At 43.5% G+C, this 121896-nt stretch overlaps 1 protein-coding gene across 2 annotated transcripts; it reads left to right on the top strand.

The window, feature by feature from the left end:
- Positions 1-744: 744 nt before the first annotated feature.
- On the top strand, positions 745-68133 carry tdh (L-threonine dehydrogenase). Of its 2 annotated transcripts, none has more exons than XM_028796386.2 (9): positions 745-903; positions 27843-28036; positions 30476-30518; positions 32430-32500; positions 32688-32837; positions 42191-42363; positions 53514-53604; positions 61690-61959; positions 67687-68133. In XM_028796386.2, exons 2-9 carry the CDS (start codon positions 27853-27855, stop codon positions 67824-67826), a joined length of 1122 nt encoding a protein of 373 aa, XP_028652219.1. In that variant the 5' UTR covers positions 745-903; positions 27843-27852; the 3' UTR covers positions 67827-68133. The 2 variants fall into 2 exon arrangements, with proteins under 2 accessions (XP_028652219.1, XP_028652220.1); XM_028796387.2 differs by lacking the exon at positions 745-903 and adding an exon at positions 18081-18104.
- Positions 68134-121896: the final 53763 nt, after the last annotated feature.

Here is a 121896-nt window from a genome sequence, read left to right as displayed (position 1 = left end):
TGGCTTTTCTCTACATTCATAATGGCTAACACGGTACAACACCCTAGTACTATCAAGCTTTTGAAATTTGTTATCACGCTTTTGAAATTTGATATCACGCTGTTGAAATTTGTTAAGTTTGAGGATATTGGTATCAAATTTCAGAAGCTCGATATCAAATTTCAAAAGCGTGATAAACAAATTTCATAAAAAGACAACTGGATTAAATGTTAAAGTGGCCTACGTTTCAAAAGAGTGACATCAAATTTTAAAAACTTGATATTCATTTTTAAAAGCTTGATATCCATCCATCCATCCATTTTCCAACCCGCTGAATCCGAACACGGGGTCACGGGGGTCTGCTGGAGCCAATCCCAGCCAACACCGGGCGCAAGGCAGGAACCAATCCCAAATTTCAAAAGCTTGATATCAAATTTAAAAGCAACGATATCAGCATAGTAATTGCTGATATCATGTAAAACAGATTAAATGTTAAAAACGGCCTGCCATACTATCTGCACCCCCATTGCACGTTAGTCTTTGGGGGAAAAAAAAAAAAGCAGCGAGAACGCCTCCATCCGCATGCCATGAGTTGCACTTTATCGCCCGCTCAGCATGTCTTTGCCGCGTGGAGGGCGGAGAAACGCACCCACCAGCAACACCCAATCAGAAGCGCAAGTAGCGTTTACGTCACTAGGAAGTGGGCGCGGTATGACCGGCAGGCTGACGCAACCTTTCAGCTCTTACCGCCCATGTGCTTTTAGTGGTGAGCACCGAGGTGGCTGTCGAGCAGAAGGCGGCAGGTAGCAAGCAACTCTCGTCGGAACGATACCGTTACGTTTGGTGGACCAAAGCGGTAAACGGTGGAGACGGGACCTGGCTTTAAAATCTAAAGTACAAGACGTAGTACTGTAAGACAGACAGGTGTGTATGCCTCTATCCATAGCTTCAAACCCATTGTAGGCATCTCTCTCAGATGTGTTTACCTGTAAAGAAAATGTAATTGTGTTAGATACCGGGCTGCAGGATGGCGCAGAACTTGAATGATTCGCGTGTTCTCGTTTCGGTTTCTAGCGGGGTTCCCTCAGTGTAACATTTTTTTTTTTAATACTCTTCCTTGTCTCGGGTGAATTTGCATCCCCAGCATAAAGACTGGGAAGTGTTTCCAGTGAAGGAATGGCATCCTTTTCAGTAATTCTCAATCCCGATGGTCCAGACGCCTTGCTGGGTAACTCTGAGTTAACTATTCCATTAGATCACGATTCATTTATCGTGTTCATTTTTCAAATGTGTCACCAACTGCTTAATAGTCTGCGTAGAATCTTAAGCTAATATAAAAATCGATATATCATAAGGGTATATTCTTCACTGACTTCTTATGTGATCCATAGCGGGACATTTGACCACCCAGTGCTCTAATTGCACTGTTAAGGAAATAATAATTAAATTATGCAGTTTCTTCGAACCATTGGCACATTTGAAAGGCGCTACGTAAAATAATCAGTTTTAGGAATGTCATTTTTAACAACCTGCGGTGGGTTGGCACCCTGCCCAGGATTGTTTCCTGCCTTGTGCCCTGTGTTGGCTGGGATTGGCTCCAGCAGACCCCCGTGACCCTGTGTTCGGATTCAGCGGGTTGGAAAATGGATGGATGGATTTTTAACAATTAGGAGGAATTGTATTTACTATAAAAAATAAATTGTAGACTGTTGGCTAAGGTATTGGACTGAAAAACAGTAGGTGCTGAACCCTTTTTGTTTTTTGTAAGCATGGAAAATCACTACGCCCAATAGACATTTGGAAAAACTTGCTATAGTCGTGAACGTCGGCTTAAATAAACCGTTACCTGAAAGCAGAAGCCTCCTGATGCATTCCGCTGCTGCAGTTAACGCAGACAAGCTGTCATCATCGCGAGGCTGGCGGTCATTCTGTCCGCGTGTCACTTTGCTAACATTTCAGTTGTAGGAAATCTATGAGCTGTTTAGGGGTCGTTAAGAGTTAGAATTTAACAAGCTAATTACTTCAGCACAACCACCCACTTAATAATAAGTAGCGTGTTTCTTTCCATTTCCCGTTTGTGTATTTTCAGATAATTTTAATATTCGGTTTTACGCTATGACATTTACTTTTTACACTGGGAGAGATCGGGAATGCTTATTTCAAAGGTGTTTTTTTAATTTGCCTCACTTTTATTAATGTAGAAAGGTGAGTTTACAAATAATGCTTACAAATATGAGGGGCTGACCCTGCGTTCTGACCCCCAAAGGTTATGCGAAAAGAGAATAAAAATAACAAAATGTAACAAAGTATATGAAGTGTGGGCAATCCTCCGAATACCGGTCCCAAATTATTTAACAACTCTTTTCCTATCGAGTGGACAATACTACACTGAAAGTCGCGAAAAAACATTTATTGCAAGACAATAACATGTATTTCCAATATTTCGTATTAATTCCAGCACAACAGCTGCAACGTCTCTTAGTGGTAACCGATTGCCACGCAATCTTTTCGGCAATTATATGCATTTGCTCAGCGATAACTACAACATTTAGTTGCTCCGTGTTGAACCGTTACCACTAAGAGACGTTGCAGCTGTTGTGCTGGAATTAATACAAAATATTGGAAATACATGTTATTGTCTTGCAATAAATGTTTTTTCGCGGCTTTCAGTGTAGTATTGTCCACTCGATAGGAAAAGAGTTGTTAAATAATTTGGGACCGGTATTCGGAGGATTGCCGAAGTGTGTATTACAGTAGCATATATAACAAAGAGTAACAACATATTAAGAGAAGTTGTTATTATATATATATATATATATATATATATATATATATATATATATATATATATATACACACTTTGATTCGCAGCAGGTAACCTAAAATTAAATTTATTTAAAGTACCGACTTGTAAGGATTTTGTTTGGAGTGGTCGTCGACGGTGGCGCAATGCTAGCCCCTTGAGGAGACGTGAGTTGTCTTTCCGCTCAGGTTTACTCCCACTTCCCAATAAAATGCCGGTTAGGGTGATTGCTGTTTCTAAATTGTGTGGATATTCGTCCGGTTGCCCTCCAATGGACCAGCACCCCGCCCAGGTATCGATCCTGCCTTGCGCTCCGTAATTGCACGGGATGGGCCCCCGCTGCTCCGCGACACTGCCCAGCATGAGCGCGTTAGGATGATGGATGGTTGTCGACGACCTACATTGCCAGTAAAGAAACATGTCGTGTCAAATGAATATTCAACGTGTAAAATAAAAGAAATGACTCAGAAAAGACTTTTTAAAGGTAAGAAACGGATAGCCACGTCACCGCCATACAACGTCATGTAAAAGGCGTTAAGGGGTTTGAATTGTTGCAGCCTGAAGGGATGGGTTTTCCTGAGGTGGTCGGAAAGTGTGTAGACATTAGAGCGACGATTGTGAGCGCCATTCGATTCCTGTGGAATAGCGGCAAGGTGACGTGACCCGGAGTTTCTTCTGAATGGCGCAAAGGAGAAAAACTAAACCCAGAATGAAAACCACGCCATCAAAACTCATTCTGTCAGGGCCAAAAATTTTAGATCGTCTTAGACCGTATCGAAGTAAAAGATGTTCCTTTAATAAAATGACGACTGCATTAATTTGTGATAATTTCTCCAACAGCAGCTGCCTGCATCACCTCCGTACTTGCGAAACGCAGCCCTTCAGACTGATGGTAGGCAACCCAATGTTTACCGAACATTTACCGCAGAAGTAGATCAGAGCGTCAGTGCAACCACTATTACCTTCTCAACTACATCTGCTTTTATTCAGAACAGAAAGATGTAAGAGGTCCTGTTTAAAGTCAGCGGCATCGTGGGGCATGTTGGGAGTCCGGTCTTAAAGCGCTACCAGTTGTACTGTATATATTTATTATCCAAGTCGTTGTTGGATTGGGAATATCCAACTGGCTTTAAGTCTTGGTGGGGAATTGGGGATTCGGAAGTCGGAGCCAATGTCGATGGCATAATAACGAATAAACTGGGAACTGAATCGGCGTCCTCCAGTTAATGCTTTATGTTCGCCGGAGTTCTCTTGACATTTTATATTGCATCAAGTTATGCTAAAAGAGCATGTGCCTAAGCATAGTTTCAAACTGGTTATCAAACACTGGGCGCAAGACATGAACCAGTCCTGGAAGGGACGCCGGGCCATTGCAATGTCCACCCACTCATAGGGCAAATTCAGAACTCCGGTAGCATATATTTCAGATGTTTTGTGAAGACGGCACACACACTTCAATTCAAGTTAAAACGTTTTTTTACTTTTCACTCGCAGAGCTTGACAAAGAATCGCCAGCATCGGACAATTTAACGAAGAGACGAAGATGACACCAATTATCGGACTGTGGCACTCCGTAACTTTTAGCGCTGTTAAGCGAGCCGCCGATGAAGACTAGCAGACCCAATGTTGTTTGTAACCCGACTTGACTAGTGGGTGTCTGTAGGTTGTTTAGGGATTTTAAAGTTTATCGTAAAGCTGATGTTTTTCGTTTAGCTCTTCATAGTAATTAGCGGCGAGTCGGAGATGGCGACTTTGAAAACGCACAGTTAATTGATGGGTTGCAGAGTAAACCATTTATTTGTGTCTTTGCCCTGGATCGGAGTATGGCCTGATTTAAAAAAAAAACTGGGAACTCAAAATTTAAATTGTGTAAAATCATTAGTCTGAAAGTCCGAATAATAAAGCAAACGTTTTGAAAACCCATGGCACTGTGCGCAATACTGTATATGTGCCCGAAGTGCTTTTGGCTCGTGCATGTGCGGTAACGCGCACGTTAAAATCTGCTCCACGGGAGGCTTTACAATGCCCCGTAGTTCGAACAATGCACAATGACGCAAGCGAACCGCTGCATTATTGTGGAACCCAAATCTGCTGAGAGCACACGGCTCGGCTCGCGTTGTTTTTTGGCTGTCCTTGGCACTAAAGAATGGCGCAGCACAAAGGAAACAACTCGACCAACAAATCCTACGCTGAATTGATTCGACGCATCGCTTTTAAAACGTGCGCGTCGCGGCTTTGGTGCGCCTGACTCCAAGTTTCAAACTCGTTCCATCTGGTCATGGATGAGTTTAAACTCGCCTCCAAAAATGCAGGCAATAAATCAAAACGTGCATAAATGTATTTATGCAACTAGCTGACAATGTGCAGGAAAAAAAAGACAAATCAATGTAAACCTAACACAACTCGACTCATCTGCTAAAATCCGGAATTTCTGAGCAAATTCGGTCTTTGAATCACTCCAATTGCGCAGTGTGTCTTAAACTACCGTATGTGTGGGTCGCTTGATGCCTGAACTCGGGTCGTGCGAAGTCGTGAATTACAAGAGTACTGAAAAGGGAGGCGCAGCGGTAGGCGGTAAGGAAACCACAGTTGAGACCCGAGTCTTTACTGTGTGGAGTTTGCATGTTCTCCCCATCTGCACCCTTCCTCCCAGCAGGATCGGCCTTTTTCTCCGTCAAGCAGGACTGGTATTCCCTTTCACTTTGTCATTTATGAGAAGGGTTAGTTTCGTTTTGATACGGGTTGGTATTTGGGACAGGATAAGAGATAAAGTCTTATCTGTTTTTGACCTTGGGAGATTATTTTTGGCTTTTGAAAAGTATGTCGAGCAATGCTGCTGGTAAGTATTATGTCATGGCGCTTTGATAGGAGTGTTAGTGTGTGATGGAAGCGTGCAGCCTTGGTATCTTTTAACAGAGAGCAGTTTTCAATTGGCGTAGAGCTGTCTGCACAAGTTGGCAAAGTAAAAAGAAAAGGGTTTGCCTATTGAGAAATGAACAATGCAGTGTGAGAGAATCGATGCCACCCCACAACACTCCCGATTCAATCCAGCAGCTTTAGTTGTCTGCTGTGAGGGTTTATGGCATGTTTTTCCCCATGTTGGCTTATGTTTCACGCCAGGGTGCATTAAGCCAATGCCAATTAGGGTGGCTGGTACGAATGAGAGAGAGCGAACACACACGGGTTAATTAACACTTGCCAAATGTATGGGAGCAGTTTACATTGAGGCAGTTGGGTGCTCAATGGACGAGGGTGAGTCGCAAAGTAAGGGCAACTTGAAAACTGCATGGTAACTTGTTACAACACGTTCGCAATGGCTTATGGGTAGTACGAACAAGCACCTCGCAGCGCTGTGTCCTTAGTCTAGATCAGTGTTTCCCCAAACTCGGTCCTGCGGACCCAGCTTTTTGTTCCAACCAGATTCCTAATCGGTGACAACATCTGATAGCACTGATTTCATTTAATTAGCTGGTATTTTTTTATTCGACATTCAGAAAAGCACAGCAGTGTGATTTTGACATTTTAGAAGACATTTAGAAATATTTCTGCTTTTGCTATAGATTTAAGTGCTTAACTCTTTTGTTGATTTCGTTATACTTTGCCCTTTCTCTGTGCAGTTTTCCCCCCTTCGTTGTATCTTAATACTGACAATTTAAAAACAAGCAGATCAGACACCCAGGCAAACAACACTGAATAATCAAAGGCTGCAAGTACTTTAGAGTCAGATTCACTTATTAGTAAATAATGGATTAATTAAACAATTAGAAGACCTAGAAAAGTAGAATGAAAATACTGTTAAAAAGAAAAAATACATTACTCCTATATAATTGATTGGTATGTATGTGTGTGTGTGTGTGTGTGTGTGTATATGTGTAATATATATATACACACACACACACACACATATATATAATGTGTGTGTATGTATATATTTTTAGCAATCTTAGTTTTCTAATTTCTGTATTGTTCCCTAAACACAGAACTTAGGAAATATCAGTTCACTTAATTAGCCCAGGAGTTCAATTAAAAACAGAAGCTGGTTGGAACAAAAACCTGCAGCCACAGGGGTTCCCCAGGACCGAGTTTGGGAAACACTGGTCTAGATCCATCCATCCATCCATTTTCCAACCCGCTGAATCCAAACACAGGGTCACGGGGGGTCTGCTGGAGCCAATCCCAGCCAACACAGGGCACAAGGCAGGAACCAATTCCGGGCAGGGTGCCAACCCACCGCAGGACACACACAAACACACCAAGCACACATTAGGGCCAATTTAGAATCGCCAATCCACCTAACCTGCATGTCTTTGGACTGTGGGAGGAAACCGGAGCGCCCGGAGGAAACCCACGCAGACATGGGGAGAACATGCAAACTCCACGCAGGGAGGACACGGGAAGCGAACCTCAGGTCCCCAGGTCTCCCAACTGCGAGGCAGCAGCGCTACCCACTGCGCCACCGTGCCGCCCCTGGTCTAGATCACTGTTTCTCAAACTCGGTCCTGGGGAACCCCTGTGGCTGCAGGTTTTTGTACCAACCAGCTCCTCTTTTTAATTGGATTCCTGGGCTAATTAATTGATGTGTTAATTTCCAGATTCTGTGTTTTGAGAAAAAATTTGTACATTTCAATATCAAATACCACTGACTCCCTCATCACGAAATCTCCCGAACCACGAGAACTTGGGACTTGAAATTTGGAATGTAGGTTACCCTTTGCCCATAGGTGCTCGCAAAGAAACGGTTTTAAAAACTTCTTGGTCCAGGCGCGTTCTGCTTGTATGTCTGTCTGCTTTTCACGAGAGAATTACTTAACGGATTTAGATCTGGTTGTTTTCTTTACTTTGTTCGAACTTTCCAGTTGATTTTGCGACTTCTCTCATCGCGCTAAGTACCAGAGTTCGTACCGATGTATTTATGCAAATCCAAGAGAGTGGCGGTGGACCGAGAGCAGGGGGGCGCGGCCTTCCTCCTTCACTCGTCAGCCACTGCTTGAGTTACTCTACCTCTCACCACTTGTTGGAGCGCACCTCGCCTCCGCTTAGCTAGCGACACCTGTTTGTTCAACAGACATTATCATCTAGAGCAGTGGTCTCCAATCACAGTCCTGAAGGGCCGCAGTGGCTGCAGGTTTTTGTTCTAACCCGGTTGCTTAATTAGAAAGCAGTTCTGCCAATAATTTAATTTCATGGCTTGTTAGTGCTTTAACTCTGCTATGTCCGGTCATTCTCATATCCTAGACTTTCTTCCCCTATCTAAGGATATCATCCAAATGATTTGAAGGCTAAAATGGACGAGCAATTCTCAATCATTCACTTTTTTCTCTTTACTTTCCTTCCAAGTATTTAATTAAACCAAATAATGCAAGATAAATACACACTGGCGTAAATGGTAACAAGCCAAATGGAGAAATGCTGGTCTCTTTTGTCATTCGCATGTTATTGCTAATTAGGATCCATTAAAAACTGAATGAATACAGCTGTTTAAGATGAAAATAAGCAATAAGCATTCAAAATCTTAATGAGCGAAACAACTAAAGTGAAGCAGAAGTGTTACTTGAGCAATAAGTGCTTCTTATTAAGCAATTGGGTTGGAGCAAAAACCTGCAGCCACTGCGGCCCTCCAGGACTGTGATTGGAGACCCCTGGTCTAGAGATTAAGAAGTAACGTTTTTTGAAAGAGAGATCAGAGCTACGTGTGTTTTAGAGGGTAGCTGCTGATTGCCACAGATTTCACGGCCATGCGCTTTCCCGTCAGAGCTGAACACGATCAGATAAGAATGCCAATGTCTATTGATTTTTTTTTTTTTTTAAAAGTTTCATTACTATGTGGGTACAGCTAGTCTTGTATAATATGCTATCGTGGATGTCAGTTTGTCTGACCAGGATTTTAAATCGCCTGTAGCTTGCAAACCGATTGAGCTGAAATTTGGTACACATATTCTGCGCGACGACTACTACCCGCTTTCGGGGTGATAATTGACCTCCAAGGTTATTCCTTTTTATTTTATTGTAGAATCAACTCTCGGCAGCGGCCAGCAGGATGGTCGTGCGGCGCATGTGTACAGGCGCCGTTCTCGTTCCCTACCACTTTCGCCGTCAATTCCCCTACCTCTTCGTATCTTAAATCCATTCTTGAGGCAGATTGAACGCTTAAGTGAAAAATCAAAGAAAATGCAGCACAAACACTGACTTGATCAGTTTTAATGTGAAATGATGCTGACGAAAGAAGAGAAGAAGCGGGCCGCTAGGGTGAAGAAAAGAACTGCTCAGGAAGCAGCAAGCGCATCAACCTCTGAGCAAATGAATGATAAATGTACAGACAAAGAAGAGGAAAACTATAAGTCGAGTGTATTCACATTTACATTTACATCATTTAGCAGACGCTCTTATCCAGAGCGACTTACAACAGTGCTTAGTAGTCTACGACTGTTCTTCAGTCTTTAAGGCTAGGATTAAATCTACTGTCATTAAACAAGTTACCGCTGACCAAGTTGTACACAAAACCATGCTAGAAGAAAATAGTAAGTTGTTAGTACAAAAATTTTTTTTTTTTTTTTTTTTGAGAAAAAGGGTCGAAAAAAAGTATGGGGACTTTAGTCCAAGTGCTGTTGAAAGAAGTGTGTCTTCAGACGACGTTTGAAGACAGTGAGGGTCTCCGCTGTTCGTACAGCAAGAGGAAGTTCGTTCCACCACTGAGGAGCCAACACTGCAAAGAGTCTTGATGAATGTCGTCCTCTTCTTTTAAGTAAGGGTGGTTCGAGACGAGCAGTGCTTGATGTTCTGAGAGAGCGAGAAGTGACACGCTGCTTAACCAGTGCTGATATGTAACTGCACTGCAGCACCGTTACTGGTATGGCTCTCTCTGGATCGGTTCGCAGCTGAGTGTGAAGCGGCTGGGATGGGAATCAGCACCTCCAAATCCGAGACTATGGTCCTCAGCCGGAAAAGGGTGGAGTGCCCTCTCAGGGTTGGGAGCGAGATCCTGCCTCAAGTGGAGGAGTTCAAGTATCTCGGGGTCTTGTTCACGAGTGTGGGAAGAATGGAGCGTGAGATCGACAGGCGGATCGGCGCAGCTTCCGCAGTGATGTGGGCTCTGCATCGGTCTGTCGTGGTGAAAAAGGAGCTGAGCCGCAAGGCGAAGCTCTCAATTTACCGGTCGATCTATGTTCCTACCCTCACCTATGGTCATGAGCAATGGGTAGTGAACTAAAGAACGAGATCGCGAATACAGGCGGCTGAAATGAGTTTCCTCCGCAGGGTGTCTGGGCTCTCCCTTAAAGATAAGGTGAGAAGCTCAGTCATCCGGGAGGGGCTCAGAGTAGAGCCGCTGCTCCTCCGCATCGAGAGCAGTCAGATGAGGTGGCTCGGGCATCTGATCAGGATGCCTCCTGGATGTCTCCCTGGTGAGGTGTTCCGGGCACATCTAACCGGGAGGAGGCCCCGGGGAAGACCCAGGACACGCTGGAGGGACTATGTCTCTCGACTGGCCTGGGAACGCCTTGGGATTCTCCCGGAAGAGCTAGAAGAAGTGGCCGGGGAGAGGGAAGTCTGGGCATCTCTGCTCAAGCTGCTGCCCCCGCGACCCGACCTCGGATAAGCGGGAGACAATGGATGGATGGATGGATGGTATTTTTCTTTTAACAATATTTTCATTCTACTTTTCCAGGTGTTCTAATTGTTTAATTAATCCATTATTTTCTAATTAGCGGGTCTGACGCTAAAGCAGTTAGCAGCCTTTCACAATTCAGTGTTTGCCTGGGTGTCTGCTCTGCTCGTTTTTAATTGTCATTATTAAGATACAAAGAAGGGGGCAAAATTTATAATGAAATCCACAAAAGAGCTAAGCATTTAAATGTATAGCAAAAATAGAAATATTTCTAAATGTCTTATAAATGTAATAATCACACTGCTGTGCTTTGCTGAATGTAGAAAAAGTAAATAGAAAAAAAACAAAACAGATAATTAAATGAGATCCGTGTTATCGGGTGGTGTTATGAATCTGGTTGGAACAAAAACCTGAAGCCACAGTGGGCAACCCAGGACCGAGTTTGAGAACCCCTGGTCTAGTTGAAGCCAAAGTCAAAATGAACATGGTCACTGTACTGTGGGATTACACCAATAATAATAATAATTCTTTGCATTTATATAGTGCTTTTCTCACTACTCAAAGTGCTTAGCAATTGCAGGTTAAGGGTCCTTAACTTAGAGCAGAGTCCCTTTTGCCATTTTACGGGATTCAAACCGGCAACCTTCCAATTGCCAGTGCAGATCCCTAGCCTCAGAGCCACCATTCCACCACAATGTTGAACAACATGCCATAGTGGGATTTCTTTGGGCCGAGGGAGAGAAACCTGCTGATATTCACTGAAGGATGTTGGCTCAAACTGCACAATTTGGTGAAAAAGTTTGTTCAAGGATTAAATCGGGAAGAACAAGTGTAACCGACGAAGCTTGATGTGGTCGACCATCAAGTCCACATTGACATAGCGAATGTCTTTATTAGAGAAACAATGGATTACGTTGTCCACTGTTGTTGCACATTTTGGATATTGGCTACGTGCCATAGTGCACAGTGACTTGGGGTGCATGGCACAAGGTGGGTACCCAAACGGCTTCCTGATCTGCACATGCCACCTTCCTCCAGTGAATTTCAGCAGAAATTGATTTATTTTTTTTAATAAAACAACAAAATCTCATTTATAGAAGTATTCAGAACATTGTAAAGGGCGAGTCTCTACAACACGGCTGTCAAACTCCTATCCTGCAGATTTTCATTCTAACCATCTTCTTCATTAGTGACCAGTTTTTGCTGCTAATTAACTTCTTTTTCCTTGATGTTAATTAACTTGTCTCCGGCCCCTTAGTTTCTTTTTCCTTAATTAGCAGCCAAACAATAATGAGACACAAAAGAAGCCACCACACGACCAGCTCACCTGTGCCCATCACACAATATTTGAAAATAAAGAAAAGTGGAGGTTGATCTCTCAGGTCACCAAAACATTTTGATGGTGTTCTTAGGAAAAAAACAGAAAAGTCAAGTCTGCTGTAGCAGAATGAGAGCAGCAACACGCTATGGAATTAAATAACGGGTTTAACAGCAAGAATCGGCATCTCATTAAGAAATTGGTTGGAGCTTGAAGTCCCAGTTTAGCAGGTCATCTGTCGGCTCATTTCACATCTTATTTCTGTTTGGCTGTCATTGAATGAAGAAAGGAATCGATCCAGAGGACCAAATCCTTAAAAAGAGGGCCATTAAAATGAAAGGAAAAGCTGATTAGGTAAAGGGTTAGAATGAAAATCTGCAGCCCTCCAGGCCAGGAGTTCGACACATTTGCTCTACAAGCTTTGCACCCCTGGATTTGGGTAGCTTATTTCATTCTTCTTGGCAGATCCTGTTCAGTGTCCTGAGATCGGATGGGCAATACTTGTGAACTGCCCTCTCCAGGTCTCTCTCTCTCCACTCATTTTCTGGGCCACTTAAGGATGCTTGGACTCGTCCCAAAGCCACTCCAGCGTTGTCTTTATGTCATGCGGAAAGTTGAACCGTCACCCCGGTCTGAGGTGATGTGCAGCCTGGAGCAGGTTTCACTCTCTCTGCCCAAAGAAATCTCAAAACCGTGCATTTGTTCATCCATCTGTAACGGCCGACCCCTTTACCCAGCCGGCAGCTACACCTCCAAGACCTGTGGCCTGGATGATTTACTGAGAAAGAAGCTAACTATCAAGCCATACTTCTAACCAATTAAACTTTTCCCCACAATCGACGGTGTAAATATAAGTACACAAAAGCAGGACGTAAAATTAAACGGATTAAATGTATTAAATGAAACAACAAGACATGCAAAAAATAGAAAACGGATATAAATATAAATATCCCTCCACCCCAGCAACAACAAGACACCACCAAATATAAATACAACAAAAACCCTCACTTGCCCCTGTAACATATAAACACACAACATGAATAACAAAAATTGAATGAGATACGGAAATGAATGTGAACGTGAGTCCAGTTATAAAAAAAACTGTCCTGCATTGGTTGACTGAACTAGCGAAAAAGTGAGTCGTTTGATTTTCCCCGGACAATATGGAGCAGCCTCACCGTGAATCCTCGGTGCGTGGTGGATGATGAATTCCGACCCCGGGGTCTCTTGTGATGAGGTTCTTGAAGCAAGTCCGGCGGATAGAAAAACAAACTGGATGGAAATGCGCGATTTGGAATATAACAGGTACAGATGGCTCGCGGTCGTGAATGTGAAAAATCCCCTTCTCTCCTCTCCTTCCTTCTCCTGCTGCTGGCTTAAATAGTTCTGTGACGGCAGAAATTGATTAATCGTGAACAGGTGTTTTCCAGGTTTGCGGCTGTGGTCTCCTTCCATCAGGGGGACGGCATTAACTGATACACACATACAAACAGCAAACGGGGACAATGAAATGAGACGCACTCGGAACTGACATTTAACAACACTAACTATGTGGCCCTGCTACACATCCATTATCCAACCTGCTATATCCTAACTACAGGGTCACCGGGGGGGGGGGTCTGCTGGAGCCAATCACAGGGTGCAAGGCAGGAAACAAACCCTGGGCAGGGCACTCGCACACACTAGGGACAACCTGCATGTCTTTGGACTGTGGGAGGAAACCCACGCAGACACGGGGAGAACATGCAAACTCCACGCAGGGAGGACCCGCGAAGCAAACCCGGGTCTCCTAACTGTGAGGCAGCAGCAGTACCCACTGCGCCACCGTGCCCTGCATTTGTTCAATAATGGTGAAATCTCTCCGCGAGGTGTCCTACGTTTATTTGACCTTGGCTTCAACTAGACCTATCCAACTACCCATAAGCCATTGAGAATGTGTTGTAATGCGTCGGCTGTTACCGTTAGTTACTCAATAATTTTCAAATTGACTTACCCTCGTAAAAATCCCAGTTTGTGTAGTATGGCATCATGACGGCGGTGCATGAGCACGTGGACAAACCGCAGGGCGGAGTGGTGGCTCTGAGGCTAGAGATCTGCACTGGCAATCGGAAGGTTGCCGGTTCGAATCCCGTCAATGCCATTAGGGACTCTGCTCTGTTGGACCCTTAAGCAAGGCCCTTAACCTGCAATTGCTGAGCGCTTTGAGTAGTGAGAAAAGCGCTATATAAATGCAAAAAATTATATTAATTATTATTATATTATGTTTGATTCCTGGTCAAAGCTCTGCCTATGAACATTTACTTAAGTTTAATTAACAAGCAAGATTGAATATCTGTGGCACGTTACCAACCTTGCAATGGACTGGCAACCTGTCCAGGGATTCTTTCTGCACCATTAAAAAGTAAAGGTGCCAAAGCTGTTCTTCATAGTGATGACATAAGGGAATCATTTTTGGTTCCTAAAAGAATTGCATGAAGGCTCTACAACAGGGGTGTCAAACTCCAGGCCTGGATGGCCGCAGTGGCTGCAGGTTTTCATTCTAACCTTTTTCATAACAAGTGACCCGTCTTCACTGCTGATTAACTTCTTTTCTTTAGCCCTGTTTTAAGGATTCAGTCCCCTGAATTGATTCTTTTCTTCATTAACTGACAGCCAAACAGAAATTAGACGTGAAATGAGCCGACAGATGATTAGTTAAATTGGGGATTCAAATTCCAACCAATTTCACTCCAACCAGTTTCTTAATGAGATGCTGATTCTTGTTGTTAATAATTGAACCCGTCATTTAATTCCATGGCTTGTTGCTGCTCTCGTTCTGCCACAGCAGACATTTCCAAAACTGTCCGTTTTACTAAGATCTTCACCCTTCTTTATTTTCAGCTATTGTGTGATGGGCACAGGGGAGCTGGTCATGTGGCTTCTTGTTTTGTGTCTCATTATTGTTTGGCTGCTAATTAAGGACAAAGAAACAACTAAGACAGGGGTGTGCAAAGTCATTCCTGGAGGGCCGCAGTGGCTGCGAGTTTTTGTTCCAACCCAGATGCTTAATTAGAAAACAATCCTTGCCAATAATTACATTTCATGGCTTGTTAGTGCTTTAACTCTGCTATGTCAAGTCATTCTCATATCCTAGATTTTTTTGTCCATTCTAAGGATATCATCCAAATACTCTGAAGTGTAAAACGGATGGGTAATTCTCAATCCTTCACTTTTTTCTCTTCTCTTTCCTTCCAAGTATTTAATTAAACCAAATAGTGTGTGATAAATACACACAGGTGTAAAGGGTAATAATAATAATAATAATAATTCATTACATTTATATAGCACTTTACTCAATACTCAAAGCGCTATCCACACAGGGAGGAACCGGGAAGTGAACCCACAACCTTCCATAGTCTCCTTACTGCAAAGCACAGGCAAAATGGATAACTGCTGGTTTCTTTTGTCATTTGCATCTTACTGTTAATAAGGAGCTATTAAAAACCAAGAATGCGGCTGTTTAAGATTTAAATAAGCAATAAGGGTGCAAAATCTTAATGAGGGAGATAACTAAAATGAAGCAGAAGTGTTTCTAGAGCAATAAGTGCTTCTTATTAAGCAATTGGGTTGGAACAAAAACCTTCAGCCACTGCGGCCCTCCAGGAATGACTTTGCCCACCCCTGAACTAAGGGGTCTGAGTCACGTCAATTAAAACCAAGGCAAAAGAAGTTAATTAGCAGCAAAAACTGATCACTAATTAAGGAGATGGTTAGAATGAAAACCTGCACCCACTGCGGCCCTCCAGGACCGGAGTTCAACACCCCTGCTCTAGAAAGAACTTGTTTGTTTAGATCAGTGGTTCTCAATCTGTGGGGCGGGCCCCACTAAGGGGGTGCAAAGTAACAAAAGGGGGGGGGGGTGCGAAGATGTGAAAAAAAGAAAACAAGAATCGAAAATATGAAAAATCCATCTATTGAAACCAAAACAAATTAACTTGAACTACATTCTGATACTAGAAAAATAGAGTTGGATAAATGTCGATTTAAAAGTTAAGTAGGAATAATAAAATATGCATCTATGATATATCATTAATTAAAAAAGAACAAATTGGTATTAGTGGACTCCTTTCAAAAAAATGTTAGGGGGGGGGCGATTTAAGCCTGTTATGAAAACTCGGGTCGCAAATACTTGAAGGTTGAGAAACGCTGGTTTAGATCCATTACAGTCTGTCTGAGTAACACCACCAAGCACTTGATTTCTTGTACAGTCCAGAATCACACAAGGAACACCACCCTGAAACACAAATGGGCTCAGGTTTTCTTGATCTGTTAATATCCTGCTTAGGTAGCCTACTAAAAACCTTCAAATATTTTTGTTTTGTCCACGTCTTTTTTTCAAACCTTTTTCAAAGTCCATTGAGCCCATTTCATAAGTGAAGAACCTTTCACAGAATTCAAATTTCAATTTGTCAAGCAATCCATTCAGTGAAGAACCACACAAGCCAGTGAAGTGCCAGGAAAGAACCGTTGGTTTTTTGCTTGCTGGGATTGGCTCCAGCTTCCCTGTGACCCAGCTGAGGATCAAGCAAGTTTAGAAGATGGTATACAAATGAGGAGTGCGATTTTAAAATGGATTGATTAAGAGTTCTCTTCCAATGTTGGTTTCAGGTGTGTACATCACCTGCCACTCGCACTGTGTGACCCTGAGCAAGTCACTTCACCCTCTTGTGCTCCATTTGGAAAAAGAAATGAAATTTTAACCAAGGCGTCGGAATTAAGGCGTCGGGGAAATAAATAAATAAATGTAAATGAGAACCGGACATGGACACAGCACCACAAATTCAGGTCGGGAAGGCAAGACAGCACCTTTATCACTTAAGGCGACTAAGGAAATTCAAGGTCTATTTTGAAAACCTTTTCCATGGGTGCCATAGTGACACAGAGCTGCACATGATGGTTTGGAAATTGCTCAGTTCTGGGACCGCAAAGCTCTGCAGGGAGGGGGTCCGTCGGGCCCGGTCTTAGGTATTATGGGGCCCTAGGCGAAAGGGGGGTCCAGGGGCCCCCCTGGAAGCTCTGCGAAATGCGTGAAAATTAGACCAAGGAGACGTTTTCTTGTAACGTTATGAGGTCATCACCCTGCGAACCCTGTGAACGTTCGACCCATAGAGATCTTGACTCAAACCGATCCGCTTTTATAGACCGCCGCCCACGCGGACACGCCCCCGCTGGCCCACGTGATTTAAACATGCGAAGGGAGGGGCGGGCCGGGGGCCTGGCCGCCGTCGATCCGGAGCCCTAGGCGGTCGCCTACTTCGCCTATGCCTAAGGCCGGGCCTGGGTCCGTTCAACACAGCACATCCTAAAGTCGGCACTGCTGTCTCTGCAGGACATCTACACCAAGCAATTAAAATAATTCTGGACTCTACCCACCCCAGCAACAGACCCTTCAGCCTGTTAGAACAAAGACCGAGAGACCCTCAGGCCATTAGGATCCTGAATTATGACATGCCAACAAAACATTTGACCCTAAAATTCATTGCATGCTTATTTTAACTTCCCGCACAGTCACTTTATACATTTTTTACTGTTTCAGATTTGAAAAATTAATTTGATCTTTTTCTTAATTTTACTGTTCTATTGTGTGTTTGCTTTTGTTTTGCACTATGTTGGAGTAGGCTAGCCTTTTCTTTTTACTGCGTGGTGTACCTGTGTAAGTGTGACGAAACAAACTTTTGAATCTTGCCTTCCATGCATCTGCTTTAATATTTATGACACGTTACCGAAGTTGCTATGGACTGGCGTCCCGTCCAGGGATTGTGATTGGTTCCAGCATCCCCACGTCACCGCTCTGGATCACCAGGTTTCGATGATGGTATAAGAATGAGTTAGTTTAAATGGATTAGCGTTTCTTCCAATGTTGGTTTCTGCCGCGGCAGAATACGAGTCTGGATTTTTGAAAACAATGGGGAGGTCCAGGAAATGGCTGGAGATCGCGTGTGACAATTGCATTACTTGTATTGCTCTTAGTTCAAGTTCTGAAGATGTCGTACATTCTTTTACTAAACGGACCGTGGGGGGGTTAGAGAATCGATCATATAGGAAACTATCGAGAGTTTTACTTTTGTTTTGCCTGTTCATATTTGAAAACAGCAGCGAGCGCACCACCCTCTTGTTTTCCTGCAGCTTCTTAGATAATCTCGGCCTGTGGCCGTAGCCTGGAGCTGCCCCCCTCCCTTCTGGGGAGGTGTGCGGTTGAAAGCCGCAGCTGAGCGCTGACTCCGCCCATTTTGGAGGTGCGTCTCAGCCGACGCCTACTTTCGGCGTGACCTGATTGGCCACAATTGAAGGCAGTGTCCTTATAAATTAAGCGACGCCACCGCCTTCCCTCTTCTCTTTTTTTAAAGGCACAGGAGTGGAAGGTAAGAGTACGGCTTTACACACACATATTATAGATGCGTAGTCCCATCCAGCTGCTTTCATGTCCATATTGTGAGGACGTGGCTAGCAATTAAACGCTTATTTTGGCGACTTTTACGTTTCCCGAACTTGGATACAGGCATAGCAACGTGCTCGTGATAGGGCAGTGAGTTACGGGCGCTGCGTGGTTTGATTTAGTTAAGAGTCACACGTGTTGACGGTCCACTGTACAGCGTTAGATGGAGTATTAGGGGTATTCGTTGTCATAAGAATAAAAAAGGGAGCTACACAAAGCCAACATATTCTGTCTGAAGCGCAGCAGTGTGTGAGAAAGGCAGCGGTTTGATTCTTTCCTCGCGAAGCACATCAGCTGCTCTTCAGATCTCGTCTCTCTTTTTTTTTATTTTAAATCGTTTAGATCTAAGTGAAGCCCACCAATGGATTGTCACTGTCTTTTGATTAACTGCTCTCAAAGAGCACGTACACTTCACACCCGCTGGAAAGCTGGGGTTTCAAAGAATTCGCGTGCGCGTCGTCTGTAATTAGCCCGAGGACACCAGTAACACACCCCTCCGCAGACATGCGATATACAATACGGGCTGGTCTACGTGCTGAAGGTACCGTCGTGCTCGCTCTTCTGATTCGGAAAGGACGAGGCTTCATTGCTGAGGTCCTTTTTGTGTGCCGTTACCCTTCTCCGCTTTCTCTCCTACTTCTCTCCGTAGCTGGCGATATTTTAATCGTGATATCTGATGCCTGCCCCAAGTGTGAAGCAGCCCTTTTGCCTTGTGTGGTGGTGTAAAGCCGATCGGAGCCCCCCGATGTGTGTGTGTGTGTGGGCTGAACTAGAGGAGTTCGCTGCAAAACGTTTTAAAATCATTAGTCCGAATATTAATTCGAGTAAAAGGTATAATTATGTATGCAGAAATTTCCTTGATATGATTTTATCAATTATTTAGATTTCATATTCACTACGGCAGTACACCTTCATAATGCCACACGGTCACTGCTCCTTTATCTCGAGCCAAGTTTAGAAGTGTGTTTATTTTCTGTAATTCTTGTGTGAATTTTTAAGGAAGGCGATTGTTGTTTGTTATAATATTCGTATGTCATTCTGCTACTGTGTGACCATGAGGAAGTCACTTCACCTGCCTAATTGGAAAAGCAAAAGAAATGGAGCCAATTGGATAAAGGCGTCAGCCAAATAAAATAATGTAATGTTCATGTAAACTGGTGCAGGAAGAATATGGTGGATGGGTGCCAGTGTTTACCCAGCAGTGGAATCGTGTCACATTCAAGGTTGAATGTCGTCTTGTGCCCAGTGCTGCTGGGATTGGCACCTGAACTGAAAAAGTAATTTTAGAAAGACGGATGGATTGTTAACTCTTAGGGTGTTAAAACTTGTCATTACAACAACTTCGTCTTCTTTCGGCTGCTCCCGTTAGGGGTTGCCACAGCGGATCATCCAAAATTGTTAACTTCTTTTAAAACAAGGGTTGAACATTAGGGAACCCATCACCTTTTTATCAGTAGCAATAAAAAGCTGTATTCCCTCTTGGGACAAAATAAGTTCTGCCTGTCTGTAATTTTATAGTTCCTTTCTTATTGGTCTGTCTGTCTAGCCATCTTATATAGTTCATATCTTATCTATGTATATTTTATAGTGCTTTTTTTCTATCTGCCTGTCTACCTGTTGTTATATAGTACTTTTTTGTCTAATACATCTGTTTATATAGTGCCTTTTATCAACCTGTTATGTCTATTAGACAGATAAAGGCACTATATAACAGGTAGATAAAAAGGCACTACATAACATATGTCTATTAGACAGATAAAAAGGCACTATATATGTTATGTAGTGCCTTTTTATCTACCTGTTATATAGTGCCTTTTTATCCGTCTAATAGACATGTTATATAGTGCCTTTTTATCTGTCTAATAGACACAGATATTGTAGGTAAAAAGGCAGTATATAAGAGAAAAAGGCACCGTGTCTCTCTATCTATCCATCCATTTTCCAACCCCTGAATCCAACCACAGGGTCATGGGGGTCTGCTGGAGCCAATCCCAGCCAACACAGGGTACAAGGCAGGAACCAATCCCGGGCAGGGTGCCAACCCACCGCAGGACACACACAAACACACCCACACACCAAGCACACACTAAGGCCAATTTAGAATTGCCAATCCACCTAACCTGCATGTCTTTGGACTGTGGGAGGAAACCCACGCAGACACGGGGAGAACATGCAAACTCCACACAGGGAGGACCTGGGAAGCGAACCCGGGTCTCCTAACTGCGAGGCAGCAGCACTACCACTGTGCCACCGTGCCGCCCGTTTCTATCTGTCTTCTATAATACACTACCATGGCTGTCCATTTGTCTGTCCAGGATTTTAAATCACCTGTAGCTCGCAAACCGCTTCACCTATTGACTTGAAATTTGGTACACATATACTACGTGACGTCTACTCTCCGCTTTCAGGGTGATGATTTTATTACTTTTTATTTTATTTTATTGTAGAATCAACTCTCGGCCGGGCGGCGCATGCATACGGGTGCCGTTCTTATTCCCTACCACCTTCGCTAATCATTCTTGAGGCAGATTGAAGACTTAAGTGCCAGATTAAGTGAAAAATTAAAGAAAATGTACTAAGTAATTGCAACACAAAAACTACCTTAATCAGTTTTAACGCGAAAAGATGCCGATGAAAGAAGAGAAGCAGCGGGCCACTAGGGAGGAGAAAAGAAGAGCTGCTCAGGAAACAGCAAGCACATCAACCTCTGAGCAAACGAATGATAAACGTACAGAGAAAGAGGATGGAAACTAGGAATGCTCAAGTCAAGTGTAATCGTGCAGTGCGCCGTTACTGGTATTATATAATTCCTTTCATGTCGCTCTGTCTGTCTTGTACTGTATATCTGTAGTTCCTTTTATATCTATCTATAGAGTTCCTTTCATGTCTATCTGAACATCTATATAAAATATATAATTCACTAAGCTGCCAACAAGTAGCAACCCATGGAAAGCACGCAAGACAGCCACGCCCACCAACTCTAAGACCATTGGATACGACAAAAACTTGCAGAGCCACGCCCACCAACTCAGACGCAGCAACTCACAAAACATGACTTCATTGGATACGACGACAACTCGCTGAGCTACGCCCACCACCTCGGACGCAGCACCTCACAACACAGGGCGTCATTCACGTCCGTCTCTGCTAGACTCCACATGCACCTCTGAGCCACGTTGACTTTTCATTATTCTTTTCGGTTATGACGCACGCACCACCATCGCAAACTTTTACACGCCATGGTCCTAGTGATGGTGGGCGGGTCTCCGTGAATTGCTCTTGCGAGTGGGCACATGACCAGGCGGTGTGTATGCTTTGAGAACGAGGGTGGACGCGGCAGGACCATGTAAGAAGAGGCATGTTTGTCGCGGATGTGAATGAGCGTGCGGCGGCAGTCCTCCAATTGTCAGTCACAGACAATTGTATGTTTTCCTCTCAAAACACAATGAAGGAAGCAGTCTTTAAAAACCAATAAGCCCTGTGCCTCTGTTTCATTAGCGTCTCGCCTGCTTCACCGATGCAAGCCCTGCAACAGTCGAGATGCTCTCTCAGCAGCTGACCTTCTACACAAGCTGTGTGGGTGGGTGGGTGGGTGTTAGTTAATTAGTTACTCGAAGGATTTCAAGATTTAATATGCACAAGCGATAACACTGCAAAAGCAGCCCAAACCAGAAAAGACGGTTGGCAAAAAGTGGCCGACAAATTAAACGCGTGTGCATTGTACTTACTGAAAGCAGCGTTACGGATTTTGCAAATGTTCATTTTTTTCCCTCCTTTTAGACAACTGTGTCTTTCCGGAAGTGTTCAGCCATCAATAAATAGTTATGCGGCGTATGCCTGCAGGAACACGTGCAGCGAGCGAGACACGCACGCACACACGCACGAGAGAGAGAGAGCGAGCGCTGGACACATAAGAATAATAATACTTTGTTACATGATATAGCGGTGTTCTCAGTATTCAAAGCGCTATCCACACAGGGAGAAACCGGGAACCAAACCCACAATCTTCTAGCGTCTCCTTACTGCAAAGCAGCAGCACTACTACTGCGCCACAAGGCAGTTAAAGAATACACCGGGCTCGATTTTCTTATCACTTGTTTACAGCAATCTGGTTCTAGCGTGCATTGTTGCAATGTTACTTTTCTTGGTGGCTTATTACATTACGGATGTTTCACATGTTTATTTTTTCCCCCTGTGCTTAAAAGACATTAAAAAAGTGTTTCTCAACTGTGACTCCGGAACCTCACAGTACGCAAGCTATATTAGGCGTCAACAACGAAGACCCACTACACCTTAATCTACAAGTACTGACAACTGTGTCGTTCAGGATGTGTTCACCCATCAATACATAATTATGCGCCGTATGCTATGCCGCGGGTTGGCTAGTAAAGTATTCTTTTAAAGACTGTAAAGTTGTGGTTGGCTGCTGGCGTGGATGAACGAGTGAGATTTACCTGGAGATTGTAAACTGGTGCAGTAAGAAGTATGGCGGGTGGGTGTCGGTGTTTACCCTTTCCTCCCCTCCAAGGCTGAACATTGCCTTCTGCCCAAAGCTGCTGGAATGGGCGCTGCCGCCTGCGAGCCTGAACCGAAAATGCAGATTTTTAAAAAGATGTTTGTATTGTTAACTGTCTCCCAGTGTCAATGTTTGCTTATTACAAGAATATCTGAAGGGGTGGGGGGGGTACAAGTCTAGGCATTGACGTGCATGGTTTCCGTCCCCTTGTGCTGTATACCTTATCGTGTGAACTCTAAACACTAAGGGTGTTGACATAAAGCAGCTTAATAATTTATAGTGTGACCAAACTGCATTCAATCATTCAAGCCTATAAAGCCTAATAAAGTTCTTTTTCCGGTTTCTTTGTGGTGGCACAGGCCGCCATCTGCTCAAAGCACTGTGATGTTCCAACATCCATCCATCCATTTTCCAACCCGCTGAATCCAAACACAGGGTCACGGGGGTCTGCTGGAGCCAATCCCAGCCAACACAGGGCACAAGGCAGGAACCAATCCCGGGCAGGGTGCCAACCCACCGCAGGACACACACAAACACACCAAGCACACACTAGGGCCAATTTAGAATCGCCAATCCACCTAACCTGCATGTCTTTGGACTGTGGGAGGAAACCGGAGTGCCCGGAGGAAACCCACGCAGACACGGGGAGAACATGCAAACTCCACGCAGGGAGGACCTGGGAAGCAAACCCGGGTCTCCAAACTACGAGGCAGCAGCACTACCCACTGTGCCACCATGCCGCCCGTTTCTATCTGTCTTCTATAATACGCTACCATGGCTGTTCGTTTGTCTGTCCAGGATTTTAAATCACCTGTAGCTCACAAACCGTTTCACCTATTGACTTGAAATTTGGTACACATATACTACGTGACGTCTACTCTCCGCTTTTGGGGTGATGATTTTATTACTTTTTATTTTATTTTATTGTAGAATCAACTCTCTGCAGGGTGGCCGGGCGGCGCATGCGTACGGGTGCCGTTCTCATTCCCTACCACCTTCGCTAATCATTCTTGAGGCAGATTGAAGACTTAGGTGCCAGATTAAGTGAAAAATTAAAGAAAATGTACTGAGTAATTGCAACACAAAAAGTAACGTAATCAGTTTTAACGCGAAAAGATGCCGACGAAAGAAGAGAAGCAGCGGGCAGCTAGGGTGGAGAAAAGAAGAGCTGCTCAGGAAACACCAAGCACATCAACCTCTGAGCAAACGAATGATAAACGTACAGAGAAAGAGGATGCAAACCAGGAATGATCAAGTCAAGTGTAATTGTGCAGTGCGCCGTTACTGGTATTATATAATTCCTTTCATGTCTCTCTGTCTGTCTTATACTGTATATCTACTTTCTTTCATATCTATCTATAGAGTTCCTTTCATGTCTATCTGAACATCTATCTGTATGTGTATATATATATATATATAATTCACTAAGCTGCCAACAAGTAGCCACCCACGGAAAAGCACGCAAGACAGCCACGCCCACCAACTCTAAGACCATTGGATACGATGAAAACTCGCAGAGCCACGCCCACCAACTCAGACGCAGCAACTCACAAAACACGTCGTCATTGGATACAACGACAGTTTGCTGAGCTACGCCCACCACCTCGGACGCAGCACCTCACAACACAGGGCGTCATTCACGTCCGTCTCTGCTAGACTCCACATGCACATCTGAGCCACGTTGACTTTTCATTATTCTTTTCGGTTATGACGCACGCACCACCATCGCATACTGTTTTACACGCCATGGTCTTAGAGTTGGTGGGCGGGTCTCCGTGAGTTGCTCTTGCGAGCAGGCACATGACCAGGCGGTGTGTATGATTTGAGAACGAGGGTGGACGCGGCAGGACCATGTAAGAAGAGGCATGTTTGTCGCGGATGTGAATCGCTGAATGAGCGTGCGGCGGCAGTCCTCCAATTGTCTGTCACGGACAATTGTATGTTTCCCTCTCAAAACATAATGAAGGAAGCAGTCTTTAAAAACCAATAAGCCCTGTGCCTCTGTTTCATTAGCGTCTCACCTGCTTCACCGATGCAGGCCCTGCAACAGTCGAGACGCTCTCTCAGCAGCTGACCTTCTACACAAGCTGTGTGTGTGGGTGGGTGTTAATTAGTTGCTAGAAGGATTGCAAGATTTAATATGCACAAGCGGTAACACTGCAAAAGCAGCCCAAACCAGAAAAGACGGCTAGCAAAAAGTGGCCGACAAATTAAACGCGTGTGCATTGTACTTAATGAAAGCAGCGTTACGAATTTTGCATATGTTCATTTTTTTCCCTCCTTTTAGACAACTGTGTCTTTCCGGAAGTGTTCAACCATCAATTAATAGTTATGCGGCGTATGCCTGCAGGAACACGTGCAGCGAGCGAGACACACACGCACGAGAGCGTGTTACATTGAAATAGCGGTGTTCTCAGTATTCAAAGCGCTATCCACACAGGGAGAAACCGGGAACCAAACCCACAATCTTCTAGCGTCTCCTTACTGCAAAGCCGCAGCACTACTACTGTGCCACAAGGCAGTTAAAGAATACACCGGGCTCGATTTTCTTATCACTTGTTTACAGCAATCTGGTTCTAGCGTGCATTGTTGCAATGTTACTTTTCTTGGTGGCTTATTACATTACGGATGTTTCACATGTTCATTTTTTCCCCCTGTGCTTAAAAGACATTAAAAAAGTGTTTCTCAACTGTGACTCCGGAACATCTCAGTACGCAAGCTATATTAAACGTCAACAACAAAGACCCGCTAACCTCAATCTACAAGTACTGACAACTGTGTCGTTCAGGATTTGTTCACCCATCAATACATAATTATGCGCCGTATGCTACGCCGCAGGTTGGCTAGTAAAGTATTCTTTTAAAGACTGTAAAGTTGTGGTTGGCTGCTGGCGTGGATGAACGAGTGAGATTTAACTGGAGATTGTAAACTGGTGCAGTAAGAAGTATGGCGGGTGGGTGTCGGTGTTTACCCTTTCCTCCCCTCCAAGGCTGAACATTGCCTTCTGCCCAAAGCTGCTGGAATGGGCGCTGCCGCCTGCGAGCCTGAACCGAAAATGCAGATTTTTAAAAAGATGTTTGTATTGTTAACTGTCTCCCAGTGTCAATGTTTGCTTATTACAAGAATATCTGAAGGGGTGGGGGGGGTACAAGTCTAGTCATTGACGTGCATGGTTTCTGTCCCCTTGTGCTGTATACCTTATCGTGTGAACTCTAAACACTAAGGGTGTTGACATAAAGCAGCCTAATAATTTATAGTGTGACCAAACTGCATTCAATCGTTCAACCCTATAAAGCCTAATAAAGTTCTTTTTCCGGTTTCTTTGTGGTGGCTCAGGCCGCCATCTGCTCAAAGCACCGTGATGTTCCAACATCCATCCATCCATTTTCCAACCCGCTGAATCCGAACACAGGGTCACGGGGGTCTGCTGGAGCCAATCCCAGCCAACACAGGGCACAAGGCAGGAACCAATCCCAGGCAGGGTGCCAACCCACAGCAGGACACACACAAACACACCAAGCACACACTAGGGCCAATTTAGAATCGCCAATCCACCTAACCTGCATGTCTTTGGACTGTGGGAGGAAACCGGAGCGCCCGGAGGAAACCCACCCAGACACGGGGAGAACATGCAAACTCCACGCAGGGAGGACCTGGGAAGCGAACCCGGGTCTCCCAACTGCGAGGCAGCAGCGCTACCCACTGCGCCACCGTGCCGCCCATGATCCAACATTGATGGATTAAAAGCCAGAAGTCTGCATGACCATCATCATCATCAAGTCCTTCCATGAGAACCCTAACTACAAAGAGGACTATTTCATTTATGTTGGGTAGAATGCCCAGAGGGGAGTGGGTGGTCTCGTGGCCTTGGACCCCCTGCAGATTTTATTTTTTTCTCCAGCCGTCTGGAGTTTTTTTTTTTTTGTCCTCCCTGGCCATCGGACCTTACTCTTATTCTATGTTAATTAATGTTGTCTTATTTTAATTTCTTACTTTTGTCTTTTGTCTTTCTTTTCTTCATTACGTAAAGCACTTTGAGCTACATTTTTTGTATGAAAATGTGCCATAGAAATAAATGTTGTTGTTCATATTTTCAAACGCACTTGATCCAGTTCAGAGTCACAAGGGCTGAAGCCTAATCCAAGAGGGTGCCAGTCTACTGCCAGCCAATAAAACTGTATGCAATTAAAAATGGCATGAGTCACAATAATATGAAAATTCTTGTTAACGATGAATAAGAATTTTCCGACTATGCAGTTTTTTCCATGATGGCAGAAGGGTGACACTTGTGAAGTTGTACAGTAGGGAAACATTCAACCAGTCGGAAGATAAGCTGCTGGCCAGTCTTTATTTACATAATGGGCATTGTGGCATTGGGTCACTGGCCTTATTTACATAGTGGGCATTGTGGCATTGGGTCACTGGCCTTATTTACATAGTGGGCATTGTGGCATTGGGTCACTGGCCGACGTGCCTCCTGGATGGAGCTGCTATGTTTTGTTGATGCGCATTCCGCTAATAAATTTGAATGCATGCTGCTTCTGGGCCAGGCGTGTGTCTTTCAAGTGATTTATTACAAGTTTTAGAAAATGGGTGTTTGTTTGGATGTTCAGCGACTTTGCATTTTTATTTCTTTTATAAGTTCGATTTGACTGATAAAATACATCCAAGAGTAGTAGCTTTGTGTAGTGTGGTGCCCTCAACCTTTAATAAGTGAAGCACAGCTATTAGAGGTTTGTATTGAAATTGGCAGGCTTGTGTTTACGTGGCATCCTCAACTTTGAGAAGGTAGGCATACATTTAGGATTATGTAATGGGCGCAGCTGATTTATAGTGTGATATCTTCAGTCTTAACGAGAGGAGCACGACGTGCATGATTAGATTCGAAAGTACCATTCTTGTGCAGTGTGGTTAGATTTTTAACCATGAGATTTACAGATTTGTGTAATTCGGTATCCTCGACCTTGGTAAGGCTGGCACAGCCAACAGATTGGTTTCAAGAGAAACTGGCTTGTAGGGTGGCAGTTTTAATAAGATAGCCATGTATAATACGAGTAGAAGATTTGTATGGTGTACTGTCTTCACCCTTAACAAGATTTTCTTACATTAAAGACCATTTCTCTTTAAGTTTATCGCTTGTTTTTTCAGGTTAAGCAGAATGCCACTTGCACGAGTTTTGACCAAAGCTGCCAAGCAGGCTCTCCTGACCCCTGGCTGCGGGTGCCAAACAGCTGCCATTGCTGTGCGGACAATCAGCTTCTCTCCCCGCCAAGTGACCTCGGATGCAAGCTTTCATTCGGTTTCCTTTTCTGAGACGGACCACCCAAAAGTTTTAATCACAGGTACTTGTGCTCCTATGTTTAAAAAAAATAGTCCTATTGGGGTTGTGGCCTGCCTTGTACAGCACTCTTTGGAAGGCCTCTCGTAACTGCTCATTTTGGTGGGTGCCCATATACTCTACGGGTGGGTGGGTATGTATGCATTCACACACACTAGGGGGTGCAAGCCCCTTTGGTGCCCAACCCCCAGTTGTGGTGCCACTCGCGTTGTGAAGGTGGGGGGGGGGGGGGCTGAACACACCCCAAGGAGATGCGGTCGCTCATCTGAAACCCCCTCTTAAATGGTGATACAATGGGAAACAAATAGGTTTAACCTCCTCTTTGCTCGATCAGCTGCTGCTGCCGTGTCGTGTCTACAACGGCACTTTGAACATTTAAAAACCTGGACAGCAGCTGTCTGTCTTTGTCTTTTATTTACAACTCCAGGCATGGTTAAATCTCCAAGTCTTGTCTCGCAGGACGTGAGCTCTTGATATTTTGTAGTTTATAATTTAAAAACAGAATAAGAATCTGAAAATCTTACCAACATCGCATTAAAGTTTGATAAATTCTGAAAAGAATGATGGCAAACATATTTATGTAGGTTTTAAAATAAGCCTGATTTAAACTGTGACACGAAAAATCCCATAAAATTGTTGCACTTGCAGGCTTAGGATTTCATATATAGAGAGTATATGTATATGTGTGTGTGTGTATATGTTGTGACAGATAGGGGCGCTCTCGCTTCCTCGAACCCTCAGACAATATGTCAGACACCAGATAAAAGTCCAAGAATTATTTTTTTATAATAATAATGTGCACAAAGCACCCTCCACTCCACAATACTCAATAATAACAAATCACAATCCTCCACTCCCAGACGCTTAGTCACCCTGCCTCCCAACTCCGCTCACCCATCTGGGATTTCCCACAGTCCTTTATAGTCCGTGACCCGGAAGTGCTTCTGAACCCTCGGTCCATGTGACTTCCTAGCACTTCCGGGTCAGATCAAAACTGTTCTTTTTTTTTTTTTTTTTTTTTTTTTTCATCCCGGAAGCACATCATTTCTTCAGTCCATGTGACTGGGATGTACTTCCAGGGTGTAGGGAAAATAGTCCTTACTCCTCCCTGCAGCGTCCTCTGGTGGCCCCAATGGTATCCAGCAGGGCTGTGAATAAACACTCCATTGTCCATAATTCCCTGCTGGCATTCTGGGCACTTCCGTGCTACAGGGAGGGCTCCATCTGGCGGCCTGAGGGTATTGGCTGGGATGAATGGCTGGCTATGTGTGTGTATATATGTATATGTATGTATGTATGTATGTATGTATATAATATGTATGTATGTGTGTGTATATATATATATATATATATAATATGTATGTATATGTGTATGTATGTGTGTCTATCTATCTATCTATCTATCTATGTATGTATGTATGTATGTATGTATATAATATGTATGTATGTGTGTATATATATATATATATATAATATGTATGTATATGTGTATGTATGTGTGTCTATCTATCTATCTATCTATCTATGTATGTATGTATGTATGTATGTATGTATGTATGTATGTAGATATATCATATCTATCTATCTATCTATCTCCATCCATCCATTTTCCAACCCGCTGAATCCGAACACAGGGTCATGGGGGTCTGCTGGAGCCAATCCCAGCCAACACAGGGCACAAGGCAGGAACCAATCCTGGGCAGGGTGCCAACCCACCGCAGGACACACACAAGCACACACTAGGGCCAATTTAGAATCGCCAATCCACCTAACCAGCATGTCTTTGGACTGTGGGAGGAAACCGGAGCACCCGGAGGAAACCCACGCAGGGAGGACCTGGGAAGCTAACCCAGGCCCCCAGGTCTCCCAACTGTAAGGCAGCAGCGCTACCCACTGCACCGCCGTTCTATATAATATAAAATATATGAGAGTGTGTGATACTTGATTGTAGCAGTGTGGCTCCTTCTAGGTTTTTATTTGTAAACTCAGCCAATACACATAAAATGAAGCCAGTCTTTTCACAGCAAACGCCTTAAAAATGGGTTTCAGTAAATAATGGGACAAAAGCCTTTATTTTTTTTTGCTTTCACTTCTGTCATTCAACCATGGAGCACTGGATCAGCACAAGCGAAGCCCCCTCAGACTTCTTTCCTGTACGGTCAAAGCAGCAGGCCTGTCCCAACTAACGGATTTCTCCTATGTCACACTGGAATCTCGCTCAGCCGTTTTATCTCATTTCCACATTGCTAAAAAGTGAGTTCACGTGAACTGCAAATGCCCTTACAGTAGACCCTCTGTCCCGTTGCCAAGAGTTATTCCTACTGAAACTGAAACGGCTTTAAATTGTTGACTGGCTGGCGGCCCGCACTGCTGTCACCCTGCCAGCACTACATTGTGTGTGAATGCCGCTCATATCTAATGCTGTGCTTGTTTTTTTTTGTAGGGGGTCTGGGGCAGCTGGGAGTTGGGCTGGCTAAACTGCTGAGGTAAGGAAGGGTTTTGTTGACTTGTGGTTACATAATGTAGTGTGAATTACTAATGCAGGCTTCTTAATAAGGCGATGGGGCTTGTAGGTCTCGCCATGCATGAGTGTGCCTGTGGAAGCCTGTCACTTTAGAGCTGTCATGGCTCGCTCTGTGGTTTAGGTTTGCCTTTACTTCCACTCTTGGAGAATATGAGCTGGGTCTAAGTAGGGAGAAGGCCACTCCTGGAATGTGTGGGAGTTTATTTTAACTGTAGACTTCGCTGAATATTATAGATTACACAGATTTAGTTGACCATCACCTCCTAATGGAAGTGCAGCTACATTGGCACCCATTGTCAGAGCTGATAAACACCATTCTGAAGGGATCTCAGGGTGACCCTTTATAAATTGACCCATATACTGGGGTGTAACTCCTTTTTAGTGGTTTGTCACAAGCCATATATTGTACTAGCCGTCCCCCGTGGCTCTGCCCATTAAGTAGTGAAACAGGACAGTGAGGAGGGTCCTGCCCGGCTCCCTACTCCTGACGTCGCGCTTCCCCCTCCCCTCGGCCTACAGCCTCTGATTAGCGTGAATATATCGCACTTGCAAGTGAACGATGATTCTTAGCGTGATGAGAGATGTCGCAAAATCAACCGGAATGTTCAAGCAGATTCTAGAAAAAAAATGTCTAAATCCGTGAAGTAGGTCTCTCATTCGCTAGCTAAGCAGATGTAAGGTACACTCCAAGGCTGGCACGTGAGTGAGGAGGGCCCACCCCATCTCTCTCATATCGGTACTGCAAGCAAACTATGATTCTTGGCGTGATGAGAGAAGTCGCAAAATCAACCGGAATGTTCAAGCAAATTCTAGAAGAAAAAAAAAAAAACCCAATCTAAATCTGTTAAGTAGTTTTCTCGTTCGCTAAGCGGAGGTAAGGAACGACCTGAGGCTGGTGCGTGAGTGAGGGGGTCCCTGTCTCCCTCCCCTCGGCCCACTATGTCTCTCTCTCTTGGATTCATGCAAATATATCGGTACCACAAGAAGACTATGATACTTAGCGCGATGAGAGAAGTCACAAAGTCAACTGGATTTGTTCAAGAAAATTCTAGGAAAAAAAACAATCTAAATCCGTGAAGTAGTTCTCTCGTGGAAAGCGAACAGACATACAGGCAGATATTGGAGATATATAGGGTGGCACGGTGGTGCAGTGTGTAGCGCTGCTGCCTCGCAGTTAGAAAACCCGGGTTCGCTTCCCGGGTCCTCCCTGCGTGGAGTTTGCATGTTCTCCCCGTGTCTGCGTGGGTTTCCTCCCACAGTCCAAAGACATGCCGGTTTGGTGCATTGGCAATCCTAAATTGTCCCTTGTGTGTGCCCTGCGGTGGGCTGGCACCCTGCCTGGGGTTTGTTTCCTGCCTTGCACCCTGTGTTGGCTGGGATTGGTTCCAGCAGACCCCTGTGACCCTGTAGTTAGGATATAGCAGGTTGGATGATGGATGGATGGATGGATATAATAGAGAGAGACAGAGAGATGCAGTTTGCCCACTAGTGGCAGAGTAGGTGGTTTTAATCCAGGGGCTACCACTCCCTAAATGGACACATTCAGTTGTGGATGTGCCCGAAGTTGGCACTGCCCGGTTTAGGGTATGGTATTTGGTATCGATGGGTGCTGTTTGAAATTGCATTTAGGAATTGGTTCTCCTTGGCACCATCCGGTTTCATCCAGTAACCACCTGCATCAATTTTATGAAAATTGATTTTTTTTTTTTATGTTTTTATGACCTTTGCCAAACCCTCAGGTGTCGCCACCAACATCGTAATTAAGAATGTGACATTTTAGAGCTGGCATGTAGTTGATAATGGAGGAATGTGTGTCTGTTGATTTTAATATTTTTCCATATTTATTTTTTTTTTTTGCATGTTCCACCTCTAGGAAACGTTTTGGGAACAGCAACGTCATTCTGTCAGATATCAGGAAGCCCAGCACTCAAGTATTCCACAGTGGTGAGTCATCCCTTTTATGGTTTGGCCTCTCTAGTGGTCTCCAACCTATTAGTTCTTCACCAGAAAATTCAACCCGCAAAAATTATTAGAAGCTTAACCTTTCACTGTTGCTGTAAAAAATAGCTACAAAGCCAAAAAAAGGCGATTTTTGAAGTTTCCTGTTCTTGAGCTTGTTTATCTGTTTTAGGGCCTTTCATCTACTCGGACATTTTGGACTACAAGAACCTTCGTGAGATTGTGGTGAACAACCGTATTACCTGGCTTGTTCATTACAGTGCTCTGCTCAGTGCCGTCGGGGAAGCCAACGTCCCCCTTGCCCGGGCTGTCAACATCACTGGTGAGTCGTCCCAATTGGCCGGACTGAGTGGCCACAGTGGTAGAAGTATAATAAACGCTTATTTTTATGAGGTCTGGTGTAATGTATTATACAAGGGACGTTCAAAATGTTTCCACACTTTTCTATTTTTGTTGGAAGTGGTGAAGGCGGGGAAGAGCAGTGATTGGTCGTGTCTGAGAGTGTCATGTGACTTGTTCTGTCTGGCAAGCCAGCTGTCCTCGCAGTTTAGTATAAGAGATGTCACCCTGTGGTGAAGATGGCTGTGAAACTTACAAATTGCACCAAAGAGGAATGACGTTCTGTGATGCTCTTTTTGTGGGCAGAAGGTGTGCCGGGAGGACAAATTCATCTCCTCTGCATGTGTGCTCAGTATGGGGATACAGTTCTCTCTCGTAGAGTCGTCTGTGAGTGGATTGAAATGTTCAAAAATGGCCGTACTAGTGTGACAGATGCAGAGAGCGCTCTGGACGTCCAGCTACAGCCAAATCTGTCAAAGGGAATTGTGTTGCTCCACGTCGATGCCCGCCCTCACACTGCAGCCCACACATTGGAAACCCTCGGACCAACTGAAGGAAGGGGTGGGGGGGGGTTATGGAACACCCAGATTTAGTGCCATCTGATTTCCACCCTTTTGGACCACTCAAAGCTTTAAGAGGAAGAAGATTTTCATGTGGTGGTGATGATGTGAAAGCAGCGGTGCAGCAGTGGCTACGCGCTCAACCAAAAACATTTTTTGCTGATGGCATTAAAATGTTGGTATGACGCTGAGAAAATGGCATCGAAAACGAAGGTGACAATGTAGAAAAGTGATGGAATTTGTTTTTGAAATTCTTAATAGTTTAAAAAAAAAAAAAAAAAAAAGTGCGGAAACTTTTTGAACTTCCCTTGTATGATTCCACAATTTTCATATTCCTTGTGTGTGTGTACATGTGACTGACGCTCTCACTCTGTAGAGCAACTTTGTGAAAAATTTATTAGAGTACCGTGAGGTATTCCAAAAAAGAAGGAATTAGTCTGCATCCCCTGTTGTCAACTGCGTTATTGAACCTATATGCTGTGACAGTAACTTTTGTTACTCGGAACATAACATTCCCAAATTCATGTAATCCAATTCAGAGTCCTTGAGGATCAATGCACATGACAAGAACCAGTCCTGAATGTAGTACTAATCCATCAGAGGGAACCCAAATAAAGCCACTATAGCATCCAAAAATGATCTAAACATGCATATCTACTGGGGGGAAAGCCAGAATATCTGGAGGACAAACATATGCAGACATGAGGAGATGTCTAACCAGACTGACTGGTTGTGGGGTTCTGGAGCTGTCTGGCCAAGAGCGGCACTTGGGGGTGGCAAGTGGGGCGACCGCACCTAAGGGGGCCCCGCTTTTGAGGTCCGCATGTCCTGTTCGAGTGGATTTGTCAAGCTATTTTCTTCTGTGTGTGTGGGTATATATTCGTATGTGTATATGTCTGGCCAAGTCAGGCGTCAGAATAGCACACAAACCCACGAACAATCTGCGGACGGTCCTCTAATGCAGTTTATAGTATTCCATGCAGTTCTTGCCCAGCGGTATACGTAGGACAAACGTCAAAAGGAATCGCAACACGAATACATGAACATCGCAACGCCGTCACAAGAAAGGACTCGCGATCACAGATCTACACGTATACTAAATCAATGGCACATACATTTAACTGGGACAATAGGACAAGTAAGATTTAAGGCCAGTGCCAAAAGTGCTAGAGGGCTGGCCGAGTCTTGGCTATCAAATGAGAACGCCATCAACAGACACTTGAACATAAATCCAGCATATGCTAACTTAAGAAGAACATGCTCATAATAAATAAAATCTTTACAACCAATAACCCCCCCCACGTAACTTTTGCTATATATTGCCTTTTGATTCTTGTCAGTTTAAGCATTATCCTCTGATGAAGGCCCCAGGTAGGGGCTGAAAGCTCAGGAATAAAAACTACTTTGATATGAGATTCATTTTTCTCCCTTTGTGGATCTCCAGCTGCAAATATTCAAACCGCATCACAGACCTTCTCTTCCATGTATGTATTTATTCATTTCATTCGTAGTCTGAGTCCTGACCTGATTGTATGGGTGGTTACCTACCAGGTAGCGCATGTTGTTGGTCTGCCATTTGGCAAATATCCACCACGGGGCCCTCTTCAGTTGTGAGAAGCAGATTATGGAATGTTGCATAGTTTACTGTCAAATAATGCAGAGAGTACGCGACACGTGTTTCGTCTTCGGACTACGAATGCAATGAATGTAATTACTGTGATCGACAGGCTTTCAAATAAACGAACCACACACCGTGGCACAGCGTAAAGGGACTTCGTCTGTTTATATACAGTCATATGAAAAAGTTTGGGAACCCATCTTAATTCTTTGGATTTTTGTTTCTCATTGGCTGAGCTTTCAAAGTAGCTTCTTCCTTTTAATATCTGACATGCCTTATGGAAACAGTAGGATTTCATCTTATTGGATTAACAGAAAATATGCAATATGCATCATAACAAAATTAGACAGGTGCATAAATGTGGGCACCCCAACAGAGATATGACATCAATACTTAGTCGAGCCTCCTTTTGTAAATCTAACAGCCTTTAGACGCTGTCCTCCTATAGCCTCTGATGAGTGTCTGATTCTGGATGGAGGTATTGTTGACCATTCTTCATACAAAATCTCTCCAGTTCAATTTGATGTGTGCCAAGCATGAACAGCCTGCTTCAAATCACCCCATAGATATTCAAGTCAGGGGACTGTGACAGCTATTCCAGAAAATTGTATTTCTCCTTCTGCATGAATTCCTTTTGTAGGTTTCCAAGTGTGTTTTGGGTCATTGTCTTGTTGGAATATCCAACCCCAGTGTAACTTCAACTTTGTGACCGATGCTTGAATATTATCCTGAAGAATTTGTTGATATTGGGTTGAATTCATCAGACCCTCGACTTTAACAAGGACCCCAGTCCCTGAACTGGCCACACAGCCCCACAGCATGATGGAACCTCCACCAAATTTGACAGTAGGTAGCAGGACTTTTTCTTGGAATGTGGTGTTCTTCTTCCGCCATGCAAAGCGCTTTTTGTTCTGACCAAATAACTCCATTTGTGTCTCATTAGTCCAAAGCAGTTTGTTCCCAAATGAATCTGGCTTGTCTAAATGAGCATTGGCATACAACAAGCGACTCTTGTTTGTGGCGAGAGGGCAGAAAGGGCTTCTTTCTCATCACCCTGCCATACAGATGTTCTTTGTGCAAATTGCACTGAATTGTAGAACAATGTACAGATACATCATTGCAGCAGGATGTTCTTGCAGGTCTTTGGAGGTGATCTGTGGGTTGTCTGTCACCATTCTCACAATCCTGCTCATACGCCACTCCTGTATTTTTCTTGGCCTGCCAGACCTGCTGAGTTTAACAGCAACTGTGCCTGTGGCCTTCCATTTTCTGATTCCATTCCTTACAGTTGAAACTGACAGTTTAAACCTCTGAGATGGCTTTTTGTAGCCTTCCCCTAAACCAGGAGACTGAACAATCTTTGTTTTCAGATCTTTGGAGAGTTGCTTTGAGGATCCCATGCTGTCACTCTTCAGAGGAGAGTCAAAGGGAAGGAAGCACAACTTGTAATTGACCACCTTAAATACCTTTATATCTCATGATGTACACACCTGTCTATGAAGTTCAAGGCTTAATGAGCTCATCCAACCAAGTTATTAGCATTGAGCAGTGACAGGCATTCAAATCAGCATAATGACAAGGGGACCCACATTTGCGCACAGCCAGTTTTTCACATTTGATTTAATTTCATACAACTAAATACTGCGTCACTAAAAATCTTTGTTCGGAAAACACCGCAGTACTCAGATGTTCCTAGGAAATGGAAGACAGACCACTGTTATCTTTCATGTTGAAAGGAGAGTCAATTATTATGCAGGCTGAGAGGGCTTCACAAACATTTTCATATGATTGTACATATATATGTGTGCGTGTGTGTGTGTGTGTATATATATAATTTTGAGATGCTTCTAATGTAAATCCTTTTAAAATCCCTCTTCAAGGTCAAATTCCATACACATACGTCTTTGAAAACATTCCATAGTGTGAATATTGATGCACAAAAACCCGTATCGCTAATGATAACCGGCTGACATGACATCACCGTGAGTTATGACTCTGACTCCTGCATGTCGAGACTCGGTATACTTTTCTAGAAGAGGCCCTGCTAATTTCTGCATGTGACAAAGCATCGCATTTCGCACTGTCGTGGTATTGCCATGAATTATGAATTTATATCATTATGTTTTGATAAAGTCCACATTTTATCTTGCAAAAATTTAGCTGAATAATGTAATGAGAAAATCCGGTGTAGGTTAACATTATTTTTTTTATTAAACTCGCGTTCATGTTTATACAGTCCACACATACCAGTAACCGCGTTTGACATAACCAGCCCCGAACCCCCATAAGGCCGCCTCTGCATATGGCACTATATACAGCACTATATACTGTTGATACAAATGATACTAATGGATCTGAACAGGCTAAATGGAGGATTGCATAGTGGATTGGAACAACATTGAGCACAATAAAATAGCCATTCATTGTAGGGACCACTTACACATAGACACACACATATATGCACACCCCTATACTCATCCAGGGCCATTTTGGAATTGCCAGACCACCTGGTATAGAGATGTTTGGGGACCTGGGAGGAATTCCGAGTACCCGGAGGAAAATCTTAAGTGTGTGTAAACTGCAGAGGCAATGTGGGATTTGAACTCAAAATGCTTGAACTATGAGACCGCAGTGCCAGGTAGCGGTCCATTCCCCTTCAGATAAAGGGAAACCTAAATAATGCTAAACATTTTCTAAACTTTTTTTCCTGGTACAGTGTGTTCTATCGGGGTCAAAGATCTGCCTTTTCATGGCCCTGACTGGGCTAAGCAGATCTTTAATAATAAGTTTACATTTGTGGTAAAGTCCAGCACTGTCTTTTTTTCACTGTCCATGAAACCAGTGACAATAAAAGTGTGGTTCCTCTGTCATTATACGTGGATGTGGCTAATGGTTTCTTTAACCTCATGCCAGTTAGTGAACTGTTTGCCTACATAGTTGAACTTGAATTAATCCTTCTCCTCAATGAAGAGTGAAATCCTGCCTAATCGGGCTGACACCATTGCATTGAAGCACTGTGCTATTTGAATTGAGTCACACAAGTGATTTTGTTCTACACTTCCTGCTTTGTCTACATTTTTGAAGCCCGGCGAACAAAGAAAATCGTCAAGACTTATGCCATATAACACCTTTTTAAGGTACATGGCGCAGATCTGTAGTTATTTATTTTGCAGTGGATACATAAGCAGGTGAAGTGACTCAATCTGTCTGAGTTGTGAAACAGAAGCTTTTATGGCTTACGGTCCAGCACAGTATCTGTTAGGCCACACTACCGCTGAGTAGGAGTCTCCTGCGTGAAGTCCAGGCTCTCAAGTTTCCAGCGTCTCCTTGCTAATAGCTTACTTGTGCACAATGTCGTCAAAACAAGAGTACAGGATTGTTGCTATCTGTATTAGAGTAGGAAGTAAACTCTGTGCCTACATTTTCAAAAGGAGCGCCTGCCAATTGGGCAGTATCAGAAAATTCAAAAGTTGCTGTGGTACGCATATTGTTGGTGGCCTGGCTGTACACTCCCTGGCCATTTTATTAGGTACACCTTGCCAGTACCGGGTTGGACCCCCGTTTGCCTTCAGAACTGCCGTAACTCGTCATGTCATAGATTCAAGAAGATGCTAGAAGCATTCCTCTAGGATTTTGGTCTATATTGACATGAAAGTGTCATGATTTGTCGGCTGCACATCCATGATGTGAATCTCCCATTCCACCACATCCCAAAGGTGTTCTAATGGATTGAGATCTGGTGACTGTGGAGGCCATTTGAGTCCAGTGAGCTCATTGTCATGTTTGAGATGATTTGAGTTTGGCACGTTATCTTGCTGGAAGTCGCCTTCAGAAGATGGCCACACTGCGGTCATAAAGGGATGGACATGGTCATCCACAATACTTAGGCTGTGACATTTAAACGATGCTTACTTGGTACTAAGGAGTCCAAAGTGTGCCAAGAAGATATCCCCACTTCATTAGACCACCACCACTAGCCTGAACCATTGATAAAAGGCAGGATGGATCCATGCGTTCATATTGCTGATGCCAAACATTGACCCTACCATCTGAATGTCACAGCAGAAATCGAGTCTCATCAGACCAGGCAGTGTTTTTCCAACCTTCTATTGTCCAATTTTGGTGAGCCCATGTGAATTGTAGCCTCCGGGGTCTGTTCTTAGCAGATAGGAGTGGCACCCGGTGTGGTCTTCTCCTGCTGTAGCCCACCTGCTTCAAGGTTCCAAGTATTGTGAGTTCAGAGATGCTCTTCTTCATACCGCAGCTGTAATGAGTGGTTATTTGAGTTCCTATTGATAGTTCCTTCTATCAACACAAACCAGTTCTCCTTTGACCTCTGGCATCAACAAGGCATTCTCGCCTAGAGAACTGCCACACTAAGGTATTCAGGGGAAAAAGTCCAAGTACTGAATATTCAATGACCTATCGCACACCACTGGTCGGTATGACTGGAGAAAGTCGCTCAACTATTTCAGGATAGTTTCCAGCCCTACAATTTCCTAAAATGTTTGCGCAGAATATTTTGAAGCTCTGCCACACAACTTTATCAGCTTCACTCAACTCTCTTGTCAAATCTCTCATCTTCTCTAATCTGAGGACCCACAAAAATGTCGCCTTTTATCTTGGCGTCACTGTTCTGGAGGAAGTGTACATCTCAAGGATAGGAATCCCGTTTGTATTTTATCCATTGCTTTAACAAAGGTGTCCACAAGTGTGATAAGCACGGAAGGTTTGAGAAAGTTCTTTGGGTCAAAAGTTCTTTCTTGTCCCTACTGTGCCACCCACCACAATAAAACAACAGCATTTGGTGTAATGGAGCTGCAAGCCAAGCAAAAGTGCAATCGCCGTCAGATCTCCACAGATATTCCACTTCTATTTCGGACAGTGAATATTTTCTAAAAGTAACTTCATGTTCTCGTACGCCTAATTCAGGGTAGTGTCCTGTACTATATAGGTAAGAAGAGAATCTCCTTCCTTCATGGAGAAGAGTCTCCATAACTGACTTCAAAATATGAATGAACTTTGTTAAGATGAATATCCTTCCTAAGCTGCTTTTTCTATTTCAAAACACTCCAATATACATCAATAAATCATCCATTATCCAACCCACTATATCCTAACTACAGGGTCAGGGGGGCCTGCTGGAGCCAATCCCAGCAAACACGGGGCGCAAGGCAGGAAATAAACCCCGGGCAGGGCACACACTAGGGACAATTTAGAATCGCCAATGCACCTAACCTGCATATCTTTGGACTGTGGGAGGAAACGCGGAGACACGGGGAAAACATGCAAACTCCATGCAGGGAGGACCTGAGATGCGAACCCAGATCTCCTAATTGAGGCAGCAGTGCTACCCAATGCGCCACCGTGCCACCCTCAAATCATTTTTTAAGAAATTAGATTCAACCATAACCTTATTTATTTGGAATTCAAAACATCCACGTATCCAAAGGGCGATGCTACAAAGACCTAAGGCGGAAGGTGGCATGGCACTACCTAACTTTCAGTTTTATTACTGGGCGGCAAACATACAAGCTATAAAAACCTGGACATGGACACAAATAGATGAACAGACACAGGCCTGGTCTGCAATAGAAATAAAATCCTGCAGCACTACTTTACATTCCTTGCCGTGTACCCCAATAAGTACAAGTCATCACCAATATACTAACAACCTGATTGTGCTTCATTCACTCAGAATATGGAGCTGATGTAGGAAGAATTTCAAGACAGAGAAGCTTTTATCTGTGACACCTCTACATGATAACTCCTTTTTCCACCCCCTCAAACGTACACAGTTTTTAATATCTGGAAAACATTCAGGATTAAATCACTTCGTGATCTGTACATAGGCAACGTCTTTGCATCCTACGAACAATTGCACTCGAAATTTAACTTTCCAGCAACACATTTCTTTCACTGCCTTCAAATTAGAAACTTTGTTAAACAGAATCTGCCCAATTTCCCTTACCTACCTCTACACCGGAAAAAATATTGCTTAAGTCTCAAGGACTCGGACAGCATTTCTGCAATATATAAAACCATTTTACAGTCCCTCCCTTTCAAAGATCTCGGAGTGCAGTGGGAAAAGGATCTCTCAATCGACATCTGAGAAAAGGAGTGGAAGGCAGCCATACAATCAAGCACATCTGACTCGTTTAAAATTGTCCAAAATGTTTCCAGGGCAAGAGCCAACCTGTGAACGTTGCAATCGAGCTCCAGCCTCACTAGGTCACATATTCTGGGCCTGCACCAAATTAACATCATTCTGGACCAAAAAATCTTTACATGCCTATCAGACAGCCTTGGGCTCACAATCCCTCCTAATCCACTAACAGCTGTGTTTGGTGGGCTCACAGAGGGGCTTAAAGTGGAGAAGGACAAACAAACTGTAATGGCCTTCACTTCACTATTGGCACGTTGACTTATCTTGCTCAACTGGAAGAATCCTAGCCCACCTCGATTTAAGTCCGTCGGTAACTAATGTTAGATATTATCGAAAACTGGAAAAATTCAAATTCTCACTTAGAGGATCTGTGCAGAATGTTTTCAAACCCTGGCAGGATCTGATCATGAACATTTTAGAATAAGCATTTAAATTAAGGAAGCAGATTCTCTCCCCTTGTTTTATTCTATTTATTTTTTATTCACTGCGGTGGGTTGGCACCCTGCCCGGGATTGGTTCCTGCCTTGTGCCCTGTGTTGGCTGGGATTGGCTCCAGCAGACCCCCGTGACCCTGTATTCGGATTCAGCGGGTTGGAAAATGGATGGATGGATTTTTTATTCATTTTATTACTTTATCTATTTACTTAGTTTTACTAGTTTAAAGTTTTACTCTTCTGGCCTAGCTGTCTTTGTCATGGGTTGGGGTTCATTTGTTTCAGACCTAGTTTTGTTAAACTTGACTTGCTTGTATGGAATGTTATTTGATTTTAATAAAATCAATAAAATGCTAAAAAAAAAAAAAAAAAAGTTAATATTTTTATTAATATTACATTTTATCTCATGATGAAAACATAAAGGTGGTGTCACAAGAAAACCAAGCCTGGTATAAAAAAAAATCTTATTTAAATTTGGATTCAGCATTATAATGTGTATTTCTCTTTTGAGAAAGAATTGTTGTTGACAGCTGCTATCTTATACTTGTGTCCTGGTAGGCCTGCACAACATTTTGGACATCGCTGCTGAACATGGCCTCCGTCTCTTTGTGCCCAGTACCATTGGAGCCTTTGGCCCCACTTCTCCCCGGAACCCCACGCCAGACCTCTGCATTCAGCGTCCCCGCACCATCTATGGCGTCTCCAAGGTGCATGCTGAGCTCATGGGAGAGGTGAGTGTTATATAGCACCTTTCATACTGACCACCAGCGATAAGGCAAGTTACTTGTGAAGTGCCACCACTTTGGTATTTGTCCAGTGGTAGTAGAGACCCATTAAGTGACATGCTCAGGGATACACCGTAGGGACTAAAAAGATACCTTGATTTTTTTTTTTTTTTAATTAATGGGGCCTTTAATCCCTAATGACATCTGTCAATATTTCACAGATAGATAGAACTTTATTTGTCCCTAGGGGGAAATTTGGCTTCTAACAAAAGTGCTTTAAATCAATGCATAAATAGATAAGTTTCTAATATACATGCACACACTTTGGTCTGAACACACACCAGAATGCCTATAAAGCAAGACAATTAAAAATAGAGGAAACTTCTGACTTGGCAGTCCCAGTCCCAGTGAGGCACTGTACAGGTATATTGCTGTTGGTATTGTTTTGTCTTGGTAGAGTAATATGTATTGCTCTACTTTCCCCTATTGTATTATTAATATGTAGCCTTAGAATGCCTAATCTCACAGACTTACCACTGTTTATAAGGTATTATTGTATATAACTTATCCCCACCTTCCCTTCTATATCTATAACCTTAGGCAATTGGATGTAGTAAAAGACAAGCAGAAATTAAGTTACAGTTTAAACAATGTATTAGTATTATTGATAATATTCATAAATAATAACAAAATGCAAAGTACATTTGAATATTGGCAACCATACAACCCGATTTAAATGATATGTAGTTCAGGTGGCACACAGTCTTCTGGTTACTTAAATGTCTCTAGTTAAGGCATCATTGGTGCTCAGCTTTCAGCCACATGTCTGTTCAAAATGGCTGCTGAGCTGTTCTCTTCATTGTGTGGTCTTCATCATCAGGTTAGCAAGAGAGATGCTTCTTCATCATATGCTGGTTGGTAAGAGAGAGAGAGTGTGCGGTTAAACACATACATTTATAGATGTTCTGTCCAAACCCCTCGAGCCAATAGGACATCATGGTACTTAATGGCCTCTAAGACAAGCCAATTCCAAACAGCCATACTTCAGACCAATGGGGGAAATAGAACATGTTAACACCTGCCTCCAAACCATATGTTAAAGTACACCTTAGCCCATTTGCGGGGGTAGAAATGACTTTAGCAAAGAAACACTCGGCAAACTGGTTTAAAACACACATCCCCCAAATCCTGTCGTAAAATTCAAAGAGGCTCAGCCGTAAAAAGGGGGAGCAAACACGAATGCCTCTCACCAAAGTAACACTAAATTACATTGCTTTGCCTAAAAATCAAATAAAGACATTCAAAAATGTTCATCAAATTATATGTAAAATCTCACATCACAACAGGTATAAAGGAAGCCCCCTGTAGTGTTTCTTGACGCACTTCGTTGGCTGAAAGTCCTCAGTGTTAGTGTGTCACAGAGTGGATGTGCAGCATTGTTCATAATGGCATTCAGTTTTGTCTTTATTCTCTCCTTCTCTGCTACCTCCTGGGGGGTCCAGAGTGTGTCCTATAACTGAGTCTGTTCTTTTAATTAGCTTATGGATTCGGTGGGCCTCTCTTGAAGTGATGTTACCAACCAAGCACAATTACGCTGGCCCTCTCAGAGTTGTAGAAGATGGTGAAGGATGTCACTTCCCACATTCAATTGTGATTGCTTCTGTTTCTACAGTAGGGTATCTGGCACAGTGAGACACTAGTGAGGGATAAATGAACAGTGATTTTTTTTTATATGGCACCTTTCATTAGGCACAGCAGGACTGTGTGTAGGATAAGTCTGGTACATTTGTTTCAAATATTGCCGCAGTGAGATCAAAAGATTTAACGACCTGCTCATTGTTTCTGATTTTATTTAATCTATTTCTTTAATAGTGTCTTTTCACACTACATCTTTTTGTTTGAGCCATACAACCAACAAACAAAAACAGTTTGAGGTTCTTTTCTACAGCTAATGCCAACCTACAGTGCAGAGCCTGCAGCACCGAACAGAGGTGGGGAATGAGAAAGCAGGATATACTATAATAATAATAATAATGACATTTATACCCCACATTTCAAATGCACTTTTAAACCCTTCGGGCTACACTCAGATGCCACTTTTTGAGGCAGGTGGCAGCAATGGCTGTTTAGGTTTTATTGTGATCAACTCTGCTTTTGTAATTGAATCCATTTTTAGTTGGGTTTCTTGTTTTCACTTTCTTTAGGCTTCAGTGTAAGATTTAACGTTAGCCTGTGTGGAAAAGCTTAAAAAATGAGCAAAAGAAGGTTTTTATTTCCAGGTAGAACTCCTCCCTATTTAAATTTTGATAAGGGGAATAAATGCTTCTGTGAAGATGCGTGACAAACAACGAGTGTTTGTGTTCTCATGCAGGGCTGTGGACTCGGTAGATTAAATCCTTCAACTCCAACTCCTTAGTTTCTGTTGCTTCTTGACTCCGACTCCCCGACATTTAATATCCTAATGCATCTTCCATGTTAATTGAAGGAAGGCAACATACACGTCCTTGAACCACAGAACTAGTGGCTAGGAAGCTGACTCTCTACACGTATTGGCCAGTTTAAACAAAAGACAAGAACCCCTGAACACACATCAGGCCACAGCACACACCTCCACCTACATCATTACACTTGTTTACACTCGCATGAACTTGTTAAACATATTATATCTGAAATAAAATGAAAACACATGTTGTAATGTACCATAATCCAGATTACAATATGTGAATGTCAGGTTGTATAATAGCGCAGCTGAACTTCACACTAGTAGTAACACAACTATGCACTGGGCTTTATTCTTACATCAGAGAAGTACTTAATTAGGACTATTGTTTGTGAAATGGGACATTTGAACTTGCTGTATTTTTTTTTCATTACAATTTAAATTTATTAGGAGTCATGCGATGATCCAGGTTTTGCTCCATGCTCACATCGTACTTCTGGGGAGCTCTCAAACCCGACACCGTCGGTAATGTCACCGATGAGCTGGACAGTGAGACACAACAAAGCAAGGGGTTGGTGCAAAAAGTGCAAAGTGCTTTTATTAAAAAAAATCAAAGTGTTCAAATAAATTGTTACAATTTGAAGCACTGCACTATCACCTATCCCCAAGTTGAATTAACACACCAAGGTTGACTTCTAGGCCGTTCCAAAAAAATAAACTATAACTCTTTAATTTATGGTGTAGAACAAAACAACCAAAATATATTTAGAATTCTAACATGCATTCATCAATAACTGCAACTACTGGAATATACAGTGGGGCAAAAAAGTATGTAGTCAGCCACCAATTGTGCAAGTTCTCCCACTTACAAAGATGAGAGAGGCCTGTAATTTTCATCATAGATATACCTCAACTATGAGAGACAAAATGAGGAAAAAAAAAATCCAGAAAATCACATTGTCTGATTTTTAAAGAATTTATTTGCAAATTATGGTGGAAAAAAAGTATTTGGTCACCTACAAACAAGCAAGATTTCTGGCTCTCACAGACCTGTAACTTCTTCTGTAAGAGGCTCCTCTGTCCTCCACTCGTTACCTGTATTAATGGCACCTGTTTGAACTCGTTATCAATATAAGAGACACCTGTCCACAACCTCAAACAGTCACACTCCAAACTCCACTATGGCCGAGACCAAAGAGCTGTCAAAGGACACCAGAAACAAACTTGTAGACCTGCACTAGGTTGGGAAGACTGAATCTGCAATAGGTAAGCAGCTTGGTATGAAGAAATCAACTGTGGGAGCAATTATTAGAAAATGGAAGACATACAAGTCCACTGATAATCTCCCTCGATCTGGGGCTCCACGCAAGATCTCACCCCGTGGGGTCAAAATGATCACAAGAACGGTGATCAAAAATCCCAGAACCACACGGGGGGACCTAGTGAATGACCTGCAGAGAGCTGGGACCAAAGTAACAAAGGCTACCATTAGTAACACACTACGCTGCCAGGGACTCAAATCCTGCAGTGCCAGACGTGTCCCCCTACTTAAGCCAGTACATGCCCAGGCCCGTCTGAAGTTTGCTAGAGAGCATTTGGATGATCCAGAAGAGGATTGGGAGAATATCATATGGTCAAATGAAAAAACTCTACCCGTCGTGTTTGGAGGAGAAAGAATGCAGAGTTGCATCCAAAGAACACCATACCTACTGTAAAGCATGGGGGTGGAAACATCACACTTTGGGGCGGTTTTTCTGCAAAGGGACCAGGACGACTGATCCATGTAAAGGAAAGAATGAATGGGGCCATGTATTGTCAGATTTTGAGTGAAAACCTCCTTCCATCAGCAAGGGCATTGAAGATGAAACGTGACTGGGTCTTTCAGCATGACAATGATCCCAAACACACCGCCCGGGTAACGAAGGAGTGACTTCGTAAGAAGCATTTCAAGGTCCTGGAGTGGCCTAGCCAGTCTCCAGATCTCAACCTCACAGAAAATCTTTGGAGGGAGTTGAAAGTCCGTGTTGCCCAGCGACAGCCCCAAAACATCACTGTTCTAGAGGAGATCTACATGGAGGAATGGGCCAAAATACCAGCAACAGTGTGTGAAAACCTTATGAAGACTTACAGAAAATGATTGACCTCTCTCATTGCCAACAAAGTATTCAGATGAACTTTTGTTATTGACCAAATACTTTTTTTCCACCATAATTTGCAAATAAATTCTTCAAAAATCAGACAATGTGATTTTATGGATTTTTTTTTTCTCATTTTGTCTCTCATAGTTGAGGTTTACCTATGATGAAAATTACAGGCCTCTCTCGTCTTTTAAAGTGGGAGAACTTGCACAATTGGTGGCTGACTAAATACTTTTTTGCCCCACTGTACATATCTATGACCACCGTGGTACCAAGGTTACATAATATCAAGAAAAATTGAGTCTTTATCAAGAAAAAAATGAGTCTTTGAAATTCCTAGTAAACCCCGGGAATTGTCTTTGTTTCCATTACAAAATACGACTGCTCTCACCCATTCCTTTTGGACCTCCTTAACTCCATCCTATGCTGGTTGTTTTATTTTTTTATTTTTTTCCTTTTGTCTAGCTTCAGGGAACATCCAGTAAGTACCATCCGTTATTTTAGTTATCTGGAAGCTTCTACATCCCATCTAGATCTCCACAACCACTTTGTCATAATTTGTAGTCCTCAAGACTATTACTCGCAGTCTCCTCTTCAGGCCTGTTATTTTTTTCCCCTCCTAAAAATGGAGGATCTCTGCTTTCCCCCTTTTATTTTTTTTCCTTCCTCAGGAGGAATGATGATCTTCCTGTTGCACTTTCTATCAACATAGAAGCCCTTCCTCTGTTCCCCTTAACTCTGGCAGTCTTATCAAAATAAAAGCTCAGACTAGAATTGGAGTTTCAGTAACCCCCCAATCCAAGTGTTCCAAGGGTGAAATTCTGGCCCACTGTGCCTTTGTCACAAAATAAGTCATCTCTTATAAATATATTTCTCTTCTGGTTCGTCCTGCTTCCACTTCAAAACCGGTCCCGCCCACACACGGCCGACATGGCATTTCTCGATTCCTATTCGTCCTCCTCCAAACCCTTCCCCACATTCTACCAGTGCGATTCCTGCAACAAAACTTTTCAAACGCGAACCTCGCTTGCTAAACAGAAGAAAAGGCAACAACTATATGAGTGCCAGAGATGCAATAAGAAGTTCACTACACAGGATTGTCTGACTAAGTGCAACAAAACTCCTTCACAACTCTTGCAATGCGACATCTGCAAAGCAACGTTTCCAAACCAACGCAGTCTCGGCAGACATACACACAATCTTCTTCCTGTTACCACAGGTGGTACTTCACCTAGTTCCTGTCTTCCCGTCCAAGAATACAACATTGGGACTCCAGACCAGCAGTGCAAACACTGTCCTGTATTATACTGGCCTGCTGAGCGTAATACATCCAACAAGTACTCGAGGTGCTGCCACAACGATAAAGTAGCTTTACCACCTTTGTGGGAGCCACCTGTGTCTTTACAACAGCTTCTTTCACAACAAACATCAGAAGCTAAAAATGATCGTGAACACATTCGAGAATACAACTCTTCTCTAGCGTTTGCTTCCATGGGTGCACAGATAACTCAACCTCCTGGCCACGGACCATACTGTTTTAAAATACACGGGCAAATTTATCACCAAATCTCTCCACTATACGCTAACACTTCTACCTCTCCAGGATATGGACAGTTGTATGTTTTTGACACAGCGCAAGCTACTGAAGTACGATTACAAAATAAAGCAAACTCTGCATGCAGTGAAAATGTACTTCTCCAGCTAGATTCCATGCTCAGAACCATCAACCCCTTCGCTAAATCATACAAACACATGCATGAAGTCACTCAGTCCAATCCAACAGCATCTGTACGAATGGTTTTCAAGGAAAACCCTGGGCAGGATTTACGACAATACAATGCCCCCGATATGTCATACCGATGTTGCAGCGATTTTCATCGGAGAAGATGGTGAACCGCCTGCTGAAAGGGACATTTGCATCCATCCCATAGGCAACTCCCGTAAACAGATTTCTGCGCTCAATATGAATTGCGATCTTACGGTTTACCCACTTTTATTCCCTTACGGAGACATTGGCTGGCACAAAGATTTACAACATGTTCCCGGTAAAAGAACCGCCAAGCGAATAAGGCTTACTCAATGCCAATTTTACGCGTACAGATTAGCAATGAGGAATACATTTAGTATTTTGCACTCCAGCGGCAAACTATTCCAACAGTACGTCGTAGATGCGTATGTTAAAACAGAGGGCGCGCGTCTCAACTATCTCAGATTACGTCAACAAGATCTGCGTGTGGAACAATACAAAGGACTACCAGACGCACTGCAAGCAAACGCTGAAAATAACAACGTACGTGTAGGCAAAATGATCAGATTACCGTCCACATTTCCAGGAAGTCCAAGGTACATGCAACAAAACTATCGGGATGCCATGGCCATAGTACGTAAATTCGGAAAGCCCGATTTATTTATCACTTTCACATGTAATCCTGCTTGATAAATAAATAATCCATAAAAACAAGTGAACTGTGGAGGTTAAAAACACACTAGAAAAACCCTTTTAAAACGAGGTTAAAAACAATGGCAGGAAGCAGTCTTTTCTTAAAACTCCAATTCGTTCTTCTTCCTTACTGGCGGCTCCCCTGCTTCTCCCATACGGGCCCCACAACAGCGGAGTCGCCTCACCAGTAAAATGCAGCTCCCTTCAATTCTGGTCTGGTAGCCCTCCGATCCCTGGCTATGTCGGGCTCCAGCCGGACCGAGACTTGGGTTTCCTCCCCCAGCGGCCAGGGCGCTCACGCTGGACTTGACACGCCTAACGCCTCCTCGACTCCGCTTTTTCCACTGCGACGAGTCAACCTTCTCCCGGTCACTTTTGCTCCAAACAAGCGCTCAGTTGGAACGTCCACTACCGTTGGCCCTCAGGTGCTGGCCAAACACCCCACTCAGGGCTCTCCTACCAGCTGCATTAAATTTTCACGAGCCCGCTCTCACTGACTTTCTCTGTCCTGCTTCCTGCCATCTTCTTCACCCTTAACCTCCCTTCACGTTCTTTTCTCTCTTCTTTCCTTCCTCCTTTCCCCATCCGCCTCGCGCTTCTATTATTTATTACGGGGACGTGGATCAGGTGTGGCTCCCGGCAGCAATTACGGATACGGACGACTCCTCACCTGCGCACTTAAGCGAGGACCGTCCGCATCATGAATCACCCGGGAACCGCTCCGGCCACACTACCACGCCCACCACGCAAGTGTGGCAACTATTTATTTAAAAAGTGGCCTTTTTGACTTGAGCTGTGGACCCCGCTATACCACAAGTTGGAGTTGGTACATTTTTGCTGACCCCGATTCCAGGTACCCAAAATTGTCTCCGACTCCACAGCCCTGTTCTCATGGTTAATAATTAGATAGCACTTTTTTGTTTCAGAGGTGGTTTTAGAAACAGCCTGGCAGGTAGGCCGAGACAACTGGGGCACAGAGATCTTCCTTTGGTTTGATCTCCAAGGCATGGAGGAAACTGAGAGACAAATCCGTTCTCTGGTTTCTCTTCTAACCTTTTTCCTGCAATTCTTCGCTCTTAGTCTCAGTGTTCCTGTGTGAATGAGCGTGATCTTAACACCCGTCCGCTGCCTTGTCAAAAGAAGTAAAACTATTTTGGCCCTCGAGGTAGTAGCGGAGGAGAGAATGAAGACAAAACTGATGGCCATTTTGGAAAAAAATATTGCACATCCTTGGAGACACAAAGTATGAAGGACTTTTAGCCAAAGAATTATTCAACAGAGATGTGTCAAGAAATGCTGCTGGTGCTCCATCATATCTACGTCAATACGCCTTTATAAAGCCTCGCTGTGACTGTTACTGTCTTTTTATCTTTAGCTAAGTGTAGTATGAATTGGGAGTGAGGTTTAATACCTCTTTATCGAGCTTCTATTAAAAGCTAAATTTCTACCCTGAGACGCATCAAGTACTGTCTATCTCCTTATGATGTGTCATAGCTCCAGAGTTTAGCCACGTCCTTGACGTGAATAATTGCATAACTGCAGCCATTATGACACAACATGTATGTGCATCTCAACCTCATGTATTTCCATAACTATCTTGTATATAAACATCTACACGTGGAAGTGTGTGTGTCTGTCTGTCTGTCCGTCCAGCTCGAAAGTACGAAGCTACAGCGTGGAGCTCAAAGAGCCGGCAAGGCGGCCCCAATTTAACGAGTCTGAAGAAGAAAGGACGACGGGGCTTTGGCATGAAGCTGAAAGAAAGAAACTCGCTTAGCTGTTGATAGACAAGGGGGTTAGCACATTGGTAAAACGAAACCTCTGAGGAGAGAAAAACTCGCTTAGCTGTTGATAGACAAGGGGGTGAGCACATCGGTAAAACGAAACCTCTGAGGAGAAAGAAACTCGCTTATCCGCTGATAGACAAGGGGGGTTAGCACATCGGTAAAATGAAACCTCCGAGGAGAGAGAAACTCGCTTAGCTGTGGATAGACAAGGGGGTGAGCACATTGGTAAAATGAAACCTCCGAGGAGAGAGAAACTTGCTTAGCTGCTTATTGACAAGGGGGATGAGCACATCGGTAAAATGAAACCTCCGAGGAGAGAGAAACTCGCTTAGCTGTTGATAGATAAGGGGGTGAGCACATCGGTAAAACGAAACCTCTGAGGAGAGAGAAACTCGCTTAGCTGTGGATAGACAAGGGGGTGAGCACATCGGTAAAACGAAACCTCTGAGGAGAGAGAAACTCGCTTAGCTGCTTATTGACAAGGGGGGCGAGCACATCTGCAAAACGAAACCGCAGATTGCATTTCAATTTTTGTTCTGACGATTTCAATAGTTCCTAGGAGCCTAGGCTTTTTACACCATGGGCTTAGACAACTAGTTTCAGTATAATAAAGCAATGCTTTTGTCATCCCAGGGTTACAGAACACTCGCTATAGCACCCCACATTCTTTAAATGGACATGTAGGAATAAAGAAATAGTTTGGTTCCTCCTCCTCCCCTAAGGAAGCATTTCAATTTAAAATCTGCCAATGCTGCTTCCTCTTATGGACCTGTGGGGAATAAGGAAAATGGCGGGGGACCAACTAAGCAAGTATTTCCATTAAAACCATTTGTGCTGTCTCTCGTGAAACTAGACCTTGCAAATGAATTCGATCATTTACCCCAACCCAATACAATCTTAGAAATTATGTTTAATCCTTTATGTCCAGCTGTTTTATGAATTCATTATTTCCGTAATTGCAGTGAGCTATTGATAATCCGGGCAATAATTGGATGTAAAATGGCCTACAACTATCCATCCATCCATTATCCAACCCGCTATATCCTAACTACAGGGTCACGGGGGGTCTGCTGGAGCCAATCCCAGCCAACATGGGGCGCAAAGCAGGAAACAAACCCTGGGCAGGGTGCCAGCCCACCACAGGACACGCACACACACAGACACACCTAAACATCAAAAAAAACTAAGGACCTCAAAAGTGGCCCACAAACAGTCGGGACCATACAGTATGTGTGGACGGTCAAGACCTGAACCACACTGCCAAGTTCAAGTGTAAGCGCCAATGGCGTCCGCTCTTCTGATGCCTGAGCGTGCGTTGTCACAGCTTGGCTCAAGTGGCGGCAAGATACAGGAGTCCTGTGTGACCAACGAATGTCTAACTGTATCAAAGTGAAAATGTGTAAGACCATTGCCTGACCTGTGACCCTCTACGATGTTGAATGCTGGCTGACGACTACGCAACAAGAACAAGCGCGCCACCCAATGGAAATGAAAATGCTTTGATGGTCACTCAGCTTCATGCGATGGGACCACGTCATGAACGTAGACATTAAGAAGATGATTTGAGTAGTGTAGATTACCGAAAATATGTGAGAGGCCAGTCTGAGATGGTATGGACTTGTACTCCACAGCAGAGAAGGAATAGTGGCCCAGATGTCCCTAAGATTCAGTCCAGTCAGCAAGCGACCACACGGGAGGCACAACGCGCTGGCACAAAAGGATCAAAGAGGAGATGCAACAAATCTGCGTCAACCCGAAAGATGCCCTAGACCAGAGATCTCAAACTCCAATCCCGGTGGGCCACAGTAGCTGCACGTTTTCATTCTAACCCTTTTCTTAATTAGTGGCCTGTTTTTGTTGCTAATTAACTTCTTTTGAATTAGAATCAAACCTGCAGCCACTGTGGCCCTCCAGGACTGGAGTTTGAGATCCCCTGCCCTAGACCGAAAGAAGTGGAGAAGGGCATCGAAAGCAGCAGACGCCCTACGTTCGCTTGGGACCAACGCTAGGAAAGAGACGGAATTCAGATGTAAGGCAAGAATGTGAGCTAAAAGCCAGAGTTAGTCTCCGGTATGGAAACATCGCTAGAGTAAAATTCTCCAGTCATTATGACCATTCAAGAGCCAAGCTTGTCTACTACTATTAAGGGGATTCAAGGAAACGTGAAGTGGATTTAGGTGTGAGAGAACCTTGTTCCCTATGGCCTTCTATAAATCACTGACATTGCAAACTAACGCATCTCTGTGCTCACGTACTACAAGGATTCCATTTGATGTTGAAAATGCTTATCACGTCGTGAGTTTGTGTTTACTTAACGGCTCGTTTTTTGCTTTTTTTCTCTCCCTGTCTAGTATTACCACCATCGGTACGGCCTGGACTTCCGCTGCCTCCGTTATCCTGGCATAATTTCTGCTGACTCCCAGCCAGGAGGTGGAACGACAGGTAGGTCATTATTAAGGATTTCCTCCTTGACTGTGTCCACTTAGGTTGTTCCCTCACTCTGCTGTCCTGTGTGTGTCTTGCTGGTAAGGACGGTGAGCTTGGAATCCTGTATCCAAAAGTCAGTTAAACTTTGAAAGGTGCAAACTGTGAGTCTAACAAAGAATTTGTCAGGGACATCACAGGACTACAGGGTGCCCACAAAAACACTCCTTGATGTTAAATGGTTACAAAATCTACATTTATTGGAATATTCTTTCACCTTTTTGAGGCTACAGTTTCATATGGTATCTATTGATTACATACACTCGATGTGCGCCCTACCTGTTACCCGGCAAACGTCGATGTGATAATTGAGCTCGGACCAGACTCTCCGAAGCATATCCGGCGTGATCACGTTTTATAACTTCAGTGATGCGTTCCTACAGATCAGGGGTCCTCAATCACGGTCCTGGAGGGCCGCAGTGGCTGCAGATTTTTTGCTCCAACCCAGTTGCTTAATAAGAAGCCCTTATTGCCCAAGTAATACATCTGCTTCACTGTAGATGTCTCGCTCGTTAAGATTTTGAACCCTTATTGATTATTTTAGTCTTAAACAGCTGTATTCTTGGCTCCTAATTAGCAATAACATGCAAAAGAGACCAGCATTTCTCCATTTAGCTTGTTACCATTTACACCCGTGTGTATTTATCATGCTGCGGTGGGTTGGCACCCTGCCCAGGATTGTTTCCTGCCTTGTGCCCTGTGTTGGCTGGGATTGGCTCCAGCAGACCCTCATGATCCTGTGTTCGGATTCAGCGGGTTGGAAAATGGATGGATGTATTTATCATGCACTATTGGGTTTAATTAAATACTTGGAAGGAAAGTAAAGGACTGAGAATTACTCCTCCATTTTAGCCTTCAAATCATTTGAATGATATCCTTAGAAAAGGGAAGAAAATCTAGGATATGAGAATGACCTAAACTGGTCCCAGGTGAGGGATGAGACAAAGTGCGGTTCAAAACAACCTCCTATGATGAATAATAAAAAAAAAAAAATAAAAACTTTGGATGACGCACTAACAAGCCATGTAATTAAATTATTGACAAGAATTGCTTTCTGATTACGCAACCGGGTTAGTACAAAAACCTGCAGCCACTGCGGCCCTCCAGGACTGTGATTGAGGACCCCTGCTACAGATCATCCATAGTTGTGGATAGCGGAGGTACGTACGCTCTGTTTTTCACGTACCCCCATGTTTCCTTAAGAGGCATTAGCTCTCTGGAAATGTGTTCTTTTCAATTGCGGCGTTTTAATTAACCTGAATTTAAATAATTATAAATTAAAAAAAGATATTGTTATCCCCCCCCCCCCCAGCATGCAATATGACGGTTACAAGATTACATGAGAAGTATACAGGATAATTTAGCTCACTTTACTGACGGGTTCACACAGTATTACAGACGGGAAGCTTATGACAGCGTAAAAGGCGCTATATAGCGCCCGACCCGGCACAGACTCAGGCAGAGGCACGTACTTAAATAAATGCTTTTTATTTTTCTTCAGCCGTGGGGCACGCCTTCCCCGTGTCCCACAGGCCCAACACAGTCCCAAAATACACTCACAATTAATACTCTCTTTGTCCACCTCAGCACCACCACTCCTCCTCCTCCTCCTCAGGCTTAGTCCTCCTCCTCCCGACTCTGGCTCTCTCGAGTGCTGGTGGCTGGCCTTTTTTATACCCCACCCGGAGGCGGTCCAGGTGCTTGATTCCCTTGCCCTAATTGACCCTCCAGGTGGGGCTGACGAGTCGACCAGCTGGGCTGGAAAGTCCATGCAGCTCCCCCTGGCGGCCATCCCAGCCCCCAACCAGGCTGTGGAGGACTCCATCTCGCATGGAGCCTTGCGCCAGGCTGGGGAATCATCGTCCAGCAGGGAGGCTGCCACCAAGCGTCCCGGGGGAGGTACTGAGCTGCCCATGGTGGCTCCCCCGGAACAGATACAACAGGGGCGTCCCTGCCGGGCATGGGACCCGGCTGTCCTTCACAACAGACTCTATCAAGCAATGTGGAGGTGTTGACCTACGCAGTCTGCCATCTTTCGTCGCCACACTGAAAGGATTTTCACCGGACGGAAGACATAATCTTCCACCCGGCAGCTTCAAAGCGTGTTGGCCGTAGGTCCATCCTTATATTCTGGTTGCTCCATGTGCAGGCTCCTTCTCTGGATCCAAACAAGGACAGGAAAGGACTCGAACCCCACCTTCAAACATACAGGAATAGCAATACAATACAATACAATTTATTTTTGTATAGCCCAAAATCACACAGGAAGTGCCGCAATGGTTCTCATTCTCCCAACAAGGAAAGAGGATGGTGTGCTGACAAAAGACAGAAATATTCTAGTCTGTCTTTAGGCTGACTATTCAATTCTCCAGTTGTCTTTGGCTCTCTAGTCCTGTGCTTGGCTTGGCAATTCTAAATGCTGATGCTGAGCCCCTGTGTACCATACTTGGTCTGCCTGTATGAATGAGTCCATAACAGTGGGCACAGAGAACAGTGACATTAAACTTAATAACAAAACATATTATAACACCCCAAAGGAGCAAAATGGACTTGTTAGTAGGTGGATTCACATGAAATTTGCGTCTGAAAGCACGCTGCACAGTCACAACACTTTTTATTGTATGAAATTACAACATACACCAGCTGTGTTGCTGACAGGTGAGGGCCATCTTGAATTTCATGGTCCGCTAGCAGTATAAGGAGTGCACAGAAGAATCTGCTGGGAAAAGAATGTTTTGAGTTAATGTATTTGCTGTCCTCTTATTTATAAACGTATTCCAATAAGTTTTGATTTTGTAACCATTTAAAATCAAGGAGTGCTTTTGTAAGCACCCTTTTATAAGCACTGAGCTTTTTGACTCACCGGGCCTGTTGTTCTGCAAGGTTTGCGCTCAGTTTTGAAGTCCTGCAGTTTTCTCATTTTACCAGGCATGCTTTGCCGGTTACTTAAAATTTAAAGTGACTGCACCAGTATTCTTGCATGCAGATTGTACAGGTCCAATTTTAAAAGACGGTGATGGCTGGGCTTGGTTGACACATTAGACCACGGGTGTCGAACTCCAGTCCTGGAGGGCCGCAATGGTTGCAGGTTTTCATTCTAACCACCTTCTTAATTAGTGACCTGTTATGCTGCTAATTAACTTTTGCCTTAGTTTTAATGAACTCGGCTAAGACCCTTTTAGTTCTTTCTTTTTCCTTAATTAGCAGCCAAACAATAATTTGACACAAAGTGAACAAACCGGGCACACGCTAAGCACATTATCTGAACATAAAGAAAGGTAATGGTCTTGGTAAGGTTGATCTTTCAGGTCAGTAATCAGAAACAGAAAATCAACAGTTTGGGAAATGTCTGCTGTGGTAGAATGAGAGCAGCAGCAAGCCATGGAATTAAACAACAGGTTTAATTAACAGCCAGAATTGGCTTCTCATTAAGCAACTGGTTGGAGTGAAATTGGTTGTCGTTTGAAGCCCCAATTTAGCTGGTCATCTATTGGCTCGTTTCATGTCTTATTTCTGTTTGGTTGCCATTTAATGAAGAAAAGAATCAATTGAGAGGACTGAATCCTTAAAAATAGGCCTAGTAAAATGAAGGGAAAATGAGTTAATTAGCAGTGAAAACTGGTCAACTCTTAGAATGAAAACCTGCAGCCACTGCGGCCCTCCAGGGCTGGAGTTCGACACCTGTGTGTTAGACGTTAGACTTTTAAATACAGACCAAATAACAGTAAGGCAGTGGGGGGGGGGGGGGGGGGTTTGGGGACACTCGTCCCTCTACACCAGCATCCCACTAATGTATTAAGGAGACACTGTACTGTAAAATGGTTCTCAGGGTTGTGAATTAATCTGTTATTTAATGTAAACTATGATTGGAAAGAGTAGGACATTAACCCACTAATACCCTCCATCTTTACTCCTATTGTATACCAGGACAGTTTGTGTCCTCTCGCTACAAAACCGTTTCCTCCTGGCACACGTCTCATGTAGATCTAATCATTTAGCTTCTTCCTAATGGTAGACTTGTGCACTTTGACATCAATTGTGACAAGAATTACCTGCAAGTCTTCAACCTAAATGGGCATTATGTTGTTACAGGTGGTAATGCAAGCAAACCTGTTCTTTAATGTCCTAATTAAGTTAGTGTCAAATGACTGTAAGTGCATGTAAGGCGCTGTATACACATAGACTGACAGGTTGAATGTGTAGGTTTGAGTGCCACCAACCAACCCTCATGGTCATTGTGTGCAGGAGTTGCCTCTGGGGATCTCAAAGATGTGCAAGTTCAACAATCGATCTACTGTATGATAGATAGATATCCATCCATCCATTCATCCATCCATTTTCCAACCCGCTGAATCCGAACACAGGGTCACGGGGGTCTGCTGGAGCCAATCCCAGCCAACACAGGGCGCAAAGCAGGAAACAAACCCCGGGCAGGGTGCCAACCCATTGCAGTGCGCACACACACACCAAGCACACACTAGGGCCAATTTAGAATCGCCAATCCACCTGACCTGCATGTGTCTTTGGACTGTGGGAGGAAACCCATGCAGACACGGGGAGAACATGCAAAATCCACGCAGGGAGGACCCGGGAAGCGAACCGGGAATAATCCATCCGTCCATCCATTTTCCAACCCGCTGAATCTGAACACAGGGTCACGGGGGGTCTGCTGGAGCCAATCCCAGCCAACACTGGGCGCAAGGCAGGAACCAATCCCGGGCAGGGTGCCAACCCACCGCAGGACACACACAAACTCACCCACACACCAAGCACACAGTAGGGCCAATTTAGAATCGCCAATCCACCTAACCAGCATGTCTTTGGACTGTGGGAGGAAACCGGAGCGCCCGGAGGAAACCCACGCAGACACGGGGAGAACATGCAAACTCCACGCAGGGAGGACCCGGGAATCGAACCCAGGTCTCCCAACTGTGAGGCAGCACTGCACCACCGTGCCGCCCATAGATAGATATGAAAGGCACTATATATATATATATAATATATATAAATACAGTGCATCCAGAAAGTATTCACAGCACATCACTTTTTCCACATTTTGTTATGTTACAGCCTTATTCCAAAATGGATTAAATTCATTTTTTTCCTCAGAATTCTACACACCACACCCCATAATGACAACGTGAAAAAAGTTTACTTGAGGTTTTTGCAAATTTATTAAACTGAGAAATCCCATGTCCATAAATATTCACAGCCTTTGCTCCAATACTTTGTCGATGCACCTTTGGCAGCAATTACAGCCTCAAGTCTTGTTGAATATGATGCCACAAGCTTGGCACACCTATCCTTGGCCAGTTTCGCCCATTCCTCTTTGCAGTACCTCTCAAGCTCCATCAGGTTGGATGGGAAGCGTCGGTGCACAGCCATTTTAAGATCTCTCCAGAGATGTTCAATCGGATTCAAGTCTGGGCTCTGGCTGGGCCACTCAAGGACATTCACAGAGTTGTCCTGAAGCCACTCCTTTGATATCTTGGCTGTGTGCTTAGGGTCGTTGTCCTGCTGAAAGATGAACCATCACTCCAGTCTGAGGTCAAGAGCGCTCTGGAGCAGGTTTTCATCCAGGATTTCTCTGTCCATTGCTGCAGTCATCTTTCCCTTTATCCTGACTAGTCTCCAAGTCCCTGCTGCTGAAAAACATCCTCACAGCATGATGCTGCCACCACCATGCTTCACTGTAGGGATGGTATTGGCCTGGTGATGAGCGGTGCCTGGTTTCCTCCAAACATGACGCCTGGCATTCACACCAAAGAGTTCGATCTTTGTCTCATCAGACCAGAGAATTTTCTTTCTCATGGTCTGAGAGTCCTTCAGGTGCCTTTTGGCAAACTCCAGGTGGGCTGCCATGTGCCTTTTACTAAGGAGTGGCTTCCGTCTGGCCACTCTACCATACAGGCCTGATTGGTGGATTGCTGCAGAGATGGTTGTCCTTCTGGAAGGTTCTCCTCTCTCCACAGAGGACCTCTGGAGCTCTGATAGAGTGACCATCGGGTTCTTGGTCACCTCCCTGACTAAGGCCCTTCTCCCCCGATCACTCAGTTTAGATGGCCGGCCAGCTCTAGGAAGAGTCCTGGTGGTTTCGAACTTCTTCCACTTACGGATGATGGAGGCCACTGTGCTCATTGGGATGTTCGAAGCAGAAGAAATTTTTCTGTAACCTTCCCCAGATTTGTGCCTCGAGACAATCCTGTCTTGGAGGTCTACAGACAATTCCTTTGACTTCATGCTTGGTTTGTGCTCTGACATGAACTGTCAACTGTGGGACCTTCTATAGACAGGTGTGTGCCTTTCCAAATCATGTCCAGTCAACTGAATTTACCACAGGTGGACTCCAATGAAGCTGCAAAAACATCTCAAGGATGATCAGGGGAAACAGGATGCACCTGAGCTCAATTTCGAGCTTCATGGCAAACGCTGTGAATACTTATGTACATGTGCTTTCTCAGTTTTTTTATTTTTAATAAATTTACAAAAACCTCAAGTAAACTTTTTTCACGTTGTCATTATGGGGTGTTGTGTGTAGAATTCTGAGGAAAAAAATGAATTTAATCCATTTTGGAATAAGGCTGTAACATAACAAAATGTGGAAAAAGTGATGCGCTGTGAATACTTTCCGGATGCACTGTGTGTGTGTGTGTGTGTATGTATGTATATATATATATATATATATATATATGTATATATGTATATGTATATATGTATATGTATATGTATATATATATATATATATATGTATATATATATATATGTATATGTATATATATATATATATATGTATATATATATATGTATATGTATATATATATATATGTATATATATGTGTGTGTGTGTGTGTGTGTGTGTGTGTGTATATATATATATATATATATGTGTGTGTGTGTGTATATAATATGATAGATATGAAGTGCCTTTCATATCTATCTAAAAAAAAAAATCCAACGTATGTCTATATGTTTGTCCTCTTTTCATGAGAGAACTACTTAACGGATTTAGATCAGGTTTTTCTTTCTATAATTTGCTTGAACAGTTTGGTTGATTTTGTGACTTATCACAGTTCGCTTGCGACACCGATTTATTTGCGCGGATCCGAGAGAGACAGGCCGCAGGGAGTGGCACGCCTCCCTCACACGCCAGCCTCTGTTCGAGTTACTCTACCTCACGCCACGTGTTGGAGTTCTTTCAAATCTTGCCTACTTGTAGATGATCTTCTGGACAGTGGCGTGGTTTAGAGATCTTTTTAAAATGCTTCCCAGATTCCTATCCATCTATAATTTTCATTCTGAAGGCCCTCAGGCAGCACTTTTGATCAAAAACAAAGATAAGTCCGGTTCAAACAGCATCCTCTCAAAGGATGTGCTAATCATTTGCAACTGATTGTTATTTGAGGTAGGTGCACTTTTTCCGCAGGTGAAATTTGCATTTTTATTTAATTTTCCAGTGCACTACAAAATATACTTGTGACCTGATGTTTGTGTTATCCCCTTTATCTAAAGATGCTCTTCAAGTGAAGATGGAATCTTTATATCCATATGTGTTAAAAAATAAATAACGGGGGGTATACTTTTTCACATAATTAAAATTTAAAGCTCAAGGTTCCCCTTTAAGGACGCCATGTTTCCCAAAGCCTGCTGAAATGTATTTAGAGAGGCCTCCAGCTGTCAAAGAGCTGAACTCTTGAAATTAGAGCCTGGGACGTGGAAAGTTACAGCTGGCCTATGTCCTCTCCCCTCTTCCTGAGCCACCATCCCGTTTTTTGGCACAGAAATTGTTCTCCTACATTCCCAGATTGTAATGGTGTCAATGGTGCTGGTCTACACACTGTTTTAAAGGCCTGGACACACAGGATAAGTCAGCCTGTCTCATATTCTATGGCTCATTTCGCAGTAACTGCCATTATTAGACATTTTTTGTAATTCGGATACAGATTGTCATTTTAGTTTTATGTGGTGCCTGTTATGTAGCACATTTCCTAGCATTCATCGCCACAAGGTGCTTTACAAACCCTTCTTGTTCATATTCTTTTATAGATTATGCGGTGGCCATTTTCCACGATGCCATAAAAAGTGGAAAATTTGAGTGCAACCTGAAGCCAGACACCCGCTTGCCCATGATGTACATCGACGACTGCTTGCGAGCAACACTGGAAATAATGGAAGCGCCAGCAGACCAGCTAAGCATGCGTACCTACAACATCAACGCCATGAGCTTCACTCCAGAAGAGCTGGCCACTGAAATTCGCAAACAATTGCCCGACTTTGAGATCTCCTACAATCTTGATCAAGTGCGACAGGCGATTGGTGAGTGTGAAAAGCAGTGTATGTGGGACGGTGGGGTTTGTTGGGCAGACCAGTTATGCAATGATTTTGGAGTGAGGTTAGGGTTGAATAGTTTGTAAAAAATTAAGGGGGTGGTAGCTGGAATCGCCACTTGTTGGTTAAAAGGGAAAGGACTCAGTTGGCCCTGTGTTGGTGAGTGGGGAAGGATTGAGTTGACCTGGTATGCAAGGATTGGGAAAGGGGGCAATAGGGCCAAAAATTCATATTACAGTACGGTTGTGTCTGTCTCAATGATGATGTGGTTCCGAAAAGTACACCATTAGTTGATTTTGTTGTTAAGCACATTGACCTATATATATATAGGGGGTGAGGGCATACCTCTGTGTCTGGGGTCATTTTTGCCACACTGACTTTACAAACAAGGCATCACATCTGCATTGCTGCATTCTGTGCACTGCAGCTCTCAGGGATGTGATTTTTGTGTCATTTTCGCTGTGACGACATGTCGAGTATATACCTGAGCTGACGTAACCGACTCATAGCTAAACTAACGTCAAGTATGTATTATGTTAATGTTAGGTTTAGGTCATTAATAATTCTTCTTTTGGCTGCCACAGCGGATCATTTATTTTTCCATCTCTTCCTGTCCTCATCATCTTGTTCTGTCACACCCATCACCTGCATGTCCACTCTCATCACATCCATAAACTTTCTCTTAGGCCTTCCTCTTCTCATCTTACCTGGCAGCTCAATCCTTAGCACCCTTCTCCCAGTGTACCCAGCATGCATCTCTCCTCTGCACATGTCCAAACCAACACAATCTCGCCTCTCTGACTTTGTCTCCCAACCTGAGCTGACCCCCTGATGTCCTCATTTCTAATCCTGTCCATCCTCGTCACACCCAATGTAAATCTTAGCATCTTTAACTCTGCCACCTCCAGCTCTGTCTCCTGCTTTCTGGTCAGTGCCACCGTCTCCAACCCATATAACATAGCTGGTCTCACTACCGTCCCGTAGACCTTCCCTTTCACTCTTGCTGATACCCGTCTGTCACAAATCACTCCTGACACTCTTCTCCACCCACTCCACCCTGCCTGCACTCTCTTCTTCACTTCTCTTCCACAATCCCCATTACTCTGTACTGTTGATCCCAAGTATTTAAACTCCTCCACCTTCACCAGCTCTACTTCCCTCATCCTCACCATTCCACTGACCTCCCTCTCATTCACACACATGTATTCTGTCTTGGTGGTCCTACTGACCTTCATTCCTCTCTTCTCTAGAGCAGATCTCCACCTCTCCAGGGTCTCCTCAGCCTGCTCCCTACTCTCGCTACAGATCACAATGTCATCAGCAAACATCACAATCCACGGGGACTCCTGTCTAATCTCGTCTGTCAACCTGTCCATCACCATTACAAATAAGAAAGGGCTCAGAGCCGATCCCTGATGTAATCCCAATAATAAATAATAGTTACTAACAATTATAATTGTCAATAATTAATAACAATTACTGAAATACAGTAATAATACTTTAATATTAATACTGTAATACGACCACTTCTGATGGCACTGCAACACTATTGGATTTCATTTATTGTATCTCAATGGAATCGCTATTGTTAAAGCACATCGTTAGTCGGGATAATGTTAACCAAATATTGAGTGAATAATTCTGATTTTTTTTTTTGGCAGGTGCCAGTATAATGCATTTGTATATATTTTTCCAGACTAAAATAAAAAAGGACAGTTTTAACGATTGCTTACAAAGGCACACGTCGTCTTTGTCAAAACACACGTTAATGTCCTTCTACTCAAATGGATTCAATAGCAAGGCATCTGTCTGTTAGCCATGAAGTGGAAAAGAGAAGCTTCTTTCTCCCTCCCATATTAAATGTTAATTTAATGAATCTTAAATGGCAGGTCCAACATACCTGTCCTCGAAGGGGCCCAAGTCACCAGCATAGTAGTGACTCTCATTAAGCACCAACTTAGATGGACTGGTCACATGGGCTGAATGAATAACTTCAGACTCCCATGCCAGGTGGCTCTATGGTGAGCTTAGCACTTGGGGTAGACCAGTGGGCTCTATAAAGACCAGCTCATACAAATACCGAAATATTCCAACATTAGTCGGGACACCTGGGAGGCTCGTGCAGCTGACCACAAGTTCTGGCGTCACACCGTTGCGAGTGGCGCAGAGATATTTGAAAACTTCCATCGGAGAAATGAAGAGAACAAATGAGAGAAATGAAAACTCCATCAAGCCCAACCACGACCACTGGCAACTCTACAGTGCCACGTATGCGACCATATGTTCAATGTGAGGATCGGCCTACTCAGTCACCAATGATATAAACACAACAGGTAGGAGTAAAGAAACTGAATACTCGTAAATGAGCAAACGGCTATAATAATAATACACGCACACACCTCTTCCCCATCAAAACATATGTTAATGCTCGTGTACTCAAATGGATTCAATAGCAAGGCATTTGCCTCTTACACCTGACGTGGAAAAGAGAAACTTCTTTCTCCCTCACAGACTCACTCAGAGGCAGTCGTGGTGCCATCCCATGACTTGCGGTCCTGTGGTCTGACATTCTCAGCGACTTGGTCATCGCAATCTGTGACTCGTCCCGTAGGTGTGGGTTCTGTGAGCATGTGAGAGCTAACAACCAATGAACGCTTGACCGGAAGTGGTAGAATGCAGGAATAAGGAACACGTGTTTTGGACCTTGAAAACAACACACCATTGCGAGTGGTGCTGAGATATTTGAAAACTTCCATCTGAGAAATGCATAGATCAAATAAGAGAAATGAAAACTCCTGACCCATGACCACTGGCAAATCTATAGTGCCACGTATGCGACCGTATGTTCCATCTCGGAATCGGCCTCCACACTCGCCAACGATATAAACACAGCAGATAGGAGTGAAGAAACTGGATGAGTAAACGACAATAATAATAAAATACACGCGCACACCTCTTCCCCATCGAAACGCATGTTAATGCTCATGTACTCAAATGGATTCAATAGCAAGGCATTTATTTGCCTCTTATGCCTGAAGTGGAAAAGAAAAACTTCTTTCTCCCTCACAGACTCACTCAGAGGCAGTCGTGGTGCCGTCCTGTGACTTGCGTTCCTATAGTCCGACATTCTCGGCGACTCGGTCCGATGGGATCAAACTTAAGTCGTAGGTGTGGTTTCTGTGAGCGTGCGAGAGCTAACAACCAATGAACGCTTGCCCGGAAGTAGAGTGCAGTGGTAGAATGCAAGAATAAGGAACACGTTTGTTTTGGACAATGAAAACGACACGCCATTGCGAGTGGTGTGGAGATATTTGAAAACTTCCATCTGAGAAATACAGAGATCAAATAAGAGAAATGAAAACTCTTGACCCACGACCACTGGCAAATCTATAGTGCCACGTATGCCAGGAATAAGGAACACGTGTGTTTTGGACCTTGAAAACGACAAACCATTGCGAGTGGTGCCTAGATATCGGATCTCTTCATTTCTTCGATGGAAGTTTACAAATGAGAGAAATGAGAACTCAATCAAGCCTGATCACGACCACTGGCAAATCTATAATGCCATGTATGCGACTGTATGTTCCATGTTTGGATCAGCCTCCACACTCCTCAACGATATAAACACAACAGATCGGAGTGGAGAAACTGAATACTCTGAAAGTAGAGAGCAGTAGTAGAATGCAGAAATAAGGAACACGTGTGTTTTGGACCATGAAAACGACACACCATTGCGAGTGGTGCGGAGATATTTGAAAACTTCCATCTGAGAAATGCAGAGATCAAATAAGAGAAATGAAAACTCCTGACCCACGACCACTGGCAAATCTATAGTGCCACGTATGCGACCGTATGTTCCATCTCGGGATCGGCCTCCACACTCGCCAACGATATAAACACAGCAGATAGGAGTGAAGAAACTGGATGAGTAAACGGCAATAATAATATATACGCGCACACCTTTTCCCGGTCAAAACGCATGTTAATGCTCATGTACTCAGATGGATTCAATAGCAAGGCATTTGCCTCTTACGCCTGAAGTGGAAAAGAGAAACTTCTTTCTCCCTCACAGACTCACTCAGAGGCAGTCGTGGTGCCGTCCTGTGACTTGCGTTCCTATAGTCTGACATTCTCGGCGACTCGGTCCGATGGGATCAAACTTAAGTCGTAGGTGTGGGTTCTGTGAGCATGTGAGAGCTAACAACCAATGAACGCTTGACCGGAAGTGGTAGAATGCAGGAATAAGGAACACGTGTTTTGGACCTTGAAAACGACAAACCATTGCGAGTGGTGCCTAGATATCTGATCTCTTCATTTCTTCAATGGAAGTTTTTCAAATGAGAAAAATAAACTCGAGCAAGCCTGATCGCGACCACTGGCAATTCTACAGTGCTATGTACGCGACTATTCCATGTCAGGATCGGCCTCCACACTCACCAACGATATAAACACGACAGATAGACGTGAAGAAACTGAATACTCGGAAAGTAGAGTGCAGTAGTAGAACGCAGGAATAAGGAACACGTGTTTTGGACCTTGAAAATGACACACCATTGCGAGTGGTGCGGAGATATTTGAAAACTTCCATCTTGAGAAATACAGAGATCAAATAAGAGAAATGAAAACTCCTGACCCACGACCACTGGCAAATCTATAGTGCCACGTATGCCAGGAATAAGGAACACGTGTGTTTTGGACCTTGAAAACGACAAACCATTGCGAGTGGTGCCTAGATATCGGATCTCTTCATTTCTTCGATGGAAGTTTTCAAATGAGAGAAATAAACTTGAGCAAGCCTGATCACGACTACTGGCAATTCTACAGTACCATGTACGCGACTGTTCCATGTCGGGATCGGCCTCCACATTCACTAACGATATAAACACGACAGATAGATGTGAAGAAACTGAATACTCGGAAAGTAGAATACATGAATAAGAAACGTGTGTTTTGGACCTTGAAAACGGCAGAGAGGCTAATGTGTCTGATGTCTTGCGTTTTATGTACTGTGACTGAATGGAAAAAAATAAAAAGGATTGAGATTGCAGCTGAACTCAATGTTCCTGGAAAGCTTTCATACATCGCCGGATCAATCGGGAAGGACGTTGTTGGTGGTCAGAAAAAGGGCCAAGCTGACAACACTTCTGAAACGTGTAATTTGATATCCTCTAGTGCAACCTCATCAAGTCTGGCATACCAAACCAACTAGAAGTCGTGTAACGCGACATCAGCTTTAGCATTGAATAGCTTTAATAACAATGCTTTTCTCACTACTCGAAGCGCTCAGCAATTGCAGGTTAAGGGCCCAACAGAGCAGAGTCCCTTTTTGGCATTTACGGGATTCGAACCGGCAACCTTCCGATTTGCCAGTGCAGATCCCTAGCCTCCGAGCCACCACTCCGCCAGCTTTATTCCAAGTTGGCCCCCTAGTGTTAGGATTGTGCTTTGACTTTCACTTTGTGTTCGTCTTGCCATTGCTCCGTTTATTTGGTTCCGATTGTGGTCTCAGTTGAACTACTGGGAGGCAGGGTTGGCTTGAGTGTGAGGGTTAGGAGAAAGAGATTGGGTTATCTTAGGTTTGTGTGGGTTCAGGTGGTCATTAGGGGGGTTGGTGTATATTTAGAAGGTGGGAATATGGTTAGCATTAAGATAGATAGATAGATACTTTATTAATCCCAATAATTAATTAATTATTTATTTATTTATTTCCTGCAGCTGATAGCTGGCCAATGAACTTTGACGACAACAACGCACGTAACGACTGGGGCTGGAAACACGACTATGATCTTCCAGAGCTGGTGACGACAATGCTCAACTACATTGGCTCGGAGTCTCGGATTGCTCGGGCCAACTGAATTGTGGAAGGGAATGAGGGTCCTTGGAGGGGACTAACCAGAGCCAGTGTATATAATGTAAAAGCTTTATATATTTATATATATATATTGAGAGAAGTAATGGTGTGTAAATAATCACTTCTTTCCGCTCCAAAGGCTGCTGTTGCTTGGTATCCCGGTAATCTGCAGGAAAGTGGTGTTTAAAAGACTGACTGGCATGAGCAACTTTGCAGAATCTATTTTTATTATTATTTTTTGTGTACTTCTCAGATGAGTATCACAAGAAACAAATCCACTTTGAAAATTGAATAAAGCTGGTCAGATGGCAGTAGCTGCTTCTTTTTTTGCATGAATGTAATGAAGTATCTTGTGAGATTGGAAGATGTGTGTGTGTGTGTAACAATATTGGGCAGAGAATGGCTTGGCACTCCCATGATAGTAAGGGAGATGTGCATTTGCTTGATAAGACTGCGCCACCTGCTGGTCATTATCTGGCATAAATCGTTCCCGTTCAAGTAAAGACTGTGCCACCTGCTGGTCAGCAGTCACAATTTAGGGTCTAATTTTTACTCCCAAGTAAAAACTGATGCCAACCAGCGGTCAGTGCTCACGATTAATGGCTGAGTAGATGCTATGCCACCTGCTGGTCAGCGGGCCCATCCTCTGACTTTAATGTTTAACTCTTGTAGAAATGTCTGTTTCGCTCAGCGTGACAAAACTCTCTTTGGAAACTAAAACTAATGCTTCCTGTATATTTGGAATTTTAAGCACAAGAGGAGCACTCTCTTTAAATTTCTAAAAATGAATGGTTTGACTGCGGTGGGCTGGCGCCCTGCCCTGGATTTGTTCCTGCCTTGCACCCTGTGCTGGCTGGGATTGGCTCCAGCAGAACCCTGTGACCCTGTAGTTAGGATATAGCGGGTTGGATAATGGATGGATGGATAACTGACTCAATGGTTTGATTGTTAAACAATGGAGGAATATCTTGGACAAAATAAATAATATTTATTGTGAAATGTGACAATAGTGATTTTTCTGTTTAAATAATTGCCATGAAATGCTTTTGTTCCCAGTTTCTTTATGCATTTAATTATTTCACCATTTGTTTCAGTGATACAGCAAGCAACATGAAATGCGCAATGAAAGGAAAACTGTCATTATGACCTGTCAATGTTGAAGGGGCGTGTTTTAGTGAGTGCTGTGTTTTGATTGGTGAGTCTCTAGTGAGTACTGTGTTTTGATTGGCTAGTCATCATTCACAGACACAACTCTGGATGTGCCTGTCCGCCACAGTAATGCCAAAGCAAGCAGAGCGCATGCTCAATATTTGGGCTGTGTGAGTCTCGGTGGCGGACACGAGTGTGAGAAATGATTTAGTTCAAGAAACTCTAGGGACTGTGCAACTAATGTGTGGTGTCTGCTTGTACATAAAGTTGAAGATTTATAAATACCCTATGGAGAGAATGCACCAATCAAAACAGAGTGCTGACTAAAGCCCGCCCTCTCAACTTTGACAGGTGAAAATGACAACAGTTTTTATTCCAGGGTGTTATTTCATGGCAAGTGTGGTGTGATTTTTAAATAAAGGAATAATTTAAATATATGTAAAACATTTAATTTACCCCTACCTATTATGTTTTTATTTATTGTCACATTTCACAATACATGGATATAGCGGGTTGGATAATGGATGGATGTATTTGCTTATTCATTTAATTTGATGTTAAATATTTCTCCATAACAAAAATGATTACATTTTATTTCTATAGCACATTTTCATACAATGTATGAGGGTAAAATAAAGGCAGTTTGAAAATGTACGTGGTAACCTCAACCGATAGAAGCGAATGCAATACAACACAACACTTTGCAATGGCTTCTGGGTAGTTGGAACACACACCGTGCAGTGCTCTGCCATTAGTCCAGCTGAAGCTAAGCTCAAATGAACATGGCAGGACTGCACCATTATTGAACAACATTGTGGGAGTAAATCTGCTCCCGAGTGCACACGCCATCTCAGACTAGGGCAACGTTTTAACTTTCAACATCACAATGACAGCCAAGATAAGACTGGAGTGGCTTTGGGACAAGTCTGAGTGGCCCAGAACTTAAACCCCATACAACACGTGTGTGTGTGTGTGTGTTTGGGACAACTTGAACTGAGCTTAAGAGGATCTGCCAGGAAGAATGGAATAAACTGCCCAAATCCAGGTGTGCAAAGCTTGTAGAGACTTAGACTCGATGACTCAACACTGGAATTGCTGCTAAAGGGGCCTCCACAAAGTACTGAATTAAAGATCTGAAAATGTCTTATGAATGAGATTTCAGTTTTTTGATTAATAAATGTGCAAACATTTCTTAAAACGTGTTCTCGCTGTCATGAGGCATTGAGTGAGGACTGATGGGCAAAAATCCATCCATTTTCCAACCCGCTGAATCTGAACACAGGGTCACGGGGGTCTGCTGGAGCCAATCCCAGCCAACACAGGGCACAAGGCAGGAACCAATCCCGGGCAGGGTGCCAACCCACCGCAGGACACACACAAACACACCCACACACCAAGCACACACTAAGGCCAATTTAGAATCCATCCATTTTCCAACCCGCTGAATCCGAACACAGGGTCACAGGGGTCTGCTGGAGCCAATCCCAGCCAACACAGGGCACAAGGCAGGAACCAATCCCGGGCAGGGTGCCAACCCACCGCAGGACACACACAAACACACCCACACACCAAGCACACACTAGGGCCAATTTAGAATCACCAAAAATTAAGTACTTTCTGAATCCACTCTAGCAGATAGGAATTGAACCAGGGGGGCACACACGGCAGGGACAATGCTGCCCATTGCGCCACTTTTCCTTAACCGTTTATAATAAAGCATGGATGTAGAGTCTGAAGACAAAATGGAGATTACAGATAACCACTGGGAGAACATGAGAGATCCCACCAATGAAGAAGTGAACAGTGAGCATCAGTCCTACCAATTACCAATCCACTTTCAAACCTTACCAGTCCATAGTCTTGGGGGCTGCCTGTCATGTCACCTGTAATTCAAGTTGTAGAGCATCTAAATAAAAGTCCAACTGACACAGGAAGAACAACACTCGAGCATGATGCAGTAGGATGGGCCAGGGTGGCCATATCTTGAAGCAAATGAGGTCTTTATGCCGAGTGATTTTTGAGGACCACACACTGTGGCTGGAGATTGTACACCAAAGTGTACGGCCCCCCCTAGGAGTGTGGTCAATAGGAGTGTCAGAAGAGCCCATCAGTAGAGCATTTTGAAGAACTACTAATTAGACAAGCACCCCATAACCAATAGACTACAGTGATCCCCGCCTATCGTGGAAGTTACGTTCCAGACCCATCAGTGATAGGTGAAAATCTGCGATATAGAAAGACCATCTATAGTCATATGAAAAAGTTTGGGACCCCTCTCAGCCTGCGTAATAATTGACTCTCCTGTCAACATAAAAGATAACAGTGGTCTGTCTTTCATCTTCTAGGAACATCTGAGTACTGCGGTGTTTTCCGAACAAAGATTTTTAGTGACGCAGTATTTAGTTGTATGAAATTAAATCAAATGTGAAAAACTGGCTGTGCACAAATGTGGGTCCCCTTGTCATTGTGCTGATTTGAATGCCTGTCACTGCTCAATGCTAATAACTTGTTTGATGAGCTCATTAAGCCTTGAACTTCATAGACAGGTGTGTCCCATCATGAGATATAAAGGTATTTAAGGTGGTCAATTACAAGGTGGGCTTCCTTCCCTTTGACTCTCCTCTGAAGAGTGACAGCATGGGATCCTCAAAGCAACTCTCCAAAGGTCTGAAAACAAAGATTGTTGAGTCTCCTGGTTTAGGGCAGCGTTTCTCAACCTTTAAGTATTTGCGACCCGAGTTATCATAACAGTTTTAATCGCACCCCCTTAACATTTTTTTGAAACCCTAATAAAATTCATTCCTATATTTTTTCCTGCCGATACACCGCTACAAGTTTAAAATTTCCCTACAAATAGCGAAATTATGCCACATATGGCATCATTCGCGCCCCCTTTTTTGTTACTTCACGCCGTCCACAGTTTGAGAACCACTGGTTTAGGGGAAGGCTACAGAAAGCCATCTCCGAGGTCAGTTTCAACTGTAAGGAATGGAATCAGGAAATGGAAGGCCACAGGCACAGTTGCTGTTAAACCCAGCAGGTCTGGCAGGCCAAGAAAAATACAGGAGCGGCATATGAGCAGGATTGTGAGAATGGTGGCAGACAACCCACAGATCACCTCCAAAGACCTGCAAGAACATCTGGCTGCAGATGGTGTATCTGTACATCGTTCTACAATTCAAACATCTGTATGGCAGGGTGATGAGAAAGAAGCCCTTTCTGCACTCACGCCACAAACAGAGTCACTTGTTGTATGCCAATGCTCATTTAGACAAGCCAGATTCATTTGGGAACAAAGTGCTTTGGACTGATGAGACAAAAATGGAGTTATTTGGTCAGAACAAAAAGCGCTTTGCATGGCAGAAGAAGAACACCGCATTCCAAGAAAAACACCTGCTACCTACTGTCAAATTTGGTGGAGGTTCCATCATGCTGTGGGGCTGTGTGGCTAGTTCAGGGACTGGGGCCCTTGTTAAAGTCAAGGGTCGGATGAATTCAACACAATATCAACAAATTCTTCAGGATAATGTTCAAGCATCAGTCACAAAGTTGAAGTTACGCAGGGATTGGATATTCCAACAAGACAATGACCCAAAACACAGTTGGAAATCTACAAAGGCATTCATGCAGAGAGAGAAGTACAATGTTCTGGAATGGCCGTCACAGTCCCCTGACTTGAATATCATCGAAAACACTATGTAACAAATTTTTATTTTTATTTTGTTCCTGGGTACAAAGTGTGTTTTCCTAACCCGTTATGCCTAAAAAAAATAGAAAATAGTTGATGTTCCACAAAAACTTTTGCTTTTGTGATCAGGACAATGATATTTTGAAATTTGTCTGTTTTCGAGAAAATTCTCGATTCGCATTCAATACTGAGTAGTCTTCTAGAATATTCTTGAACTGTTAGAATGGTCCAGAAGTTTCTAGAATTTTCCAGAATTATCTAGAACTTTCAAGAAAGTTTTAGAACTTTCTAGAACATTCTCGTACTGTCCAATAGCAGTCATACAAGTATAGAAGCACAGGTGACTCAAACCAACAATTCGGTTTATGTTAGTTTTTTGATTTGATTTAGATGGCATCAAGAGGTTGCTTGCACCCAGCAGATGCATTTTGCTACGTCTGTGGACAATTTATAAAGACAAGAGTGAGAAAGTATTCCATGAAAGCATGTCGTAAGATGTGCGAGGCCTACAAGGCATACTTCGGCATGCCTGTTGGGGATCAAGACAAGCCCTGGGCACCTCATTTCACATGCGAATATTGCAAGAAAACTCTTGAAGGTTGGTACAGGGGAGAAAAGAGAGCCATGAAGTTTGCTATCCCACGAATTTGGTGGCAATCGACTGACCACTCAAGCAACTGCTACTTCTTCATGGTGGATCCTACCAAACGTCGCACTGGCAAGAATGTGCCTCAAATCATTTATCCAGACATTCCTTCTTCCATTGCCCCAGTACCACACTGCCCTGAGCTGCCCTTTCCCACTCCTCCAAAGAGGGATCAGCCATCTTCAGGAGACAGCAGCAAGTCAGACAGCGAGGAAGATATTGCAGATATCCTTGACGCTCATCTTGACAAATTCAAGGAGAACATGGTAGCTTACTCAGAGGAGCAAGGCGAGCGCTTTCATCAGGATATACTGGACTTTGAACGTCGTTACCATGGAAAGTATAATGAAAACATGATGGGGCACTACATTTGGGGGCTTCTTCGAGAAAGCGATTTGCAGTACAGTCGCAAATCTAGAACACCTACTCATTTCTGAACCTTTTTGAGTGGTTTTGACTGTCTTTGTCTATTTACCATGCAAGTGTTGTTCTTTATCAGACCGCATGAACGAAAAGATAAAAATTCCCTTGTTTTGTCACTATAAGTACGAAATTTTCTGGGCTGTGGTCATGAAATCAAAGTTTGTGCTGAATGTAGTCGTTTTTCCATAGGCTTTAGACATAAGCAGTTGAAATATAACTCTTGGAAGTCAGGAACAAAAATTGTGTTACAAAATGAAATCTATAGGATGATTTGAAGCAGGCTCTCCATCAAATTGAACTGAACTGGAGAGATTTTGTATGAAGAATGGTGAACAAGACCTCCATCCAGAATCCAGACACTCATCACAGGCTATAGGAGGACAGCGTCTAGAGGCTGTTAGATTTACAAAAGGAGGCTCAACTACAGTGGTGTGAAAAACTATTTGCCCCCTTCCTGATTTCTTATACTTTTGCATGTTTGTCACACAAAATGTTTCTGATCATCAAACACATGTAACCATTAGTCAAATATAACACAAGTAAACACAAAATGCAGTTTTTAAATGATGGTTTTTATTATTTAGGGAGAAAAAAAATCCAAACCTACATGGCCCTGTGTGAAAAAGTAATTGCCCCCTTGTTAAAAAATAACCTAACTGTGGTGTATCACACCTGAGTTCAATTTCCGTAGCCACCCCCAGGCCTGATTACTGCCACACCTGTTTCAATCAAGAAATCACTTAAATAGGAGCTGCCTGACACAGAGAAGTAGACCAAAAGCACCTCAAAAGCTAGACATCATGCCAAGATCCAAAGAAATTCAGAAACAAATGAGAACAGAAGTAATTGAGATCTATCAGTCTGGTAAAGGTTATAAAGCCATTTCTAAAGCTTTGGGACTCCAGCGAACCACAGTGAGAGCCATTATCCACAAATGGCAAAAACATGGAACAGTGGTGAACCTTCCCAGGAGTGGCCGGCCGACCAAAATTACCCCAAGAGCACAGAGACGACTCATCCGAGAGGTCACAAAAGACCCCAGGACAACGTCTAAAGAACTGCAGGCCTCACTTGCCTCAATTAAGGTCAGTGTTCACGACTCCACCATAAGAAAGAGACTGGGCAAAAACGGCCTGCATGGCAGATTTCCAAGACGCAAACCACTGTTAAGCAAAAAGAACATTAGGGCTCGTCTCAATTTTGCTAAGAAACATCTCAATGATTGCCAAGACTTTTGGGAAAATACCTTGTGGACTGATGAGACAAAAGTTGAACTTTTTGGAAGGCAAATGTCCCGTTACATCTGGCGTAAAAGGAACACAGCATTTCAGAAAAAGAACATCATATCAACAGTAAAATATGGTGGTAGTAGTGTGATGGTCTGGGGTTGTTTTGCTGCTTCAGGACCTGGAAGGCTTGCTGTGATAGATGGAACCATGAATTCTACTGTCTACCAAAAAATCCTGAAGGAGAATGTCCGGCCATCTGTTCGTCAACTCAAGCTGAAGCGATCTTGGGTGCTGCAACAGGACAATGACCCAAAACACACCAGCAAATCCACCTCTGAATGGCTGAAGAAAAACAAAATGAAGACTTTGGAGTGGCCTAGTCAAAGTCCTGACCTGAATCCAATTGAGATGCTATGGCATGACCTTAAAAAGGCGGTTCATGCTAGAAAACCCTCAAATAAAGCTGAATTACAACAATTTTGCAAAGATGAGTGGGCCAAAATTCCTCCAGAGCGCTGTAAAAGACTCATTGCAAGTTATCGCAAACGCTTGATTGCAGTTATTGCTGCTAAGGGTGGCCCAACCAGTTATTAGGTTCAGGGGGCAATTACTTTTTCACACAGGGCCATGTAGGTTTGGATTTTTTTTTCTCCCTAAATAATAAACACCACCATTTACAAACTGCATTTTGTGTTTACTTGTGTTATATTTGACTAATGGTTAAATGTGTTTGATGATCAGAAACATTTTGTGTGACAAACATGCAAAAGAATAAGAAATCAGGAAGGGGGCAAATACTTTTTCACACCACTGTAAGTATTGATGTCATATCTCTGTTGGGGTGCCCACATTTATGCACCTGTCTAATTTTGTTATGATGCATATTGCATATTTTCTGTTAATCCCATAAACTTAATGTCACTGCTGAAATCCTACTGTGTCCATAAGGCATGTCAGATATTAAAAGGAAGTTGCTACTTTGAAAGCTCAGCCAATGAGAAACAAAAATCCAAAGAATTAAGAGGGGGACCCAAACTTTTTCATATGACTGTAAATAAACATTTTTTTTTATAGTTTAAGCCTTAAAATACCCCTCCCACACGCTTTAAACACATGTAAACTTGTAATGGTGAGCGACATCCACGTAACACTTTCCTTCCCGAAGCATATCCAGGAGTTTTACCTTCTCCTGTATGGTCAAGGTCTTCCTCTGGCACTTAGGCTCACTACTACCAGAAGGCTTAGAAGATGCGGGATGCTTGGGAGCCATCATAGGGCTTAAAACAAAACGAAAAGTTCACAAAAAGTTTGCTCATGATAATCTGACCGGGCGGCACGGTGGCGCAGTGGGTAGCGCTGCTGCCTCGCAGTTGGGAGAGCTGGGGACCTGGGGTTCGATTCCCGGGTCCTCCCTGCGTGGAGTTTGCATGTTCTCCCCGTGTCTGCGTGGGTTTCCTCCCACAGTCCAAAGACATGCAGGTTAGGTGGATTGGCGATTCTAAATTGGCCCTAGTGTGTGCTTGGTGTGTTTGTGTGTGTCCTGCGGTGGGTTGGCACCCTGCCCGGGATTGGTTCCTGCCTTGTGCCCTGTGTTGGCTGGGATTGGCTCTAGCAGACCCCCCGTGACCCTGTGTTCGGATTCAGCGGGTTGGAAAATGGATGGATGGATGGATAATCTGACCACAAGCAAAGTACACGATACACAGAGAACTGAGATGCATCGGGGACTCACACTCGCTGTTCTTGCGAGATTACACCACGTTAGCAGCAGCCAATCAGAGCCCAAGAGAATGAAAATCCCGCTCTAATTGGTTGAGTCTCCTCTTTCAGCCAATAACGGCTGAAAGTTTTCCTTGTAAGAAATCATCTGGGTACTGTAATGTGAAACTCTTAGTCTACCGTAGTGTACAAGGTATATATATTTAATGATTTACTGTACTGTATTGCTTAAATGCTCATTTTATATACATATTGACTTTTTACTGCATTTTAGTCAATATTTACAGTTATGTTATAGTTATCCATCCATCATTAGCCAACCCCCTATATCCCAAACACAGGGTCACGGGGGTCTGCTGGAGCCAATCCCAGCCAACACAGTGCACAAGGCAGGAAACAAACCCTGGGCAGGGCGCCAGCCCACTGCAGATGTTATAGTTATTATAAATTATAATACGTATTGTTCTAATGAACTGCGGTGGGTTGGCACCCTGCCCAGGATTGGTTCCCTGCCTTGTGCCCTGTGTTGGCTGGGATTGGCTCCAGCAGACCCCCGTGACCCTGTGTTCGGATTCAGCGGGTTGGAAAATGGATGGATGGATGGATGTTCTAATGAACTGTTGTCTAGCATGCGTAGTAACAAATGAAACGCGTATGTACATTTCGTTATGAATTGCGACTCTGTCTACGTTTTCCTGTACGTAGCAGTATGTTTTATGATTTACTAGTGTATTTCTTAAATGTTACATATACAGTACGTTAGTTATTATAAATTATAATATTGTTCTAACGAACTTTTGTCTAGCACATGTAGTGACTGCTGACAGCCATATGCTTTGTTACAAATTGGCTGAAAAGTACACTACAGGTAGGATTTACTTATTGAACTTTTCCACGATATAGCGGGGGCGCAATAGCTGAACCGCGATATAGTGGGGGCTCACTGTACACTGGAAGAGATCTGCAAAGCCATCAAATGACAGCAGGGCCTGACAGTATGCTGGGGGAGAAGCTAAAGCAGGGGCCCTCAACTCCAGCCCTGGACGGCCGCAGAGGCTGCAGGTTTTCATTCTAACCCTTTTCTAAATAATTAGTGACATGTCTTTGCTGCTAATTAACTTATTTTCAAATAATTTTAATTGACTTTTTTTAACATTTGTTCCCCTGAATTTCTTCATCGTTCCTCTGAATTCATCCATCCATCCATTTTCCAACCCATCTGAATCCGAACACAGGGTCACGGGGGTCTGCTGGAGCCAATCCCAGCCAACACAGGGCACAAGGCAGGAATCAATCCCGGGCAGGGTGCCAACCCACTACAGGACACACACAAACACACCAAGCACACACTAGGGCCAATTTAGAATCGCCAATCCACCTAACCTGCATGTCTTTGGACTGAGGGAGGAAACCAGAGTGCGATGCAGACACGGGGAGAACATGCAAACTCCACGCAGGGAGGACCCGGGAAGTGAACCCGGGTCTCCTAACTACGAGGCAGCAGCACTACCACTGCGCCACCGTGCCGCCCTTCCTCTGAATTGCTTTCCTTAAATGTCACCCAAAACAGAAATGAAATGTGGAGTGAGGGAGCCAACAGAAGACCACCTAAGTCAGGACCTCAAACTCCAATCAATTTCACTCCAGCCAGTTGCTTAATTAGGCGCAGTCTTATTGTTAATTAAATCCGTTCTTTAATTCCATGGCTATTTGCTGCTCTCATTGTGTAATAGCAGAGATCTCCAAAATTAACAGCATTGTTAAAATGCTTTGTGGACCTGAGCAGATCAACGTTCCAGAGATCTTTCTCTATTTTCAGATATTGTGTGATGGCCACCAGTTGTTTTGGCTCATTTTGTATCTCATTATTGTTTGGCTGCTAATTAACTCTTTGAGGGATGAAAACTCAGTTTTCTGAAAAGCACACAAAGCAATGGTTTCAGAAATCAACATAAAACGTCTGTTGCTGTGTGCTGTGGCCACCAGTTCACAGTTTCTAGTAACTCAAGCAACTCACACTTGGCACAACAGCTGGTAGGAACGTGTGGCAGGCTGGCTGCCAGGCTGTCTTCATGGGGTTGAGGGCCGCAGCGGAGCTCGCAGTCACAGTGCATCACAATCTGGTTTGTACCTCTTGTCATTGTAAGTGGAGGTCTTCCCAGGCAAACGTTGCCCCGTCAGCTACACTACAGGGTTCAGCGCCACGATCAGCTGATGTGGTACCTCATGTTCGTTTTTGATTACTTGCATAAAAATCAGAGTCTGACAAGTCAGAGTTCAATTCAGTGATAATACACAAAACGTCATCCATGGACTATCTTGCTTTATGCATTCGCTTCTTGATGCCATTTTTGCCGTTGTTTGCCCGCACGAGTGCAAGGAGACTCGGTCAAACCAGTGAAGCTAACTTTCCTTCTAGCAAAGAGAGTCCAACTATAACATAACAGTGGGTTTGGTCACTGTTTATAGATGAGTGCCACCGTCAACCCGTCCTTTTGACAAAAGTCGACATCCGCCCTGAAAGAGTTAAGGAAAATGAAACAACTAAGGGGTCTGAGTCTTCAAGAGCAAGTCAATTAAAATGAATTCAGCAGAAGTTCATTAGCAGCAAAAACAGGTCGCTAATTAAGAAAAGGGTTAGAATGAAAACCTGCAGCCACTGGGGCCCTCCAGGACTGGAGTTGGGGACCCCTGCTCTAAACGCTGCCACCGAGACCACTGTGGAGATGGTCTTCCACCTCTTCCAGAAGATTTGGGAAGAAAAACGTACCATTAGAATGAAAGGAGGGCCACCTCACTAAGATCATAAAGAATGGTGACCTCTGCTCCTGCACTTGTCCATTCTGTCCAAGTTGTTAAACAGGATCCTCATTAATAATTTAAGATCTCAAGATGCCAGTCTGCTTATGATTCCAAGAATTAATAAAATAACAGTGGGAGGTCGAGCTTTTAGTTACAGGACCCCTAAACTGTGGAATGGTCTGCCTGCTCCTATAAGAGATGCCCTTTCGGTCTCAGCTTTCAAATCCCGGCTGAAGACTCACTACTTCAGTTTAGCACACCCTGACTAGAGCTGCTGATTAACTGTACAGACTGCATCTCTGTTGTTAGTCATTAGCACTTAAACACAAGTAACATGATAATTGTTACTAACCCTCACCTATTCTGTTTCTCTTCTCCATACTCAAACGTGGTGCCACGACCCACCTGCCAAGTTGTTTTGCTTGCCTAAGGTAAAGTCATCCCTGATCACACGAATCGTGGGGTAGAGGGGTCCTTTCATCGGATTGGCTGGCCCAGTGCTGCTTCAGCTGTGGAATGGCCAATAGGGGGAGGCAGCTTGATGGCCGAGGTCTCCAGGACTCTGAACAAATCCAAATCCTATTATTAGATATCATCTACCGTTAAATTCTGCTCCGTACTTGTAAATTTTTTATTTTTTATATTGTATTGAGGATTTGTTCTGTTCTGTGTATTGCATTGTATTGACCCCCTCTCTTTTTGACACCCACTGCACGCCCAACCTACCTGGAAAGGGGTCTCTCTTTGAACTGCCTTTCCCAAGGTTCCTTCCATTTTTTTTTGGGAGTTTCTCCTTGTCTTCTTAGAGAGTCATGGCTGGGGGGCTGTCAGAAGGCAGAGCCTGTTAAAGCCCATTGCGGCACTTCTTGTGTGATTTTGGGCTATACAAAAATAAATTGTATTGTATTGTAATAAGTCGACGGACACTGTTGACCCCCCCAAAGTCCCTCAAACTGTTTTTTTTACCAGGATAGATCTTGCACTGATCAGGTTGCAAACGTTGTACATTATTGTAATAATGAGGGCAAGAGACCACCCACTTAACAATGTCCTTATTGTTCAAGAGCTCTAAATAAATAAAAGTACTCTGCTGTTACTCACCCACTTGGTCAGGTGGAATCCCACTCTAAGGCATGGAGCTTGAAGGTCCTTTGCCAGCTTTATTGCTTGTTCTTTTGTTGCCACTGACTTTAAGCAGTCATCTACATAGAAGTTATTGAGTACGGTGTTAACGGCTTCCTCTAGAAAAGTATCTCTGGCATCTTTGGCTGTTCTATGCAAAGCATAAGAAGCACAACTGGGTGAAGAAGTAGCGCCAAAGCAATGTACCGTTATTTTAAATTCCTCCAAGACTTTACTTAGAAAGCGTAAGAGATAAGTGTCTTTATCTAGGACCTTAACTTGGTAGAACATTGATTTAACTGATTTTCCACAGCAGCTGCACTATCTGAAACGTTAGTGACTGAGGACACCACATGGTTGGGTCAGTACAAGCCTTGTGTCCTCGAGGAGTGACTCCATCCGGTCCTGCGGCTTTTCCTAAGTGTAGCTCCTCATTTGGTCTTTAGTTATGGACGGCCCATACTGACGATCAGAGTTGGACGCATCACTGACCATCCCCGCTGAAGTGGTAGGAGTTGTTGATGTAGTAGGGATGGTGTGGTGGGACTGGTCATCGGAGGAAGATGGTAGTGGTGGTGGAAGGAGGGAAAAACCTCTTTAAAAATTGGGTCAGGTTGTTCACTTTGTCAACATCCCCTTCTAGGTCTTGAGGCCTGGATTGCTTGAGTCCACAAATTCTGCCAAGTCCATTTCAGAATATCCTTTGTGGTTTTTCTCAGTGAGTGTTTGTTTTCTTCTTTAGCTTTTTAAGCTTTCTTCCCCCCACTCCACTCTTTCTTCAGCACTCTCTGCGGGTCCTTCAAAGCGTCTTTCCCACCAGATTTGAATGCTTACCTCTCCTCATTCGGGAGACTTTTTAAGCTCCTTAACAATCCAGGGTCAAGACCAAGTGAAGGAAGAGATGGAGGTAGACCTCCACAAAGTTGCTTGAAGCATCACCAGGCAAGTAGTTACATGGAACCCCTCCAAGGGGAAAAGCAGAAGAGGCTGCCCAAGAAACTCTTTGCTGGTGTGACATGGAGACAGAGGCTAAGAAGATGGTTAAGAAGATGGTTGGGGGGGGGAGGCAGCTGCAGTGAGCCGCTCAGGACTGAGAAATCTGGGAGATCTCTGGCTGGTGGGCTATGCCCTAGAAAAAGAGGGGTAATAAAGGCAGACCCAACAGTCCAGTGAGTCTGATTTGAACCACCAGCCAGCTAATTTGAGGCTATATGAACATCAATCTGCCTGCAGCTCCTGTGGTTTATGTATGGTGTTTCTGGTAGTGAAAGGCGCTATATAAGATAAAGCTACATCCACTGAAGACTTGCTCTTGAATTGCAAATGGACGCAAACTCCAACAGCCACCCACCTTCTCATTCGAAGCCTCCCTTTACCATCTGATTGCATCTTCTGCACCCTGCGGTGTAAATCACCTGCTGGCTGTTCTCTCCCGACTGATTTAGTGTTGTGGACCCTCCAAGTGTCCTTGTGGGACCAGACGCACGTCATAATTCAAGGGTAGGGCCTTTTAATTACCGCACTGTAAAACTCATTTATTAGTCGCTTACGTCTGCAGAGGCCACCCAGCCAATCGTGATGTGGAGCTTGGCGGCCTGCCATTTATCGTCCCTGTCAGACCCTCCGTCCTTCAATGCGGCCACCGCTGCTGCTCTACTTCAGAAACCCATTCATCCATGGAGGTCCTTGGCTTCCGTAATTAAAACTGCATTTCATTTGCACGTTAGCTCCCTTTGGGACTCTGCAGATTGCGGGGCGATACTATTTATGATCTTGTCGTGTGCTCACCGGTGACAACTTTGTGGACCGTGGAGGTCACCGATTTACACAATGCAGGCTCTGTTCTAAATAAGGTGGCCCCGCTGATGTGATGAAGAGCAAGACAGGGGGCAAAACTGAGCGAGTGCTGCAAATGCAGAGAAATGTGAACTGGGGCTTATGAGGGGGATCACCTTAAAAGTTAGTTGGCACTACAGCCTCTTAGCATTGATTTAGCAGGATTGGGTGGGGGGGGGGGGGGGGGTTCTGGGTTCTGTATGGTGTGAAGTCTGCACCTTCACCATGTGTTTGTGTGACCATTCCTTTGGGTATGTGATGGTCACCAGGTATGGACCAGCACTCCCACCGGGATGGTACAAGGTCTCTTACTCCAGTTTAATGGAAGGATAGTTGGAGACCAGTAGCACAAACTATTTGCCCCCATGACATAATAGGTTGCAGTCCTCTAGGACTACAGTGCCTGCTTGGGTACCCTCCGGGCATACTGGGAATTATAGTCTAATAATGCAGCCCTGTGATGTTCCATGGGTGCTGTCAGGGGGAGCTGCAGGGACAAATCGTCACCACTTCAAGGAACCTCCTCCTGACCTGTAGTAGGGTCACACCGGAAATGATCCCGGGACTGGCATAAAAGGAGGCACTCGAGCGCATCCGGGCGAGTCAGAGGCAGGGGGGCGTGGATGAAGCTTGTCTGGAGGATTAAAAGGAGAGGAAGAAAAGTAGAAACAAATACGAAGTGTACCTGTGCAGAATTTGTACATCAGCTGTATGGGTATTAGTTAAAGTAAATCATCACCTGAATTGATACTTGTGTGGGTGTGGTGGAGGGTTTGGGAGCTCACTGGCACCCCCTACAGCAGGGGTCCTCAATCACAGTCCTGGAGGGCCGCAGTGGCTGCAGGTTTTTGTTCTAACTCGGTTGCTTAATTAGAAAGCAATTCTGGCCAATAATTTCATTTCATGGCTTGTTAGTTGCTTTAACTCTGCTACGTCAGGTCATTCTCATATCCTAGATGTTCTTCCCCTTTCTAAGGATATCATCCAGATGATTTTAAGGCTAAAATGGAGGAGTAATTCTCAGTGCTTCACTTTTTCTCTTCACATAGATAGATAGATAGATAGATAGATAGATAGATAGATAGATAGATAGATAGATAGATAGATAGATAGATAGATAGATAGATAGATAGGAAAGGCACTATTAGATAGATAGATAGATAGATAGATAGATAGATAGATAGATAGATAGATAGATAGATAGATAGATAGATAGATAGATAGGAAAGGCACTATATAATAGATAGATAGATAGATGAAAGGCACTATATAATAGATAGATAGATAGATAGATAGATAGATAGATAGATAGATAGATAGATAGATAGATAGATAGATAGATAGATGAAAGGCACTATATGATAGATAGATAGATAGATAGATAGATAGATAGATAGATAGATAGATAGATAGATAGATGAAAGGCACTATATAATAGATAGATAGATAGATAGATAGATAGATAGATAGATAGATAGATAGATAGATAGATAGATAGATAGATAGATAGATAGATAGATAGATAGATAGATAGATACTTTATTAATCCCAATGTGAAATTCCCATACTCCAGCAGCAGCATACTGATAAAAAACAATACTAAATTAAAGAGTGATAACAATGCAGGTATAACAGACAATAACTTTATTTAATGTTAACGTTTATACCCCCCGGTGGAATTGAAGAGTCACATAGTGTGGGGGAGGAACGATCTCCTCAGTCTGTCAGTGAGCAGGACGGTGACAGCAGTCTGTCGCTGAAGCTGCTCCTCTGTCTGGAGATGATCCTGTTCAGTGGATGCAGTGGATTCTCCATGATTGACAGGTGTCAGCTAAGCGCCCGTCACTCTGCCACAGATGTCACGCTTTCCAGCTCCGTGCCTACAATAGAGCCTGCCTTCCTCACCAGTTTATCCAGGCGTGAGGCGTCCCTCTTCTTTATGCTGCCTCCCCAGCACACCACCGCGTAGAAGAGGGCGCTCGCCACAACCGTCTGATAGAACATCTGCAGCATCTTATTGCAGATGTTGAAGGACGCCAACCTTCTAAGGAAGTATAGTCGGCTCTGTCCTCTCTTGCACAGAGCATCAGTGTTGGCTTTCATTCCAAGTATTTAATTTAACCCAATAGTGCCTGATAAATACACACAGGTGTAAATGGTAACAAGCTAAATGGAGAACTGCTGGTCTCTTTTGTCATCTGCATGTTGTTGATAATTAGGAGCCATTAAAAACCAAGAATAGAGCCATTTAAGACTAAAATAAGCAATAAGGGTTCAAAATCATAACGAGTGAGACAACTAAAGTGAAGCACAAGTGTTACTTGAGCAATAAGTGCTTCTTATTAAGCAACTGGGTTGGAACAAAAACCTGCAGCCACTGCGGCCCTCCAGGACCGTGATTGAGGACCCCTGCCATACAGTTTACTGGTGTTAGGGTTAGGGTATTGGGTCAATTGGCTGTGGCAACTGAGTAGGACTGAGCGTGAGGTTGTGCGTCAATGAGCTCGGTAAGGGACTGGCACCCCTTCTTTGCCAGATCGTGTTTTGTGCCCTGTGCTGTGGGGTAGACTCTGGCCACTGTGACCCCAAACTGATTGGAGTTAAGCCGGCGCCACACGACACGACTTCTAGTCATCACTTCCACGCCTTGCTGTATCAGCCCAATTGTTATATCTACGTATTTACGTCCACTGATCCCAGTCGAACGGGACAACTGCTGTGGCTAATTTTGTTGAACGAGGATGTCAGGTTACAAAAAAAATCACAGGGGTTGACAAATTACACGACTCAGTGATGACTTTCTCGTAAAGTTTTACAATTCTGAAGTACTGCGAGCTCGCCTCATTCTGAAAGCCAATCACGAGCCGCTTGACAGAGCCGGCGATGGACGAATGCTTTACAGATATGGACATTTACAGCTATTTATTTTTCCGATTCTATCGTAGTTTGTAAAACACAAGACAGATAAATGAGTCTCTCACCTGTTCACAAGGTACAAAATTACCTCATTCCTCTTTATTCCTCTTCACTACATTCTACGCACTCGTAGGGATTAGGGGCTGAGGTGACGGTCAATGATATCGTCCATCGCCGATTGGCCGGGCACATGATTGACATAAACGAACATCATCGGTTGGTGCGAAACATCTGTGGAAATTTCCTAAATTTCACCAAACTGCAGCCGTCACTTTTTCTTCACTTTCTTTCACTTTTTTTTTTGTTGTTGTTAATCTTGTACGCCTCACAAGAGCCATTAGCAGAAGGAGTTACGTGACATTCCTGCAACAAGTTTGAATGGGAAGAACGCAGGTTTGTGCCGCACCCCTGTGGACTCTGAGTGCCAAGTGCTTTATTGTTCTTTTCGGTAGCTCGCTATCTTTAAAACAATCACTCACTGTTGGAATTCTTATGCGACTTTGTCCATTTTAAATGGTCGCCTCAAACCGTTCATTTGCATGATGGGATGTCAGTTCATATGATAGGTGACTGAGCCCCAGGCTAATGCAACTTGTTAGCAACGTTACAATATTTTTTCATTCACAACCCGTTTTCCTATCCTGCTTATCCTGGGGAGGGTCGCTGGGCAGCTGGAGCCCACCCGTGTGGTGTTATATTTTACATAACCTATGCAGTGAGATTTGGGCATCGCACCAGGGAAGTAGTGGCATGGTGGTGCTAGTTTGGTCTTGTGGGCAGTGTCTGAAGTGGGTGCTCGATGCTGTATGAGGTTCCCCACTCCATTTGCTACCATTTGCTAATATACTCGTGCACCCCGTCGAGTAAAAGTAATAACAAATTGGGAGGAGGAACACAATGCTGACTAAACAGAGTCCATCCATCCATCCATTTTCCAACCCGCTAAATCCGAACACAGGGTCACGGAGGTCTGCTGGAGGCAGTCCCAGCCAACACAGAGTGCAAGGCAGGAAACAAACGCTGGGCAGGGCACACACACCCACAAACCAAGCACACACACTAGGGACAATTTAGGATCGCCAATGCACCCAACCTGCCTGTCTTTGGACTGTAGGAGGAAACCCACGCAGACACGGGAAGAACATGCAAACTCTACGCAGGGAGGACACGGGAAACGAAAACAGGTCTCCTTACTGCGAGGCAAGCAGTGTTACCCACTGCGCCACCGTGCCGCCCGAATAAACAGGTTCCTGCCTTTAATTTGCTTCCACTTCAAGCACTTCATGCAGGCAAAAAGGAATGTCATTGCACCGGGTGGTACAGCACAATTATGTGTTATACGCCATGTTGTTTGCACACATGAGAAAAGGCAAAACATGCGCTACAACAGAATACTTTTTTTGAATAACGGAAGCCGAGTTACTTTTTTATTTTGTCCAGAAGATAGTAAAAAGAGAACCGGGGATGTCGTGTTTGAGTGAGTAAATATTATTATTAGCAACTTCTAAAGTCCTGTTGGCAGACATTTACTAATTTTCATTTCATGATTAGGCAAATCTAATTTTAGAATTTCGTATCAATACAACATTGTGACTTGTAGCAATTTTAAATGAACATGAAAAGAATCGCCTCTGAATCGTCGTAATAACATTACCAAATACAGTCAAAGTAAAAAAAGTATGTGAACCCCTAGGAAATACACTGGTCTACAAAAAAATATTTTTTGCTTGCTACTGGGAACTTCAGAGCAGCTCTTTATTAAGTTTTTTACACTGATTCCATATATGAAATCGAAATTAAGCCACATGTCAGGTTTTTGAAATACACATCATTGACGTTTTGACACTTTTGAATATCAATATAATATATCAACACGATAATCTGAAGTTTGGATTCTGTCCCACCAAAATTGTTTCCATCCATCCATCCATTTCCCAACCCACTGAATCCGAACACAGGGGTCTGCTGGAGCCAATCCCAGCCAACACAGGGCACAAGGCAGGAACCAATCCCGGGCAGAGTGCCAACCCACCGCAGGACACACACAAACACACCAAGCACACACTAGGGCCAATTTAGAATCGCCAATCCACCTAACCTGCATGTCTTTGGACTGTGGGAGGAAACCCACGCAGACACGGGGAGAACATGCAAACTCCACATAGGGAGGACCCAGGAAGTGAACCTCAGGTCTCCGTACCGCGAGGCAGCAATGCCACCCACTGCGCCACTGTGCCGCCCAAAATTGTTTTGATGTGTTTATTCTGAAAACAAACCAGAAGACGATACCAGAGACACGTTAAAGTATATTCATGTCAATTTACCTCAATATAAAAGTGAGGTCAGCGTGCTCCGAAAATGTCTGAGGCCCTCGCTTTTACCCCTTGTACTGCACATCCGTCTCTCTTTGCAAAAAAACCAACAGTAGTCACCCATCAGGCTTGGAGTAAATTTTCCCGATATCGGTTTTCCATCACCTTTGTATCTTAATGAAATCTTTCCCCAAGCTCATCTCTGACATCGCTTAGATTTGGTGGAAAAAAGTTGAGATGAGAATCTCAAACATGACATCTTCAGTGACACTCGGGCTCCTGTAAGCTGATATACGTTCAGCATATTCTCCACAAGCTCAGCATAATTCTCTACTCTGTGACTGTCAAGAATATTCTGGACAACCCGCACGAATGAGAGGTGCTGATTCGGTGGGCTTCAGTTTCCTTTTGAACTCCTCATCAAGCATCAGTTCACGGATTTCAGGAACAACAAAAACACCTTCCTTCATTGTGGCTTCACTTTTCTCGAGACCAATTATTTCTTAAATGCATCGCCGTTTCTGTCCAGTCACCCTAGTTGTCCAAGACCTGGAACATCATAACTAAAATATGGAACATGCTGGATGAAAACGGTTTTCAGATTTGGAGTCAGCAAGTGAAATTTGTTAAAGTACAGGTGAAAGAATCCCAGTAGCAAAATGTTTGTTGACCAGTGTTATCTATATCCATCCATCCATTTTCCAACCCGCTGAATCCAAACACCGGGTCACGGGGGTCTGCTGGAGCCAATCCCAGCCAACACAGGGCACAAGGTAGGAACCAATCCCGGGCAGGGTGCCAACCCACCGCAGGTGTTATCTATATTTATGTCTAAATCCCATATAAAACATGGTCGTATCTTCATGTCAGTCACAAATAATGAACAAACACAGTCTCCTATAACTAAAGATACACAGATTTTCAGAGAATGTTTGACCATATTGAATAAATCATTCAAACTGTGAAACTGAAGGTTGGAAAAAGTAAGTGAGCCCTAAGCTAATGACTTTTTAAAAAGCTCATTGCAGTCCGAATTTCGCATACCTGGAGTCCATTTAATGAGACGAGTTCAGAGGTGCGGCCCAGAATGACTTTGATTGATCACAAACACTATAAAGTTTGAGTTTGAGCTTTTGACAAGAAGCATATCCAGATGGGAATCACGCCTCGCACAAAAGAGCTGTCTGAAGAGCTACGATGGAGAATTGTTCATCTACATAAGTCTGGAAAGGGTTACAAAGTCATCTCAAAGATTTGAGATATTCATCAGTCTACTGTTAGGCAATGGTGTGGATGGCCGACTAAATATTCCGGCTCTCACCCCCAGGCCGCCAGGTGGAGCTCTCCCGACAGCATGGAAGTTCCCCGAATTCCAGCAGGGCCTCATGGACTTTGTAGTTTGTATACACAGCCCTGCGGGATACCATGGGGGCCACCAGGAGTCGCTGTAGGGAGGCTGTCGGACTGTTATGTGCCCTATAACCTGGAAGTACATCCTGGTCACATGAACAGGAGAAATGACGTACTTCCAGGTTGAAGAAAAGGACTTATACCCTGACCCGGAAGTAATAAGGACTTGTGGACTGTTGGGCAGGAACACCTCCGGGTCAGGGGGTATAAAAGGACTCTGGGAAAGCCCAGACACTGAGTTGAGCTGGGAGGTAGGGTGGCGAAGTGTCTGGGAGAGGAGGATTGATATTTGTAGTGATTATTGATTATTATATGTGTAGTGTGGAGTGGAGGGTGCTTTGTGCACGTAATTATTATGAAATAAAGAAGTCTTGGACTTTTACGTGGTGTTTGGCATGGTACCTGAGGGTTCAAGAGGTTGATAAAAGCCGCTACTGCTACAGCAAGTTGTGTATAAATGGAGACAATTTGGTATTGTGGCTACTCTGCCTAGAAGTGGGTGCCCTGCCCAGATGACCCCAAGAGCACAACGCAAAGTCAGCAATGAGGTAAAGAAGAACCCTAGAGTGACAGCAAAGGACTTGAAGAAGTCATCAGAATGGGCTAACATCTCTGTTCATGAGTCAACTATAGGCAAAACATTGAACAAGAAAGGAATCCATGGCTGGACACCAAGAAGGAAGCCACTGCTATCAAAAAAGCAGCACTTGGACACTCCACAAAGGTACTGGGAAAATGTTTTGTGGAGTGATGAAACCAAAATTTAAGTATTTGGGAGGAACAAGCAGAACTTCATTTGGCGTAAAAAGGGCACTGGATATCAACATCAAAACATCATCCCTACAGTTAAGTATGGTGGAGGGAACATCATGATTTGGGCCTGCTTTGCTGCATCAAGGCCTGGACAGCTTGAAGTGAAAATGAATTCCCAAGTTTATCAACAAATTCTCCAGGATAATGTGAGGGTGTCTGTCCGTCAACTTAAGCTCAGAAGAGGCTGGGTGATGCAACAGGACAATGACCCCAAACATCGCAGCAAATCCACAGCACAGTGGCTTCAGAAGAACAAACTCGGCCTTGTGGAGTGGCCCAGTCAGAGCTCAGATCCAATCCTATTGAATGACTTGAAGAGAGAGAGAGCCAAACACAGAAGACAACCTAACAATATGGAAGAGTTAAAGCAGTTCTGCAGGGAACAATGGGCTCAAGTTCCCAAACCGCATGATGTGGAGGTCTGATCTGCAGTTATAGGAAGCGCCTGTTTGAGGTCATTGCTGCCAAAGGAGGGTCAACCAGCTATTACAGTAAATCCCAAGGTTCACTTACACTGTGAATGTTGAATGCGTTTGTAAAATAAAGACATGAAGGAGTAGAATTTTTTTGTGTGTCATTGGCTTAAGCTCATTGTATATCTCAGTACCTGTGACAGAGATGAAGATCAGATCACTTTTTATGACCAATTCATGCAGTAAACCAGATAATTCCAAAGAGTTCACATACTTTTTACTTTGACTGTACCATTCTGTTTAAGAATGTGTAAGGCAATAGAAAATGTAGCTGCGTTTTTCCAAAATTGCCAAAGTTCAGCAGCTGTAGCTTAAAAATGGGATTCAACAAAAGCCTGATGTGCTGAAATGATTCCACAGACAAAATATCTTCATTTTTAAAAGTTTTAGTTAAAATTCAAAGTAAAACAGTTCACACAAAAAAGGAAAAATTTAAATAGCAAAAAAAAAAAAAGAAAAATTCTGTTCAAAGCTTAAATCTTGTTACATTTCAAATCGTTAGAAATCACTTCCAAAAACGTTTCTGAACCATTTCAAAATGACGGTCAGAAAACTGTATGCCTATCCCATTTCTAATTTGAAAATGGGTGTTTTAACTCTTTGAGGGCTGAATATTTTTTCCAGAAAACGTAGTTTTATGAAAAGCAATTGCATCACACAGACATCAACATACAACGTGGCTGCGGCTGCCAGTTTGCCAAGAATGTTCCGGCAGGCTTGCTGCCAGGCTGTCGTTGCGTGGCTGGGGCAGCAGCAGCGGTCACTGTCGCAGTGCATTGCAATCTGGTTTCTACCTCTTGTCATTGTTAAGTGGCAGTCCTCCCAGGCGAACAGTGCCATAGGCTGTGTCAGCTACTTGAACCTGTTCAGCACCACGAATAGCTGGGCACCAATCAGCTGAAGCCGGAACCTCACAATCGTCTTCGATCGCTTGTATCAAAATCAGTCTGACAAGTCATAGTCCAGTTCAGAGAGAACAGGCAAAACTTCGTCCCTGGAGCGTTCTGCTTTACACATCCACTTGGATCTCTCACCAGGTGTCAGGGCCATTTTTACCGTTGTTTGTGCCTTTCTGCTCATGGGAGTGCTGGAAATCTCGGTCAAAACCAACGAAGCTAACTTTCTTCCTAGCAACAAGACACCAACTAGAACATAACGGTTGGTTTTGTCACAGTTGACAGTTGATTACTATCGTCAACTCCTCCTTTTGACAAAAGTCGACATCAGCCCTGAAAGAGTTAAGTCCCTGTGTACTAGGACCTGTTCTAAAAAACAACAATTGAAACAACTGTAACACATCGTATCTCAGTTAGAGCAAGAAAGTTCTATATCTCTTACTAACTTATAGGGGGAAAAGACGATACCATTGGCTATGACTATGAAAGAAAATGATATTCTATTCAAATTAAGCAAACACTAATATGAGTTTAACTCAAAGCTTTAACTTTCTCAGATTGGCTCTTACAAAACTACTGCATCCTGAACTAAAATACCCGCACACCAAAAGTGTAGACGCTTTGCCGCGGAGCATGGGTAGAGCCGCTAATTATTTGTAACCCACAAGAATCTCCCAAAGTACAATGCAATGCAATGGTATCGAACATCACACAGCCCTAGTAGGGATGTCACAAGAAACGATGTTTCGGTATGAACTCAATACCAAATTTCCAAAAACGTAACGGTACTAGTAGCGCTAAGAAAAATCGGTACCATACTCGTGTGTGACTGCAAGTTAGATGAGTTAGTTCTGAGAGCATGATAATTCGTGAGAAAATTGTTAGTGAAACCTCATATGAAAATGGCGCACAGTGATGATGATACTGCACTGCATTGGCATGTGTCGAGAAGAAAAACATGCAGATGTCACGATGGATGACCTTTGAGTTTGAGGCAGAGCAATTTTAGCATGCAATCATAGGAATGTTACTTGCTATCTAAAAAAATCAATTAATTCGGATGTAAGCATCAGTAGGGTTTGCTCCCCAGGAACCAAGTTACCCGAACTATTCAATAACATTTCAGTAACGATTTACCGCTCTGATGCTGGCAAATAAATAGGTCTGATCATAAAATAGGTCACTACGATAGCAACTGACAAGAAGAATTCATAATCTATTTCAGAATTTCGGTATTATGGTGCCTTTTTCTCGTGCACGATTTGGCTCAAAAACTAATCGTCATCTCATAACGGACTTAAGTTTCGGGTTTTTATATTTCCGTCTAGCCGTTTTAGCTCTAGACCATCCTCAAGAAACTGTGACACACAGACACACACCCATCATCGAGATAGCAATATTTTCGGTATCAGAGGACCCTAAAACTCTGAGATCTGTTGAAATCCGGAGATTTAAATTTTTGACAAATCTAAAGCTTTTGCTTCTATTATTGTGGGAGAGGGCCCAAAGCAAAAAATACATTCAGCAGAGCTTTTGTCAATGAGTTTATGTTCAGTTAATTATGGTTTGCGCTTTTTAGAGTGAATGATGTCTGCATAGAAAGTGGGAAAGTCAACCACAGCGCTTCAGGTGTATGTGGTTAGTGACTAAAACTATAAGAAGCAAACTTTAGAGTGTGTGTTTGCCTCTTCCTTAAAGGGATACTCTGCTGTTGTGGAAAACACTTTGTAGATAAGGAAGAGTCTTGAGTCATCGATATAAATAAACTTCCAAAATGGACATCCTTTACTTACACTAGCGGGTGGAGTCCCACATGCTCTTGCTAACGCAGAGCAGTGATGGGCGATTTGTGAATGATTTGTTCTTTTTTTTGAACGACTCTTTCCTGTGAATCATCTGAACTGATTTATGAATTCAAACGAATCGATTCGGTGGAGCTCATCGGGAGTGCTAAAGGGCATGCGTGTCCTGTGTGATATCCTCAGCGTTTTTTGTTTCACTGCAGCTGGTACATGTTTAAAGAGCATGTGCAAGATGACTTACTCATTTAATTTGCAAACAAGTCACTACCTGAGCATCAGTCTAATGATTCTTGTTTGCTTGATTCGTGAATGAATCACAACGTGAGAATAAGTGAACCAAAATGCCCTTTGCTAGCAGACTGTATTGATGGGCAATTTGCGAACGATTTCTTCTTTTTGAATTACTTTGTTCAGTGACTCATATGAACTGACCTGTGAGCAAGAATGAATCGATTCAGTGGAGCTCGACAGGAGGGCTAAAGCACATGTGGGTCCTTCCAGCGTGATGTCGTCAGTGTCTTTTATTTCACTGTTAGTTATATGTTTAAAGTGCATGCGCAAGAACCACCTGACTCACAAGTCCAGGCTCATCTGAATCGTGAATGACCTAACTACCTGAGAATCAAGAATCATTCTAACGGTTCTTGTTCATCTGATTCGTGAATAAGTCATTACCCGAGAATCGAGAATTAGTCTAACGGTTCTTGTTCATCTGATTCGTGAATGACTCACTACCCAAGAATCAAGAATCATTCTAACGGTTCTTATTCATCTGATTCGTGAATAAGTCACTACCTGAGAATCGAGAATCAATCTAACGGTTCTTGTTCATGTGATTCGTGAATGAGTCACTAACCGAGAATCGAGAATCAGTCTAATGGTTGTTGCTCATCTGATTCCTGAATGAGTCACTACCCCAGAATCAAGAATCATTCTAACGGTTCTTATTCATCTGATTCGTGAATAAGTCACTACCTGAGAATCGAGAATCAGTCTAACGGTTCTTGTTCATCTGATTCATAAATACGTCACTACCCAAGAATCGAAAATTAGTCTAATGGTTGTTGTTCATTTGATTCCTGAATGAGTCACTACACGAGAATTGAGAATCAGTCTAACGGTTCTTGTTCATCTGATTCCTGAATGAGTCACTACCCGAGAATCGAAAATCAGTCTAACAGTTCTTGTTCATGTGATTCGTGAATGAGTCACTACCCGAGAATTAGTCCAACAGTTCTTATTTATGTAATTTGTGAATGAGTCACTACCCGAGAGTCGAGAATCAGTCTAACGGTTCTTGTTCATCTGATTCGTGAATAAGTCACTACCTGAGAATCGAGAATCAGTCTAACGGTTCTTGTTCATCTGATTCATAAATACGTCACTACCCGAGAATCGAGAATCAGTCTAACGGTTCTTGTTCATGTGATTCGTGAATGAGTCACTAACCGAGAATCGAGAATCAGTCTAATGGTTGTTGCTCATCTGATTCCTGAATGAGTCACTACCCCAGAATCAAGAAACAGTCTAACGGTTCTTATTCATCTGATTCGTGAATAAGTCACTACCTGAGAATCGAGAATCAGTCTAACGGTTGTTGTTCATCTGATTCATAAATAAGTCACTACCCGAGAATCGAAAATCAGTCTAATGGTTGTTGTTCATCTGATTCCTGAATGAGTCACTACACGAGAATCGAGAATCAGTCTAATGGTTGTTGTTCATCTGATTCGTGAATGAGTCACTACCCGAGAATTAGTCCAATGGTTCTTATTTATGTAATTTGTGAATGAGTCACTACCCGAGAATCGAGAATCAGTCTAACGGTTCTTGTTCATCTGATTTGTGAATAAGTCACTACCTGAGAATCGAGAATCAGTCTAATGGTTCTTGCTCATCTGATTCATGAATGAGTCTCTACCTGAGAATTGGTCTAATGATTCTCGTTCATTTCATTTGTGAAAAATTCGTTATGAATTGCACAATTTCTATTTTTAAATGTGCTATCACGATTTGTTTATAGAAACAGAAATTAACATGTTATATAGATAGATAGAGAGATTTTATTTGTTCCCAACAGAAATTATACATTATATATAGCATTTATAATTGTGAAAGGCTGAGACTCAACCTTTCAGCCACCCGCATATTATCCCTGGCTGCAATGGGTTTGTTTTTTGTAGACAGAAGTGTCTCTGATGGAATCCAGACATGAACTGCTTGAGGTTTGAGAAAATGGCTGTTTTAACTGACAAGACCAGAAGTAACGTAGGGGAACCGGAAGCGACCTTCTTCTGACATCATAGTAGGTGACTGAACCGAAAGTGACGTCCTCAGTGATGAGTCAGACAGGTTTTCCCACGGCTGGTCTGCAGAGATAACAGGGGAAGGTTTAGTGCACCCCGCCACCCCCTGGCCTGGTATGGAATAAAATATATTGCATACACAAGGGTAAATCAAAAAGTAAAGGCTATTTGAAAATTCTGAGGTAACCAAAGGGGATAGAAACTGACACAATACAACAAGCTCACGGCGGCTAATTGGTAGATCAAACACACGCACTGCAGTACGTACTCTGCTGTTAGTGTAGTTAAAGCCAAGGTTCAATCAACATGGACGCTTCGCTGTGGGTTTGCACCATTGTTGAACAACGCGCCAAGCAACCTGCTGTTAATATCAAACCTATTTTATTACATCAGGGCAATTCACAAACAAGTTGGGGTGAGTCATTGGGATGTCAGGCGTTACGAGAATCTGACAATCTAAGATTACGTAAATTAAGTCTGTGACCTAAAAATCACGGGGAACGTCTACGGTACCTTCAGTGTGGATTCAGACCCCTTCACTTTCTTTACATTTTGTTGCAGCCTTGAGCTAAAATCATTTAAATTCATTTTTTCTCCCTCATCAAATAACACTGAATACCACAGTATGACAAAGCAAAAACAGAATTTTAGGATTTTTGTCCAATTTATTAACAGTAAAAAACTAAAACCTCACATTGACACCAGTGTTCAGACCTGTTCCTCAGCACTTAGCTGAGGCCCCTCTGCAGTCTTATTATGTCTGATGTGACAAGCTTCACACACCTGGATCTGGGAAATGTATGCAATTCTTCTCTGCAGATCTTCTCAAGCTCAGTCAGATTTGATGCAAACTGTCAGTGGACAGTTTGAAACTCATGTTGTGGAAAAGGAGAGGGTCTGGTTGTTAAGGCTGATGTCCTCAACTTGAGAGACGTATTTCCGTTGCCTAGAGCACTTGGTAGATTGATATTTCCAACAAACGTTACTTCCACAGTTTCGCGTGAAATGAACGGAGTTGACCTTAGAAATGCTGGAGTGTGGCTGGCTGGCTGGGTGGGTGGGCATATCTGAGGGGCGTGGGACTCTTTCCACAAATCTCAGCAAGTACTGTAGGTTCCCATTGTGTTTACCATTCTTGTTTGTGGTGACTCGATGCCAAGTGGGCTTGGCAATCTCCTCTCAGCACATAGGGAGAGTCCTTTCCCCAGTGATCATATCTCATTATGCCATTAATAACTTGAGCTTCTAGCTATGCCAACATCCGCCCTCGCTTTCCTCCAATGGGCAACCATTCTGCTTGGCTCTGTTTATCCACTTCAGGGCACTTCAAACAAATAAAACCACTGGAGGTGACCAGACAGATTAGGTCTTTTATCGAGCCAAAGGCACAGGACTGAGTGGTGGCTGTGTAGACTTATGGAGGCGTGGGGCTCGATTAGTAAAGTTCTTGTCAGCTGAGGTGCCTGGCGCTGCATGTGTTGGACTTCCTCTTATGTTGTATTTGCTTTTGTTATGCCCCTCAAATTTTAGACATGTTAGTGTGCTGGTCATGCGAGGAATGACAGTCCCACAGAAGAAATGTTGGGGTGCCAGCCCGGTTGTCTCCATTTACTTCAAAGTCCTTAATTGTCCAGTATAAACAAAAAGGATGGCACAATCTGCGAACATAAATCCAAAGGTAGCCTCTCTGGGGTCTCTCAAAAACAACACAGTTAATTGGCTCTTTGTCTGGCTGGGGTTTTTCAATCAGTAAAAGATGCCCCTTTCCGCCCAACTCGGAATCTATGGGCTGCTGACCTGGAAGGGGCAGAGCCAGTTACCCTCACTTGCCATCTTCTTGGCAGAGCTGGAGGGAAAGGGAGAGGACGTGATTAACACCAGAGCCCCCTCTCATCCCAGAGGGTTAGAGCCCCGAAGATTATTCTCTGCCATACATATGTGACATTAGTTAAATAGGACCACATGAAAGCATACATGTGACATATTGGCACTCGCTGCACATTGGTCACTGCTGTGGTGTGCAAAATCTGTCCTTATTGCTCTATAGTTTCATTATATTTTGCTCAAGACCAAACAACAGATGAACTTAAACACAGGTCACTTGCCTGGACAGTTAACATCAAAGGCAATCTGTCTTCCTGAATTGTACCAATGTCAGGAATTCAGGAGACGCCTCAAGCCGTATTGATGATTTTATCACCTGTGAAGGGAAGGTCACCAGGATTAAATTGGTTTACAGCTTGGGAAAGGAAGATATGCTGTGGTTCAAGCTGTAACTGATTACTTTACAACCTGTGAACAGAAGAAGATGCTATGGGACTGGAAATTATAGCTTGAGACAGGAAATTGTTAAAACATAACAAACTTTTTATGGCTAAAAAACTCAAAAAAGATTAAAGAATCTGAGCAAATTCATCCATCATATTGACAGAATATCTAACAATTCACCCATGTAGAATTTTGTAATAAATATGTCTCATCTAAAAGTGACGCCAGAAGTGGAACAGCGACGACAGAAGAGCGACATCAGAAGAGAAAACAAAGACAAGTGTGACCAGTTTCATCCAATCGTCAGTTAACGGCATTTCATGAACATCGATTGCTAAATCAACGCCGCCCTGCCGACATTCATCCTTGACATTTCTAATTTCTTTCAGTAAGCTTTCTTTAAGACTACATATCCAGACTTTACTATCAATCTTAGTTTTTATTATTTCTTGTTCTATTGGGTATTATTACTATTCATGTAATAAATACCGTATTACTTTTGAAAGTTCTATACAGTGATCCCGCGCTATATCACGCTTCAACTTTTGCGGCTTCAGCCTATCACAATTTTTTCTCATACACGCTTACATCACTACGCATGCGCTTTCTGAGAAACTAAGCCCCACAATGGCTCCTAAACATGCTGCTTTTTCTAAGCCTTCTGACATTGAAACTAAGCGCCGGAGGAAGATGCTTACCATCCAGGAGAAGGTGAAACTCTTGGATATGATCAAAGATGGCAATACCCTAGAAAAGCCTCCTCACACATATGAAAAGACAGCGCCAGCAACTGCCTATCAAGATGTTCTTCAGCCGCGCACCCAGACACCCACTGCCTACTCCTAGTACTCCATCAACGGAAGAAGGCAACGACGCACCTGCTGAAGATACCGCACCACCTGAAGACTCTCCTACTGAGCTCGTGGCTTTATAGGTTAGTGATTGTGTGTAAGAACTGTGTGTGTGTGTAATTAAATATCATAATAATATGATATTTGTAACGTCTAATATGTCTTATTTTGTCTAATATATTGGGTAATATGAGTGTAATGGTGACTAAAGGGTGTTATTTCATGTCTAGAGGGCTCTAATAATGTTAAAAAAACGTATTTAGAAGGTCGTAAACAGGTTTTCTATACTCTAACTGCGAAAATATTCAATTTATAAATAAAGAATCCTACTTCGCGAAAATTCATTTATCGCGGTAGAGTCTGGAACGGATTAACCGTGATAAACGAGGGTTCACTGTACTTTGTTTTTATATCTGACTAGCCGTCCCCCATGGCTCAGCTCATGTAGTAGTGAAACAGGACAGTGAGAAGGACCCCGCCCGGCTCCCTACTCCTGACGTCACGCTTCCCCCTTCCCTCGGCCCACAGCCTCTCTTTCAGATTCACGCAAATATATATCACTCATTCAAGTGAACTATGATTCTTAGCGCGATGAGAGAAGTCGCAAAATCAACCGGAATGTTCAAGCAAATTATAGAAAAAAAACCCGATCTGTTAAGTAGTTCTCTTGTTTGCTAGCTAAGCAAAGGTAAGGTACACCCCGAGGCTGGTGCATGAGTGAGGAGAGCCCCGCCCCCTCCTGTCAGCCTGCAGCGTCTCTCTCGGATTTGCACAAATAAATCGTTACTGCAAGCGAACTACAATACATAGCACAATGAAAGGAGTCGAAAAATCAACCGAACTGTTCAAGCAAATTATAGAAAAAAACCCGATATAAATCTGTGAATTAATTCTCTCATGAAAGCGGACAGACATACAGACATACAGACGTTGGATTTTATATATGTAGAGAAGTGATTGAAGTAATAAAGTAGATATTTTTACGAGCAGCTGGAGCACCCGGAAGTTTCCCATACACTCCGATCTGCAAGGTTTATTAAGGGCTGAGGGTGTGAGCTCCACCAAATAGTAGGAAACAGGACATAAAGTAAGGCATCTTTGGTTGATAAATGGCCTATAGGCAAAGATGTTGATCCTTTGTATGTTTAAAGATATTCCTAGAGACAAAAGAAATATTTAGGTCTGAGATATACAGTGCATCCGGAAAGTATTCACAGCACATCACTTTTTCCACATTTTGTTATGTTACAGACTTATTCCAAAATGGATTAAATTCATTTTTTTCCTCAGAATTCTACACACAACACCCCATAATGACAACCTGAAAAAAGTTTACTTGAGATTTTTGCAAATTTAATAAAAATAAAAAAACTGAGAAATCCCATGTCCATAAGTATTCACAGCCTTTGCCATGAAGCTCCAAATTGAGCTCAGGTGCATCCTGTGTCCCCTGATCATCCTTGAGATGTTTCTGCAGCTTCATTGGAGTCCACCTGTGGTAAATTCAGTTGACTGGACATGATTTGGAAAGGCACACACCTGTCTATAGAAGGTCCCACAGTTGACAGTTCATGTCAGAGCACAAACCAAGCATGAAGTCAAAGGAATTGTCTGTAGACCTCCGAGACAGGATTGTCTCGATGCACAAATCTGGGGAAGGTTACAGAAAAATTTCTGCTGCTTTGAAGGTCCCAATGAGCACAGTGGCCTCCATCATCCGTAAGTGGAAGAAGTTCAAAATCACCAGGGCTCTTCCTAGAGCTGGCCGGCCATCTAAACTGAGCGATCAGGGGTGAAGGGCCTTAGTCTGGGAGGTGACCAAGAACCCGATGGTCACTCTGTCAGAGCTCCAGAGGTCCTCTGTGGAGAGAGGAGAACCTTCCAGAAGGACAACCATCTCTGCAGCAATCCACCAATCAGGCCTGTATGGTAGAGTGGCCAGACGGAAGCAACTCCTTAGTAAAAGGCACATGGCAGCCCGCATGGAGTTTGCCAAAAGGCACCTGAAGGACTCTCAGACCATGAGAAAGAAAATTCTCTAGTCTGATGAGACAAAGATTGAACTCTTTGGTGTGAATGCCAGGCGTCACATTTGGGGGAAACCAGGCACCGCTCATCACCAGGCCAATACCATCCCTACAGTGAAGCATGGTGGTGGCAGCATCATGCTGTGGGGATGTTTTTCAGCGTCAGGGACTGGGAGACTAGTCAGGATAAAGGGAAAGATGACTCCAGCAATGTACAGAGACATCCTGGATGAAAACCTGCTCCAGAGCGCTCTTGACCTCAGACTGGGGCGACAGTTCATCTTTCAGCAGGACAACGACCCTAAGCACACAGCCAAGATATCAAAGGAGTGGCTTCAGGACAACTCTGTGAATGTCCTTGAGTGGCCCAGCCAGAGCCCAGACTTGAATCCGATTGAACATGTCTGGAGAGATCTTAAAATGGCTGTGCACCGACGCTTCCCATCCAACCTGATGGAGCTTGAGAGGTGCTGCAAAGAGGAATGGGCGAAACTGGCCAAGGATAGGTGTGCCAAGCTTGTGGCATCATATTCAACAAGACTTGAGGCTGGAATTGCTGCCAAAGGTGCATCGACAAAGTATTGAGCAAAGGCTGTGAATACTTATGGACATGGGACTTCTCAGTTTTTTTATTTTTAATAAATTTGCAAAAACCTCAAGTAAACTTTTTTCACGTTGTCATTATGGGGTGTGGTGTGCAGAATTCTGAGGAAAAAATAGACCAATCCAATAATGAACCTGGCAAGTGCATGTGTCCCTGGAAAAAGCAAATAAGGGGTAGAAAGAGGGAAAAATCATGATAACACAGTCACCTAACATAGCCAGTATCTATCCAGCACTTACCAAGTGTCCTTTTTATGTCTCCTGTCCATTCTTGTGACAATGGAGTTGGCACCCCATAACAGCTTCCAGTCTTCTCTTTCCACAAGAGTCTGTGGGAATTTGTGCCCAATCAGCCAAAAGAGCATTTGTAAGGACAGGTTCTGATGTTGAATGAGAAGACTTGGCAATCCAGTTATCCCAAAGGCGATCATCAGGGTTGAGGTCAGAGGTCTGTGAAGGCCATTGGAGTTCCTCTATGTCTTTATGGACCAAGCTTTGTGCAGAGGGGCATAGTCACGCTGCCTTCCCTAAACTGTTGTCACAAATTTGGAAGCCCACAATTATCTTAAATGTCCTTGTCTGCTGGAGCATTAACAGAACCTTTTACTGGAGCCAAGGGGCAGAGTCCAAACCCTGCCACTAAACTTGATGGTAGGCACTATGCAGTTCTGAAGATACTGTTCTCATGGCATCCACCAAACTGAGATTCACCCATCAGACTTCCAGATAGTGAAGCATTAATTATCATTCCATGTTTCCAGTGTTCCAGAGTGCCAAGGTGGTGGCTTGGCAGTGTACATTGTACAATACATTGGCATTGGCCCTAATACCTTCCCAGCATTTCCCATGCAGGCGCGTACGCGTTCTGAGTGTGAAGTATAAATGAGCCCTTAGGGCTTCACGCTCAGAACGTGTACACGCCCGCATCATGGCTGCCATGCGTTCTCAGCGTTCATTTGATGCGTCCTCTGAGCAGGTCCTCAGAAATTAACGCGACGCGTGCGCAAGTTGCAGTACCAGCAAAAAGTCGGGGAACGCAGTGTGCTAAAAGTTGGAATGTGACATCAGAGTCTCTGTTTACTATCTACATGTGACAGAAAGCCGCTTTGCAGTTCCTACGAGATCTCTGTTTGCGCCATTCGATATTTGATAAATGGTTCGATGTGGTGAAGCAAAATGCCAACATACAGATGTATTCGTGGTGCTTTTATATTCAAGCGTCGCATATTCCTGATCGTAATGACACGATACGTTTTCAAATTCTCACATACCGTCTTCTGTGCCGTCTTTTTTTCTAGGGCTTCCTCTGCTCCTGACAGCAGCGAATCGCCAACAATAGATCGCCACACTGAGCACATTAAATGTATGATATTCCAACTCTCTGCACATTTAGAATCCTTAGATTTATACTTGATATCACTTTCATGATGAAAAGCATTAAAGTATGTATATTACATTTTACAAATAACGCGGTAATTTCGTTTAAATAATGAATACTGTTAATAATTACAAACATGGGGGTGACACAGTGGCGGAGCGTTAGCGCTGCTGTCTTGCAGGGGAGTCACGTTGCTGGTATTCCCTGCCTGGAGTTTACATGTTTTCCTGCTGGTTTTCCACAGTGTGCTCCAGTTTCCTTCCAAAGATATGCAGATTTGGTGACACTAAAATAACGCTAGCATATGTGAGTGATTGTATTCACCTTGCAATGAGCTGATGCCTCGTCCAGGGATTATTTCCTCATGCCCAATGCTATCTGAAATGGACAAATCCCTGGACTGATGGATTTAATCATTAAACATCCTTTTCAGAGATATTGCGGTAAGGTGTCATCGGAATTTAATGGGTGTTCCAGGCAATTCACAACACAGCGAAGCTGAACCTGTTCTCACTGTGATAATATCTCGCACTGCCACCTGGTGGATTCCCGCAGATGTACGCAAAGTACGCGCGCAAGTATCTATATATATAATTCACTAAGTCCATGGCAAGCAAGACGCACGCAAGACAGAGCCTCACCCACCAACAATTCACTAAGCAGCCAACCATGGCACGCAAGACAGAGACCAATGGATACGCATGACAGAGCCACGCCTGCCAACTCACACAGCCCCGCCCACCAACTCTAAGACCGTGGGATACGCACGACAGAGCCCCGCCCACCAACTCTAACCCTCCTCCCGAGTCCACCCTCGCTCTCGAGGCACACAGCACCTCCCCAAACACCGCCTCAGTCGCTTTCGTCTCTGCTACAGTCCACATGCACCTCTGAGCCACGTTGACTTTTCATTGTTCTTTTCGGTGCTTTTCTATATATAATCCACCAAGTCGCCCGACCATGGGATACGCACGCACGCAAGACAGAGCCCCGCCCGCCAACTCTAACCCTTCTCCCATGTCATGGGGTACGCACACCAGAGCCCCGCCCATCAACTCTAACCCTCCTCCAGCGTCATGGGATACGCACGACAGAGCCCCGCCCGCCAACTCTAACCCTTCTCCCATGTCATGGGGTACGCACGCCAGAGCCCCGCCCATCAACTCTAACCCTCCTCCAGTGTCATGGGATACGCACGACAGAGCCCCTCCCGCCAACTCTAGCACTTACAGGCGCCGGTTGCATTAACAAGCAACCTTTGTGGCGTCACATGCATGTATTTACACTGACGACAAATATGACAGCTCTTCCGCACGAACAAGATTTCACAAGACAGGAAAAACGGAACACCTGCAACATTACCTTCACATTGTCTTCCTTTTATTTCTGATCCCATTCAACAACTATGTGACGACATCGACTTCTCAACTGTAACTCCGGAACAACTCAGTACGCGAGCTATATTAAGCGTCACCAACGAAGACTCCCTACACCTTAATGAACAAGTACTGAAACTTATCCCTACCGATGAAGTAACTTTCACCAGCGTTACCTCCATCATCATAGACGATCCCGCAGATCAAGTTTCATTCCCCGAAGAATTTCTTAGCAGTCTTACTCCCACTGGCATGATACGTTTATTGAATATGTTAATAGAATATGATAAGTGTATTGAATAAGGATTGACCTTTTGTTTTCGACTTTTGCCTCGGATTGCCATTATTGCTTTAGGCCTTTTAGTTCTCCAAAGGGCTTTTTCTCATTTAAAGAGCACATTTTTTTGTTGTAAATCAGGGGCAGACTGGCCATTAGGGCATTTGGGCAATGCCCATAAGCTCAAACTTAAAATTGGTTCAGTCGTCATGCTTCTCAGAAACCTCATGCCAGCAAGAAGTCTCTGTAAAGGCACTAGACGGACTGTTACCAGCATTCACCGCAATGTACTGGAGTGTAAGACAATCGCAGCTCCTACCTCACAAACTGTCCTTATTCCCCGGATTTCCCTGACCCCATCAGATTCAAATTTACCTTTTACTTTTACACGCAGACAATTTCCTGTTAGATTGGCCTTTGCAATGACAATTAATAAGGCGCAGGGACAAACTTTCAAAACGATATGCCTGTATCTGCCAAACCCAGTTTTCAGTCACGGACAATTGTATGTTGCTCTCTCCAGAGTTCCATCTTTTCATTCACTCACAGTCGTATCCTCAAACCCACCCCATTTGGACAACTGTGTCTTTCAGGAAGTGTTCACCCATCAATAAATAAGGGTTGGCTAGTAAACACTACAACGCTTGCGTGGCAGGAGTGTCCACTGCAGCATGCGTTGCGTCGCGTTAAGTATAAACCCGGTCTTACGATGTACACAAGGAAGGTAATCATTCTCGGTAAAATACAGACTACATACAAAAGAGCTACTTCGATTAACACGAAACTTTGATATATGGTTGTTTTTGTTTCCAAATAAAACAAAAAAGGAAACAGTACCAAAACTCTTCGACTTGGTTTCCGACATTGCGAATGCTTCCGAGTTTATGAACCCGGAAGTGCGAAAGTGGCTAATTAGGAAGCCTAGTGATGGCGTTTGCGCGCTCTCTGGTGGCTTCAGCGGTGTAAGTTCTCGCGGGTTCAATTTGCTTTTTAGGTGAGTTAAACTCTTTCATAAATCGTGTTCTTTTTACCCAGTTTTCAGTGTTTTTGTTTTATATTTGTTTTTTTTTGCTTTAATGAGGATCAGTTACGTAATTATCTGATGGTTTAAGCAGCAGCGGCGGTGGCGGCATAAATGCAAAGGAAATGTAAAACGGTTTGCGATACGCTGCTAATTCTGGCGGCTTCGGTTTGATTTTTAGGGAAGTTAAACTCTTTCGTAATTCACGTTTTCTTTTCCCAGTTTTTAAGTGTTTATTGTTGCTTTATATTTGTTTGCGCTTTAACGAGGATCAATTTAAGTAATTATGTGGTGTTGTAACCAGCAGCACTATAAATGCGAAGGAGATGTAAAACGGTTTGTGACACGCTGCAGATTCTACTGGGTTGTTTGCTTTTTAGGTGAATTAAACTCTTTCGTAAACTGTGTTCTCTTTTCTCATTTTAATTTGTTTGTGCTTTAACGAGGATCAGTTAAGTAATTGTGATGTTTTAAGCAGCAGCGCTACAAATGTGAAGGAAATGTAAAACGGGTTGTGACACGCCGCAGATTCTAGCGGGTTCTGTTTGCTGTTTAGGTGAGTTAAACTCTTTGGTAAATTATTCTCTTTACCCAGTTTTTTTTTTTTTTTTTTTTTTAGGGTCTTAGTCAAAAAGCGGACTTCTTCTTGCTGTTTGTTTTAGACTGGCCTACCCCTACTACAATCCCTGAATTTAAGGTTAGGGGGAGGGATGTGGTAAGGCAAGGTACACCAGGGTGTCTAAACTTAAAAACAACTGGCGTCCGCTTTTGGCATCCGCTTTTTGAATAAGAGCAGTTTTTTATATTTGTTTGCGCTTTAAAGACGATCAGTTAAGTATTTATCTGAGATTTTAAGCAGCACCGCTATAAATGCAAAGGAAATGTAAAACGGTTTGCGACACGCTACTGATTCTGGCGTGTTCTGTTTGATTTAGAGGCGAGTTAAACTTTTACAAATCGTGTTCTCTTCACCGAGTTTCTTAAAAGTGTTTGGTGTATATTTGCATTTTAACGAGAAACAGTTAAGTATTGATCTGATGTTTCAAACAGCTGCTCTATAAATGCGAAAGAAATGTAAAACGATTTATGAGACGCCGCTGCTTCTGGTTATTTCTGTTTCTTTTAGCCTCCTTCGCCTAATTACATCTTGAAACGGGCAATAAAGTTTAAAGGGGATTTGAAAGGCTGATCTGTGGTTGACTTTATTTGTCCTGATAAGAAAGAGTTACACAACGCAGATCACGCCACTTGGAGTTTACACATATAAGTGTAAAATTGGGGTTACTTGTGTACTCTTTATTTCAATGGGGAAATAAAAATGGAAAAATAAATGAAGTGTTCAAAGCAATCCTTTAAAACAGGGGTGTCAAACTCTGGTTCTGGAGGGCTGCAAGTTTTCATTCAAACCATCTTAATTAGTGACCAGTTTTTACTGCTAATTAAGTTCTTTTCCTTTCGTTTTAATTAAGTTGACTCAGGCCCCTTTAGTTGTTTCTTTTTCTTAGCAGCCAACCAATGAGACATGGGTGGCGCAGTGGTAGCACTGCTGCCTTGCAGTTAGGAGACCCGGGTTTCGCTTCCCAGGTCCTCCCTGCGTGGAGTTCGCATGTTCTCCCCGTGTATGCGTGGGTTTCCTCCCACAGTCCAAAGACATGCAGGTTTGGTGGATTGGCGATTCTAAATTGGCCCTAGTGTGTGTGTGTGTCCTGTGGTGGATTGGTTCCTGCCTTGTGCCCTGTGTTGGCTGGGATTGGCTCCAGCAGACCCCCATGACCCTGTGTTCGGATTCAGCAGGTTGGAAAATGGATGGACAATGAGACACAAAACAAGCCACCACGTGACCAGGGGGGTATTTTCCGTGAGTCACTTAAATCTCTGAGATCAGATGCCTCATCTTGGATGAGTTAATGCCGGTGAAACTCATCCGGGATAAGTCAGTCTTTCAAACGCAGCCGTATAGTGGATTAGTCGAGCCGGATTTAATCATCCAAGATGAATGCGCACGCCCGCGCTGATTGAAAAGCCCATATATATTGAGTCTAGAAAACATGATCAGCAAGTCTTTGATAGGCTGTAACAAAATGACGAAAGCTCGGGTGCATTTTTATCACACAAGCGGAGCAGGACCTTTTACTCTAAGAATTTCAAGATTTAATATGCTCAAGGGGTAACACCGCAAAAGCAGCCCAAACCAAAAAAGACGGCTGGGAAAAAGTGGCTGACAAATTAAACGTGAAAGTAGTGTGCATTGCACTTACTGAATGCAGCGTTTCATTTCCTATGTGTCAGATTAATTAGTTAATGTCATAATTCCAGATCAAACGTGAACACAAGGAGAACATGGGAACAGGTTAAAGTGAAGTACAAGAATATACTTCAAACTGGTAAATATTGGTATATAACTATTTAAGGAATCGTTGACATAAAGAATCATATATAATGTAAAGAACATTAATTCTAAAGCTAATAAGAAGGCAGACAAGCAAAAAACAGGTGGAGGTTCATGCGGTCCACACCTAACCCCTGCAGAAGGGTTAGCTCTCCAGCAAAATGCCCATCGCCCTGTTTCTGAGGGCATTCCAGGGGGAAGCTCCTCCTCAGAACCAGTGGCAGGATGCAGTGGTCACTTCATTTCAGGTAAAGGATGGTCATTGCATATATTTGTCATCAATGTGTGCCATAGGTATGTTCCATATAGCCATTTTTTTTTTATTGGTCAGTAGCAGGGAATGCCATATCCCTAGAACTTGTGTCTGACCAACGAGATATTGATGGTCAAATATTTGATGAAGACAGTGTCTGATTATTCGGATCTGCGTACAATCCAGTGCCCCAATCACATTTGGAAATCCTGGCTAATGAGAATGTTAGGCTGATTGTGAGATTCTTCATTGAACTCTGGGTGTTTTAGCCTGTGTATTACCTACCTGCAATGGCATGAAACGCCTCTTTTATTGTCTGCACATGCAGGTGTCCAGGAAACATTTCAGAGCCAAACAGACTTTACGAATTGCCTGGCAAACTGCACTTTTAGATAGATTTTCCGCATCGCCTACAGTATATAAAAAGTACCGCTTGCAAAAAACCTCAGAGCAATGCGTACTGTCTGTGTGGTTGTGAGAGCCCGACTTTGCCGAGTTTGACTTTGAATATAAGGTGCTAATAAATCTTTGAGGTACAATATTTCCCCTCGGCTAAAGCGGTATCCTTTGAAAAGAATTTCCTCCGGGAGCAATAAAGGATCTTGGTGATCGTGCAAAACCCTCTCTATATGAAATTCTCTTCTTATAATTTGCGCATCGATATCAATTGGTTGCTCATTTGTGAACGGCGAAGCCGTGACTGAATGAATTCCACGCACGGACACTGATTAAGTATGTGAGGTAATCCTCGTTTACATCGAACAAACCTGAGGGTTTGGATGTGCTGCTATGACAACACATCCAGCTACCGTGGCTGTCCGTTTGTATGTCCAGTGTTTTAAATCACTTGTAGCTCCCAAACCGTTTGGTACACACACTACGTGACATCTACTATCCGCTTTCAGGGGGATGATTGACCTCCAAGGTTATTCCTATTATTTTATTGTAGAATCAACTCTCGGCAGCAGTGGGCGCCACTCTCATCCTTACCATCTTCGCTGTCACTTCCTCTATCTCTTCATATCTTGACTTATGGTTGACGAAGGTCAAGGGTCAACAGAGTATGGTCAAGTGTATTCTGTGCTTTTACTGTCTGTCAAATAATAGTGATCATTTTTGAGCTTCCTAGATACCCCAAAGGTAGAATATCTCACCCAATTTTTTCCGTAAAAACAGAAAATCCAGGGACGAAAGGGTTAAGTTTGTGTCTGAAAAGTAGAACAACTCAAGAGTGTGAAATGGTTAAATCACCCCCTAAACTATCCATCCATCCATTATCCAACCCGCTGAATCCGAACACAGGGTCACGGGGGTCTGCTGGAGCCAATCCCAGCCAACACAGGGCACAAGGCAGGAACCAATCCCGGGCAGGGTGCCAACCCACCGCAGGACACACACAAACACACCCACACACCAAGCACACACTAGGGCCAATTTAAAATCGCCAATCCACCTAACCTGCATGTCTTTGGACTGTGGGAGGAAACCCACGCAGACACGGGGAGAACACGCAAACTCCACGCAGGGAGGACCCGGGAAGCGAACCCAGGTCCCCAGGTCTCCCAACTGCGAGGCAGCAGCGCTACCCACTGCGCCACCATGCCGCCCCCCCTAAACTATAGTCGTCATTAATTTTTCTCCCCAAATATTCAGTATTTTTTATTAATTAATTGTACCGTGTTGGCCATTTATGAATGTAGTGAGAAGTCAAGCAAAATGACCACTTTTATTGGCTAACTAGAAAGATTACAAGATTCAAGCTTTCATGATTCCATCTTGCCTTTAGAAGGGGCCTGAGTTACCTCGAAAGCTTGCATCTGGTAAACTTTTTAGTTAGCCATTAAAAAATGTCACTTTGCTTGACTTCTCAGTATGAACTAGGCTATATATCAGTTCCTGAAACTGTTTGGAAAGTATTCAGAATAATTTGCACATTTTGAGTATTCCATTCAAATACAAGTCTGGACTTATTAATGACTGTATATTCAATATTCAGTATCTAAATACTTTTTTTTTTTTTTTTTTTTTTTATATAGAGTTTTCTACCAAATACTGAATGGGGCCTTTTTTCTTTTTTTACACCTGCCATTAACAGGCATTTCAGTGACCCAGTCATGATCAGGTGGCACTGTGCCACATTAAAAACCAGGTGGAACTGCACCTGTGAAGGGATAACTCAGTCAACATTCAGTGGTGGTCTGAGGTGGATGACCACCATAAGTGCAAATAAAAGTGTGCTCTCTATTTGCTTTCAACAGTCGTTGACTTTGGTACAGGGGTGAAGCTGTCAGATCTGTACCAGGGCATGTTGCAGACACTGGAGTTGCATTTCACTGCCAGGTGTAAATGTTGTGGCCTGGTGTAGAATAACTGGTTTAGGAGGCAAAGAATAGTTCGGACACCAACCAGGTCGTCTCATTCAATGCACATGTCCAATAAAATAAAACCTTCCTGGCAGCCCTCTTTAGACGAAAGTAAATTGCAAAATGAATCCATTGCTGTGTCGTTTGCAGAGGAGCTCTGCCCAGCAGTCTGATCTTTTCGTCAAAAGATGCCTCATTCCGGGCAGCCGAGCTTCTTGTGTTATGCGGACTGGAAGGGGTGGTGCCACCAAGTGCCCTCCCCTGGGTGGTGCCACCAAGTGCCCTCCCCTGGGTGGTGCCACCAAGTGCCCTCCCCTGGGTTGTTTCTTGGAAATGAAGGAGGAAAACCTGTTAGGGGGCGCTCTCGCTCTCACCCCGGCTGGTTATCATATTCCTAGAATGAGCCCGTGCGGAGCTCCTCGGATGTGCATGTGTGACAACGTAATTCAGCTAAATTAAACCAGGGTTCAATTCAGGTACAACACACGTGTTACTACCAGTTGTGTAAAGGAGTGGAGGTCAATATAATCTACAACAGGCTCTTGAGTCAGTTTATTGTCACCAATGAATCTAATGTGCCAGACTTTGGATATGAAAGGAAATCCGTGTACCCAGAAAATTCTGGATTTGAACCAGGTAGTCCCTGGAGCTACAAAGAAGCCACCCTAAGCACACGGCCAACACAATTTTATCATAAACAACTATTAATGGTGTGATGGATGGCCGGCAGCTCATCCTGGCCGACACATCCAGGCTGCTAGATGGCATCTTCATTGCAGCATGGAGGTGCCCCAGATTCCCTCAGGGCACAATGGGAGATGGAGTTTGGCTTCACAGCCCTGCTGGGTGCCGTGGGTGCCATCATGGGACGCTGCACGGAGACGCAGGGATTTTTATTTTCTCTGTAGCCCGGAAGTATTCCTAAGTCATGGGGATGGAAGAACAGAAGTACTTTCAGGCTGAAGAAAAATACAAGTCTTCATCTGACTCGGAAGTGCTTTTGAATCACATGGACAGAAGGACAGGAGCACTTCCGGGTCAAGGACTATTTAAAGGACTATGGGAAACCCAGCAACCCGAGCGGAACTTGGGAGGTAGAGTGACGGAGCTGCTGGGAGGAAAGGAGGATTATTGTTGTTGTTATTAGTATTGATTTGTGTATTGTGGAGGTGTTTGAAAAGGCGCATTATATTTAACCCCTTAACCGCCCTCTGCCGGATATATCCGGCACCGTTGTTTTATTGCTAATGCCATACTGCCGGAATTATCCGGCACATTTGCCTGTGGTTATATGAATGCCTGGCAAGTAGTATAACTGACGGTTTGGCATGGGTATTATTACAACGTTGTATTTCGACAAGTCTGTGGTTGTTTTGGCCGGTCATGTGACGTGATTCGCATGTAACAGCTGTGAATATGGCGAAACGTAAACTGACTTCAAGTGAGGCTTTGCAGGCGATTTTGGACAGTTCTGATCATGATTGTAGCAGTTCTGAAGAAGATTTTAGCGACAGTGATGAGCAGCAACGTGCGCTGCATGATACTGTGAATGAAGACGCATCGGATGACGGCGCTGAGTGGGTGTATCCCCAGCATCTCAACTGGACTGCTGCCCGTGGTGAACTACCTTTTCTGCATTCGTTTGAGGGAACGTGTGGCTTTACTGTTGATGTAAACAATTACACTGCTGAGCAGTTTTATGAGCTGTTTGTGTCACCTGATTTGATCAGACATTTTGTTCATCAGACAAATCTGTATGCAGCACAGTTTATTGAGAAAAATCCCAATTTACCTCCACATTCCCGTGTTCGTGCTTGGTTTGACACTGATGAAAACGAAATGAAAAAATTCATTGGGATTTTGATGTTGATGGGAATAATCAGAAAACCAGATATTGAGATGTACTGGTCTACAGATCCTATGTATGCAACACCTATTTTTGCAGCTGTCATGACACGTAACCGATTCTTTTTGCTGCTGAAATTCTTTCATTTGAATGACAACAGAAACGAGCCAGATAAGAAAGATCCAAACCGCAACCACTTGTTCAAGCTACGTCCTTTGATTGATCATTTATTTGAAGCATTTCAGTTGCCCTACATGCCAGGACCGTCAGTTGCAGTTGATGAAAGTTTATTGTTGTGGAAGGGCCGCTTACAGTTTCGACAGTATCTACCATTGAAAAGGGCACGGTTTGGTATCAAGATGTTTTGCTTAGCTGAGAATTCAGGTTACATTTATAGATTTCGTGTATACACTGGCAACTTGCACAACATTTAGTGGTCAATACTGCTTGAATAAATGTAAAAATTGTAAAAAAAATGTAAAAAAGTAAAAAAACGAAAATTGTTCAGATTTCGCCTGGCGTGGGGAATATTTAGGGAGTTGGCGGTTAAAGGGTTAAATAGAAGAAATTAAAAATATTTCTAGTGCTTTTACTTGGTGTCTTGGACATTCAGTCTGTGGGTTTTGAGGAGCGACAGCACCCTCTAGTGTCACAATAGTCATATGAAAAAGTTAGTACACCCCATGGAACTTTATGTTGTGTGTTTTTTTTTTTAATCTAGGTGGACATTTTAAGATTTGATCTTCATTGACACTGTATCTATAGATAAAGATGATATAACAAACATCAGGCCACATTTACATTTTGTAATCGATTGTGTAATTTAAAATAAAACAAATACAAATGTGGAAAAAGTAAGTGCACCCCTCCAGTTATCACTTCCTCAGATACCTGAAATTAGAATCTGGAGCAGATGATGAGAAATTATCAGAGAAGATCTTGTCTAACGTGGTCTTCTTTAATCTAACTTGGTTGTTTAGTTTGGTTTTCTCTTTTTTGTTGAAGTGTAATGTTATCACAATTCTTAACTCAAAATGATGCCTATGATTCTGTGAAGGGTTATTAAAAGACAATCCGAAATCAACCAATCCACAATCTGGAAGATTGTCTACAAGTGGAGAAGACTTCAAGAAACTGCCAACTTGCCCAGGCCAGGCTATCCCAGCAAGTACAGACTGAGAGCAGAATGCAAGATGCTAAAAAGTCTCTAAGAAGCCCAGAATTTCATCACATGACCTCCAGGTAGCTGTTGCTATTCCTGATGTCTGCCATTAGAAAGAGGCTGCACTGATTGGATCCACATGGTAGGTTTGCCAGAGGAAAACCTTTTACTGTCCAGAAAGAACATTAGGCTGAGACTAAAATTTGCCCATAAACACCAAGGCTAAGACCAGAGTCTTAATTTATAAAGCTTCCATACACACTAAAAGAGCCACAAAATGTGCGTAGACCACTTCCCAGACAAACATCGGGATTTTTAAAAGAAAAGTTGACGGGGGGAACGTGAATATTTACAGCAACTCTGACCAATGCATGTGCAATGTTTTGAGGTAAATGGGAAATGAAGACCCCCTTAATCAAGTAGGAAAATATTGTCAAACCAGCCGATTGATGACACATGCATATAATAATTGATGACACTCGGCTGTTATTATAATGTACGTTGATGGGACAAACATATTAACCCTCAAAAGTATTGAGTATGATATACAAACTCAATTTCAGTTCCATTTTAAGAGGACCAATGCTGTATATTTATACTTTAGAATGTTGTTAGTTTTTTGCCAGCATATATCGGCTACCTCTTGCCACTTCTCAGGATGCTGGCCAACAAGTCAGAAATATTTTGGTCAAGCTTCACTCCATCATGGCGAGGCACTAAATCCAGGTGGTAAGGTGCATTAATAGAGCACTATTAATAACAAATATCAACACACAAAAAACACATGCCCGTTAATTTTCTTTTTGCTACAACTATGGGGCTTTGCCCCCTGCTCGCTTTGCTCGCCAACCCCCGTGACTGCACAACGTTTTTGAACCTCTTTAGGACGTTCTCCTTAGTCATCTACTCTTTGTCTTTTATATCCGACCCCGCTTGGAGCGGAGAGTGCAGGAACTGTCTGACGAATGAGAAGTGAGTGGACTCATTCACGTTTCTGCCTCTCACCTATGTGGATTTCACTTTCAACAAACAACAAATCTTTTAATTCTCGCAGATACGCCTCTTCATTGGGAAGAAACACTACTTTTGCCTGATGGCAGCACGAATTAGACGATCTACAAGTCTCTGACTTAAAGTTTAGAGCCAATCAATATCTACATACTTCTGTCATATCACCTATGTGATATGTTGTGTGGGCGTCACGGTGGTGCAGTGGGTAGCGCTGCTGCCTCGCAGTTGGGAGACCTGGGGACCTGGGTTCGCTTCCCGGGTCCTCCCTGCGTGGAGTTTGCATGTTCTCCCCGTGTCTGCGTGGGTTTCCTCCGGGCGCTCCGGTTTCCTCCCACAGTCCAAAGACATGCTGGTTAGGTGGATTGGCGATTCTAAATTGGCCCTAGTGTGTGCTTGGTGTGTGGGTGTGTTTGTGTCCTGTGGTGGGTTGGCACCCTGCCCGGGATTGGTTCCTGCCTTGTGCCCTGTTTTGGCTGGGATTGGCTCCAGCAGACCCCCGTGACCCTGTGTTCGGATTCAGCGGGTTGGAAAATGGATGGATATGTTGTGTACAACACAACATATAACTGCCCGTGAGTGAATATAGTTTCCTTCTCTCTACGCGAACTGTGTCTGACAATAGCATTCACACAAATGAGAAATAATTGAACCGTGTTCGTGGTTGTAAATGTTTTAGATGTGGGCAGAACTTTTCCAAATCTCTTTGCATAAAATTTTGTCTCGCTTGGCTTGAAACTTGTGCCTTCATGTGATTTCACTTTCACCAAACAACAAATCTCTTAATTCTCGTGGATACTCCTCTTCATTGGGTAGAAACAGTACTTTTGCCTGATGGCAACACGAATTAGATGATCTACAAGTCTCTGACTTAAAGTTTAAATCTAAACAATATATTTGATCTCTTTTCACTGTTCCTTTATTTCACAGAGTAATAATTTCCGAGTGTTTGTGCTAATGCTATTTTTATGAGACTTTCGAATTTTCGTACTTCCATTATCTCTAACCTGCTCTGCATGTGTATCGCGGCAATGTTTTTGAATTCTTTACGACGTTGTACTTTGTCATCTACTCTGTCTTTTATTTCCAGCCCCGGTTTGTGGTTACATCTCTTGATGTGTCGCGGTACGTGAAAGTGTCTCTCTGGCAAAGTCCCGTCTCGTCTCTCTTCCCAAGATTTTTTTATTATAATGGAGAGATCACTCAATTTCAATTTAATCCATTGAGGCATTTTGAAATTTTGGGTATTTAGTTTTACTATTGTGGGTAGTTTTTTTTGCCTCTAAATATTAATGTATCAAAGTCCTTTCTCATTGGATACCTACTGCCCTAAATGTAACATCCTGAGAAATTTCAGCTCTTTAGCTGAATGTCTGTGACTGTCCAGTTGCTATGTCTCTGTCATTCCAAAAGATTAGACATTTTTAGTAATAAAAAATGCATTGTATTTGTTATTCAGAGAGTGCATCACAAACATTAACACTTCTTTTATGAATCCCATACCAAATAACATATAACAGAGGCATAAGCATTGCATTTGTCATTCCAACAAAGACAGCATATCACAAAAATGGATACTACTTTCATGGTTTAAATTTCAAATGTTATATATCAGCGACGTATGCATTGCATTTGTCATTCCAACAGATGGAACATCACAATCATTTTTAATGATAAAGCACATTGTGATAAGCCATGACAAATGCAAACATTAACACTACCTTTATAATTTCAATTTCAAATCGCATATAACATAAGCATATGCATTGGATGGTGCACAGCAAACATTAAGCTACATTGATTACTTAGGTTTCAACCCATCTTAGGCAGGTAGCACAGCTAGTAAAAGGATGTGTCTGTGCATCTTTGTGTCCATCCATTTGCTGTGTCTAATTCCAACAAATGGCACATCACAAACATTTGTAGTAATAAAATGCATTGAATTTGTCATTTCAAGAGATGGTGCTTCACAAACCTTGACATTGATGTTACGAATCCCATACCTAATGGCATATAGAAAAGACATATGCATTGTATTTGTCATTCCAACAGACGGCGCATCACAAACCTCTGTAGTAATACATTTAATCATGTCCAATGTTTGTGATACACCATCTGTTGCATTTAATTACTACATGCAATACAAAGTACATTCCAGTAGATGGTGTACTGCAAACGTTAACACTGCGGTCGGAATTGATTACTTAGATTTCAGCCTCTCTTAAGTGGTCAGCACAGGTTTTATATAGTGTAAAACACACCAAAGAAGAGTTGACACACCAGCCAGTGATCCCTATATAATATGAGACAATTGCAATGCAGACAATGAGAGGAATGGCTTTCTTGACTCAAATCTATCAGAAGACTGCCAGTCAGTTAGTCATTAGTGCAGCTGGATGATAAATTAGACTGGACTGCCAATACCGATGCGCTGTGCAAGAAAGGACAGAGCCGACTATACTTCCTTAGAAGGCTGGTGTCCTTCAACATCTGCAATAAGATGCTGCAGATGTTCTATCAGACAGTTGTGGCGAGCACCCTCTTCTATGCGGTGGTGTGCTGGGGAGGCAGAATTAAGAAGAAAGACGCCTCACGCCTGGACAAACTGGTGAGGAAGGCAGGCTCTATTGTTGGCATGGAGCTGGACAGTTTAACATCTGTGGCAGAGCGACGGGCGCTGAGCAGACTCCTATCAATTATGGAGAATCCACTGCATCCACTAAATAGTATCATCTCCAGACAGAAGAGCAGCTTCAGCGACAGACTGCTGTCACTGTCCTGCTTCACTGACAGACTGAGGAGATCGTTCCTCCCCCAAACTATGCGACTCTTCAATTCCACCCAGGGGGGTAAACGTTAACATTTAACATTATACAAAGTTATTGTCTTTTTTTCACCTGCATTATTATCATTCTTTAATATTATTTATTGTATCAGTATGCTGCTGCTGGAGAATGTGAATTTCCCATTGGGATTAATAAAGTATCTATCTATCTATCAACCAACCATTGACCCCTGGAGCCTCTTTTCTTTGGATAAAAGAGAAGATATGACTGAGATCGCCCTCTCCTGACTCGGAGTGGAATTGCAACCTGTGCACAAGCCCTTAGAATGCCCACTACTCACGCCTGTGTCCGACCGTAGATTCATTTAGACCACTTTGCAGAGATCTCTCTTCAGTTTGACATTAAAGGGCCTTTTTCTGTTAAATAAGCCAAACTAAATCCACTAGGATTCAAAGTTGTATAACAGTAAAATGTGAAAACTTCTAAGGGGGTTGAATACTTTTTATAAGCACGATAGGCAGAAAGGAAAACCGCCTCTTGGGCAAATTACAAAAACATAGTCTTGGCTCTTAGCGAAAGAGGGGTTGCCCTTGGGAGGCTCCGTCTGGCGGTTCGCTCTCATGAGTGAATGACGAGTCCTTCTGGGCTTCTTTATAGCGTGAACACCGGAAGGGGCGGGGCTAAGGGCACTCACTGGGCAGGAGAAAAGAATGTTAGCGACAGCGCCCTCTCTCGCCCTGGTAGGTTATCACATACCCCAGTCGAGTCTGTGAAGTGGTCCTTCGACACATATGCACGACACCATATTGCTAAGAACATCAGCAAAGGTTATTCCACTCTGGGACGCTAGATTCACTTCTGTCTGAACTCTGCTAATGTAATGATTCCATCCACACTTTCTGAATAAAATTTCTCGAGTCAGCAAACGGGGCCAGTGCTTGTGCAACATTAATCGGAGTTGGCTACTGAGAGAGAGATTAGAGCCAAGATCCTGTCTAGAACTTTCAGATCGGCAGCCAAGGACACCTACCACAATGGAATGTGTCAGCCAAACAGAAAGTGAGGTAATGGAGAGCCGCCAGGTGCAAAAGTTCATGTGGCCTTACTACTAAAGTGAGTAGCTGGCAGCCGCGTAGGTCAGGTGATGGGCCACCGACAGCCGCCTAGTTCAGATGACGAGCTACTGGCAGGCTTTTAGGTCATATGACAGGCCACTGGCAGGACCTTAGGTCAGTTGAGGTGCTGTTGATAGCCCCTTCATTGACGATCCTTTTGGTCCGGCACATGCTGTTGACTCGGACAGTGTCTTAGGCAGCACATGGTGAGTCTCTGTCACTTACAGTGGAATCAGAAAGTATTCAGACCCCTGTTCACTTTCTTGACACTTTTGTTGTGTTGTAGATTTAATTTGAAATGGAGAAATTTGCCATTTTTGCTTATCAAGGTACAATCTATAACCCGTCATGATGAAGTGACATGTTTTCAGAAAGATGTGCCAATTTATTAAACATCAAAAACTGAAATGTTTCATTCATAGAAGCTTGCAACTCTTTAATTCAGTATTTTCTAGAAACTCCTTTTGGCAGCAGTTCTTCACTGAGTCATCTTGGGTAAGTCTCTGCAAACTTTGCATACCTGAATTTCAGCAGTTGGTCCCATTTTTCCTGGCAGATCCTCTCTAACTAAACGGGAAGCATCTGTAAGCTGCCATCTTCAGGTCTCTCCACAGATGTTCTATAGGGAGTCAGGGTTTTCGCCGGGCACTCAAGAACACCACCCTGATGCCTGTCCAGCGTTGCCTTGGCGGTATGCTTCTCATGCTGAAAGGTGAAACGTCACCCCAGTCTGAGATGGTGTGTGCACTCCAGAGCAGGTTAGTGACGTTTTATACTACTTAGATTTTCTTCAAAGACCTCTCTGTATTTGGCCACATTCATCCTTCCCTGCATTCCGACCAGTTCTCTATGTCCCTGCATCCAAATATCATGATGCTGCCACCATCACGCTCCACCATAGGGATGGTACTAGGCAGGTGAAGAGCAGTGCCTGGTCTTCACCAGACATTCTGTGGCCAGACACAGATTTTGTTTTTTTGCCTCATTAGACCACAGAATCTTATTCTTCATGTGCACATAGTCCTTTAAACTGTCTTCAATCAATCAATCATTACCACTGTATCTAAGGTTTCTAGGCCAAGCTGTTTAAATGACTACAGACCAGTGGCACTTGCATCTATTCCAATGAAATGCTTTGAACATTTGGTGAAAATCATTTTAACTCTTTTAGGGCGGATGTCGACTTTTGTCGACAGGAGGGGTTGAAGGCTAATGTCGACAAAAGTCGACATCCAGGGATAGGGGGCGACAATCAGCTGTTAATGGTGACAAATCTCACTGTCACGTCACAGGCATTCCCTCTGTGTTTAGAGAAATGCTAGACTCGTTGACTCGGCAAATAAACCTTGCGTGTGCGTGAGTTGCGAAATGTAAACAATGGCAAGATGGCACCGACATGTGAAAAGGGAGCGAAGGAAGTGCAGAAAAGAAAACACTCGGCAGACGATGTTTTGCGCATTATCGCGGAGTCGGACTCTTGATTTTTCAGAATCGGATTTTATTGGCAGTGATCAGGAGATTGAGCAAGAGAGTGAGAAGCCGGCATCAGCTGATCAGACACCAACCGATGCCGCGCCAGCGGATCTGCTGCCAGTTGAGTGCCTTCGCGCAGCCGATGCATCTACGGCAAGGTTCGCATGGGATAAATACACAGACATTGATCCGTTGAGAGCTGATCTGGCTACCGGAGTTTACAAGACGGCATGGCTTGCTGTTGGACACGACAGATCACCAGCTGCTGTACTTCAGGCTGCTCTCTCCTGATGCTGCTTTTCAGCTACTGTCAGACGAGACAAACAGGTAGGCAGAGATTTTTTTTGAATCGCGGGCTGCGTTTGCATCGCATTCTCGTTTTTCAAAGTGGAAACCCACAACGAAAGACGAGATGAAGCGCGCTGTGGCATTACAAATAGAGATGGGACAGAACTGGTGATATAACTTCAGGGAGCATTGGTCCAAACGTGTTTTGTCCCCTGGTGGCTTAGGTACGTGCTGCTGCAAAGTTTTATTCACTTCTGTAATAAACAGAAGCAAATCCCATGGGGTGAGCCAGGCTATAATGCCATACATAAAGTTCATAAAGTTTCAGAAGATGAAAAGAGGTGACAATACGGTTTTCATGCAGGCAGAAAACTTGGTGGCAGTGGCATGGCACGATGGCAAATGGGTGACTTCTCTCTACAGTACACACTAACAATATATGTGAGAAAATGCAGCAACAGACAATTGAAAAATAGGCACCAAAGCAACACATATTGTAAGGAGTGCAATGTGGCAATGACTGAAATTGGCTGCTTTGAGCGAGATCAGACTTTGCTGTGTAAAATGTATGTGATATGTATGTGAAATCATAGAGTATGCAGGCTCATACAACATGCAAGACAGTAACATTTGTCAAAAGTAAATATTTTTTGTTGATTTGATATGTTAAACAATTGCTTTGTGTTCTTTTTTAAAAAATGTTAGTTTTTGGAAAAATATTCAGCCCTGGGAGAAAAGAAACAAAACAGAAATTAGCCCTAAAAGAGTTAATGACCGAGACAAAGTCTTTTCAAGACAACAATCAATTTGCTAATTGTGCAAACAGAAGTGTGGAAGATGCTGTGCTTGTTATCTTGCATCAAATCTACACCTTTCTTGATCAGCCTGGTTCATATGTCAGAGCACTATTTTTGGATTTTTCTTCAGCATTCAATACCATACAGCCTCATATACTGATTGGGAAATTGAACAGTATGAATGTAAACCCATTTATTACACTATGGATTCAGAACTTTCTTTTAAATCGTTTACAGACAGTTAAAGTACAGGACACTTTTTCAATAGTCATTCATTCAAACACAGGAAGTCCGCAGGGTTGTGTCTTATCACCATTACTGTTTACTCTGTACACAAGTGACCTGAGACAGAACAATGACCACTGCTCCGTTATCAAGTATACGGATGACACCATGATCATAGGACGCATATCTGGGGAGGATGAAAGCCACCATCTAAATCAAGTGGACTGTGTGGTAAACTGGTGCAATAAAAACTCTCTCTGAATGCAAATATTTCTTTGGCCTTTTTTAATTTTAAGAGACAGAAATCTGTATGTTCACCTACAGTATTGTAGTTCTGGGAGAGGAGGTAGAAATAGTGACTGAATATAAATATTTAGGAACTTGCCTAGATAACAATCTTAACTGGAATACAAATACAAAAACATTATTCTCTAAATAGATACTTTATTAATCCCAAGGGGAAATTCACATACTCCAGCAGCAGCATACTGATACAAAAACAATATTAAATTAAAATGCAGGTATAACAGACAAAAACTTTGAATAATTTAACGTTTACCCCCCCCCCCCCCCAGGTGGAATTGAAGAGTCGCATAGTGTGGTGGAGGAACGATCTCCTCAGTCTGTCAGTGGAGCAGGACGGTGACAGCAGTCTGTCGCTGAAGCTGCTCCTCTGTCTGGAGATGATCCTGTTCAGTGGATGCAGTGGATTGTCCATGATTGACAGGAGTCTGCTCAGCACTCGTCGCTCTGCCACGGATGTCAAACTGTCCAGCTCCGTGCCTACAATAGAGCCTGCCTTCCTCACCAGTTTGTCCAGGTGTGAGGCGTCCCTCTTTTTTATGCTGCCTCCCCAGCACACCACCGCGTAGAAGAGGGCGCTCGCCACAACCGTCTGATAGAACATCTGCAGCATCTTATTGCAGATGTTGAAGGACGCCAGTCTTCTAAGGAAGTATAGTCGGCTCTGTCCTCTCTTGCACAGAGCATCAGTATTAGCAGTCCAGTCCAGTTTATCATCCAGCT

Source organism: Erpetoichthys calabaricus, chromosome 3, assembly GCF_900747795.2.
Source record: "Erpetoichthys calabaricus chromosome 3, fErpCal1.3, whole genome shotgun sequence".
In the NCBI taxonomy this organism is placed as follows: Eukaryota; Metazoa; Chordata; class Cladistia; order Polypteriformes; family Polypteridae; genus Erpetoichthys; species Erpetoichthys calabaricus.
Note: the sequence above shows the minus strand (reverse complement) of the source record. Positions and strands in the feature narration are given on the sequence as shown.

Excerpts from the sequence above, each read along its gene's own strand:
- tdh (XM_028796386.2), top strand. The coding sequence starts at position 27,853 with ATGCCACTTGCACGAGTTTTGACCAAAGCTGCCAAGCAGGCTCTCCTG. Across the intron at positions 30,519-32,429 it reads GGGCTGGCTAAACTGCTGAG|GAAACGTTTTGGGAACAGCA; the intron begins GTAAGGAAGGGT and ends TTCCACCTCTAG. Across the intron at positions 61,960-67,686 it reads TCAAGTGCGACAGGCGATTG|CTGATAGCTGGCCAATGAAC; the intron begins GTGAGTGTGAAA and ends TATTTCCTGCAG.